The sequence below is a fragment of the Notechis scutatus genome, chromosome 4 (assembly GCF_049901735.1).
Source record: "Notechis scutatus isolate UNSWTSFEM ecotype Mainland chromosome 4, rNotScu1.2, whole genome shotgun sequence".
In the NCBI taxonomy this organism is placed as follows: domain Eukaryota; kingdom Metazoa; phylum Chordata; class Lepidosauria; order Squamata; family Elapidae; genus Notechis; species Notechis scutatus.
In genome coordinates, this window is record NC_142012.1 from 165,580,494 (window position 1) to 165,722,875 (window position 142,382).

Genomic DNA, 142,382 nt, shown 5'->3' on the forward strand with positions numbered 1-142,382 from the left:
AACCACTGCGCCACCAATCCCCTACAATTCTTTCAAGGCCACTTTTTTTGGCGGGTGATTACTTTCGAAGGATTCTCACGGAGAAAACAGAAGATTAAAAACATTTCGTTTTCAAGGTCAGGCTAAAGGGCACTAAAGATAACCTCCTTTTCCCAAAAGCTGACAATCCGACTCCTTCAAATGTTGTAAAATTTGGGTAGGCCAGCAGCTGCACTCACTTGTAGCATCTCCCACCTGCACAGATACACTTCCTCCAAATGTGGAGGTTCCACTCAAGTTATCCAGTTACATAGGTGCAACATTTGTCTGTCTGTCTGTTTGTTTATATCCCGTCTTTATTAATTTTGCAAACAACCCATACCCAAACCATTTTCCTCCTCCTATTTTCCCCACAACAACAACCCTGTGAGGTGGGTTGGGCTGAGAAAAAGAGACACTGTCTCAAAATCACCCAGCTGGCTTTGGTGGCTAAGGCAGGACTTTGAACTCAGAGTCTCCTGCTTTCTAGCTTGATTGCCTTAACCCAGGGATTGTTCTGACCCACGCCCTTTTCCAACAAATCAAACACAATCCAAAGGGAACAGAAATCTTGTAATGCTTTTGCAAAACAATTAGCTGTGATAAGCACAAGCCTTGCCAAACTGTGCGAGACTTGCCAAAAGATAACAGACAAGAAATAATTTGCAATACAAGAATCTTCAAATACAAACTCAGGATACTGGAATGTCCATGAGGCTGAGTTTCAAAACGTCTTTGCCTCCTGCAAAAAAAGTCCAATTCACAGCTGGCTTTTATCTTCTTGAAGGAGGGGCCATTACCTTGCAGCCTTACTCCCGAGTCGCCTGTGCTGTTGTAACTGCTCTTTCCTGCAAGCAATCCTGCTCACACGCGCACTTGTCACAGGCTCCTCGGGAACCTCCTCATCGCTGCTGCCAGCCCCCACAATCTCCGAAGGCAGCAGTCCACTCCCTAATGGTCCTGGCCCCTCATCTGAGTCCTCGCTCTCCTCAGCCGTCCGCACCTGCTGCCAGCTAACCACAACAGGGATCTCTAAACTTGGCCACTTTAAGATTTGTGGACTTCAATTCCCAGAATACCCCAGCCAGCATAGCTTACTTTCTTGTGATCCCTTCCTTTGCAATCCCTCCACTTTAGGAGTTTAAGAGAAAAAAGAAACAGGCACGGCTGGCTGGGGAATTCTGGGAGTTGAAGTCCACAAGTCTTAAAGTGGCCAAATTTGGAGACCTCTGCCTTAACCATTAGACTAAAGACTTTGTGGACTTCAACTCCCAGAATTCCCCAGCCAACCATTCTGGGAATTGAAGTCCTCAAGTCTTGCCATATTTGGAGACCCCCGCGCTAGATCCAGCATGCTAACCCTCTTCCGCACACCCCCAAATTTCCTGAATTGACCCGATTATGCAGAGAATGCCCTCACTTGCCAGAGGCTCTGTATGTGCCATCTTCAGGGTTTTTCTCAACAATCCTGGAGAAATTTGGGGTTCAGTTTCCTTCGCAACCCCCCAATTCACCAGTGGCTTGTCATTCTTTTTTTCTTGGCTCTGCTAGGGGGCAGTAGCGAGCCAACTTTTGCTAATCTGAAAAAGGGAAGAAGAAAAAAACGAATCAGAAATTCTAAAAATGGTCACTGCTGTAGGCCAAACTCCGATTACAAGAAAAATCTTAAAGTTTTGTAACCTGGAAAGGAAATTACATGGGAGTCACCAAGGGTGAAACATGACTTTAACCAGAGCATACAAAACATTTGCTAGACCAATACTCGAATACAGTTCATCAGTTTGGAACCCACATTACGTATCTGATATTAGCACAATTGAGAAAGTCCAGAAATATTTCACAAGAAGAGTTCTCCACTCCTCTACTCGTTATAGAATACCTTATGCCACCAGACTTGAAATTCTAGAACTAGAAAACCTTGAATTACGCCGTCTTCGGTCTGATTTAAGCATGGTATATAAAATCATACATTGCAATGTCCTACCTGTCAATGAATACTTCAGCTTCAACCATAACAATACAAGAGCACACAATAGATACAAACTCAATGTCAACCGCACCAAACTTGATTGCAGGAAATACGACTTCAGCAATAGAGTGGTCAATGTCTGGAATACTCTACCCGACTCTGTAGTCTCTTCCCCAAACCCCAAAAACTTTAACCTTAGACTGTCTACTATTGACCTCACCCCTTTCCTAAGAGGTCTGTAGGGGCGTGCATAAGCGCACCAACGTGCCTACCGTCCCTGTCCTATTGTTTCTCTTATTCTTCTTTTATTTTTCTTATATGTAACCATTTCATGTATTCACAACTATGTATACACTTATACTTATTATCTTGTAAACAATTGGCAAATCAAATAAATAAATAAAATAAATAAATAAAATCTGACGTTCTCTTTCTATCTGAGGCCAGATCCGTTGCTTTGTGTGACTCCACGGCTCAGCTCAATGACTTTAAGGTGGGTGGACTCCAACTCCCATAATTCCTCAGCCAGCCAGCTGGGGAATGCTGGGGGTTGACATGCACACATCTTAATAGGGCTGAGGTTGAGAAACACGACTCTAATAGAATAATCAGGAACAGTGTTGGGAAAGACTGTGGATTTCTTAAGAATAAGAAATAGCAATAGCACTTAGATTTATATGCCGCTTCGTGGTGCTTTACAGCCCTCTCTAAGCGGTTTTAGAGAGTCAGCCTCTTGCACCCAACCATCCGGGTCCTCATTTTACCAATCTCTGAAGGACAGAAGGCTGAGTCAACCCTGAGCTGGTCAGGATCAAACTCCTGGCTGTGGGCAGAGCCAACCTGCAATGCTGCCTTCTAACCACTGCACCACCATGGAAGGAAGGAAGGAAGGAAGGAAGGAAGGAAGGAAGGAAGGAAGGAAGGAAGGAAGGAAGGAAGGAAGGAAGGAAAGAGAGAGAGAGAGAGGGAGGGAGGGAGACAGGGCCGAGAGGGAAGGAAGGAAGGAAGGAAGGAAGGAAGGAAGGAAGGAAGGAAGGAAGGAAGGAAGAGCAATAGCACTTAGACTTATATACCGCTTCACAGTGCTTTCCAGCCCTCTCTAAGCAATTTACAGAGTCAGCATATTTCCCCCCAACAATCTGGGTCCTCATTTTAACCATCTCGGAAGAATGGAAGCTGAATCAACCTTAAGCCGACCAGGATCGAACTCCTGGCAGTGGGCAGAATTAGCCTACAATAGTGCATTCTAACCACTATGTGGCACCACTGCGGCTCTTATATATCAAAGGAATGCCAATATGTCATTCTTTGCAATGTCATTTTCAAATGAAATAAGAGATTTTGGGGAAGAGAGGATCTTTATAAGTGTAGTATCTTAAAATAAAATGAATGTCTTTTATTTTTTCTTTTATGTACATTGAGAGCATATGCACTAAATTCCTTGTGTGTCTTGGTCAATAAAGCTATTCTATTCTAATTCTAATTCTATTCAGTTCTATTCTTCATCCCAATATTCTATATTCTATTCTATATTCTATTCTATTCAATTCTATTCTATATTCTGTATTCTATTCTATTCTATATTCCAATATCCAATCTAATCCATTCTATTCTATTCTGTTCTGTTCTATTCTATATTCTATATTCTATTTTATTCTATTCTATTCTATATTCTATTCTATATTCTATTCTGTTCTGTTCTATATTCTATATTCTATTCTATTCTATTCTATAGACCTATCTCCAAATTTTTGTTTGTTGGCTTGTTGCATTGCCCGCTTGCTCTTTGTTTGGTTGAAAAATAGCCGTTGATTTAATCCCACCCCTACTTTTCAAAAAGATGTTTTTGTACAAATCCTTAACCTTTAATTTCATTTGTAATGTATTGATTAAATTTATCGGCTGCCCATCTTATCCCAGGCAGGGTAACTCTAGGAGACTTTACAATATTCAAAAGATAAAACTATATATATATATATATACACACACATATATATATACACATACACACACACACACACACACACACACACACATACACACACACCACCTGTAAGCAATGCAAGTAAAATAGTGTAAAAATAGAAATACTTTTAAAATGTACGTCAAGAACGTTCTTTATTTTTCTGATAGGCTGATAGCACCAGGCTGTTTGTTTTTTTTGTCCCTTCCTAATGCCCCCGCATAGGTTGGACATTAATTGCACAGTTATGCACACAGTGCCACACAAAGACACCTCGTTTCCTCCTTTTACCTTTGCAACCCTGCTCAGTTTAAAGGAATGGTGTTAACGGCCTTGGGGCAGTTGCTCTGTAAATACCTCTGACCGCAACTGGTTTTTCGGTAACTGCCCCCCCACCCATATGTGGGTAATTCTAGATAAGGGGCACCGGTGACAACATCAGGCACTCTGGAAGTGACACCCAGCCTCTGCAAAAAGGCAAGTCGGGGCGGGCAGGAAGAACCAAAAAAGGCCAAGCCAACTGCCCCCACTACTGGTTGCAAACTTTACTACTGGGGATAGGAAAGGTGAAAAATGGAGGTTTTTCTAAGACGGGGGTCTCGAAACGTGGCCATTTCAAGACTTGTGGACTTCGACTCCCAGAATTCTCTCCAGCCAGCCAGCCGTGTCTGTTCCGTTTTTTCTCTTAATCTCCTAAAGTGGAGAGATTGCAGAGGAAGGGATCAGAAGAGAGTAAGCTATGCTGGCTGCAGGTTGGGATTCTAGGAATAGAATAGAATTGAAAGCAGAGCAGGCAACAGAATAAATGCTTAGAAAATAAATAGAACAGAACAGAATAGAATAGAATATTGGAATGAAGAATAGAATAGAATAGAATAGAATAGAATAGAATAGAATAGAATAGAACAGAGCAGAGCAGAGCAGAATAGAATGCAGACTAGAAAATAGAATAGAATAGAACAGAACAGAATAGAATAGAATATTGGAATGAAGAATAGAATAGAATAGAATAGAATAGAATAGAATAGAATAGAATAGAATAGAATAGAATAGAATAGAATAGAATAGAATAGAATAGAATAGAATAGAATAGAAATAGAATCCTTTTATTGGCCAAGTGTGATTGGACACACAAGGAATTTGTCTTTGGTGCATAAGCTCTCAGTGTACATAAGAAAAATAAAATAAAAATGCATTCATCAAGAATCATAAGATACAACACTTAGTGATAGTCATAGGTTACTAATAAGCAATCAAATCATACTAGGGAACAAATATAACAAGATAAATTGTAACGTTACAAGCAACACGGTTATAGTTTTAAGTGGGAAGAGATAGGTATTTGGAAGGATGAGAAGAATCATAGTAATACAGTCTTACTAAGTAGTTTGACAGTGTTATGGGAATTGTTTAGCAGAGTGATGGCGTTCAGGAGAAAAACTCCCCTTGTGTCTAGTTGTTCTGGTATGCAGGGCTCTATAGAGTCGTTCTGAGGGGAGGAGTTGAAACAGTTTATGTCCAGGATGTGAGGGGTCCGTAGATATTTTCCCAGCCCTCTTTTTGACTCGTGCAGGATACAGGTCCTCCATGGAAGGCAGGTTGGTAGCAATCGAGAGCGGGAGTTTCATAACTTTGGAGCCTGTTTTCCCATTGATGGGAGAGATAATTGGGATCAGAACAAGAGATGGTAAATTTCCTCTTGAGTAGAGCTTCCAGCCTTGTGATTTCATGACAGATCCAATACAGCTCAGCAGCATTGGTGGATATGGCTGCGGTGGCCTTTTACCACCTGGGATCTCCTGGTGGTCTCCCAACCAAGGACTCCCACCGTCCAGTCGGGTTTTGCTTTGCTACGGCCACCTCTCCGAGCCCGCCGCTGCTTTGCAAAGGGAATTATTTTTATTTATTTACTTGTGTCCTGCCTTTATTAGTTTTACAAATAACTCAAGGCAGCGAACAGGTCCGACATACTGTCCTGCTCATATTTTTGCCACAACAAGCCTTTGAGGTATGCTGGGGTGAGTTGAGAGTGAGGGACTGGCCCAAGGTCACTCAGTTGGTTTTCGTGGCTAAGGCAGGACTAGAACCCACCATCTCCCGGTGATTGGCTTAAAGTCACCCAGCTGGCTCTCATGCCTAAGGCAGGACTAGAACTCACCATCTCCTAGTGATTGGCTTTCATGCCTAAGGCGGGACTAGAACTCACCATCTCCTAGTGATTGGCAAGTCACCTGTCAGTTTGGATGCCTAAGGTGGGACTAGAATTCACCGCCACCTGGTGATTGGCTCAAAATCACCCGGTCGGTTTTCATGCCTAAGGTGGGACTAGAACTCACCATCTCCTAGTGATTGGCAAGTCAACTGTCAGTTTTCATGCCTAAGGTGGGACTAGAACTCACCATCTCCTAGTGATTGGCAAGTCAACTGTCAGTTTTCGTGCCTAACGTGGGACTAGAATTCACCGCCACCTGGTGATTGGCTCAAAGTCACCCGGTCGGCTTTCGTGCCTAAAGTGGGACTAGAACTCACCATCTCCTAGTGATTGGCAAGTCACCTGTCAGTTTTCATGCCTAAGGTGGGACTAGAATTCACCGCCACCTGGTGATTGGCTCAAAATCACCCGGTCGGTTTTCATGCCTAAGGTGGGACTAGAACTCACCATCTCCTAGTGATTGGCAAGTCACCTGTCAGTTTTCATGCCTAAGGTGGGACTAGAATTCACCGCCACCTGGTGATTGGCTCAAAATCACCCGGTCGGTTTTCATGCCTAAGGTGGGACTAGAACTCACCATCTCCTAGTGATTGGCAAGTCACCTGTCAGTTTTCATGCCTAAGGTGGGACTAGAATTCACCGCCACCTGGTGATTGGCTCAAAGTCACCCGGTCGGCTTTCATGCCTAAGGCAGAACTAGAACTCACCGTCTCCTAGTTTCTAGCGTTATGCCTTCACCACTAGATCCAAGTGGCTCAAATTATACAGGGAGAGCAACAGATTGGGACGAGCTAAAAGCTATGGGGAAAAAAGTCTGCTTAATGACAGCATGTAGACACCCATGTGCTCACTAACCAGGATAGCGCAAGGCCCCCTCTAACCCCCTACTCCCTGGTGTAGCAAATCCACAGCTGCATTCAGAGACAGACCATACATTCCTATGTTGGGAACCATCCAGTGTCGTTTGGAAATGAGATAATAAATTGAATAATAACTGTCAAAAACAGTTCAGTATCAGATTTACATTAAATCCAGTAATATCAGTCAATTAGAAGAAATGGAAGAACGGCAATACTTTCCAACAGAAGGAAACAGAGATACTCACTCAGACACACTCTCTTCTGAGACTAAGACTGAAACAACCCAGGTTTCTGGCTCCATCTTATGGCCTTTGAGTAACCATACCCAATTGCAGTTTTTGCAATCTCTTAAAGACATAGTACTAAAATGTTTATCCTGGTTTATATATTTCTAACCCAAACACCTGTTAGGTGACTTATATTCCTAACATGCAGTGTTTGTGCAAACATGTGTGTGTGTGTGTTCTGCCATTGCGTGTGTGTGTGTGTGTGTGTGTGTGTGTGTGTGTGTGTGTGTGTGTGTTCTGCAACTGCTTCCCCCTCCCAATTTCCATGGCAGTCAGGACTCTCTGGGTCTGGGGGTTTTGCAGTGTGGGGTCTGCAATGTTTGTGCAAATGTGTGTATTTGCATGTGTGCGTGCATGCGCGTGTTCATACACAAAACCGCTGGAAACAACTTCAGGTCTTCTCCCCATCTGGCTGCTGGAGACAAAAATGGTTGGGGGGGCAGGAATGAGCAATCCTGTGATTCTCCGATTAAGATGTTCCTCCCCCCACCCCCTTCCTTTCCCATCCCTGGAGTTGGAGGAGGGGGCTGGGGGCTGGGGAATTCCCCACCAGCCTTTGGGGAGCGAAGAACCTCCCTAGGCTCCAATGGGAATTTAATCGGATTTTTAAATATCCCCCCCCCCTTCGCTGCTGCAATCACTTAGAATTTGAGACATTAGAATAAAAAGAAAGGAGGGACAGAGAGAGAGAGAGAGAGGGAGGGAGAGAGAGAGGAGAGAGAAAGAAAAAGAAAAAGAGAGAGAGAGAAAAGAAAAAGAAAGACAGAGAGAGAGAGGAAGGAAGGAGGGAAGGAAGAAGAGAAGAAGGAAGGAGGGAAGGAAGGAAAGAGGGAGGGAAGGAAGGAGGGAGGGAAAGAAGGAAGGGTGGAAGGAGGAAGGAAAGAGGGAGGGAGGGAAGGAAAAGGAAGGAAAGAGGGAGGGAGGGAAGGAAGGAGGGAGAAGAAGGAAGGGTGGAAGGAGGGAAGGAAAGAGAGAGGAAGGAAGGAAGGAAGGAGGGAGGGAGGGTGGAAGGAAGGAGGAGGGAGGGAAAGAAGGAAGGGTGGAAGGAGGGAAGGAAAGAGGGAGGGAGGGAAGGAAGGGAAGAGGGAGGGAGGGAAGGAAGGAGGGAGGGAAAGAAGGAAGGGTGGAAGGAGGGAAGGAAAGAGGGAGGGAGGGAAGGAAAAGGAAGGAAGAGGGAGGGAAGGAAGGAAGGAGGGAGGGAAAGAAGGAAGGGTGGAAGGAGGGAAGGAAAGGGAGAGGGAAGGAAGGAAGGAAGGAGGGAGGGAGGGAGGGGTGGAAGGAAGGAGGGAGGGAGGGAAAGAAGGAAGGGTGGAAGGAGGGAAGGAAAGAGGGAGGGAGGGAAGGAAGGAAAGAGGGAGGGAGGGAGGGAAGGAAGGAGGGAGGGAAAGAAGGAAGGGTGGAAGGAGGAAGGAAGGAAGGAAGGAAGAGGACTGCAGCAGAGCGGCTTTCTCTCCACTATACCCACGGGGGGTGTTCTTAACCCCAACTTTTCCCGAGCCTCCCTCAACTCCAGGCATTTGGAAGTCCGACGGACTCCCAAGCCCATGGTTCCCGGCCGCGCCCGAGGACCTGCGAGCGCCAGGTTGGAGGAAGAGCTTCTGCCCCCGAGCGCCCCTCGAGGCCCATCCCGCGCCCCCACCTCCAGGCGGGAAGGAGGGAGGGAGGGCGGAGGATCGATCGCGACAGCTCTCTCCCCCCCTCTCTCTCACACACACACACACACACACTCACAACCCTCTTCCTCCTCCTCCCTCCCCCCGCCGGCCGGGGCGGGGGATGCCGTCGGTGCGTCACCTGCAGGTTGCTTATATAAGGCCCTGCGAGCGGATCCGGCCAGAGAAGCGAGCGCGGCTCGACGAGAGACGCTCCTGCAACCACAGCGCCCAGCTCGGCTCTCTTCGGCTCAGCGGTCCGCGCCCTCGAGGATTCCTGCTCTCTCTCTCTCTCTCTCTCTCTGTCTCTCCCATCCACCTGCGCTTGCGCAGCCGGGGAAAATGCTCGGCCTCTCACGTCTGGCGGGCGGCGGGCTGCTGGTGGTGGTGGCCCTGCTGCCTCTCGCCCTCGACGGGAAACCGGCGCCGCTGCCTCAGGCGCTGCCCAAGGTGAGGAGGAGGAGGGCGGACTCTTGGGGCCCGGAGTGGGTTTCAGGGGCTTTTCCTCGACGGGGCTGCTTTGGCTCCGTCTCTGGCTGCAGCAACCGGGCTGTCAGATCGCGGCGCCGGGTTGGGGTTGAAATCCCGGGCGGGAAAGGCGACTACAGCTCCCATCGTTCCCCCCCCCCAATACGGACCTTGCAGGGCTGGCCCGGGCGGGGGAATCCCGAGCGGAGAAGCGGGGGACTACGGCTCCCATCGTCCCCGCCTTAAGACGGACGTTGAAAGCTGATTGGGCAGCCAGGAAATCCCGGGCGCGAGAAGGGACTACGGCTCCCATCGTCCACGCGTTGCAGGGCTGGCCTGGCCGGGGAAGCGCTCCACGGGGTGTGGGGAAACAGACGGCGGGGACGTTCCCTCTTCCCACCCGCCCCGTCGAAGCCGCTTTCCTGCCAACTCCCGCCCGCGATGGCTTCTCTCCACCCCCCCGAGACTCGCCATCCCGTCTTTCTTTGGGGGGGAGGAGGAGGAAGGGGCGCCCCGTCCGGGCGGCTCTTCCTGCATGAACGGCCCCGTTGCCTTTTTTTTGGGTTTGCAGGCTCCGGCGGGCGGCACGACGGCGTCGCGGCGGGACCTGACCGAGCAGCAGCCGCCGGAGCCGCCGGCGGAGGAGTCCTCGGGTCCCGCGGCTGGGCGCAGCGGCTCCAAGGCGGGCAATGCAGCCCCGACGCCGCCGAAAGGCAAAGGGGCGGCGGTGTCGGCGGCTGCCTCGCGGCTCATGCGAGATTTGCGCCGCGACATCAAGGAGTCGCGCCCCACCTCGGGCCGGTCGGCGTATCCCGAATACCCCGCAGGAGGAGGAGGAGGAGGAGGAGGCGGTGGACAGTCGCGGGACACCTGGGGCCGGTTGGCGTACCCCGAGTACCCCGCAGGAGGCGGCGGTGGAGGAGGCGGCGGCGGCGGCGGCGGCGCCTGGCGTCGTGTGAAGAGGCCGCCGAAGAAAGGGCGGACCTTCAAGAGCTGCTTCGGCCTCCCGCTCGACCGCATCGGCACCAAGAGCGGCCTGGGCTGCTGAGCCGCCGTCGAAGCCGGCCCGAAGGCGACACCTGGCGGCGGTGAGTGGCAGCGCGCCTGGCCTCAGTGGCTCCGGCGGTGCAATGGGTCGATCCATCGGTTTAGTTGGAGTGGGGCGGGGGGAGAAACAGACCACCCGAAATCAATACTTCAACATTAGGGCTGTTCAGTTGCAGATAGCAATTAACGAAAGGGACCTTGTAGGTCATCTAGTCCAACCCCCGTTCCAGTCCATTTGTCATCCGGATAGAGACATTTAGGGAGGTTGGGGTTTTTTGGGGGGGGAGGGGGCGCTGTTCTTTTTCTGGGGTTCGCACGCTATTTACGGGTCGTCCTCAACGACCACGGTGGAGCCCAAAATCTCCGGGGCTAAGCGAGACAGTTGCTAAGTGAGTCTTGCCCTGTTGTACGGCCTTTCTTGCTGCCGTTAAGTGAATCGCCCCACTTGTGGAACTAGTAACGCGGTACTTTGGTGAATCGGGCTCCCCCTGTCGTAAGTCAGAAGGTTGCAAAAGCAGGGATGCCACGACCGTCGTAAATACAAGTCATTTGCCAAGCATCCACTCCCCACCCCCACCCCCCGTAAATGAGAGTTGAAAATTGTTAAAAAACCCGCTGGGAATGCTGGGAGTTGAAGTCTTGAACGACGGGACGGGTTCAAGTCGTGGAAGGATGTATTTTTCTACCTTGGCCATTTTAAGATGGGTGGACTTCAACTCCCAGAATCCCCCAGCCAGCCGTGTCTGTTTCTTTTTTCTCTTACCCTCTAAAATGGAGAGATTGTAGAGGAAGGGATCGCTCTGCTGGCTGGGGGGATTCTGGGAGTTGAAGTCCACCCATCTTAGAATAGCCAAGGTAGAGAAACATGCCTCTATATGACTCTGCAGAGCCCACAGCATTAATTCCTGATTGGAGACACACCTCGGATCTAAGATCCCGAGGAGCCAGATGTGCATCTTTTAACGTTTCCCTTATTCTTCCTGATTTATTTCGTTTATTCATAAAAAATTACTTTCTGCCCATCTGGTATCCAAAGCCCCTGGGTGACTTACAGTATAAAAAAATACGAAAGCAACAACAATAAAAAAAAAATTGGCTCAACATAAAGAAAAGAACAATTAGAAGGAAGAGGAGAAGGAAGCCCTGCTGGCAGAGCCAAATAGGTTGTGAGAAGGTGTTTGCACAACTGCCGATCCTGATGGTGCAAAAACTCTGCCTAGAATTAGCTGGATAACAGATAATCAGAGCTGGAAGGGACCTTGTAGGGCATCTAGTCCAACCCCCCACCCCTGCCCAAGCAGGAGACGGGGTGGATGTGTTCACATGATAACAACGACCTGGGTTATATTGAAAACAGGACTAGCCATGTTGCCGGCATTTCTCCGGTTGTCTGAATGGCAGCTTCAGAGACTCACAACCGATTCTTCTTCGGTTCAGACCATAGTCCTCGACTTACAACAGTTTGTTTAGTGACCGTTCAAAGATACGTCCCTTGAAAAAGCCATTTAGGACCAGTTGTTAATTACCGTTAACAGCATTCCCATGACGACGTGATCAAAATTCAGTGGCTTGGCAGCTGACTTGTATTTATGACGGTTGCCGTGTCGCCGGAGGGGGGGAGGTTGTGTGATCCCCTTTTGAGACCTGACAATCGAAGTCAATGCAGAAAGTCAGATTCACTTAACAACGGTGTCACTAAGTGAACAACGGCAGTGATTCCCTAACAAATGCAGCAAGAACAGTCATAAAACGGGGAAATTTTCTCTTAATGCACGTCTCATTTAGCAACAGGCATGTTGGTCTCGTGGCTGTAAGTTGAGGACTACTTCTATTAAAAAGAGACTGGTCCTGTTTCCTGCATTTCTGCAGTTGGCTGACTGACAACTGATTTCTTGTCTCTTGGTTGTGTGTCAGAATTGTGAGCAAATGTGTGCTTGTTTACCTTCCAATTCTTCAGATGCTGAATCCGCTAGTATCTTCCTACCAATTTTTATGAATTTATTAAATTTATGTACTGCCTGTCGCTATCTGCTTGCAAACCCCATACGAACAAATATTAAAATGAATAGAGATTATTAAATGTTTTATTTTTAAAAAAACCAATTTTAAGATAGAACACAGATTTCTCTTAAAAGGTGTTCAAATATCTTAAAATTGGGATTTTTTAAAAAAAACCTTATTTAATTATTATTTATTCATTGCCGGGAATCCTGCAGCTGGCGCAGATAGTATGGAAGTTATCTTGCAAGCCCGTTCAAATTTGGCAGGCAACACCGCAGTCAGTTTTGCACCAAAATTTTGATTTCCCCAAAGATCCTTCTTAAAAGGGGCAGGAGTGGGGCTGATACAATTTCTCTAGGGCTGGAAGACTCGGTTAGAAGGGCTTCCCGCCCTAAGGAAGGGGCAGAATTTAGGGGTCCCAGACGCTTTCTGGGCAGCGTCTCAGCTCCCAAACTCTGCAAAAGGATAATAATGCAATTTTTTTTCCCCACCCCTTAAAAACAACCCTCGGTTTTAGCAGCCACCTGTTTCTGGCTAAATGAGGCCCTGGGTATAATTATAGCCAGCTTCATTAACTTTCTAACCAGCCGGCTGGAAAGAGTTTATTTGCCCATTTAAAATAAAATACGTATAAATATATATACAGGCGGCTTGGCGAGAGCTTCTTGCAACATCTGTCGCATAGCGGAGATGGTTCCAAGCCCCAACTGGGCGTGAGAAAACTAAACAAAGAGGACAGATATTCGGCATGAAAATGTCTTATTGGTTGCATTTATTTTATTAATTGTTTCATTTTAAGCATTTGCATGCCAGCCTTCCTCTCTAAGCGCTCCTGTCATCCTCAGATCATGCCGTTGTGCACGATGGGAATTGGGGTCTAGAACAGGGGCTGCCAACCTTTTGGATCTCAGGGACCACCAAAATCATAATTTTAAATCCCGCGGACCAGAGACCCTGGGAAAATCCCCCAAAAAAAGTCTGCAGGAAAATTCCCCACCCGTTTTCCTACCGATCGATCAATCTTTATTTGGGATGGCAGGATACCGTCTCCAGCTCCGTTCTCGGGGGAGAGACTTTGGCTTCATGCAAGGAAAGCAGCAGGAGTTGCAGAAGTCTTCTTTCTCTCCCCCAAACTCCGCCAGAAATGAGTCTTTGCCGATGCAGCCTCTTGGAACAGGAGGTCCCAAAGACTCATTTCTGACGGAGTTTGGGGGAGAGAAAGAAAGACTTTTGCTGCTTTCCTTGCGTGCAGCCAAAAGCAGAAGAAGAAAGAAGCGGCAAGAAGCAGCCCGGTGGCCAGGCCAGGCGCGTGGGGCAAATTCCCCCCCTCCGCCCTTTCCTCTCTCCCCTCCCTACCTCGTGTTGTTTGCAGTGCAAGCAACACAAGCCTTGGGTTCCTGCGGGCCATGTGAGCGGCTCAGCCTTGTGTTCCCGCCCCGCCTGGATTAATTGCTTTGGCGGGGGGACATTTCTCTGCGGACCACCAGAAGTTTCTCGCCCACTGGTTGGCGACCACCGATCTAGAATATCAAGCAGATTCGGAGCTCCTGCAGTAGGTTCACCTCCAGTAAAGTTCCCACTAGGCGGAGTTTTGAATGAAGCTAGTCCTCGCCTTATGACCACGACTGAGCCCAAAATTCCTGTTGCTAAGCCAGACATTGGTTAAGTGAGTTTTGTCCTGATTTATCACCTTTCCTGCCACGGTTGGTAAGGGAATCGCTTGCCCATTGTTCAGTTAGCGACACGGTTGTTAAGTGAATGCGGCTTCCCCATTGGCTTTGCTTGTCTGTCGGCAAAGGGGATCATGTGACCCCCGTCGTAAATACAAGTCCGTTGCCAAGCGCCTGAATTTTGATCATGTGACCATGAGGATGCTGCTACGGTCTTAAGTGTCTTAAAGTCCCTTTTTTTCTCAGCGGTATCATAACTTTGGTCACTAAATGAACTTGAGAACTGAGACATCCTTTAAGGAATCGTCTCAGCATCTTTTTTGCCATGACTCAACAACAAAGTTAATTTCTTTTTTAAGCTTCCAAATTGCCCTGGTTTTTTTTTTTTTTCTTTCTTTCTTTCTTTCTTTCTTTCTTTCTTTCTTTCTTTCTTTCTTTCTTTCTTTCTTTCTTTCTTTCTTTCTTTCTTTCTTTCTTTCTTTCTTTCTTTCTTTCTTTCTTTCTTTTCTCTCTCTCTCTCTCTCTCTCTCAATCTCTCTCTCTCTTTCTTTCTTTCTTTCTTTCTTTCTTTCTTTCTTTTTCTTTCTTTGCTGTTCCTTAGAGCCATGCCAAAGCCCTACAGAACTTCTGGACAGGTGCTTCTCTAATCTTCCCCACTGAGATCCTTCTGTTTGTTTTCTTTTGTAGGTCTTAATTAAGGCCTTTATTAAAAGGTTGCCGAATATTAATACTAGGTTGGCAGGCTTCCTTTCGCCGCCTTCTCCGAGCCACCAATCTCGTTTGGGGAAACAAAAGAAAATCCCTGGCACAAAGCAGGCGGCTTAAAAAGGAGGTGGGATGAGCGGGAATATTGAGCGAACAGCTGGAAGGAAAAAATCGGCATAAATCCATATTTCTCAACCGTGACAAGTTTAAGACTTGTGGACTTCAGCTCCCAGAATTCCCCAGCCAGCCAGCTGTGTCTGTTTCTTTTTGCTCTTAACCTCCTTAAAGTGGAGAGAGATTGCAGAGGAAGGGATTACAAGAGAGTAAGCTATGCTGGCTGGGGGATTCTGGGAGTTGAAGTCCACGAGTCTTAAAGTTGCCAAGATTGAAAAATGTCCTGGCGTAGAGTTAGCCTCCTACAGACAGTCCTCGTCTTATGACCATAATTGAGCCGACATTTCCGTTGTTAAGCGAGTCATTTCTCCAGTGAAATTTGACGACCTTTCTGGCCACCGTTGTTCAGCGAATCACTGCAGGCTGTTAAATTAGTAACAGGGAATCTGGCTTCCTCCATTGACTTTGCTTGTCTGAAGGTCGCAAAAGGGGATCACTTGCAACAGTCGTAAGTACGAGTCGGTTGCCGAGCTGCTGAACTTGGATCATGGGGCCTGTCACAAAGGTCCTAAGTGTGTGTGTGTGTGGGGGGAAACCGGTCATAAATCCCTTTTTTCCCCCCGGTGCCGTCATAACTTTGAGCCAGTCACCAAATGAACATGTAAGTCGAGGACTGTGTGTTTTCAAGTTGGCAGCAGAGAAGATTCAGATACTTTGGAGAGCAAATTTAGGGTTGTGAGCATCCTAAATTTAGGGCCTCCCACCAAACCAGACGGATGCAGGGGGTGAATTGTTTCGCCTAGCATCCGCTTGTGCACAAAAAGCTGCAGAAGGTGTGTGTGAATTGTACGTTGTTGGTGTCTGTCTGTGTGTGTGTGTGTCTGTGGAACTTCTGTAAAAGAATCAGCATGGTGTTTGTGATTCCTCTCTGAAGTGGATTTTTTTTTTTTTTTAAAAAGGAAGATCTTTGGAAATATTAGCCATGCTCATGCGCCGTGTGTCGTTGCTGCAAGTGGTGGTTGGGCGAAGCAAGGGGAAATTGTCCACCTGCGATTCTCAGAAGGATGGAATCCGCCTTCTCAAGGGTTATCCCATTAGCAATTCAGGTTTTTGTATCCTGCTGGCCTCTGCTTTCCATGAAAAATGAATTAATCCCAACTTCAGAAGTTGCAGGAGCTTCAACCCAATGGAGGTTTTTGCTAGATCTCCTTCTCCTTCCATGATTAGATTAACAAAGGTGGAAGGGACCTTGTAGGTCATCTAGTCCAACCCCCCCATCCCAAGCAGGAGACCCTACACCAAGCGTCTTCAAACTTGGCAAGTGGACTTCAACTTCCCAGAATACCTGAGCTAACACGACCGGAGGAGGAATTCTGGGACTTGAAGTCCACAAGTCTTAAAGATGTCAAGTTTGAAGATCCCTGCCCTACACCATTTCTGACAGATGTCAGTCCAGCCTCTTCTTGAAAAGCTTCCAGGGATGAAGCTCCCACAACTTCCGAAGGCAACTTCTGTTCCATGAGTTGAATGTTCTCACTTTCAGAGAAAATTCCTCCTTATTTCCAGATTGAATCTCTCCTTGCTCAGTTTCCATCCGTTATTCCTTGTCTGACCTTCCGGTGTGTAATTTAATATTAGGGGTGATGTGATAGCTGGGCTGCAATATCTGAGGGGCTTCCCCAAAGAAGAGCGGTGGTGGTCATCCTGTTCTCCAAAGCACCAGAAAGCAGGACAAGAAGCAACGGATGGAAACGAATCAAGGAGAGAACCATTTAGAAATAAGGAGATTTCCTGACTGAGAACAATCAACCAGTGGAACTGCTTGCCACCAGAAGTTGTAGGTGGCTCCATCATTGGAGGTTTTTAAGAAGAGATTGGAGAGCCAATTGCCTGGAATGGTATAAGGTCTCCTACTTGAACAGGGGGTTGGACTAGAAGACCTCCAAGGTCCCTTCTAACTGTTGTCATTCTGTTAAATTTCCTCTTCTATTCCTCTGTTATTCTCTTAATGATTTGTGTGCATGAGGATGAAATCAATTGAAGGTGCTTTTGGTGACTTGCAATCTGATGAGAATCAGGCATGGTGGATGCTGGAAATGCAAACGAAATCCAAGGTACCTTCTGCCATATGTGGTGGCCATGCCCGGAAGCCCAAAAATACTGGATCAAAATTTGAAGTTGGACTGAAGAAATAGCAGAAGAGCAAATAAAATTTAAAGCAGAGTTGTTTCTATTGGGAATAATTAAGGGAAAGCATAGGAAGAAGATTAAATATATTCTACTTCATATTTTGACAGCAACAAGGATAGTACCGTGTTTCTCCAACAATACGACCTCCCCCAATAGGAAGACCCAGCATGTTTTCTAGGCATAAAATGAAATTAAGCCCCTCCCCCCAAATTTAGGCCTATTTTAAAACATGCAAAATGGGGGGAAGGGCTTGCCGTTAGGAGTGCCCCGCAGGCAGCAATTCCTCGCCACCAGCTGCTCCTAATGGGCGATCACGGCAGAGCACGGAGAGCTCCCTACTCCTGCCAAGCACCTTTGCGGCAGACCCAAGACCTTCAGCGCCCGCCGATGTTGATTTCCCTTCTGCCCATGCCGCCGCCGCGTTTGGAGCTGCCACTTCCACGTTTGGAGCACCGCTGCCATTTGGAGCTGCTGCTTCTGCATTTGGAACCCCACCGCTGTTCGGAGCACGGCCGCTGTTTGGAGTTGCCATGTCTGCATTTGGAGCTGCCGCTTCCGCGTTTGGAGCACTGCCGCTGTTTGGAGCGCCACCGCCATTTGGAGTGCCACCGCCACTCCAAACACGGCGGCAGCTCCAAACGCAGAAGTGGCAGATCCAAACATGACGGCAGTGCTCCAAATGGCGGTGGCACTCCAAATGGCAGCGGCACTCTAAACACGGCAGCGGTGCTCCAAATGGCGGCGGCACTCCAAATGGCAGCGGCACTCCAAACACGGAAGCGGCAGCTCCAAACGTGGCAGCGGAATGGGCAGAAAGGAAAGCAACAGCGGCAGGTCCCAAAGGTCTTGGGTCTGCAGCAAAGGTGTTTGGTGGGAGTAGGGAGCTCTCTGCGCTTCGCCATGATCACCCGTTAGGTGCGGCTGGTGGCGAGGCTGCGCGGGCGCTCTAGATGAGGATGCAAGGGGGGGAATTAAGTCACTCCCGAAAAGACGGCCTAGCCGTTTTTTCGGGGCTCAAAAAAAATATAAGACCCGGCCTTATTTTATGAGAAACACGGTACTATATGCACAATGTTGGAAACAAAATAATGTACCTTCGGAGGAATTTAACAATTCGAAAAATTCTAGATTATGCTGCAATGGATAAATGGACCTTAAAACTAAAAGAGAAAGAAGAGTCAGAGTATTATGAAATTTGGGATAATCGGTGTAATTGGTTGAAGAAGAGAAATAAGGAAAGTAATAAAATAAAGGAAATAACGAGAATCAGGCATGATGGAGAAGGTTCAGCTATGGAGGGGGTTGGGCTAGAAGACCTCTGAGATCCCTTCCAGCTTCTATTCTGATTGATTAAACTCTCCCTCAGAGAATGCAAGAATGCAAGCAATTCTTTGGGTGTGCGTGTCCTGACCCCTGAAGTCTAAATACGAGGTTTAAATTAAGATGGACATTTCACAAATAGTCCTCGGCTTGCACATATTTGTTTAGTGACCATTCGAACTTAACAATGGCACTGAGAAAAAGTGACTGGTGACCCATGTTTCAATCTTATGGCCATTGCAGGTCCTGTGACCAAAATTCGGACGCTTGGCAACCGATTCATATTTATGATGGTTGCAGTGTCCCTGGATCACATGATTGCGACCTTCTGATAAGCAGAGTCAATGGGGAAGCCAGATTCACTTAACAACTGGGTTACTAACTTACCGACTGCAGTGATTCACGTAGCAACCATGGCAAGGAAAAGTCGTAAAATGGAGCAAGATTTCACGTCCAAGATGTTTTGCTTAGCAAGAGTTAAAATTTTGGGGTCCATTGGGGTCGTAACTCGGGGACTATCCCTAGTTGCTAGGACTCAAATGCTATATAACAGTGATGGCGAACCTTTTGGCACCCACAATGCAATGCGTCCCGCCCTCCCTGTGCATGCAACGTGCAACACCCCCACCATGCTCCCTTACCAGCACTGCACATGCGTGTGCCTCCCAGCTGATTTTCGGCCCGTTTGAGGCCATTTTTGCCCTCACGGAGGCTCGAGGGAAGCCTTGGGTGGCTGAAAACGGGGCTGTCTAGTCACTTCCGGTATTTCTGGAAGGCCTATTTTTTGGCCTCCTGAAGCTGCACCCACAATCACCCACCTGCTGCCCTGTTACCTGCACTGCGCCTCACAGCTGATTTTCGGCCTCCCAGAGGCTTGAAGAAGGTTTTTGCAGGCTTCTGCAAGCTTTGCAGGCCGAAAACTAGCCCCGTTTCATCACTTCCTGTTTTTTCTGAAAATACCGGAAGTGATGAAACAGGGCTAGATTTCGGCCTACATAGCTTGTAGAAGCCTGCAGAAGCCTCCCTCAAGCCTTTGGGAGGCTGAAAAAGGCCTCGAACCGGCCAAAAATCAGCTGTGAGGCGTGCACACAAGTTTGCCTACACCTCTCGTGCCAGCACAAATGGCTTTGCGTGCCACAGGTTCGCCATCACAGCTCTAGTGGCAAGCTGTTCCACTGGTTAATTTTTCTCACTGTTAAGAATTTCAGGTTGCTTGTCTCCTCTTGTCCGAAGCCCCTTATGACTCTCTTTTGATGCTTTTCTTCCAGGTCTTTCAATGGACACCCCCCACCCCATCCGCAGACATTTCTAGACATCCCCTGCAGTCACCAAGGGCCACCGACAGCTGTTGGTACGAGGACCTGAACCAGAGCCAAACATTTTGAGAGGGGGGCTGGGGAGGGTTGGATTGAGTTTTGCACCCCCAAATCTTCCTACCTTACCTAACATAGATGCCATATATATAGACACCCACCTACACCGAAACACAACCCACACCCCACCACCACTTCTTCCCTGCGACAAAGGACCGTTTTCTGAAGACTGAGGAAAAACCAGCTGCGTATTGCCATCCAAATTGCTGTTTGTACATTCATGTCACGCCTAAATGTATTTAAGTTGTAAAAGCTATTTATATATTGTTTATAAAGAGATATTTATAAAAAATATTAATAATAATTTTATTTATGTAAACGAAATGAAAAAGGGGCTGAGCATTGTGTAACTTTTTTTTTCCTCCTCCCTCTCATCCTGAATAGCTGGAAGAAGAAACGAAACCAAAACAAAACTCACGTACGATTGGTAAACCTTGTCTTTTGTTTTTTTTTAATCGGACGCAAATTTTATCTTTCTTTTCGGGATTAAAATTGTGGGTTTGGGAACAAGGATTTAGATACTGCGGATAGATAAATGTATTTGTAAAAAAAAGAAGAAGAAGAAGAAGATGCCCGCTATTTACCAAAGGTTTTAAAAAGGAACCGTTGCTCCGCTTGTCGTTTTTAACGGAAATTACAACCACTTTTCAAAATGTCCCCCAAATTAAACTCAACTAGACTGGAGATCTTTTTGTCTTTTTTTTTTCTCTTCTTCATAACGGAACTACTAAATTTGTGCCTGTCTTGTCTTTCTACCCAGTTTCCGCAAAAATACGACCTACCCCGAAATGAAGTCATAGCTTGATTTTTTACATGTGCGCCCAATAGAAGCCCTATCCCCCCAAAATAAGCCCTAATTAAGATCCTGCCCATTCCATGGTGCACGGGTAAAAATTAAGCTAGGGTGGGGATAGGAGGGTGGAGCTGCCCTACTACTTACCTTTGGACAGTTGTAGCCAGGCCTCGCATACCCTGACACCTGCCTTGCCAGCCCATTTCTCCTGCAGCCAACAAGGCTTTCCTGAAGGCCTCTAGCCAGTAACAAAGCTCTGGATCGATCCTGAGCTCTGTTATCGGCTGCAGAGGCCTTCAGGAAAGCCTTGCCGGCCACAGAAGAAGAAGTTCCTGAAGGCCTCTGACAGCGAAAAGGAGGCCGTGGGCGACGCACACAAGTTGGGTTAGTCAGTGGATGACATCCCCCCAAAATAAGACCTGGTGCCTTTTTTGGTGGAAAAATATATATATATAAGACAGGATCTTATTTTCGGGGAAACGGATAGCAAATTTCTCTGAGAGCCGATGAATGTTATCGTCTTGTGACAATCTTACCCTTCTTTAAAGCTTAATGGTTGCATCTAAATATAGGGACTCCTCCACTTAACGACCACCGTTGAGCCCAAAATTTCTCTTCCCATGTGAGACACTTGTTAAGTAAATTCTACCCCACTTTATGACTTTTCTCGCCACGGTTGTTAAGTGAACCATTGCAGTTCCTTTAAGTCAATAACCCGGTTGTTAAGTGAATCTGGCTTCCCCATTGACTCTGTTTGACTCTGCCTGAATTTTGATCGCATGACCAATGCTGCAATGGTTTGTAAGTGTTGAAAATGGTCATAAGTTGCCCTTTTCAGGGCCGTTGTAACATTCACGGTCACGAAATGAACTGTCATAAGCTGAGGATTACCTGTAGATAACAGTGGGATAATCCCAACGTGAAGAGGTATGGAGTTTGCTCCCTGTTTATATATAGTAGATTTCCCTGCCGGCTGATGATGGGAGTGTGGTTTTTCTCCTTTGTAGTTCTTGGATTAGAGTATTGTTTTCACCTGATTGTTTGTCTGGTGATAATCGCCGCTTATCTGCGTGTTGGTTGCTGGAGAGGATGTTTCTGTTCGTTTGTTCCTTTTCAATGGTGTATAAATGTAGTTTATCTCTATGTGTCTACCACACCCCAACCAACACTGGCAGGGCAAGCTACTTTAGAGTAACAGGGAGCAAACACCAGCATGGATGATGTTATCTGGTTGGGTGATGAAACATTTGCAAAACAACAACAACAAAGCTCAGAGGGCACCAAGGATCCCATAATCCTCCTCCTCCTCCCTACACATGCCACTCCCTTCTAGCACTGATGATATTACCTAGCTGGGTCATGAAAAATCTGCAAGAAAATAATCAAGCTCAGAGAGCACCAAGGACCCCACAGTTGTTCTCTTCCTCCTGCCCGCCCCACAAATCCCACTCCCTTCTAGCACTGGTGATGTTACCTAGTTGGGTCATGAAGCATCTGCAAAGAAACCCTCCAAGCTCAGAGAAGACCAAGCACCCCACAATCCAACCCTGAGCCACAGATTCTCTCATCTTTTCTAATCGGCCCATCACACACACACACACACCCGGGCACTGCAACCGTCATAAATATGAGGCAGTGGCCAAGCATTTGAATTCTGATGACACAACCACAGGGATGTTGACAACGGTTGTACGTTAAAGGTTGTGTGTGTCACTTTTTTCAGGGCCGTTGTAACTTCGGTCACTGTTGTTAAGTTGAGGACTACCTGCGCGGACACCAAGAGTGGAACGAACAGAGAATAAACCAGCAAAAAAACAAGAACAGCAGAGAAAAGCAGCAGCACAAGAGTCAGGATAGAAACAGAGGGGCATGTGAGTCCATCCAATCATGAGCTTTTGATGATTGGCAGGTTCAGGAAGTCCAAAAAACAAAACATAAAAACACCACACCAAGCTCACTGATACATGGGCACAGCGCCACCTTCTGGCACATGGGAATCAAAACCTTATTTATCGGGAAAAAGCGAAAGGCACACTGTCTTTTGCTGACCCCTTTCCCCACTGGGTAACTATCCTGCTCCTGCAAAATCAGGAAAAAGGGAAGCAAATTGCCAGTGAAGTTAGGTTTTATTATCAATAACTTCAGGATATGATGGTCAGGGAAGCTGTACACCCTAAATAAATAGACCCAGGAAGGTCAGGGCAACAGCTGGGCCAGGAGTGAACTGAATTGAATTCTTTATTGGCCAAGTGTGATCGGACACACAAGGAATTTGTCTTGGTGCAAATGCTCTCAGTGTACATAAGATACATATGTCCAGGGTCAAGAATAATCAGGTGCAACACTTAATAATAGTCAAAGGGTACAATAAGCAATCAAATCATACTAAGAAATGGTCAATATAAATCGTAAGGATAAAAGCGACAAAGTTACAGTCATACAGTCACAAATGGGAGGGGATGGGTGATAAGGAGTGATGAGAAGACTTCTGGTGGCACTTTTGTCGAGGATGGACAGAGACCGTGATTGTGCGTGGCTTCGATCCGTGCTTGCCCTGTTGGAGGGGTCCCTATGAGACTGAACCATCAGACCCACCTCGGAGGGGTGGGAGAAGAGGGAGAGACCACCAGCTGGGTTGAGGGGAGCCGCATTTCCCTTCCCTGGCTTGGTATACACCCCTGGAAGACGGGGTAGCGGCAGTTTAATAGCTGCCCTGAAGATGGGAAGCTGCTGGGACCTAAGTTTGTGCTGGAGAGTGGAATTGGTGAGCGGCGTGTAACTGGATAAAAGACTTTGAATATTTTTTTTGAAAACCCCGAAAAGCGGACAGAAAGAGTCCTCGCTTGAAAGAATGGTAGCGGCGAACGGAGAGTAAGAGGAAAATATAAGGTAAAGGAAAAACCCAAAATAAAAGAATTAGATGAAATCAGAGATTTAATTTGAACTAATATACAGAATGGACATTAATTAGGCTTTGGATAAAATGCTGGACTTATTTGGAATGGATAAAAATTAACATTAATACTACAGAAAAGAGAATTTAAAATACACTTCCAAAAGAAAGTGATATACAGCACCACCTAATGGTTAAAGATTTTCCTCTTTTATGTTTTTATGGAAAATTACTGGTCACATAAATATTTGAAAGAGAGAAGAAATGGAATAAAAGATTAATATAACAAAACCCCTGCAAGTTTTTTTTTTCTTTTTAAAGAGGCAACTATAGTAAAATATAAAGAAATACAATATTTTGGGACTGTTGGAGGTTGACTGTGACAAGAAAACAGAAGACAGAGAAAGTGAGAGAAACGAACACTTTTGGCAAGGACTATAATAGAAAAACTTGATCTTTAATAATGAAATGGAAGAAATAAGCAAAGAATTTAAGTCGGAGCTGCAAACTGTGAGAGGTATGTTAAAATAAAGAATCACATTCCTGGACACAATGATTAGTAAAGTAATGGCGTTGCAGCTTGCAGAAGAACAAAGAAAGCTCAGAGATGACAAGTCGGAAGAGGGAAACAACAGCCCAGATGAATATGGAGAACAAGGATCATTGCCAAAGGATATAAAAGAATTTAAAATAGAGACATTGACAACAGAGACAACAAATAAAAGAGACAGGGCTCCCAAGACTAACAAAAAGAGGAAGGAATTATATAAGAAGAAACCCCAAAAAAGAGAACTGGAAAGGGTGGGGAAAAATATGGCTGACAGGCAGAGGGGAATAAAAATAATATCAGAAGGAAAAAAGAAGAAAGACCGGGGAAACTTAGAAAAGGGAAAGCTGGCTAAAATTAAAAGAAATAATAAAGCCAAAAAATTTAGAGATAAGGGTTAGGGATTCCATAAGGAGATACCACATGGGAATGTATATTGCTATTTAGTCTAAAACTTGCTGGGAAATATTTTAGTATTTATATATATACATACATATGTATGTGTTATGTCTCACCTATATTCACAAGTGAGAATACCAAGTTCCACAGTTCCAAACATTCAAACAAAACAGAAGCAGACTACAAAAGGGTTAATAATGCTATATTCCAGTCCTTGGCAGACTTCCCGGAATCTGTCTGGTAATTCAGAATGTCCATAAATTACAAAGGCCGCCCCACACGTATCCTTTCGATACATCAAACACTTTGCTTCCAAGCAAAGTTTGAGAATCATCACGCCTCCTTAAATCACCTGGATTGGCGTGTCAATCTCCCTAATCAATGTCTGGCTTGACGCCTCCCCTCAGGTTGACGTTTCAGTCTCCTCCTAGTTCTGGCGTCAAGCCACGATCTGTCAGCTTCCCCACTCGAAGCCTCTGACTCATTTTGTGGATCAGTTGCTGGCATGAATGAGGTCGAAGGTTCTGGGGAGGACTGTCTCTGTGACAAACTCTCATCCCCCTGCCTCACCTCTGTGTCCTCTAATAATTCAGACTCCACATTCACAGCAGGCTCCAGCCTTCCATCTTCAGAGTCATCAGAGTCAAAACTCCCAGCAGGATCGATCCTTCCAGTCACAACATGTATGTATGTATGTATGTATGTATGTATGTATGTATGTATGTATGTATGTATGTATATATCTATATCTATATCTATATCTATATCTATATCTGGATGGATTTGTTTTCTGACGTTTCTGCGGGTATTTGTATGTGGATCTTTGGTTATTCGGGTTTTCTCCCACGTAAAATTGGAAGTATTTTGGCGACGTTTCAACGAAATCTCATTCGTCATCTTCAGGCTTGTGTCTTCGGCTTTGTGCTTCTTGGAGTAATGTGAGCTTGCACCTGTTTTTTCTTTTAACTGCCAGTGGGAGTGCGACTTGACTGGGTGGGTCAGACAACCAACAGTCAACAGTCAACACAGCCAAGCCCCCACCGAATCATATTTTTCCCCACCCTTTCCAGTTCTCTTTTTTGGGGTTTCTTCTTATATAATTCCTTCCTCTTTTTTTTAGTCTTGGGAGCCTTGTCTCTTTTATTTGTTGTCTCTGTTGTTACTGTCTCTATTTTAAATTCTTTTATATCCTTTGGCAATGATCCTTGTTCTCCATATTCATCTGTCATATAATCTATAAATGTGGGTATACGCATAATTTTGTATTTTTATTTATTACTTTATTTTAGTGGTACTACCTGATACAAGCCATGAAATAAGACTTTAGGGTATAGCGTTTTGCTTATCTTGAGTTTATCAATTAAGCGCGCCCGACCCTCCGTGTAAAAGCAAAAAATAGACCGTTCCGCCTCTTGCCGGAGCCCAGTCTACATGTATATATCTGGACCTACACTTCGTCGCGCACCCTCCTCCCCCAGCTGACAGCTCCGCCGCCACCGAGCCATGGCCCCGGCACCCCGGACAAGCGCAGGGCTGCTTTCGGGGGCTCCCGTGAGGGGTCTGGATCGGGATCTGAGCCCCTTCATTCCACCCCACTCCAGCTTTCGGCTCACACGCCTCTCTCTCACTCTCGCTCCCTTTCCCCTCTGCCCAGAGCTGCGCCTCGGATGCGCCCCGCAAGAACCCCCACCCCCACCTTCGTGCAAGGGCGCCGCTCGGGGAACGAGAGAGAACGAGCCAGCGAGGAGGAGGAGGAGAGGCAGGCGCGAAGCAGAGCGCGGGAGGTGCCGGAGGAGATGGGTGAGTGCTGCACGCGATCCTGAGCCCCCTGGTTGACTATTTTTTATGATTTGATTATTTAAAAACAGTTAAAAAAACAAAAAACAATATATCCTCATGTTATATTGCATAAAAAAAATTGGCCAGAAAATTTGGCTGTGAGAGAAAATAATTTGGCCGTATTTTGACTTGAGTTTGGCCGCAGAGCCAAGCTGCGATCTGGCAACCCTGCTCTTCCTGGGTCTTCACCGGGCAGGCCAAGATCTCCCCACATTATCAGGCAGGGTTCCTCAAACTGGCTAGCTTTCTGATAGGCAGTCCTCAATTTACGACTGGTCGCACAGCACGTTGGCCACACACAGCAACCGGACTACATTTACTGCTGTTTGCAACATCTTGCTGTAATATGTTAATTATTTTTTTCCCCCAAAACTGGCGTTTGCTTCTGTTTCCTGACAAAAACTGGCCCGCAACAAACGGATGGGCCTGCATAAGTAATTTGTGTTTGCTTCATGACCAGTGCAAAAAGAGGTCATAAAAGCCAGGTAGGTCACCCGATAGTCAGCGTTATGACCGTCATGATTTATGACTTTAATTTCTAGGCTCAGTTCTGGATTTCTGCAGTGTCCCCCAGGGGTCACGTGATCGCCTTTTGCGACTTCCCGACAAGCAAAATCAAATGAGGAAGGCAGGTTCACTTAACAACATGACTAACTTAATTCACTGCAATGATTCACTTAGCAGACATGGCAAGAAAAGTGGGGCAAAACTCACTTAACAAATGTTTTCTTGTAATATGTAAAAGTATTTTTATTTTTATTTAATTTTACACCTCTCTTCACGTGAGCAACATGATTTCGGATTATAACACTTGTACATAATCATACTTTCATTTCCATTCATCTTATATAATATCATCTCATATCATTATCCATTTCACTCATCTGTAGGTAAATTTGCATTTCCTATTTCAATTCATGAATTCGATATCAATATCATTTCATCCAGACATAGGTTTTCAATTCTTTATCCCCTTTTATTTCCATTTTCAGCTTACCCCCTATTTCATTTTACATGACACATCATTATTATCCTTAATTTTCTCTAAGCCGATGTATAGTAAACAATCTAAAGAGTAAAAGCAAAATAAAGTCAATTATTTAGGATCCGCCAGGTGTCGGCTTCGGGACGCTTCTGCAGCCCATGCCGCTCGTGCTGCCGATGCGGTCGAACGGGAGGCCGAAGCAGCCGTCCCCTATCTTGGCCACCTCGGAGCCGCTGCGCTCAGCCGCGGGACCCGAGGACTCCTCCATCGGCGGCTGCTGCTTCTGCTGCTCCGTCAGCATCGGCCGCGACGCCATCATGCCGCCCGCCGGAGCCTGCAAACCCAAAAAAGGCAACGGGGCCCTTCATGCAGGAAGAGCCGCCCGGACGGGGCGCCCCTTCCTCCTCCTCCCCCCCCCCCAAAGAAAGACGGGATGGCGAGTCTGGGAGGGTGGAGGGAAGCCATCGCGGGCGGGAGTTGGCAGGAAAGCGGCTTCGACGGGGTGGGTGGGAAGAGGGAACGTCCCCGCCGTCTGTTTCCCCACACCCCGTGGAGCGCTTCTTTCCCCGGCCAGGCCAGCCCTGCAACGCGTGGACGATGGGAGCTGTAGTCCCTTCTCGCGCCCGGGATTTCCTGGCTGCCCAATCAGCTTTCAACGTCCGTCTTAAGGCGGGGACGATGGGAGCCGTAGTCCCCCGCTTCTCCGCTCGGGATTCCCCCGCCCGGGCCAGCCCTGCAAGGTCCGTATTGGCGGGGGGGACGATGGGAGCTGTAGTCGCCTTTCCCGCCCGGGATTTCAACCCCAACCCGGCGCCGCGATCTCACAGCCCGGTGGCTGCAGCCAGAGACGGAGCCAAAGCAGCCCCGTCGAGGAAAAGCCCCTGCAACCCACCCCCGGCCCCAAGAGTCCGCCCTCCTCCTCCTCACCTTGGGCAGAGCCTGAGGTGGCGCCGCCGGCTTCCCGTCGAGGGCAAGAGGCAGTAGGGCCACCACCACCAATAGCAGCCCGCCGCCCGCCAGACGTGAGAGGCCGAGCATTTTCCCCGGGCTGTGCAAGCGCAGGTGGATGGGAGAGAGAGAGCGAGAGCGAGAGAGAGAGCGAGGAATCCTCGAGGGCGCGGACCGCTGAGCCAAAGAGAGCCGAGCCGGGCGCTGTCGCTCTAGGAGCGTCTCTCGTCGAGCCGCGCTCGCTTCTCTGGCCGGATCCGCTCGCAGGGCCTTATATAAGCAACCTGCAGGTGACGCCCCGGCCGGTGGGGGGAGGGAGGAGGATTTGTGTGTGTGTGTGTGTGTGTGAGAGAGAGAGAGAGAGAGAGAGAGAGAGCCGTCGCGATCGATCCTTCGCCCTCCCTCCCTCCTTCCTTTCTCCTTCCCTGGAGGTGGGGGCGCGGGATGGGCCTCGAGGGGGCACTCGGGAGCAGAAGCTCTTCCTCCAACCCGGCACTCGCAGGTCCTCGGGCGCGGCCGGGAACCATTGGCTTGGGAGTCGGACTTCCAAACGCCTGGAGTTGAGGGAGGCTCGGGAAAAGTTGGAGTTAAGAACACCCCCCCCCCCCGTGGGTATAGTGGGAGAGAAAGCTGCAGTCCTCTTCCTTCCTTCCTTCTTTCCTTCCCTCCCTCCGTCCTTCTTTCCTTCCTTCCCTCCCTCCTTCCTTCTTTCCTTCCCTCCCTCCCTCCCTCCTTCCTTCCTTCCTTCCATCCCTCCCTCCTTCCTTCTTTCCTTCCTTCCCTCCCTCCTTCCTTCTTTCCTTCCCTCCCTCCCTCCTTCCACCCTTCCTTCTTTCCCTCCCTCCTTCCTTCCTTCCTCGCTCCTTCCATCCTCCCTTCCTTCCCTCCTTCCTTCCTACTCTCCCTCCTTCCTTCTTTCTTCCTTCCTCTCCTCCCTCCCTCCTTTCATCCTCCCTTCCCTCCCTCCTTCCTACGCTCCCTCCCGCCCTCCTTCCTTTCTTCTTTCCCTCCTTCCTTTCTTCTTCTCTTTCTTTGCCTCTCTCCCCTTCTCTCTTTTTCTTTCTTTCTTTGGCTAGCATCTGAATGTACATAACCATGGGAATGCTGCAACGGTCTTAACTGTGAATAATGGCCCTTATTTCAGGAGCGGTGTGACCTTGAACAGTCACTTCGTGAACTGTCCTAACTCGAGGACTACCTGTGCGTTGGACAATCCGACAACGGAGGTGAGCTTGGTGGGTGTGGCAGGGAAGGAGACTAAAATCTCCAGTCAGAGGTGATATTTGCCGGTTCTCCAAACTACTCAAAATTTCCGCTACCGGTTCTCCAGAACTTCTCAGAACCTGCTGAATCCCACTTCTGCTTCTAGGTTATGAAACGCCTGCTCTCAGCTGCTCCCCACCTGCCTTCCATGGGGGACTTGTAACCTGCACCCTGAGTCAAAAAGAGGGCTGGGAAAATATCTACGGACCCCTCACATCCTGGACATAAACTGTTTCAACCCCTTCCTTCAAAACGACGCTATAGAGCCCTGCACACCAGAACAACTAGACACAAGGGGAGTTTTTCTCCTGAACGCCTTCACTCTGCTAAACAATTCCCATAACATTGTCAAACTACTTACTAAGACTGTATTACTATGATTCTTCTCATCCTTCCTAGTACCTATCTTTATAAAAGGAAAATCTTTAACCATTAGGTGGTGCTCTATATCACTTTCTTTTGAAAGTTTTTTTTTAAATTCTCTTTTCTGTAGTATTATTGTTAATTTTTATCCATTCCAAATAAGTCCAGCATTTTATCCAATGCCTAATTAATGTCCATTCTGTATATTAGTTCAAATTAAATCTCTGGTTTCACATAATTCTTTTATTTTGGGTTTTTACTTTATCTTATATTTTCCTCTTATTCTTCATTCGCCGCTACCATTCTTCCAAGCGAGGATACTTTCTGCTTTTTGGGGTTTTCAAAAAAATATATTCAAAGTCTTTTAAAGTGCCGTTTCCCCCTGTGTTCCAGCGGAGTATACCAAGCCAGGGAGGGAGATGCGGCTCCCCTCAACCCAGCTGGAGGTCTCCCCCTCTTCTCCACCCCTCTGAGGTCGGTCTGATGGTTCAGTCCCATAAGGACCCCTCCAACAGGGTAAGCACAGATCGAAGCGCCTGCACAATCGCGGTCTCCGTCTTCAATGGAAGTGCCACCGGAAGTCTTCTCATCACTCCTTATCACCCATCCCCTCCCACTTGTGACTGTGTGACTGTAACGTTATTGCTCGTATCCTTACGATTTATATTGACTGTTTCCTAGTATGATTTGATTGCTTATTAGTAACTATGACTATCACAAAGTGTTGCACCTGATGATTCTTGACCCTGGACGAATGTATCTTTTATGTACACTGAGAGCATTTGCCCCAAGACAAATTCCTTGTATGTCCAATCACACTTGGCCAATAAGAATTCAGTTCAGTTCATTCCTGCCCCAGCTGTTGCCCTGATCTTCCTGGGTCTATTTATTTAGGGTGTAGAGCTTCCCTGAGCATCAAATCCTGAAGTTATTGATAATAAACCAAAGCTTATTATCGAAGCACCCGCACAATCGCGGCCTAGCACAAACAGAGGATTTTATTATGATTAAAGTAGGGGAATGAAAAATACCATGTGCATCCTAAATATATATACTTTATTTTACTTTTACTCTTTTTAGATTGTTTATTATATATCGGCTTAGAGAAAATTAAGGATAATAATGATGTGTGATATAAAATAAAATAGGTGATAAGCTGGAAATGGAAATTATAGGGGATAAAGAATTGAAAACCTATGTGTGGATGAAAAGATATGGATATTGAATTCATGAATTGAAATATTAAATCCAAATGTATTTAAAGATGAGTGAAATGGATAATGATATGAGATAATATTATATAAGATTAATGGAAATGAAAATATGACTTTGTACAAGCGTTATAATCCGGAATCATGTTGCTCACATGAAGAGATGTATAAAATTTAAAAAAAAACCTTTTATATTAAAAAAAAAAGGAGTGATGAGAAGATTAATGGCGATGGTAGTGTAGACTTTGTAAAGAGCTGGACAGTGTTGAGGGGATGATTTGCTTAGCGGAGTGATGGAAATGAAAGGCAGCCTTAAGAAAGAGGGGACAGGATAATCTAGGGAAGCGGGTCGGCATGATTCCAGCCGATTGGGCCTTCTGTGGGCATGCAGAAGGCCACAGAAGCGATGAGCTGAATTTTCAAAGTACAAATAGTCCTCAATTTACGACCGCCATTGAACCCAAAATGACTATTGCTACGTGAAAGACTTCGGGAGTTCTGCCCTATTTAATGACCTTTCTTGCCACAGTTGTTAAGTGAACCACCGCAGTTGTTAAGCTAGTAACACAGTTGTTAAGTGAATCTGGCTTTCCCACTGACTCTGCTTGTCAGAAGGTTGCAACAGGGGGCTTCTGGTTTGTTCTTCGTCGGTGTCGATGCGTAATCCACGATCGTGTGTGGTTTTGCCTGAGTTCCCTTGCTGGACGGTCTTGATCAGGACCAGAGCCACACTGGTGGGGTAGTGAAGAAGGGGGAAATCGCCTAGAGGGTCGAGGGGATCCGCAACTCCCCTCCCTGACAGGAAAATCCCTCCCAAAGGCAAGCTGCAGCGGTGGTCTTAAAAGGGCCACCACAAAGACAAAGAACATTCCAGGAAACTAAGTTTTGTGCTGGAGAGAGAAGTAGCGAGCAGAGTTTGAACCAGGCAAAGGATATTGCTTTTGAGGTACCCTGGTATCAAATTAAAGGGCTATTTTGGAGGAAAGTGTGTGGAAGGGGCGACCGGAGAAAATGAGAAAGAAAATGGATTTTTAAATTTGGATTTGATTATTCTATTGGAGTAATCTGGAGGAGAAATTTAAAGGAAAACACATTAACACAACAAAGATTTAAAAATTAAACTGGACATAAATTGAACGGTGGGCACTTAAAAGGCATAACTAAATGCTGGAATTGAATGTTTTGAAAAGAATAGTGAGAGAAACGAACACTTTTGGCAAGGACTATAATAGAAAAACTTGATCTTTAATAACGAAATGGAAGAAATAAGCAAAGAATTTAAGTCGGAGCTGCAAACTGAGAGGTATGTTAAAATAAAGAATGACATTGCTGGACACGATGATTAGTAAAGTAATGGCGTTGCAGCTTGCAGAAGAACAAAGAAAGCTCAGAGATGACAAGTCGGAAGAGGGAAACAACAGCCCAGATGAATATGGAGAACAAGGATCATTGCCAAAGGATATAAAAGAATTTAAAATAGAGACAGTGACAACAGAGACAACAAATAAAAGAGACAAGGCTCCCAAGACTAACAAAAAGAGGAAGGAATTATATAAGAAAAAAACCCCAAAAAAAGAACTGGAAAGGGTGGGGGAAAATATGGCTGATAGGCAGAGGGGAATAAAAATAATATCAGAAGGAAAAAAGAAGAAAGACCGGGGAAACTTAGAAAAGGGAAAGCTGGCTAAAATTAAAAGAAATAATAAAGCCAAAAAATTTAGAGATAAGGGTTAGGGATTCTGTAAGGAGATACCACATGGGAATGTATATCGGTATTTAGTCTAAATCTTGCTGGGAAATATTTTAGGATTTTATCTGTCTGTCTATCTATCTATCTATCTATCTATCTATGAATCGTACATGAATTATGCTGTTATGAACTTTCTTTGGAGGATTAAAAATGGGAATGGAAATGAATTAAAATGTATAGATAAGCTTTGGTAAAGTAGAAAGGAAGAAATATATGATTATTAATGATAATAAGTAAACTGAAGATAAAATGAGACATATTAAGAAGTTAGTCTAGCGATTTATTGGGGGGATACTTTAAAATATATACATTTTAAAATATACAGTTGATTATTTAATGGATATTAGAAGTGTAAAATGAGAGGATTTTATTATGATTAAAGTAGGGAAATGAAAAATACCATGTGCATCCTAAATATATATACTTTATTTTACTTTTACTCTTTTTAGATTGTTTATTATATATTGGCTTAGAGAAAATTAAGGATAATGATGATGTGTGATATAAAATAAAATAGGTGATAAGCTGGAAATGGAAATAATAGGGGATAAAGAATTGAAAACCTATGTGTGAATGAAAAGATATGGATATTGAATTAATGAATTGAAATAGGAAATACAAATGTATTTAAAGATGAGTGAAATGGATAATGATATGAGATAATATTATATAAGATTAATGGAAATGAAAATATGACTATGTACAAGTGTTATAATCCGGAATCATGTTGCTCACATGAAGAGATGTGTAAAATTAAAAAAAAAACTTTTATATTAAAAAAAAGGAGTGATGAGAAGATTAATAGCGATAGTAGTGTAGACTTTGTAAATAGCTGGACAGTGTTGAGGGGATGATTTGTTTAGCGGAGTGATGGAAATGAAAGGCAGCCTTAAGAAAGAGGGGACAGGATAATCTAGGGAAGCGGGTCGGCATGATTCCAGCCGATTGGGCCTTCTGTGGGCATGCAGAAGGCCACAGAAGCGATGAGCTGAATTTTCAAAGTACAAATAGTCCTCAATTTACGACCGCCATTGAACCCAAAATGACTATTACTATGTGAGAGAGTTTGTGATTTTATATTATATTCAACAAAGTTAAAAAGAAAAAGACTCAAGAGCGCCCCCTGATGGTACAGGAAAACTTTACTATGTTTTAAAATGAGTGTCTGGTCTTTTTGAGACTTTGGATTTTGGAATTTGAAAGAAAATAAAAGGAATTTTACTAATGCCAGTAATTTGGGAAACAATTGAGAGGTCAATTAGAGGATTCGGAATAAAGACTCAAGAGTATGAATTGTTGAAAATAAACTCAAAAGATATTGGCTGAAATAATATACTAGACTCTGGGATTGAATATATCTATTAAAGAAGAGGATTTCAACTTTTAAGGAAGAGGAAAGAAAAAAAAAAGGAGAAGATATAATGGAGGAACTATTTGTTGATATAAGACTGGACTTACAAGATACAAGATTGGATTTGCAAGATATAAGGAACATGATAAAAATCAAACTTGAAATGTGCAATTATGTACTACAGAAATTAGAAATGGTGACTCAGCATACACAAGAACACAATAAACCAGAGGGGAAGGAGTTCTATAAAGAAGAAGCCAACATTGAAGGACAAAACGAACAACAATTATTTAAGCAGGGGGGGAAAGGAATTAGAATTAAAAATTTGTGGTCTGATGGGATGATAAAAGGGAGAATGGTTTGGAAAATGGATAAAGAGAGAAGGAAAAAGCAGAAAAAGGAAGTTCAAAAGAAAAAAATCAAAAGAGGGAGAGGGAAAAGTTTAATAACTGGAATGAGAAAAGGAGGGGAATAAGAATGGGGGAAAAGGGAATTAAGAGAAAGGACCAGAAAATAAAGAGGAACAGGAAACAAACAAGGATGAAAAGAAGGTACACTGTTCAAACAGTGAGAGATAATGGGTGAAAAAAAAGGGATAAGGAAGGGGATTCCGCAAGGCAATGTGTTGGGATGTATAAGAATATATTGAAAATAGCATTTTGTAATGTATAGATGATTTATAGAGAAAATATAATTCGGAATCTGAGAATATATATTTGTGTTTTTATACTAGATAGGGAGATTGATATTAAGGAAGAACGAAGGTGGTTAGCTCGAATTATTAACTAGAGGAGACAATTCTATTTACAGATAAGGATTGATAAAATGACAAATGTGACAGAAAAAAATAATATGAGAAATGACAATAGAAAGGAGATGAGAATTTTAGATAACATTGAAAAATAAATATTGAAGAAGTATGAATTAATATGAATCTATGCAATGAGAGATGTATGATATATTGATGCCACACTGTTAATGTATTGTTGTTATATGTAGATTGAAATGAAAAAAAATTGAAACAAAAAAGAAGAAGGTTGCAACAGGGGACCACGTGTGTTCTGATCCAAACCTGGTTCCCCGAGAGGAAACTCAAGACAAAGACAGCAGCACAACCTTTTACTGGTTCATTGACGAATCCTGTTTCTTCACAGAGAAAAGGCTGCTTCCAACTAATCGGCTCCGATAAGAAAGAGCCTGGCCAAGTGTTTGAAGGCTGCCGAGAACAAGAGTCTCTTAGCGACTATTCAAAGTTGCAGGTGGTCCTCAACTTACGGTCACAATGGAGGCCAAAATTTCTCATGCTAAATGATACAGCTGTCAAGTGAAGTTTGCCCCATTTTACACCCACAGGGGCTAAGGGAATCAGTGAAGTCAGTGACGCGGTCATAAAGTGAAACCAGCGTCTCTGTTGACTTTGCTCGCCTGAAGGTCACCAAAGGGGATCGTGTGACACCCCCCCCCCGGGCACTGCAACTGTCATAAATATGAGGCAGTGGCCAAGCATTTGAATTCTGATGACATGACCAAAGGGATGTTGCCAACGGTTGTACCTTAAAGGTTGTGTGTGTCACTTTTTTCAGGGCCGTTGTAACTTCGGACACTGTTGTTAAGTTGAGGACTACCTGCGCGGACACCAAGAGTGGAACGAACAGAGAATAAACCAGAAAAAACAAGAACAGCAGAGAAAAGCAGCAGACAAGAGTCAGGATAGAAACAGAGGGGCATGTGAGTCCATCCAATCGTGAGCTTTTGATGATTGGCAGGTTCAGGAAGTCCAAAAAACAAAAACATAAAAACACCACACCAAGCTCACTGATACATGGGCACAGCGCCACCTTCTGGCACATGGGAATCAAACCCTTATTTATCGGGAAAAAACGAAAGGCACACTGTCTTTTGCTGACCCCTTTCCCCACTGGGTAACTATCCTGCTCCTGCAAAATCAGGAAAAAGGGAAGCAAATTGCCAGTGAAGTTAGGTTTTATTATCAATAACTTCAGGATATGATGGTCGGGGAAGCTGTACACCCTAAATAAATAGACCCAGGAAGGTCGGGGCAACAGCTGGACCAGGAGTGAACCGAATTGAATTCTTTATTGGCCAAGTGTGATTGGACACACAAGGAATTTGTCTTGGTGCAAATGCTCTCAGTGTACATAAAAGATACATATGTCCAGGGTCAAGAATCATCAGGTGCAGCATTTAATAGTCAAAGGGTACAATAAGCAATCAAATCATACTAGAAAACGGTCAATATAAATCGTAAGGATAAAAGTGACAAAGTTACAGTCATACAGTCACAAATGGAAGGAGATGGGTGATAAGGAGTGATGAAAAGACTTCTGGTGGCACTTTTGTCGAGGATGGACGGAGACCGCGATTGTGCGCGGCTTCGATCCGTGCTTGCCCTGTTGGAGGGGTCCCTATGAGACTGAACCATCAGACCCACCTCGGAGGGGTGGGGGAAGAGGGGGAGACCACCAGCTGGGTTGAGGGGAGCCGCATCTCCCTTCCCTGGCTTGGTATACACCCCTGGAAGACAGGGGGAGCGGCAGTTTAATAGCTGCCCTGAAGACGGGAAGCTGCTGGGACCTAAGTTTGTGCTGGAGAGTGGAATTGGTGACCGGCGTGTAACTGGATAAAAGACTTTGAATATTTTTTTTGAAAACCCCGAAAAGCGGAAAGAAAGAGTCCTCGCTTGGAAGAATGGTAGCGGCGAACGGAGAGTAAGAGGAAAATATAAGGTAAAGGAAAAACCCAAAATAAAAGAATTAGATGAAATCAGAGATTTAATTTGAACTAATATACAGAATGGACATTAATTAGGCTTTGGATAAAATGCTGGACTTATTTGGAATGGATAAAAATTAACATTAATACTACGGAAAAGAGAATTAAAAAAAACTTTGAAAAGAAAGTTATATACAGCACCACCTAATGGTTAAAGATTTTCCTCTTTTATGTTTTTATGGAAAATTACTGGTCACATAAATATTTGAAAGAGAGAAGAAATGGAATAAAAGATTAATATAACAAAAACTCCGCAAGTTTTTTTTTTTTAAAGAGGCAACTATAGTAAAATATAAAGGAATACAATATTTTGGGACTGTTGGAGGTTGACTGTGACAACGAAACAGAAGACAGAGAAAGTGAGAGAAACGAACACTTTTGGCAAGGACTATAATAGAAAAACTTGATCTTTAATAACGAAATGGAAGAAATAAGCAAAGAATTTAAGTCGGAGCTGCAAACTGAGAGGTATGTTAAAATAAAGAATGACATTGCTGGACACAATGATTAGTAAAGTAATGGCGTTGCAGCTTGCAGAAGAACAAAGAAAGCTCAGAGATGACAAGTCGGAAGAGGGAAACAACAGCCCAGATGAATATGGAGAACAAGGATCATTGCCAAAGGATATAAAAGAATTTAAAATAGAGACATTGACAACAGAGACAACAAATAAAAGAGACAAGGCTCCCAAGACTAACAAAAAGAGGAAGGAATTATATAAGAAGAAACGCCAAAAAAGAGAACTGGAAAGGGTGGGGAAAAATATGGCTGACAGGCAGAGGGGAATAAAAATAATATCAGAAGGAAAAAAGAAGAAAGACCGGGGAAACTTAGAAAAGGGAAAACTGGCTAAAATTAAAAGAAATAATAAAGCCAAAAAAATTAGAGATAAGGGTTAAGGATTCCATAAGGAGATCCCACATGGGAATGTATATTGGTATTTAGTCTAAAACTTGCTGGGAAATATTTTAGGATTTATGTATCTATGTATGTATGTATGTTTGTATGTATGTATGTATGTATGTATGTATGTATTTGTTTTCTGAGGTTTTCGCGGGTATTTGTATGTGGATCTTTGGTTATTCGGGTTTTCTCCCATGTGAAATTGGAAGTATTTTGGCGACGTTTCGACGCAATCTATTTCGTCATCTTCAGGCTTGTGTCTTTAGCTTTGTGCTTCTTGGAGTAATGTGAGCTTGCAGCTGTTTTTTCTTTTAATTGCCAGTGGGAGTGCGACTTGACTGGGTGGGTCAGACAACCAATAGTCAACAGTCAACACAGCCAAGTCCCCACCCAGGCAAGTCGCACTCCCACTGGCAATTAAAAGAAAAAACAGCTGCAAGCTTACATTACTCCAAGAAGCACAAAGCCAAAGACACAGGCCTGAAGATGACGAATGAGATTTCGTCGAAACGTCGCCAAAACACTTCCAATTTTACGTGGGAGAAAACCCGAATAACCAAAGATCCATATATATGTATGTATGTATGTATGTATGTATGTATGCATGTATGTATTTATGGTATTCAGCTTTGTTCTGGTATTTTCCCACGTCATTGTAGTTGTGCTTTTAAAGTTGTAGCAATGTTTCAGCAGAATCTCATCTGCCATCATCAGGCTTCTGTATTGTGTTCGTCTGTATGAACAAACAAACATAATAGACGAACACAATACAGAAGCCTGATGATGGCAGATGAGATTCTGCTGAAACATTGCTACAACTTTAAAAACACAACTACAATGACGTGGGAAAATACCCGAACAAAGCTGAATACCATACATACACCACATACATAGATACATACATACACAGACATATATATATATATATATATACACACACACACACAAACACACACACACACACACACACACACACACATATATGAATCGTATATGAATTATGCTGTTATGAACTCTTTCTTTGGAGGATAAAAAATGGGAATGGAAATGAATTAAAATATATAGATAAGCTTTGGTTTATTATCAATAACTTCAGGATTTGATGCTCAGGGAAGCTCTACACCCTAAATAAATAGACCCAGGAAGATCAGGGCAACAGCTGGGGCAGGAATGAACTGAACTGAATTCTTATTGGCCAAGTGTGATTGGACATACAAGGAATTTGTCTTGGGGCAAATGCTCTCAGTGTACATAAAAGATACATTCGTCCAGGGTCAAGAATCATCAGGTGCAACACTTTGTGATAGTCATAGTTACTAATAAGCAATCAAATCATACTAGGAAACAGTCAATATAAATCGTAAGGATACGAGCAATAACGTTACAGTCACACAGTCACAAGTGGGAGGGGATGGGTGATAAGGAGTGATGAGAAGACTTCCGGTGGCACTTCCATTGAAGACGGAGACCGCGATTGTGCAGGCGCTTCGATCTGTGCTTACCCTGTTGGAGGGGTCCTTATGGGACTGAACCATCAGACCGACCTCAGAGGGGTGGAGAAGAGGGGGAGACCTCCAGCTGGGTTGAGGGGAGCCGCATCTCCCCTCCCTGGCTTGGTATACTCCGCTGGAACACAGGGGGAAACGGCACTTTAAAAGACTTTGAATATATTTTTTTGAAAACCCCAAAAAGCAGAAAGTATCCTCGCTTGGAAGAATGATAGCGGCGAATGAAGAATAAGAGGAAAATATAAGATAAAGTAAAAACCCAAAATAAAAGAATTATGTGAAACCAGAGATTTAATTTGAACTAATATACAGAATGGACATTAATTAGGCATTGGATAAAATGCTGGACTTATTTGGAATGGATAAAAATTAACAATAATACTACAGAAAAGAGAATTTAAAAAAAAACTTTCAAAAGAAAGTGATATAGAGCACCACCTAATGGTTAAAGATTTTCCTTTTATAAAGATAGGTACTAGGAAGGATGAGAAGAATCATAGTAATACAGTCTTAGTAAGTAGTTTGACAATGTTATGGGAATTGTTTAGCAGAGTGAAGGCGTTCAGGAGAAAAACTCCCCTTGTGTCTAGTTGTTCTGGTGTGCAGGGCTCTATAGCGTCGTTTTGAAGGAAGGGGTTGAAACAGTTTATGTCCAGGATGTGAGGGGTCCGTAGATATTTTCCCAGCCCTCTTTTTGACTCAGGGTGCAGGTTACAAGTCCCCCATGGAAGGCAGGTGGGGAGCAGCTGAGAGCAGGCGTTTCATAACCTAGAAGCAGAAGTGGGATTCAGCAGGTTCTGAGAAGTTCTGGAGAACCGGTAGCGGAAATTTTGAGTAGTTTGGAGAACCGGCAAATATCACCTCTGACTGGAGATTTTAGTCTCCTTCCCCTGCCACACCCACCAAGCTCACCTCCGTTGTCGGATTGTCCAACGCACAGGTAGTCCTCGAGTTAGGACAGTTCACGAAGTGACTGTTCAAGGTCACACCGGCTCCTGAAATAAGGGCCATTATTCACAGTTAAGACCGTTGCAGCATTCCCATGGTTATGTACATTCAGATGCTAGCCAAAGAAAGAAAGAAAAAAGAGAGAAGGGGAGAGAGGCAAAGAAAGAGAAGAAGAAAGGAAGGAGGGAAGGAAGGGAGGATGGAAGGAAGAAAGAAGAAAGGAAGGAGGGAGGGAGGAAAGGAAGGAAGGAAGGAAGGAAGGAGGGAGGGAGGGAGGGAGCGTAGGAAGGAGGAAGGGAAGGAAGGAGGGAAGGAAGGGAGGATGGATAGAGGGAGGGAGGAAAGGAAGGAAGAAGAAGGAAGGAAGGAGGGAGCGTAGGAAGGAGGGAAGGAAGGAAGGAGGGAGGGAAGGAAGGAAGGAAGGAAGGAAGGAAGGAAGGAAGGAAGGAGGGTAGGAAGGAAGGAGGGAAGGAAGGGAGGATGGAAGGAGCGAGTGAAGGAAGGAAGGAAGGAAGGAGGGAAGGAAGGGAGGATGGAAGGAGTGAGGGAAGGAAGGAAGGAAGGAGGGAGGGAGGGAAAGATGGAAGGGTGGAAGGAGGGAGGGAAAGAGGGAGGGAGGGAAGGAAGGAGGTAGGTAAAGAAGGAAGGGAGGAAGGGAAGGAAAGAGGGAGAGAGGGAAGAAGGGAGGGAGGGAAAGAAGGAAGGGTGGAAGGAGGGAAGGAGGGAAAGAAGGAAGGGTAGAAGGAGGGAGAGAGGGAAGGAGGGAGAGACGGAAAGAAGGAAGGGTGGAAGGAAGGAAGGAAGGAAGGAAAGAGGGAGGGAGGGAAGGAAAGAAGTGGACTGCAGCAGAGCAGCTTTCTCTCCCACTATACCCACGGGGGGTTCTTAACCCCAACTTTTAAGAAGAGAGAGAGAGAGAGAGAGAGGAATCCTCGAGGGCGTGGACCGCTGAGCCGAAGAGAGCCGAGCGGGATGCTGTCCCTGCAGGAGCGTCTCTCGTCGAGCCAACTCCAGGCGTTTGGAAGTCGGACGGACTCCCAAGCCAATGGATTCTAGCCGCGCCCGAGGACCTGCGAGTGCCGGGTTGGAGGAAGAGTTTCTGCCCCCGAGCGCCCCCTCGAGGCCCATCCCGCGCCCCCACCTCCAGGCAAGAAGAAGGGAGGAGGGAGGGAGGGCGAAGGATTGATCAAGACAGCTCTCCCTCTCTCTCTCTCTCTCACACACACACACACACAACCCTCCTCCTCCTCCTCCCTCCCCCGCCGGCCGGGGCGGAGGATGCCGTCGGTGCGTCAGCTGCAGGTTGCTGATATAAGGCCCTGCGAGCGGATCCGGCCAGAGAAGCGAGCGCGGCTCGACGAGAGACACTCCTGCAACCACAGCGCCCGGCTCGGCTCTCTTCGGCTCAGCGGTCCGCGCCCTCGAGGATTCCTCTCTCTCTCTCTCTCTCTGTCTCTCTCCCATCCACCTGCGCTTGCGCAGCCCGGGGAAAATGCTCGGCCTCTCACATCTGGCGGGCGGCGGGCTGCTGCTGCTGCTGGCCCTGCTGCCTCTCGCCCTCGACGGTAAACCGGCGCCGCTGCCTCAGGCTCTGCCCACGGTGAGGAGGAGGAGGGCGGACTCTTGGGGCCGGGGGTGGGTTGCAGGGGCTTTTCCTCGACGGGGCTGCTTTGGCTCCGTCTCTGGCTGCAGCCACCGGGCTGTGAGATCGCGGCGCCGGGTTGGGGTTGAAATCCCGGGCGGGAAAGGCGACTACAGCTCCCATCGTCCCCCCGCCAATACGGACCTTGCAGGGCTGGCCCGGGCGGGGAATCCCGAGCGGAGAAGCGGGGACTACGGCTCCCATCGTCCCCGCCTTAAGACGGACGTTGAAAGCTGATTGGGCAGCCGGGCAATCCCGGGCGCGAGAAGGGACTACAGCTCCCATCGTCCACGCGTTGCAGGGCTGGCCTGGCCGGGGAAACAGACTCCGGGGAAGCGCTCCACGGGGTGTGGGGAAACAGACGGCGGGGACGTTCCCTCTTCCCACCCGCCCCGTCGAAGCCGCTCTCCTGCCAACTCCCGACCGCGATGGCTTCCCTCCACCCTCCCAGACTCGCCATCCCGTCTTTCTTTGGGGGAGGAGGAGGAAGGGACGCCCCGTCCGGGCGGCTCTTCCTGCATGAAGGGCCCCGTTGCCTTTTTTGGGTTTGCAGGCTCCGGCGGGCGGCATGATGGCGTCGCGGCCGATGCTGACGGAGCAGCAGAAGCAGCAGCCGCCGATGGAGGAGTCCTCGGGTCCCGCGGCTGAGCGCAGCGGCTCCAAGACGGCCAAGATCGGGGACGGCTGCTTCGGCCTCCCGCTCGACCGCATCGGCAGCACGAGCGGCATGGGCTGCGGAAGCGTCCCGAAGCCGACACCTGGCGGATCCTAAATAATTGACTTTATTTTGCTTTTACTCTTTAGATTGTTTACTATATATCGGCTTAGAGAAAATTAAGGATAATAATGATGTGTCATGTAAAATGAAATAGGGGGTAAGCTGAAAATGGAAATAAAAGGGGATAAAGAAATTGAAAACCTATGTCTGGATGAAATGATATTGATATCGAATTCATGAATTGAAATAGGAAATGCAAATTTACTTACAGATGAGCGAAATGGATAATGAGATGAGATGATATTATATAAGATGAATGGAAATGAAAGTATGATTATGTACAAGTGTTATAATCCGGAATCATGTTGCTCACGTGAAGAGAGGTGTAAAATTAAAAAAAAATAAACTTTTACGTATTACAAAAAAACATTTATTAAGTGAGTTTTGCCCCACTTTTCTTGCCATGTCTGCTAAGTGAATCATTGCAGTGAATTAAGTTAGTCATGTTGTTAAGTGAACCTGCCTTCCTCATTTGATTTTGCTTGTCGGGAAGTCGCAAAAGGCGATCACGTGACCCCTGGGGGACACTGCAGAAATCCAGAACTGAGCCTAGAAATTAAAGTCATAAATCGTGACGGTCATAACGCTGAATATCGGGTGACCTACCTGGCTTTTATGACCTCTTTTTGGACTGGTCATGAAGCAAACACAAATTACTTATGCAGGCCCATCCGTTTGTTGCGGGCCAGTTTTTGTCAGGGAACAGAAGTAAACGCCAGTTTTGGGAAAAAACATTAATTAACATATTACAGCAAGATGTTGCAAACAGCAGTAAATGTAGTCTGGTTGCTGTGTGTGGCCAACGTGCTGTGCGACCAGTCGTAAATTGAGGACTGCCTATCAGAAAGCTAGCCAGTTTGAGGAACCCTGCCTGATAATGTGGGGAGATCTTGGCCTGCCCGGTGAAGACCCAGGAAGAGCAGGGTTGCCAGATCGCAGCTTGGCTCTGCGGCCAAACTCAAGTCAAAATACGGCCAAATTATTTTCTCTCACAGCCAAATTTTCTGGCCAAATTTTTTTATGCAATATAACATGAGGATATATTGTTTTTTGTTTTTTTAACTGTTTTTAAATAATCAAATCATAAAAAATAGTCAACCAGGGGGCTCAGGATCGCGTGCAGCACTCACCCATCTCCTCCGGCACCTCCCGCGCTCTGCTTCGCGCCTGCCTCTCCTCCTCCTCCTCGCTGGCTCGTTCTCTCTCATTCCCCAAGCGGCGCACCTTGCATGAAGTTTGGGGTGGAGGGTTCTCGTGGGGCGCATCCGAGGCGCAGCTCCGGGCAGAGGGGAAAGGGAGCGAGAGTGAGAGAGAGGCGTGTGAGCCGAAAGCTGGAGTGGGGTGGAATGAAGGGGCTCAGATCCCGATCCAGACCCCTCACGGGAGCCCCCGAAAGCAGCCCTGCGCTTGTCCGGGGTGCCGGAGGGGCGCCGGGGCCATGGCTCGGTGGCGGCGGAGCTGTCAGCCGGGGGAGGAGGGTGCGCGACGAAGTGTAGGTCCAGATATATACATGTAGACTGGGCTCCGGCAAGAGGCGGAGCGGTCTATTTTTTGCTTTTGCACGGAGGGTCGGGCGCGCTTAATTGATAAACTCAAGATAAGCAAAACGCTATACCCTAAAGCAGTGATGGCTAACCTATGACATGCGTGTCACTTGTGACACGCTGAGGCACTTTGACTGACAAGCCTGTTGGTGTGGGGAAAACCTGCACATTTAGAGGCTGCCTGTGCTCTGCTCCAATCCCTGCTCCCTGCTTGTTGCGTGGTGTCACCGCTGCCGCGAGATCTTTGCAGCAGAGAACCAGTTTTAACCGCCATAAACTGAGGTTTGTCAGTTTCATTACCTCAGGAACGCTACAGGAGGAAAGGAGATCCATGAGGTTCACAGCCCTGTAAGGTGGCCTTCCGATCCCCACATCCTGCACCTGCAGCCCTGAGACCAGGGAGACGAGTTTCAAAGCCCTGTGTGATCACCCCAGCCCAGTCCGTCATAAACCAAATTATTGATATTTCTTGAAGTGACACACGACCCGAGGAAGGCTACACTTTTTCCCGATTTTCGACACACCAAGCTGAAAAGGTTAGCCATCACTGCCCTAAAGTCTTATTTCATGACTTGTATCAGGTAGTACCACTAAAATAAAGTAATAAATAAAAATACAAAATTACGCGTATACCCACATTTATAGATTATATGACACAGGGAAACAACACAGTGTAGATCCGGATATATACATGCAGACTGGGCTCCGGGCTCCGGCGAGAGGCGGAGCCGTCTATTTTTTGCTTTTGCACGGAGGGTCGAGCACGTTTAATTGGGTAGGAATCTCCCTCTCGGACGCTGCTTCGGGCGTGGTCCTCGGCCAAGGGGCAAGCAAGACAAGGCACCAAAGCGCATGATTTATTTATTTTTATCATTATTATTTTTTTGAGGGGTATTTTAAGGATTCCCTTAGGATTCCTTCACAAAGCGCAAATATAACAGGCGGCGAGGCGCGCCGGAAAGAAGCACTTCGTGGCGGAGCTGCTGAGGCGAGCTTTCTCCCCACCCCGCGTTCCTTTCTCCCTCAGGCCGCTGACTGGTGCTGCTGAGGGCAGACTTCCCTCGCCCATAGGCTGCTGCGAGATTTCCCCCCACCCCCCGGGGACGAGATCAGACCCGCCATTTAGCCCCAAATTGGGGCTGGTGGGGGCAGAACTGAAAACCGGTATTCGGCCAAAATTTCCATTTCACGGCCAAGCAGATTTCTATATGGCCAGATTTCTCGAATTTGGCCGGAAAAACCGCCAGATGGCAACCCTGAGGAAGAGGAGAGAGCAATCTCAATATCAACCCTGAAATTGACCTATATGTAGCCATTTTAGTTAGGCTTAGTATATATTCTTTTTCTTACTTTCTCTGTGGCGGTCATCGGGGGAAGGGTTTTGGGCTTGCTACATTCCTAAGGGGGGAGGAGAGGAGAAAGAGTTTTTTAGGCTAAGTGGTTCTTCTTCCCGTGGGAACAAAAGCTGACCCTGCTGAGACCTGGAGGTGGAGATTGATGACACCAGAAACATTGATTTCCTTCTATTGGGGAATGTGACTTTTGGGGGTTGTTTCTAACTTCCAATATTATGGGGTGTAATTCCGGGTTGTGTCAGATCCGGAATCACAACAGACTTTGCCAATTTGATGCTTTCCTAAATAAAAGAAATTGTCTTGGAAGATGGACTTTGTTCTTTTCTTTTAAAATGGATTTCATCACTTGGAAACCTGACATTATTCTGGATCTGACCAAATTCCGGATTATTCCAGATCTTGATCCGGCGCTCCCACGATGCTGACCCCAACGCGCAACTTCCCATGTGACAAAATTGACCCACGAGCTCACCCTGTGAAGTCCAGGGGTAACCTTTTCTTTTCTTTTTTTAATAGAAAAAAAAAACAATCCTTCTGATCAAGTCACCTTGCGTGAGTCTATAACAGATTATCAAATTAAAAAAAAGAAAACAAAAAGTTGAAATGTCCAAACCGTCTTAAGAAACGTAGAAAAGGAGGGACAGAGACAACCAGAAAGAGAAATTCAAGGTCTGAACTTCCAAACGCAGGGGGGGTCTTTGCCCGAATTAAGGGTTCAGGATCAGCAAAGGATGGGGAGGGGAGGAGGCCTCTTGGTTGGATCCCGCCCTCCCCCGGTGCCCCCCACAGGCCATCGTCCAGGACCTACAGCAGGGAGTAAACTGGTAGTAGAGAACTCGGGGGGGGGGGACAGACTGGGAGGGGAGGAAGGGTGCACTATTCCTCGGGCAGCCCTGCCTTTTCGGGGGTCCAAGGTACAGAAAGGAAGTTGAAACAGCGGCTGCTTTGCGCCCCTCCCCACCTTGGCTTCAAGGAAGGGAACCCGACCTGTCGCAAGGTAGGAGCACCTGGCCTGACAAGGAGACCCTGATAAGATGGTGAGTAAACATGCCCGGTGACCGCCAGCATGAGGTAGAGCAGGGGTCCCCAACCCCAAGGGCTGTGGGCCACTAATGGGCAGTCGCCTGTTCGGAACCGGGCTGCAGAAATGGCGGGCAAGTTCCGTTTGGGCGAGCAGCGTGTTTGAGTTTAGCTGTGGCTTGCGTGAAGGGAGATGCACACAGCGCTCAGCCACATGGAACCGTCCCCTCTTCCTCCCGCCCCCGCAAAGCCAGAAAGGTTGGGGACCGCTGAGGTAGAGAGTTGACTTCGAAGATCAAGGCCCAAGAGACGAAGGAGGAGCAGGCACGTCGTGCTCCCTCGGGCCCCCTTTGGACGGGAAAATCCAACCTCCCACCTACCCAGCCTTTGCCCGCCTGGGGGAGTGTGCTGCCGCTGCCGAGGAATGCAAGCCCTGGTGGGAATGACCCTAAAGGTGGGTGGCCGCCTCCTTATTCAGCACCTGACACCCCCCCACCCCCCAAAAAAACAGGGACCCCCCCCCAAGTCCTTATGCAAAGCAGCTCTGGGGGAGAAGAACGTTGGCAGTGTCCACTGGCTCAGGAGATGAAGGAAGGAGGGGCTGTTGGGCAAAGGGGGCAGGGAGACCCCTTCCTCCAGAGTCACTTGGAGCCCCCCCAGCAGCCTCCCCTCCCTTGCAGCAGCTCTGGTCCACTAGTGGCGACTGGAGACCAGCCCTTTGACCTTGGAGATCTTCTTGGTGGGTTGCCTCTGCTCCGGGTGAGGACACTCCCGCTCCACCAGCTGCTGGTCCATCTCCTGGGCGGAAGAGGAGGAGGACGCGGTGGCTTTCAAAGTCTTCTTGATGTTCAGGACCTGGAAGGGAAAGAAAAGACGGGGAGCAATCCACGTTTCTCTGAAGGGTGGCACGGCGCCAGGGCCCCCCATCTTCTCCTGACGAGAGAGAGAGAGAGAGAGAGAGAGAGAGAGAGAGAGAAGGACGAAGGGAGAGAGAGAGAGGGAGGGGGAGAGAGAGTCCAAAAAACAAAACATAAAAACACCACACCAAGCTCACTGATACATGGGCACAGCGCCACCTTCTGGCACATGGGAATCAAACCCTTATTTATCGGGAAAAAGCGAAAGGCACACTGTCTTTTACTGACCCCTTTCCCCACTGGGTAACTATCCTGCTCCTGCAAAATCAGGAAAAAGGGAAGCAAATTGCCAGTGAAGTTAGGTTTTATTATCAATAACTTCAGGATATGATGGTCAGGGAAGCTGTACACCCTAAATAAATAGACCCAGGAAGGTCAGGGCAACAGCTGGGCCAGGAGTGAACTGAATTGATTGGACACACAAGGAATTTGTCTTGGTGCAAATGCTCTCAGTGTACATAAAAGATACATATGTCCAGGGTCAAGGATCATCAGGTGCAACACTTAACAATAGTCAAAGGGTACAATAAGCAATCAAATCATACTAGGAAACGGTCAATACAAATCTTAAGGATAAAAGCGACAAAGTTACAGTCATACAGTCACAAATGGAAGGAGATGGGTGATAAGGAGTGATGAGAAGACTTCTGGTGGCACTTTTGTCGAGGATGGAGGGAGACCGCGATTGTGCGTGGCTTCAATCCCTGCTTACCCTGTTGGAGGGGCCCCTATGAGACTGAACCATCAGACCCACCTCGGAGGGGTGGGGGAAGAGGAGGAGACCACCAGCTGGGTTGAGGGGATCCGCATCTCCCCTCCCTGGCTTGGTATACACCCCTGGAAGACGGGATAGCGGCAGTTTAATAGCTGCCCTGAAGACGGGAAGCTGCTGGGACCTAAGTTTGTGCTGGAGAGTGAAATTGGTGACCGGTGTGTAACTGGATAAAAGACTTTGAATATTTTTTTTTGAAAACCCCGAAAAGCGGAAAGAAAGAGTCCTCGCTTGGAAGAATGGTAGCGGCGAACGGAGAGTAAGAGGAAAATATAAGGTAAAGGAAAAACCCAAACTAAAAGAATTAGATGAAATCAAGAGATTTAATTTGAACTAATATACAGAATGGACATTAATTAGGCTTTGGATAAAATGCTGGACTTATTTGGAATGGATAAAAATTAACATTAATACTACGGAAAAGAGAATTAAAAAAAACTTTGAAAAGGAAGTTATATACAGCACCACCTAATGGTTAAAGATTTTCCTCTTTTATGTTTTTATGGAAAATTACTGGTCGCATAAATGTTTGAAAGAGAGAAGAAATGGAATAAAAGATTAATATAACAAAACCCCCGCAAGTTGTTTTTTTTAAAGAGGCGACTATAGTAAAATATAAAGAAATACAATATTTTGGGACTGTTGGAGGTTGACTGTGACAAAAAAAAACTTGATCTTTAATAACAAAATGGAAGAAATAAGCAAAGAATTTAAGTCGGAGCTGCAAACTGTGAGAGGTATGTTAAAATAAAGAATCACATTGCTGGACACGCTGATTAGTAAAGTAATGGCGTTGCAGCTTGCAGAAGAACAAAGAAAGCTCAGAGATGACAAGTCAGAAGAGGGAAACAACAGCCCAGATGAATATGGAGAACAAGGATCATTGCCAAAGGATATAAAAGAATTTAAAATAGAGACATTGACAACAGAGACAACAAATAAAAGAGACAAGGCTCCCAAGACTAACAAAAAGAGGAAGGAATTATATAAGAAGAAACCCCAAAAAAGAGAACTGGAAAGGGTGGGGAAAAATATGGCTGATAGGCAGAGGGGAATAAAAATAATATCAGAAGGAAAAAAGAAGAAAGACCGGGGAAACTTAGAAAAGGGAAAGCTGGCTAAAATTAAAAGAAATAATAAAGCCAAAAAATTTAGAGATAAGGGTTAGGGATTCTGTAAGGAGATACCACATGGGAATGTATATTGGTATTTAGTCTAAAACTTGCTGGGAAATATTTTAGGATTTTATCTGTCTATTTGTCTATCTATCTATCTATCTATCTATCTATCTATCTATCTACCTACCTATCTATGAATCGTACATGAATTATGCTGTTATGAACTTTGGAGGATTAAAAATGGGAATGGAAATGAATTAAAATATATAGATAAGCTTTGGTAGAAGTAGAAGTAGAAAGGAAGAAATATATGATTATTAATGATAATAAGTAAACTGAAGATAAAATGAGACATATTAAGAAGTTAGTCTAGCGATTTATTGGGGGGATACTTTAAAATATATACATTTTAAAATATACAGTTGATTATTTAATGGATATTAGAAGTGTAAAATGAGAGGATTTTATTATGATTAAAGTAGGGGAATGAAAAATACCATGTGCATCCTAAATATATATACTTTATTTTACTTTTACTCTTTTTTGATTGTTTATTATATATTGGCTTAGAGAAAATTAAGGATAATAATGATGTGTGATATAAAATAAAATAGGTGATAAGCTGGAAATGGAAATAATAGGGGATAACGAATTGAAAACCTATGTGTGGATGAAAAGATATGGATATTGAATTAATGAATTGAAATAGGAAATCCAAATGTATTTAAAGATGAGTGAAATGGATAATGATATGAGATAATATTATATAAGATTAATGGAGAACTTCCGGTTTGTCGGCTTCACGAGCGGCAGGGATTCGCGATACTGCGCGATCCCTGCTGCGCTAGCCGTTTTTGGTGCTCCGATCCGGATGGGTTTGGAGCTAAGGCTGCCCTGCAGGGGTGGCTGAAGATAGGGGGATCCGGAGAGAGGTTTGGGGTGTTGCAGACCCCCTCCCGGCCGGCAGAACCCCTTTTCCCAAGACGGTGCAGCGGCGGTCCGTGATGGCCGCCACAAAGAAGCCGGCAGCTGGGTAAGAATGCGCAGGAGGAAGAGGAGAAAGCCTTTGAAAGTGAAAGTTTTTCTTGGTTGACCCAGGACTCTAAGACATATTTAACATAATTCCTGGAAATTATGGCTTTTTGAGTGATACTTTCCAGAAGAGAAAACAAGCGGCAATTTTGAGGTGCTGAAAGGAAAGTTTACTCTCCTTCCCTACGGAATCAATAAGTGGATACTGAGAAACCTGTCTTTTTCAGGTAAAAACTGGCTTTATGTGATAAGTGGGAAGGGAGAGGACAAAATATATTTATATGTTAAGATTTTGTTGGAGGAGATGCCCTAAGGATCTGAAGACTGAAATGTATTGCAATAAGGCTTTAAGATACAGATTTGGACTTTCTTTCTTTGATTGATACTACCCCAGGAAGAGAAAGTGAGAACTTTGTCTTGGCTTAGATTGATTGATGACTTTGGGATTGTTCTATTTTTTGAAATATCTTGGTTGTTGCAAGAAGAAAGAGGGGGGAAAAAAAAGAAAAGAAAAGATTTATAATGGCTTTTTCTGTTGAGGAACTGAGAAAAGAATATGAGCAAACAAAAAAAGATGACAAAGATGGTGTAAAAGAAGCCTTCCTTTTTTTAGAAATGGCGCTTGCTACCTATCAACAAACACTACAACAGATGGAGGCAGAAGAAGAAGAAGAAGAAGAAGAAGAAGAAGAAGAAGAAGAAGAAGAAGAAGAAGAAGAAGAAGAAGAAGAAGAAGAAGAAGAAGAAGAAGAAGAAGAAGAAGAAGAAGAAGAAGAGAAGAAGAAGAAGAAGAAGAAGAAGAAGAAGAAGAAGAAGAAGAAGAAGAAGAAGAAGAAGAAGAAGCCATCTTTAATGAATTTCAAAATTTAACTAAGAAAGAAAGAAAGGAAGGAAAATGAAGGACTTAAGATTTAAAAAAACACTCAAGAAAGAGAAAACTAAGGTGCAAAATCAATATAATGATAGTAAACAAAAGAAAAAAGGAACACAACAGAGAAGGGAAGCCAGTAAGGCAGAGGCTAGGAGAAGAGGGGATAGAAAGGTTTGGTGGGAGAAGAAAGAAAGGGAAAAGGTGGAGAAAAGCCACAAAGTTTTGAAATTAGATGGGAAAAGAGGAATCTTTTTAGGGACAAAGGGTAAAGTATAATTTCTTTAAAAAGATTTTGCAAGGTACATAAGATGGTATTGTAGCATTTGTATTAGAAATAGAAAATTAGAATGGTTTAAGAGTTAATAAGAGATTAAAATGTTGAAATGTTTAGTAATGATTGATTTTAAAATTTAATAAAATATTAAAGGGAATGTTTAGAATATTGAGTTTCAATTAAAGAGTTTAATATGACTATGGTATTGATGTTATTATAAAATTATTATTGTAGCATTTATCTTTGGAAAAGGCAATGGGAATGTTATAAGATTCAATATTTAGATCTATTATTTAACTATGTACTTAATCATTTTGGATTTATTATTTTTCTCTTATTAAAAAAAAATAGTAGATAGAATGTACCAAGCAGAATCAGATTGGGTATTAGGTGTTATTTTAAATGTTAATCTAATTAATTTAGGGGTAAGATAGAAAGGCATCATACTCTGATTAGTGATTTCAGGAGAAATTCTTTTTTTTTATAAGGAATGAGACAAAGGGATAATAAAGAATGGACAAAAGATACAAATATAATGACTCAAATTAAGATGGATTAAATAAGATAGAATTAAGAGGAGTGAAATGTGTGGAGAAGCTAATATAGAAGACATAGAATGGTAAATAAAATAGGTAATGATATGTAAGATGAACATGAATATAATTGAAGTCCATGTAGAGAGAGGTACCTGGGGCCAAGTTACTTTCCTAAAAGATTTTTTATATGTTTGTGTGTTGTGTGTTTATGTTTTTGGGAGAATTAATAAAACCTTGCAGAAATATAGAATGAGAATAATGGTAACCAAGTCAGAAAGAAATAGATGAAATAATAATAGTGAAATTGAAGAGTAAAGAGAAGTAAAGAGAAACTGGATAAGAGGTATTTGTATGCTCATATGGAAATGGTTTAAAATAGAATTATATTGTATAAAATAAGGTTTTATTTGACTTGTAAAATTTATAATGGAAAAAGGTTCAAGTATGTAATGGTTAATGATGATTTGTTTGTCTTTAAAATCAATAAAATTTGTTTTTTTTAAAAAAAAGATTAATGGAAATGAAAATATGACTATGTACAAGTGTTATAATCCGGAATCATGTTGCTCACATGAAGAGATGTGTAAAATTAAAAAAAAACTTTTATATTAAAAAAAAGGAGTGATGAGAAGATTAATAGCGATAGTAGTGTAGACTTTGTAAATAGCTGGACAGTGTTGAGGGGATGATTTGATTAGCGGAGTGATGGAAATGAAAGGCAGCCTTAAGAAAGAGGGGACAGGATAATCTAGGGAAGCGGGTCGGCATGATTCCAGCCGATTGGGCCTTCTGTGGGCATGCAGAAGGCCACAGAAGCGATGAGCTGAATTTTCAAAGTACAAATAGTCCTCAATTTACGACCGCAATTGAACCCAAAATGACTATTACTACGTGAGAGAGTTTTGAGTTTATATTATATTCAACAAAGAAAGTTAAAAAGAAAAAGACTCAAGACCGCCCCCTGATGGTACAGGAAAACTTTACTATGTTTTAAAATGAATGTCTGGTCTTTTTGAGACTTTGGATTTTGGAATTTGAAAGAAAATAAAAGGAATTTTACTAATGCCAGTAATTTGGGAAACAGTTGAGAGGTCAATTAGAGGATTCGGAATAAAGACTCAAGAGTATGAATTGTTGAAAATAAACTCAAAAGATATTGGCTGAAATAATATACTGGACTCTGAGATTGAATATATCTACTAAAGAAAAGGATTTCAGCTATTAAGGAAGAGGAAGAAAAAAGAAAAAAGGAGAAGATATAATGGAGGAGCTACTTGTTGATATAAGACTAGACTCACAAGATACAAGATCGGATATGCAAGATACAAGGGACATGATAAAAATCAAACTTGAAATGTGTACTTATGTACTACAGAAATTAGAAATGGTGACTCAGCATACACAAGAACACAATAAACCAGAGGGGGAGGAGTTCTATAAAGAAGAAGCCAACATTGAAGGACAAAACGAATAATTATTTAAGCAGGGGGGAAAAGGAATTAGAATTAAAAATTTGTGGTCTGATGGGATGATAAAAGGGAGAATGGTTTGGAAAATGGTTAAAGAGAGAAGGAAAAAGCAGAAAAAGGAAGTTCAAAAGAAAAAAATCAAAAGAGGGAGAGAGAAAAGTTTAATAACTGGAATGAGAAAAGGAGGGGAATAAGAATGGGGAAAAAGGGAATTAAGAGAAACGACCAGAAAATAAAGAGGAACAGGAAACAAACAAGGATGAAAAGAAGGTACACTGTTCAAACAGTGAGAGATAATGGGTGAAAAAAAAAGGATGAGGAAGAGGATTCCGCAAGGCAATGTGTTGGGATGTATAAGAATATATCGAAAATAGCATTTTGTAATGTATAGATGATTTATAGAGAAAATATAATTCAGAATCTGAGAATATATATTTGTGTTTTTATACTAGATAGGGAGATTGATATTAAGGAAGAATGAAGGTGGTTAGCTTGAATTATTAACTAGACAATTCTATTTACAGATAAGGATTGATAAAATAACATGTGACAGAAAAAATATGAGAAATGACAATAGAAAGGAGATGAGAATTTTAGATAACATTGAAAAATAAATATTGAAGAAGTATGAATTAATATGAATCTATGCAATGAAAGATGTATGATATATTGATGCCAGACTGTTAATGTATTGTTGTTATATGTAGATTGAAATAAAAAAAATTGGAAAAAAAAAGAAGAAGGTTGCAACAGGGGACCACGTGTGTTCTGATCCAAACCTGGTTCCCCGAGAGGAAACACAAGACAAAGACAGCAGCACAACCTTTTACTGGTTCATTGACGAATCCTGTTTCTTCACAGAGAAAAGGCTGCTTCCAACTAATCAGCTCCGATAAGAAAGAGCCTGGCCAAGTGTTTGAAGGCTGCCAAGAACAAGAGTCTCTTAGCGACTATTCGAAGTTGCAGGTGGTCCTCAACTTATGGTCACAATGGAGGCCAAAATTTCTCGTGCTAAATGAGACAGCTGTCAAGTGAAGTTTGCCCCATTTTACGCCCTTCCTCGCCACAGGGGCTAAGGGAATCAGTGAAGTCAGTGACGCGGTCGTAAAGTGAAACCGGCTTCTCTGTTGACTTTGCTCGCCTGAAGGTCACCAAAGGGGATCATGTGACACACCTCGCCCCCCCCGCCCCAGGCACTGCAACTGTCATAAATATGAGGCAGTGGCCAAGCATTTGAATTCTGATGACATGACCAAAGGGATGTTGCCAACGGTTGTACCTTAAAGGTTGTGTGTGTCACTTTTTTCAGGGCCGTTGTAACTTCGGTCACTGTTGTTAAGTTGAGGACTACCTGCGCGGACACCAAGAGTGGAACGAACAGAGAATAAACCAGAAAAAACAAGAACAGCAGAGAAAAGCAGCAGCACAAGAGTCAGGATAGAAACAGAGGGGCATGTGAGTCCATCCAATCATGAGCTTTTGATGATTGGCAGGTTCAGAAAGTCCAAAAAACAAAACACAAAAACACCACACCAAGCTCACTGATACATGGGCACAGCGCCACCTTCTGGCACATGGGAATCAAACCCTTATTTATCGGGAAAAAGCGAAAGGCACACTGTCTTTTGCTGACCCCTTTCCCCACTGGGTAACTATCCTGCTCCTGCAAAATCAGGAAAAAGGGAAGCAAATTGCCAGTGAAGTTAGGTTTCATTATCAATAACTTCAGGATATGATGGTCAGGGAAGCTGTACACCCTAAATAAATAGACCCAGGAAGGTCAGGGCAACAGCTGGGCCAGGAGTGGACTGAATTGAATTCTTTATTGGCCAAGTGTGATTGGACACACAAGGAATTTGTCTTGGTGCAAATGCTCTCAGAGTACATAAAAGATACATATCAGTATCGCGATAACACATACAGTGTACATAAAGATACATAGGGGTGTCCAGGGTCAAGAATCATCAGGTGCAGCATTTAATAGTCAAAGGGTACAATAAGCAATCAAATCATACTAGGAAATGGTCAATATAAATCGTAAAGATAAAAGCGACAAAGTTACAGTTATACAGTCACAAATGGGAGGGGATGGGCGATAAGGAGTGATGAGAAGACTTCTGGTAGCACTTTTGTTGAGGATGGACGGAGACCGCGATTGTGCGTGGCTTCGATCCGTCCTTACCCTGTTGGAGGGGTCCCTATGAGACTGAACCATCAGACCCACCTCGGAGGGGTGGGGGAAGAGGGGGAGACCACCAGCTGCGTTGAGGGGAGCCGCATCTCCCCTCCCTGGCTTGGTATACACCCCTGGAAGACAGGGGGATGCGGCAGTTTAATAGCTGCCCTGAAGACGGGAAGCTCTGGGACCTAAGTTTGTGCTGGAGAGCGGAATTGGTGAGCGGCGTGTAACTGGATAAAAGACTTTGAATATTTTTTTTGAAAACCCCGAAAAGCAGAAAGAAAGAGTCCTCGCTTGGAAGAATGGTAGCGGCGAACGGAGAGTAAGAGGAAAATATAAGGTAAAGGAAAAACCCAAAATAAAAGAATTAGATGAAATCAGAGATTTAATTTGAACTAATATACAGAACGGACATTAATTAGGCTTTGGATAAAATGCTGGACTTATTTGGAATGGATAAAAATTAACATTAATACTACGGAAAAGAGAATTAAAAAAAACTTTGAAAAGAAAGTTATATACAGCACCACCTAATGGTTAAAGATTTTCCTATTTTATGTTTTTATGGAAAATTACTGGTCACATAAATATTTGAAAGAGAGAAGAAATGGAATAAAAGATTAATATAACAAAACCCCTGCAAGTTTTTTTTCTTTTTAAAGAGGCAACTATAGTAAAATATAAAGTAAATATATAGTAAAATATAAAGTAAATATATAGTAAAATATTTTGGGACTGTTGGAGGTTGACTGTGACAAGGAAACAGAAGACAGAGAAAGTGAGAGAAACGAACACTTTTGGCAAGGACTATAATAGAAAAACTTGATCTTTAATAACAAAATGGAAGAAATAAGCAAAGAATTTAAGTCAGAGATGCAAACTGTGAGAGGTATGTTAAAATAAAGAATCACATTGCTGGTCACGATGATTAGTAAAGTAATGGCGTTGCAGCTTGCAGAAGAACAATGAAAGCTCAGAGATGACAAGTCGGAGAGGGAAACAACAGCCCAGATGAATATGGAGAACAAGGATCATTGCCAAAGGATATAAAAGGATTTAAAATAGAGACATTGACAACAGAGACAACAAATAAAAGAGACAAGGCTCCCAAGAGTAACAAAAAGAGGAAAGAATTATATAAGAAACCCCAAAAAAGAGAACTGGAAAGGGTGGGGAAAAATATGGCTGACAGGCAGAGGGGAATAAAAATAATATCAGAAGGAAAAAAGAAGAAAGACCGGGGAAACTTAGAAAAGGGAAAACTGGCTAAAATTAAAAGAAATAATAAAGCCAAAAAATTTAGAGATAAGGGTTAGGGATTCCATAAGGAGATATCACATGGGAATGTATATTGGTATTTAGTCTAAAACTTGCTGGGAAATATTTTAGGATTTATGTATGTATGTATGTATGTATGTATGTATGTATGTATGTATGTGTTTTCTGAGGTTTTCACGGGTATTTGTGGATCTTTGTTTATTTGGGTTTTCTCCCGTGTAAAATTGGAAGTATTTTGGCGATGTTTCGACCGAAATCTCATTCGTCATCTTCAGGCTTGTGTCTTGGCTTTGTGCTTCTTGGAGTAATGTGAGCTTGCAGCTGTTTTTCTTTTAACTGCCAGTGGGAGTGCGACTTGACTGGGTGGGTCAGACAACCAATAGTCAACAGGCAACACAGCGAAGCCCCCACCCAGTCATGTCGCACTCCCACTGGCAGTTAAAAGAAAAAACAGCTGCAAGGTCACATTAGTCCAAGAAGCACAAAGCCCAAGACACAAGCCTGAAGATGATGAAAGAGATTTCGTCGAAACGTCACCAAAATACTTCCAATTTTACGTGGGAGAAAACCCGAATAACCAAAGATCCATGTATGCATGTATGTATGTATGGCATTCAGCTTTGTTCGGGTATTTTCCCACGTCATTGTAGTGGTGCTTTTAAAGTTGTAGCAACGTTTCGGCAGAATCTCATCTGCCATCATCAGGCTTCTGTATTGTGTTCGTCTGTTGTGTTCGACTGTTCGTCCAGACGAACACAATACAGAAGCCTGATGATGATATACATATACATATACATGTGTGTGTGTGTTTGTGTATGTATATATATATATATATGAATCGTATATGAATTATGCTGTTATGAACTCTTTCTTTGGAGGATTAAAAATGGGAATGGAAATGAATTAAAATATATAGATAAGCTTTGGTAAAGTAGAAAGGAAGAAAAATATGATTATTCATAATAAGTAAACTGAAGATAAAATGAGACATATTAAGCTAGTCTAGCGATTTATTGGGATACTTTAAAATATATACATTTTAAAATATACAGTTGATTATTTAATGGATATTAGCAGTGTACAATGAGAGGATTTTATTATGATTAAAGTAGGGGAATGAAAAATACCATGTGCATCCTAAATATATATACTTTATTTTACTTTTACTCTTTTTAGATTGTTTATTATATATCAGATAATTAAGGATAATAATGATGTGTGATATAAAATAAATAGGTGATAAGTTAGAAATGGAAATAATAGGGGATAAAGAATTGAAAACCTATGTGTGAATTTAAAGATATGGATATTGAATTAATGAATTGAAATATGAAATCCAAATGTATTTAAAGATGAGCGAAATGGATAATGATATGAGATAATATTATATAAGATTAATGGAAATGAAAACATGACCAGAAAAACCAGAAAAAACAAGAACAGCAGAGAAAAGCAGCAGACAAGAGTCAGGATAGAAACAGAGGGGCATGTGAGTCCATCCAATCATGAGCTTTTGATGATTGGCAGGTTCAGGAAGTCCAAAAAACAAAAACATAAAAACACCACACCAAGCTCACTGATACATGGGCACAGCGCCACCTTCTGGCACATGGGAATCAAACCCTTATTTATTGGGAAAAAGTGAAAGGCACACTGTCTTTTGCTGACCCCTTTCCCCACTGGGTAACTATCCTGCTCCTGCAAAATCAGGAAAAAGGGAAGCAAATTGCCAGTGAAGTTAGGTTTTGTTATCAATAACTTCAGGATATGATGGTCAGGGAAGCTGTACACCCTAAATAAATAGACCCAGGAAGGTCAGGGCAACAGCTGGGCCAGGAGTGAACTGAATTGAATTCTTTATTGGCCAAGTGTGATTGGACACACAAGGAATTTGTCTTTGGTGCAAATGCTCTCAGTGTACATAAAAGATACATATGTCCAGGGTCAAGGATCATCAGGTGCAGCATTTAATAATAGTCAAATGAGAGGCAGCCTTTAAGGAAGAAGGGACAAGAAGTGATGAGCTGAATTTTCAAAGTAGAAATGGTCCTCAATTTACGACCGCAATTGAACCCAAAATGACTATTGCTACGTGAGAGAGTTCGTGAGTGAGTTCTGCCCTATTTAATGACCTTTCTTTTCACAGTTAACCACAGTGAACCACTGCAGTTGTTAAGCTGTTAACACAGTTGTTAAGTGAATCTGACTTCCCCACCGACTCTGCTTGTCAGAAGGTTGCAACAGGGGACCACCTGTGTTCTGACCCAAACCTGATTCCAAGAGAGCAAACACGAGACAAAAGTAACAGCACCATTTTGTAATGTTTCATTTACGAATCCCATTCCTTCATGGATAAAAGTCTGCTTCCAACCAATGAGCTCCGATAAGAAAGAGCCTTGCCAAGTTTTTTTCAAGTCTGCCAAGAACAACAGATAAAGCTCCTAAACAATAAATCAAAGAGTCTCCAAACACCAAGTCAGATATCCTAATGTCCACCAGGCTCGAGTATCAAACTTCTTTGCTTTCTGCAAAGAACTGCAGTTTCTCAGCTGGCTTTTATCTCCTCAGGGAGTGGCCATCACCTTGCAGCCTTACTCCCGAGTCGCCTGTGCTGCTGCAGCTGCTCTTTCCTTCCAACAGCCCTGCACGCATGCACACTGGGCACAGGCTCCTCGGGGACCTCTTCATCATTGCTGCCAGCCTCCACAAGCTCCGAAGGCAGCACTCCACTCCCTGATGGTCCTGGCCCCAGCCCTGCATCACACGCAGGCCCCTCATCCAAGTCCTCGCTCTCCGAAACCTCAGCCGTCCGCACCTGCTGCCGGCGAACCACAGCAACCTGACTGTCGTAAGTATGGGTCAGTTGCCAAGCCTCTAAATTTTGATCATGTGACCAAGGGGATGCTGCAATGGTTGTGTGACAAAAGTTCCCCCAGGGCCATTTTAAATTTTGAACAGCCACTGAATGAACTACTGTAAATCGAAGACTATCTGTTTGTAAAGAATTGTCTCTCTTGGGTGTGACACACCATCAATATGAAGTTAGGCATTTTCCACATTTCTGACATGCCGAACCTGAAATGCTGGCTTATTCTTGGGCTTCCAAGATAGGAATGTGAAGGAAGTGAGGTGAGCGGGTGAGGGGAAGTTGGAAAGAAACGTGACAAGAATAAAAAATGGGGGTTCTTGTTTGCTTTCCTGATAAGGACCATCCACCTAGCAATAGCACTTAGACTTATATACCGTTTTATAGTACTTCACAGCCCTCTCTAAGTAGTTTACAGAGTCAGCCTCTTTCCCCCCCAACAATCTGGGACTCCATTTTACCCACCTCGGAAGAATGGAAGGCTGAGTCAACCTTGAACCTGGTGAGATTTGAACTGCCAAATTGCAGGTAACTGACAGTCAGCAGAAGTAGCCTGCAGTCCTGCACTCTAACCATTGCGCCACCAAGGAAGGAAGGAAGGAAGGAAGGAAGGAAGGAAGGAAGGAAGGAAGGAAGGAAGGAAGGAAGGAAGGAAGGAAGGAAGGAAGGAAGGGCAATAGCACTTATATACTGCTTCACAGTTCTCTCTAAGCGGTTTATAGAGTCAGCCTCTTGCCCCCAACAATCTGGTTCCTCATTTTACTTGTGAGGCTGAGTCAACCTTGAGCTATTCAGGATGGAACTCCTGACTGTGGGCAGTGAATTAGCCTGCAACTCTGCACTCTAACCCACTGTGCCACATGGCTTGAAGGAAGGAATGAAGGGAGGGGGGAGGAAAGGAAGGAAAGGGAGGGAGGGAGGGAAGGAGAGCAATAGCACTTAGACTTATATGCCGCTTTATAGTGCTTTCCAGCCCTCTCTAAGTGCTTTAGAGTCACCCTCTTTAGAGTCACCCTCCAACAATCTGGGTCCTCATTTTACTGACCTCAGAAGGATGGAAGGCTGAGTCAACCTTGAGCCGGTCAGGATCGAACTGCTGGCCGTGGGCAGAGTCAGCCTGCAATACCATAAACTAATTACATTGCGCCACTACGGCCCTTATAAGACACTTACCTCCGTCTCTACCTGTTGTTGAGTTCGGTTGTGGTTCTCCTTGTACTGGTTGGCCCTAAGTACCTGCTGCTCGATGCCCAACAGGACAGCTTCACACCCATCGCACCTGCCAACACAAAACTCACACCGTCACCGACGGAGCAGGAAAGCGGCAACGCTGCCTGAATTGGGGGAGAGGGGAGACGCCCCCACAAACAGAACCTGTTGGGCCGGAGGGAGGCAGGGAGAGAAAGGCACAGCTCACCACTCGTTGAGGGTTTTGATGACGCTGCTGATGTCTTTCCTTTGAATGTCCCGGCCGATGCAGAAATCCACTTCCAGCACTTGGTTCCGTTGGTCCAGTTTGCCTTGGATGATGTCGGTGTAAACGGCTTCGATGATCAGGTCTTCCAGCTCCCGGAGGTTCCGCATGTCCAGGTCTTTCAGCAGCACTGAATAAGGGATGCACTGGGGAGGGGGAGGAACAGCCGGAAGTGAAGCCAAAAGCCCTCGTCCTCGATATACGACAGTCCATTTAGTGACCGTTCAAAAGTACAACACCATTGGGGAAAAAAGTGGCTTTATAAACAGGGGTGGGATTCCAAAATCCCAGCAACCGGTTTGCTGCCCAGTTGCTAGGTGGGTGTGGCCTACTGGAACTTCCGGGAGGGCCATTTTCTGCCTTCCCCGGAATCCAGAGGCTTCCCTCGGGCCTCTGGGAGGGCGAAAATGGCCTCCCCCTGGCTCCGGAAACCGGAAACAGCCCGTTCCTGGACTCCCAGAACCTATGGAAGGGCTGTTTTTCACCCTTCCCAAGACCCCATGGGGGCCCTGCACTTACCTGCATCCAAAACGGGCCACGTGGAGACTCCTAGGAGGGGAGGGGAGGGGTAGATAGGGCCAGCCAGTCGGTTCAACTACCGGTTCAGTGAACCAGATATAAATTTAACATCCGGTTCGCCCAAACTGGGCCAAAGTGGCTGAATCCCACCGCTGCTTATAAATCTCGCGCTCACCTATTATAATTTTAAGCCGTAACACTTTTGCTGTAATCTACACACACACACACACACACACACACACACACCACCTTCCCCCAATGGCTGGCTGGGTTTTCTGCCCGAGACATCTTGTCCAGAAATTGCATTTAAATGCAGAAAACAATGTATACAATTAATGCTTGTATTTTAAAGGAAATTTGAGTACAGTTCTCAAAATGTTGAAAAATTAATTCAAATATTAGATAGTGAGATTTATTAAAGCTAAGAAGCATTTTCAGAGTGGCCCAACCATGTATTCTTTCGCTGCCTGCATTCTGTGGAACGCAGAGTTAAATTTCGGTCAGTAGCTAGTGAAAATAAAGTTGGAATTTCTTCCCCACCCAAGTTCCTGAGTTCCCTGAAATCAATCCACAACAAAACACCGGTTTACAGGAATCTAAAGCTGCCTCAAGTCTTCCACTGTCCTGGAACTACAACTCCATGCTTGGGTGGGGTAAACATTTTGATCTCAATACATCCGGAGGGGATCAAGTGGATAGAGTGACTTCTCTCACTGAGAAGCGGAGAAGCTGGCCATGCAGATCTTGACCTCGACTAGGAAGGAAAGATGCTTCAGGCTGGTTAGCACCCTGAAGCCCTCCTCTGACCTTTTAATTTAATTTTATTCTATTCTTGTGTTTAACTGTTTTTATTGTAATATTTAAATATGGCTTTTGTGTCTTTATGGTTTTATGTGTAATACCCAATCGCCCTATGAAGGAGAAAGAAAGAGAGAGAGAGAGAGAAAGAGCAAGGGAGAGAAAGAGACCAAGAAAGAGACAGAGAGAGGAAGGAAGGGAGAGAGAAAAAGAGAAAGAGAAAAAGAAAAAGAGGGGGAGAAAGAAGGGAAAGAGAGATAGAGAAAGAGAGACAGATGGAGAAAGGAAGGAAGAGAAAGAAAAAGAGAGAGAAAAGGAGTGAGGGAGGAATAAAGAGAAAGAAAAAGAGATAAAAAGAAAGAAAAAAGAGAGAAAGAAGAAAAAGAAAAAAGAGAAAGGAAGGAAGGGAGGGAGGGAGGAAGTCTAATGGGTCCATGCCCAAATGCTAGAGAGAAGGGCATCCATAAGTTCCAATTTGGCCCAATTTGTCTATTTATCTACTGAAGTCCCAAACGGGCGACTATTCTAAAACTTCTAGTTTTCAGTGGAACAGAGCAGAGCCCCCATGGTGACCTCTGCATGCATGTCTGCCACTGGCTCTGCCTGCAGAAAATAACTTTTTTTTTTCAACATTGAGTGCATTTCTACTTTACCTTCATTCTGGAAGCTAAGCTGACAATGGTCAAATGCTTCAACTTGTTCTTCTGGGGCCCCGTCAAAGCTGGCAGGTTGTTCTGGTTCGCACAGCGAGAAATCAAATTTCAACAACACCTTCAGATTATGGATGAAACTGAATGTGTCTGGGGTCAAAAAGTCCTTGCATTTCCCCTTAACACCCCGGCAAATGTCAGAGATTGTCAACCTGAAGCCATTCTGGAAGAGAGGGGGCACAGATTGTCACATGGGGGTCGTACATGTCTCCCATCAGAATCAGAATAGAGCTGGAAGGGACCTTGGAGGTCTTCTAGTCCAGCCCCCTGCTCAAGCAGGACACCCTATACCTGTGATGGCGAACCTATGGACGCATGCCACAGGTGGGACACAGAGCCATTTGTGCTGGCACGCGAGCTGCAGGCAAACCTACCTCACTGCGCATGTGCGCGTCCCTCACAGCTGATTTTCGGCTGGTTTGAGGCCTTTTGCCTCCCAGAGGCTTGAGGAAGGCTTCTGCAGGCTTGAGGAAAACTAGGCCTGTTTCATCACTTCCTGTTAATACCGGAAGTGACAAAATGGGCCTAGTTTTTGGCCTGCAAAGCCTGCAGAAGCCTTCCTCAAGCCTCTGGGAGGCCGAAAAAGGCCTCAAACCAGCCGAAAATCAACTGTGAGGCACAGTGCAGATAAGGGGTGGCGGGGGATTGCGGCGCGCATGCGTAGGGGCACACATTGCCTTCTGGGTGCTGGCACACGAGCGCAAGCATGCAAGCGCGCACACCATTTTTGGCACAGGAGCCCAAAAAAGGTTAGCCACCACTGCCCTATTCCACTTCAGACAAGTGATTTTCCAGTCTCTTCTTAAAAACCTCCAGTGATGGAAGCGCCCACAACTTCTGGTGGCACGCAGTTCCACTGATTAATTGTCATCACTTTTAGAAAGTTTCTCCTTGATTCCAGGTTGCTTCTCTCCTGGGTTAGTTTCCATCCATTGTTTCTTGTTTTGTCAACTTATTTTCCAAAACACCAGAAGGCAAAGCAGCCCCTCAAATACTGGGATACTGCTATCATGTCGTCCCCCCCCAGTACTTTTTTTTCTCTTGACTAGCCAAACCCAATTCCTGCAATTGTTCTTCATATTTTTTTAGTCTCCAGGCCTTTAATCATTTTAGTTGCTCTTTGTTGTGATTAGCTGGCAGCAGGTGCAGACGGCTGAGGAGAGCAAGGACTCAGATGAGGGGCCAGGACCATCAGGGAGTGGACTGCTGCCTTCAGAGATTGTGGGGAATGGCAGCAGCGATGAGGTTCCCGAGGAGCCTGTGCGTGCATGTGCGTGCAGGGCTCCTCGCAGGAAAGAGCAGCTACAGCAGTACGGGCGACTCGGGAGTAAGACTGCAAGGTAATGGCCCCTCCTTCAAGAAGATAAAAGCCAGCTGCGAAGAGAACGTTCTTTGTAGGAAGCAAAGACATTTTGAAACTCAGCCTCGTGGACATTACAGTATCTTAAGTTGGTATTTGAAGACTCTTGTGTTGTGAAATATTTCTTATCTGTTATTCTTGGCAGACTAGCACAGTTTTGGTGAGGCTTGTGCTTATCAAAGTTAATTAGTTTGCAGCAGCCTTTTAACTGGGGATTCGTAAGAATCATTAAAAGGTTTCTGTTCCCGTTGGTTCGTGTTTGTTTTATTGGAAAAGGGTCTGGGTCAAACCACTTTTCTTTGTACCTTTTCCCAAAGTCTCAACATCTTTTTTGTAAAGTGGTAACCAATCCTGGATGCAGCATTCTAGGTGTGGTCTTAACTTTATAAAACGGTACTAACACTTCACGTGATTTTGATTCTGCGACCACCTGTTGATTTTGCTTGTAGGAAGCTGGCACAGAATGGTGATTCTGCAGTGTCATAACTGCGAGCCGAATGCCAAACTTTTGAGTCCTAAGTACCACTTGTTCAGCTCCATTTATAAGTTTGAATAGTTGCCGGAGAAGCGGTCATTTGTGTTACACTCCGGCTCATCACACCTACCAGGGTAAAACTGACAAGACGTATTGTGTGATCTTCCTTTAAATCAACCATAACTGGATATTTTGAGAAAGAAATTTAAGATCTTTGTAAGAAGCTTACAAAGGCAGCATTCATCGTTGTGTGTCACCCACAGTTGGCTTTAATGAGAAGAACAGCTATACAGGTAGTCCTCAACTTATGAACCACAACTGAGCCCAAAATGTATGTTGTTAAAGTGAGAATTTGATAAGTGAGCTTTGCCTCGTTTTACGACATATCTTGTCAACAAGCTGTTAAGCAAATCACCACAGTTGATAAGTTACTCACTTGGTTGTTAAGGGAATCTGGCTTCCCCCGTGTACTGTGCTGGTCAGAAGGTCGCAAAAGGGGATCATGTGACCCCCAGAACGCTGCAGCGGTCGTAAGTATGAACCAGTTGCTAAGCGTCTGAATTTTGATCACACGACCATGGGGATGCTGCAGAGGTGGTCACTGTGAAAAAACGGTCCTAAGTCACTGCTTTCAGTGCCATCATAACTTTTTGAACAGTCACTAAACGAAATTTTGTAAATCAAGGACTACCTGTATAAATTTGATCACTAGAGAGACAGACAGGTATTGCAACTACTTGCATCAGGTCAAAGTTTTCTAGCGTTCCAGTGGACTCTTACCAACATAATCCGGATAGGTTCCATAGGCAAATAGATTCAGCAGCTGAAAATAAGCAGCATTGGGTCCTTCAGCAATCTGGAGAGATAAGAAAAGCAAAAAGAGTTATTCATGTATCTATGGCGATTCTTATTCATCCAAGTTCTTCCAAAAGTGCTTTTTTCTTTTCTTCAAAAGGCACTTTTTGTTTTTTCTTTGAAGACGTTTCGCTTCTCATCCAAGGATGAGAAGAAGTTGAGCTGAAGAAGTTTCTTGGATGAATAGAATAGAATAGAATAGAATAGAATAGAATAGAATAGAATAGGAATAACAGAGTTGAAAGGAACCTTGGAGTTCTTCTAGTCCAACCCTCTGCCTAGGCAGAAAAACCTACACCACTTCAGACAAATGGTTATCCAACGTCTTTTTTAAAACTTCCAGTCTTGGATCATTCACAACTTCTGGAGGCAAGCAGTTCCACTGGTTAATTGTTCTGTCACGAAATCTCTCCTTAATTCTAAGTTGCTTCTTTCCTTGATTACTTTCCACCCGTTGCTTCTTGTCCTGCCCTCAGGGGCTTTGGAGAATAGCTTGACCCCCTCTTCTTTGTGACAGCCCCTGAGATATTGGAACACTGCTATCATGTCTCCCCTAGTCCTTCTTTTCATTAAACTAAGCATACCCAGTTCCAGCAACCGTTCTTCATATGTTTTAGCCTCCAGTCCCCTAAGAGGAGAAGCGAAAAAAATCTTCGAAGAAATAAACAGAAAGTCCAGTTGCTTCTTGAAAAAGCACCTTTGGGCTATTCATGTGCTATTAACACATGGCCAACAGAAGAGACTTAAGCCAGAGCTTGGTGAGGACAAGATGGCACACACAGCTGAATCAAGACAGGTCACAAAGGCTACTACAGCTAGTACTTGACTTACAACCACTCATTTAGTGACCAAAATTACAACAACCCTGGAAAAAAAGTGAATTGTGACCCCTTTTCACACTTACAACTGTTGCGGCATCCCTGTGGTCACTTGATCAAAATTCGGATGCTTGTGGCAACTGACTCATATTTATGACAGTTGCAGGGCCCCCGGGGGGTCAGGGGATCCCCTTTTGCAACCTTCTGACAAGCAGAGTCCACGGGGAAGCCAGATTCACTTAACAACCGTGTTACTAACTTTAACAACTGCAGTGATCCGCTTAACAACGGTGGCAAGAAAAGTCGTCAAATGGGGCAAAATTCACTTAAGAAAAACAGAAATTTGGTCTCAATGGTGGTCGTAAGTCAAAAGCTACCTATATTTCAGTACCAGAGGTCACCATCTTCAATGCTAGATTTCAAGATACAGGAAGCAGCACCAATGGTTTGGATGCCGCTCCTTGGCACAGGGAGTGTATCAGTTTACAAACTGTGAGGAACCAAGAGGGGAGTTTTATTCGATGCAGTCCCTCATCCCCACTGACAAGGGTAGTATCAACTGCCCCATTGGCATATGCAGCAAAAGAAACTCCAGGGACATTATTTTACCAAGATTTTGCTGATAAATTCATTCAGGATACAGAAGAAGTAAAGCCAATTCTGAGGTTTTCCTGCAAAAATTGCATAGTAAAAATTCCTCCTTTTTCTCCCCTGGGCCACCCACATGTCCACTGTCCATCAATCCAGCGCAATCTCTTTGTTTTGGGAAACAGAAGGCTCTCACCGTTAGACCTTGAGGCGTTGAGCTTCTCCCAGGCCTCAGATGATACGCATGAATTCTTCAATTCCCTCCCTGGATGTTGGTTGCTAGAGTGGTAAAAGCTATCAAGGAGAAAACCACACCTCTACTAACACTGGCAGGGCAAGCTACTGTATAAAAACAGAAAGGAAACCCTACCCCTTGCTAGCACTGATGATGCTACCTAGTTGGGCAACGAAATGTCTGCAAGAAAACCACCAAAATCCTAAAGCATCAAGGACGCTGCAGTTCAACCCTGAGCTACAGATTTCTCTTCTACTGGAATCTTACTGTAACTTCTTGCCCCGGCATGGAAACAAATGAAGAAAAGAACATGTCCAGCACTCACCTCTCGCACATTAGTTAATTCCAGTAGTTCTCCAAATACATAAATCCCAGGAGCCTCCAGCACTTGGTTGATGAGGGCAATCAGAGCTGAACCACTGGTGCCTCTGGCTAATAAAATGAACTGCTCCAGGAGATTACAGGCTGGTTTTTGCTCCCCTGCCATTCTCAATTTTTAAACCCTGCAAAAACAGAGTGTCACAGTTACTGTTCAATGCTTGGTTCAAAAGTGATATTGTGACAGAAGCCGGTACGATGAATGAAAACACTTCAGCTTTATTTCATGTCTAAAAAAAGTATAGTCCTAAAGAAACAATTAATGTCAAGAGATGCTCAACCCTAAAGAGGGTGAAAACCCAAAGTTTACATTTACGAAGGCTGAGAAAAGAAAGCGTGACAATATTTACAAATTTCTGCTTTTCCCGTTTAAAAGTTTTCAAAACTACTTGAACAAATGTAAGAAGAATAAAGATAATAAGTCAGTACTACATCAGGAACAAAAGCAACACAGGTAGTTCTTGACTTACGATCAAAATTGAACCCCAAAGTTCCACTGCTAAGTGAGATAATTTAGTGAGTTTTGCTCCATTTTATGACATTTTTCCCCAGGCAAAAAAAATCACTGCAGTTAAGTAAGTCATGTGGTTATTAAATGACTTCCCTGTTTGACCTTGCTTGTCAGAGGCCCACTGGGAAGCTTACAATGATCACAGGACCCTGGAAAAGTGCAACGGTCAGAAATAAAGCCAGCTGCCAGGCATCTGAATTTGGATGTGACCCTAGGGATGCTACAACCATCATAAGCGCGAAAACTGGTCATAGGTCATTTTTTCAATGCCTTTATAATTCTGAACCGTCAGTAAATGAGTGGTTGTATGTCAAGGACTACCTCTACCAAAACTTATCAAGAAAATTAAACAATTCCAGAATCAGGCCCACTTTTTAAAGAAATGCCTTTCCTTGCTGGTGGAACAGATTGATAATCTAATCCTAACAATCTATCAGTTTTTACTTGAACCTGCAAATGAAGATTTCCACATTAACATTAATCTGAATATTTGAACAGGGAGGTGGAGCCAAAGTAAGGAAGGCAGCAGATTTTGCAACATGGATTCAAAGGCAGTGGCCACAAATGACAGTAGAGGCTGAGCCTTGAAGGTTTACAATACTGGCAGCGTGTATCATCAGAAGAATAAAAACATTTGGCCATATTATGATAAGATGCTGAGGGGCCACCTTGCTGCCAACCCAGAGCAGGATGGAACCCATGAAATGGCTCGTGTGATCAGCTGTCATTGGGGCAGCAGGGGTGGGGAATTGGGGGGCAATTTTTTTCAGATTTTGTTCTATTGTACTTTATTAATTTATTTGATTCCTTTTGTTAGTTTTTATTATTTTATTTTGTTTTTTTGTAGATAAGTCAATGGTCAAAGATAGGGCACACCAACTTGACCAGAGACTGACCTTTCTATGACCTATTACTGACCTTTTCTCTGTTCTATTACTGATCTCTTTCTGTTACATTGAAAGTCTAAGGTTTTTTCCCCTCGGATTCTGAGCTGTGCTATTTTAGAATAAAGATCTTTCCTCAGGAAACATACTGTCAACGATATGCTTAAATTCATCCACCTGCACGTTTCTTAGCTTATTGTATTAGCCAATTACTCCACTTTTACTATGCTGCAAAACCTGGGGTAAACCAATCATTGGGCTTGTATATCTAAGCACATTGCTTCATTTTAGAGTATAATAAAGCAGTGATCCCCAACCTTTTTGACGCCGCCGCCCAGTACCGGCATCAGCTGGGCGCCGCGGCCCGGCACCCCGGCATCGGGTCTGGGCGGGCGCCATTCTTGATTTGTGAAAAAGTGCTTCCGTGACCTCACCGAAGCAATTTTCGTGCAAAAAAGATTACAGCGTATAGCGCCTCGGTGAGCTTTTTCGGGTAAATGGCTTTCTACCCGGAAAAGCTCATCTGGCATAGCGCTATCACTCACCATCTTTTTTTTGATGAAAAGTGCTTCCGGTGAGCTTTCTACCCGAAAAGCTCACCGGAAGCACTTTACCAAAAGATGGCGGCGCCCAGCAACCAGGTAAGACTTCTTCCGCTGGACCGGACCGGGTCCGCTGATCCGGCGGTTAAGGGACCCCTGTAATAAAGCACAGTGAACTGAGGAAAGGAGGAACTTCTGAACTCAGAGAGAACTTCTGAACTCGAGACACTGGTCTCAAAAATCATGTGTATGTGTCCTTCATTGCAACATCTGTTTGCAACAGTTTTAAATTCTGTAAGCCGACTTGAGTTGCCATGGGCGAATAATAGGCAGCAATATAAATTAAACAAATAAATAAATAAACATACCAGTCAGGGGCTTACGAAGGAAAGGAGGAGGTCTCCACTGGATATTGCAGATACAGAGTCTCTATCAGAGTATCCCAGAGGCAGTGAATGGAAATAAGTGGTGTTACTTCAGACTCCAGTGTGCTCAGAAATGAGAAAGAAATGGACAGAGCACACAACTGGTTACCACACAACCTTTGTGTTTAAGGACAGAGCATGCCACTGTTACCACACAACCTGTTTAAGGGACTCGACGGCTGCACATGTTCCCTGCAAGAGAGAGGAGATATTAAAGAGAAAAGATCCATATCTGGCCTGCAAAACCCCACGAGGCCACCAGGGGGCAGCCAACAGCTGGATAGGATCTCTTACCTGGCGCCCTCTAGTGGATCCGGAGGAGTGGAAGAAGACGTGGGTACGCCGGCTAAAAGGGTTCCCGCTACCACGCCCATCATCCCCAGCCAACCCTTTCTCCTTAAGGCTATTCCCCTGGTCCGGATTCCAGCTCGTCTTAGGGCCGCCACCCCCTCCCCCAACCGCTTGGACTCCAAATCCCATCATTCCCATCCAACTGGCACCATGGAGGGAGCCAGGGAGGCTCCGAAAGAGAGGAGTCTCATTCAGCGGAGTGGCAGCAGCGAAGGAAAATGCCTTCCCGGCCGCTTGCCGGCTCACCCGCCTCCTCTGGAGGGGCGAACGAGGCCCTCTCCGGCCCCCGAAGTCGCGCCCTTCTCTTTCCCGGGCTCAGGGTCGCAGTCCTTACCGGGCAAGGTACCGTTGTCCCCCCCGGCTGTTTCTCCGCTTGGCCGCACCGCTCCTCAGGCCGCCATGACAGCCGCCGTGCCCAAACGGGCGCCGCTCGCAGGTGCGTCCGACGGTCCGTTCGTCCCCCGTCCCGACCGCAAACTGCTCCTCCGACAAAAACGTTCCGCCCAAACAGAAGGAGTCTGAGGGGAGCAAACCGCCTTTTGAGAGGGGCTGGCCTCCCATGATGCACTTCGCTTGGACCCTCACTTTAATCCTTTTAATAATAACAATAATAATAACAGCAATAACAACAACAATGATAATAATCGTACCTCTTAAGAAAATACTTGGTTGACATCTAGGATGCTGACAGCAACCCATATTTTATTTTATTTATTTTATTTATTTGATTTGCCAATTGTTTACAAGATAATAAGTATAAGTGTATACATAGTTGTGAATATATGAAATGGGTACATATAAGAAAAATAAAAGAATAAGAGAAACAATAGGACAGGGACGGTAGGCACGATGGTGCGCTTATGCACGCCCCCTACAGACCTCTTAGGAAAGGGGTGAGGTCAATAGTAGACATTATCAACCATTAGCATCAGTCAATTATATTAGTGACACATTTTTAAATGTTCAGTTGACTGAGTTTCATGTTTAATGAAGAGATAACAACAACAACAACAATAATAATGTCCAATCACACTTGCCCAATAAAGAATTCTACTCTATAATAATAATACTTCAGTGTTTCTCAGCTTTGGCAAGCTGAAGATGGGCAGACTCCAACTCCCAGAATTCCCCAGCCAGCATGCTGAATTATTGTTCTTCCTTATTTATTAGTTGCCAAGGCTGAGAAACACTGCTCTATGGATCTGTCTGTGAAGTCGTTGGAAGCCAAGTTTGACTCAAAGGAGACTTTATTTTGACAAGAATAAGGAAGCATAATTCAGCATGTTGGCTGGGGAATTCTGGGAGTTGAAGTCCACCCATCTTCAATTTGCCAAGGTTGAGAAACACTGAAATAGCTTGTTTAGCTGCCAGTCTCACCACAGAGATTCTGGTTCCTGTACAAAGATGTACCCAGCTATTATTTGTTTGTTTGTTTGTCAAACATGTACAAGATAACAAGTATAAGTATGAACATAAACAAGAACAAAGGAAGTAAATACAGATAAACGGGGACAGTAAGACAGGGACGGTAGGCACGCTGGTGGGCTTATGCACGTCCCCTTTAAGGACCTCTTAGGAATGAGGTTGAGGCTGTAACAAGAGTTGGGTAGGGTGTTCCAGGTGTTGACCACTCTGTTGCTGAAGTCGTATTTTCTGCAATCGAGTTTGGAGCGGTTTACCTTGATTTGGTATTGGTTGTTTGCCCATGTATTATTGTGATTGAGGCTGAAGAAGTCATTGACAGGCAAAATGTAAAAGCAGACAATTTTGTGATCGATTGTCCAGGCCCCAAATTTTGACCCTGGAGGCATAAAGAATTCTATTGTGAGTGGAGGAATGGATAACTTTTCTCGTGAAAAAGTTTTTTAACCCAACTACAATTGCAGGAACTGGGTATGTCTTGTTTAATGAAAAGAAGGACTAGCGGGTGACATGATACCAGTTTTCCAATACTTTAAGGGATTGCCACAAAGAAGGGGGTGGGGTTCATTCTATTCTCCAAATCACCTGAAGGCAGGGCAAGAAGCAATGGATGGAGACTAACCAAGGAGAGAAGCAACCTGGAATTAAGGAAAAATTTCATGACAATTAAACAATTAGTCAATTGGAACAAGTTGCTTCCCGAGGTTGTGGATGCTCCATCACTGGAGGTTTTTAAGAAGAAATTGGAAAACCGTTTGTCTGAAATGGTGTATAGGATTTCCTGCCTTCCAACCTTCAAGTTTCCTTCCAACTCTGTGATTCTGTTTTATAACGGTCAGATAACATAAACCTGAGTTTGGGGGCAAAACTGTTCCCAAGGAAAGTTTTGCAGACAAACTCCTTCCTAGTTCTCCCAAAGATACAGGTAGTCCTCTTTTAACAACCGGTTGTTAAGCAACCATTCAAAGTTGTGACAGATCTTGCCAGATGTACTTATGAACTGGTTCCAAAGTTCCAACAGCCACACCCCTCCCCTCGACAGTCATATTGGTTGGACTAGAAGACCTCCAAGGTCCCTTCCAGGTCTATTCTGATTGATTGATTGATTGATTGATATGATTACATTTTGGGCACATGGCCACCAGCTCATATTTATTTGCAGAATTCCACGGTCACGATTTTTGGTTCTTACTTCCAGTTCCTGGCAAAAATTCCCATTGAAGAAAAGGGATTCACTTAATGACACAGCATTCACTTAATGACTGTGGCATTGACTTAAGCAACACTTCAAAAATGGTCCTAAAATCAGGCATGCCGTGATCTGATTAATGACCATCACAACTTGGAACCTTAATTCCAGACTCAGTTACATCAGCATTGAGGATTACCTATATAGAAAGTGAGGGGCAAATGTATTGAAATTTACAGATTCTATTACTTTATAATAAAAATAACATTGGCAGCATGATTTGATCTCTTAGTGTAATCTACCTTAAAGGGTTGACTTGACCATGGACTATTTGCTATTTGGGTTTGCTATCTAATTTACAATTCTTCCTGTCCTCCCTGCATTTCTTTGCAATATTTTATCAATGTATAATTGGTGTCACCTGCAAACTTGCTATTTTTCTGTTTATTCCTTAGACCAAATTGTTCATAAGGAATTTAACAAAACTACTTATTTCATCCAGCATCTCACTGTTGGCAATTAGGCAGCCTTATACATTTTAATTTTAAAAATAAATAAACAAACCTCTGCATTCCAGAACATTAGCTGTTTTTAACTTTTAATTAACTTCTGTAGCAGCTAAGAATATTATGACATTTAGGGCTTCTCAGGTAAACAGGCTAGATTCTTTTGGCTCTTGCAAAACAGCAGCAGTAGGTAAAAATTCATCACCATTGATCCGTCTCTTGGAGCTGACATTAGAAATATTTGATTTTTGATGGCTCCCCAAAATATCTGCTTTTTGATGGCTCCCTGAAGTTCTTGACAATTATTTGTTCATGTAGAGATGGATAAAACCAGCAGGAGGCTGCTAAAGCTATTTTCCTAAATTCTGTTGTGCCTTGTTGTGACATTAAGTTTTCATTTGTTTGTTTCTCTCTCTCTTTTTTGGTCAAATGTTGCCCTTTTAATAATAAGGAACAGGAGCAACTACTTGGAAGCTGGTGGAAATTACTACCAGGAAATTAATTAAGTGAACAAACCATGGATAAGTTAATTACGGGTAAAACATATTAAAGAAATGCAGCCCCAGCTAACAATTTTATTGTTGGGTAATCAACAGATCACTGTTTTTATACGGCAATTTTTTAAATGTTAACCACAATAATTTATTTATTTATTAAATTTATATGCTGCTCATTTCACCAAAGGTGACTCTGACTGCTGTACAGACATTGAATAAAATCCAGGATAAACAATAAATGAGGATCTTAAATTTTTAAAAATTAAATTAAATAGGACAGAAAGAGTTCACAGGGAAAAGTGATGGGCTGCTCTCTAGTCCATTAGCCACACACCCCAGTTACCTGTTGATAAAGGTGATACAATATTGTTTACCTATTAAGCTCTAAGACCACTTAGCAGCTTTATTTTGCTAATATTTGGGTGGGTGGGTAGATGGGTACCTGGAATTTTTTGATTTTTTTCCCTTTTTCTGTTTTCATATGGACCCAGGGTATCAAAACTAGAATATTGAATTATAATTGTTAGGTAAATGAATAAACCCAGCCACCCCTTTAGAGGGGGGGGGGGGAGTTTTTGTTTTTTTAAGAAGTGGAAAAGTGAAAAGAATGGGGGGAAATTTCAAGGGGGCACACATGGAGTTTTCCAACTGGAGTTACCCCAACAACAATGGGGTCCAAACTTGGCAACTTTTATTTTATTTATTTATTTATTTGTTTGATTTGCCAATTGTTTACAAGATAATAAGTATAAGTGTATACATAGTTGTGAATACATGAAATGGGTACATATAAGAAAAATAAAAGAAGAATAAGAGAAACAATAGGACAGGGACGGTAGGCATGTTGGTGCGCTTATGCACGCCCCCTACAGACCTCTTAGGAAAGGGGTGAGGTCAATAGTAGACAGTCTAAGGTTAAAGTTTTTGGGGTTTGGGGAAGAAACTACAGAGTCGGGTAGAGTATTCCAGACATTGACCACTCTATTGCTGAAGTCATATTTCCTGCAATCAAGTTTGGTGCGGTTAACATTGAGTTTGTATCTATTGTGTGCTCTTGTGTTGTTATGGTTGAAGCTGAAGTATTCATTGACAGGTAGGACATTGCAATGTATGATTTTATATACCATGCTTAAATCAGACCGAAGACGGCGTAGTTCAAGGTTTTCTAGTTCTAGAATTTCAAGTCTGGTGGCATAAGGTATTCTACAACTAGTAGAGGAGTGGAGGTGTGGACTTCAATTCCCAGAATTCCCCGGCCGGCATTGGCTGGGGAATTCTGGGAGTCGACGTCCACAGGTCTTAAAGTTGGAAACCCCAGCACTAAAGCCTTCATTAATAACCACGAAGTAACGTTATGCCTGGCCCACGTGAGAACAGAAAACCCCGCTGCTCTTGCCTCCCCCTACTCTTGAACGCCAGGGGGCGCTCCGCCGCAGCACTTCCCACAGCCACGGCGTCTCCCACTGCGGGCAAGAGTCTACGCTTGACTTCGGCTTTTGGAGAAGATTGTCCCGCGGCGACACCCGTCTCCACAGCTGCCCGCGGTTGCTGCGAAAGCGGGAGGGAGGGGGCGCGCGTCCCTTCCATAGCGACCGGAGGGGCGTCGCCGCCGCCAAGCCTCTCCTCGCCCTCTGATTGGCCCCCGCTGCTGCCCGTCGTCACTCGCGGGCGGCGATTGGCCGGCGCGGGCGTATCCTTCCCCGGGTGGTTGGTTCAGCTGGACAGTGGCGGGCGCAGGGGAGTCCGAGCCGGCGAGCTCTGCCTTTTCGCCTCTCTCCCCTCGGCCAGGCCTGCCAGGACCTGCCGGGACCATGTCGAGCCAGGAAGAAGAGGAGGAAGAGCAGCAGCGGGCCAAGGAGATCCTGAGGGGATTCAAACTGTATCCGGCCTGTCTGGGATGCGCGCGAGGGAGCGGGGCGGTGGCGGCAACGGGGAAATACGGTAATGCGGCGGGGGCGGATTTTTGGGGAGGGAGCGTGAGAAGAAGAAATACGGTAACGTTCTATCTATTCCAGGGGGCTGCCTTGGGTGGCTTGCGCGCTTATTTGGTTACTTACGGTACTTCGGAGGGACAGAGAGCGCATTTCAGAGGCGCTCGACGGTAAATACGGTACCAGAGTGATGAGCAATGGGAGGGTCATTTGGGGGCGGCTCCCTTGGGAGAGGGGGCCCCAATACTGGTAAGTCCTTGGCTTAACAACGGTTCATTTAGTGACCGTCTATGGGGAAAAAAGTGACTTATGGCTTACTTTTCACATCGGGGCGAGCGTTGCAGCATCCTGGATTCAAAATTCAAACGTTTGGTCACTGCTTCATACTTATGACCGTGGCAGCGTCCCGCCCAAGGGTGGCGGGATCCCCTTTTTGCGACCAGCAAAGTCAAGGGGGGAAGCAGGATTCACTTAATAACTGTTGTGACCGACTCGACAACCGTGGGGATTCAATTAACGACGGTGTCAAGAAAGGTGGGGAAACGGGGGCCAGGCTCGCATAGCAAATTCTCACTTAACGGAAAGTTTGGGCTCAGGTGTGGTCATAAGTCGAGGACGGCCTGTATTGGCTGGGATTCTTCCCCGCTCCCTTTCCAACTCTCCTGGGTGAATGAATAATTTTTTGGCTCCGGTTCACACACCGCATAGAGCTAATCCTCGACTTAACGACCCCAATTGAGCCCCTGAATTTCTGCTGCTAAAGTGAGACGGTTGTCGGGTGACTTTTGCGCCATTTGTACGACCTTTCTTGGCCGCCGCTCTTAAGTGAATCGCTGCACTGGTGAAGCTAGTGAGTTGGTTAAGTGAATCTGGCTTCCGCATGGACTTTGTTTGTCGGGAGGTCACAAAAGCGGATCACGTGACCCCACCCCCCCCGGGGACACTGCAACCGTCATAAAAGTGAGTCCGTGTTCTGACCCAACCAGGTTCCCAAAGAGCAAACACAGACAAAGGCAGCAGCCCCCACCTTTTAAGGTTTAATAACAAGTGGAAAGCAGATTAAAGGCTGCTTTCCACTAATTAGCTCCTACAAGAAGGAGCCTTGCCAAGTTGTTTGTCAATGCTGCCAAAAACTCAAGAGATAAGAACTAATTTACCAGATATTCCAAACACGAACTAAAATGTCCAGAAGTTGAGCTACAGAGCTTCTTTGTTGTCTGCAAAGAACCCTTTTCCAAACCTGGCTTTTATCCTCTTGAAGGAGGGGCCGTTACCTTGCAGCCTTACTCCCGAGTCGCCTGTGCTGCTGTAATTTCTTTTGCAGCTGCTCTTTCCTCCAAGTAATCCTTCGTGCATGTGCACTTGGCACAGGCTCCTCGGGAAACTCCTCATCGCTGCTGCCAGCCCCCACAATCTCTGAAGGCATCAGTCCACTCCCTGATGGTCCTGTCCCCCCATCAGAGTCCTTGCTCTCCTCAGCCATCTGCACCTGCTGCCGGCTAAGCACAACAGTTGGTTGCCGAGCATCTGAACTTTGATCACGTGATTGTGGGGATGCCGCGACGGTTGTAAGTGTGAAAAGACGGTCATAAGTGTGAAAAGCGGTCATAAGTCGCTTTTCAGTGCTATTGTAACTTCGAGCAGTCGTTAAATGAAATGTTGCAAGTTGAGGATTCCAATGTTTCATGGTATCGGGTGAAGACTGCGCCTATCTTGCCTTAAACTTAATCTTAATGTTAGTTTGGATTTTAATAGAAGAGATGAAGGCGTTATTTTTCTGTTTGTTTTGTGGGTTAATATATTGTCTGAGCCCAGCAGGCGTGGTGGCGTCATGCTTCCATACATAAATACTCCTCGAATTATGACCACAGTTGAGTGTATGATTTGTGTTGCTAATTTGTGGTTAAGTGAGCTTTGCTTCATTTTACACAATCTTTCTTGCCGCAGTTGCAAATGAATAATCAATTAAGTTAGTAACTCAGTTGTTCAGTGAATCTGGCTTCCTGCTTGTCAGAAGGTCGCAAAAGTGGATCACATTTATGACTGCAACCGTCATAAATAAATTGTCAGGGCTCTGGCATTCACCCCCATTCAAATCATGAGTCCCCAGCTGCCTCTTTCAGAGTTTAAAAGAAGATTTATTAGGAATGAACATGACAGGGCTACCTGGGTGTAGCTGACTCTGAGACACATCATTCATTTCCCCCTTGGCCCTGGTCTTCCCCCACCCCCTGGGTGTATATTCTCCCATGGGACACATCCATAGCCAAGAGTCATCAATCATACTCTCCAGTAATAAACTTGTGCGCCAGAAGCTTCAGGGCGCCTAGAAATTATCTATGATAATTAAGGAATGCACTACTTCCCCCACTCCCTTTCTGCTGGCAACTCTAAAAGACTAGAGAAATATTTTGTGTTGACATAAGTGGCAGTTGCCAAGCATCCGGATTTTGGTCACACGACTGTGGGGGACATTCGTCGTAAGTGCAAAACAGTCATAAATCGCTTTTTTCCGTGCCGTTGTAACTTACAAAACAAATCCCATGCGACTCCTGAGGCTCGACTCGCGTAAGATCCTCCTGCCAGTAGCAAATGCTCTTCCACCTTCTCCAGACAAGGTCAAAACCGTATTTTTTTAATCTCGCAAATGCGCCTCCCGCTTTGCACGTTGCAAGCAAACAAAATGCAGGCTTGCAAGAGAATAGGATGGCGGTGGTGTTGACATACAGAGCATGCTAGTTTAAGGAAGGCTGCCATCCGATGTTGAGGTCTCATTTGGGAGAAAAAGTTAATCTCCCAAGAGCGGTCCTGTATTTCCATGACGGATAGGAACAGCGGCCCCTGTTGCCAGGAATACCGAAGTCGGAGTTGAACTTTTGCGCTTTGTTTTGCTGCATTGATCCACCAAGGCAGCCTCGGTGTTCAAAGGAGTAACTCAGAGTTGGGCAGCAGTATAGATTTTCTTAAAATAAAATAAAATAAAATGATTCAAACTCGAACAGGAGATCCAATATTTTTGGTATAAATCCTGTAATGGCTGTTTGAAGAACTCTCAAAGATCAGTTGCATAAATCGCTTGGTTTTTACAAAAAGCTTGTTTTCTCTTGCCCGGTGATATGCCCAGAATGCTCTTTTGATATCCAGGTTTGGAAAATAAGAGTAATTCTTAGAGTAATTCTTCTGTAAAAGTAAAGATGGCTTGAGGAAAGTTAAATGGAGGCATTCTGGATTTAAGCCCACCCTCCTTTCTCAAATCTTAGTCCGGGGAATTATCTTTTTACACAGTCCAGACCTCAGGCCCCTTGCTCTGTTTTATTTAAGCGGTGATTCTTCTGCATTCCAGCCACAGTTTGTGCTCCGGTGGCTCCTCTGAAGAGCTGGCAGTTTTATTTTTCAATATGTGGGATTGTTTCCTTGCTTGTTTGTTTGAACGTTGGCTGGGTATGAAGACAGATGCATCCCTAAATAGCCTTTCTCTTTATAGCCTGACTTATCTTGCTGTTCTTTTAGGCTCACAAAGGGATCTTCAGTTGTTTCTAAAGTGGCGTCGATATGCAAGTAATCCTCAACTTGCGACCAGAAATGAGCCCCACATTTATACACTGCTGGGGTGAGGAATTTGTTCAGTGAGTTTTGCCCCCGTGTTACAACCTTCCTTGCCACCGTTGTGAAGTGAATCGTTGGGCCCACGCTCGTGAAGTTAGTAACAGGAGTGTTAAGTGAAGCTGGCTTCCCTGTTGGCTTTGCTTGTCAGAAAGTCGTAAAAGGGGATCGCGGGACCCAGGGATCTTGCAGCCGTCATAAATATGAACCAGCTGCCAGGCGTCTGACTTTTGATCACCTGACCATGGGGGTGCTGCAACGGTTGTAAGTCTGGAAAATGTCACTTTTTTCAGTGCCGTTGTAACTTTGAACAGTTACTAAATGAACTGTTGTAAGTTGAGGTCAATCTACCTACCTATCTATATCTACCTATCTACCATATCTATCTGCCTGCTTGTCTGTCTACTGTATCTACTTACCTACCTATCTACCTACCTATATATCTATCTACCCTGTCTGTCTGTCTGTCTGTCTGTCTGTTTGTCTGTCTGTCTGTCTGTCTATCTATCTATCTATCTATCTATCTATCTATCTATCTATCTATCTATCTATCTATCTATCTATCTATCTATCTATCTACCATATCTATTTACCTACCTACCTATTTATCTATCTATGCTATCTGTCTACCCTATCTGTCTCTCTCTCTCTCTATCTATCTATCTATCTATCTATCTATCTATCTATCTATCTATCTATCTACTTACTGTATCTCCCTGCCTACTTACCATAACTATCATCTTCCTAACCCTAAGCCGAGTTAGCTGCCCAATATGCTATATAGTATGGAAGGATCTAATGCTCTCTCTTTATATAGCAATATACATACATATACCGGTATACATACATACATACATATAAACACACATACACACACCGCCCAGAGTTATCTTGTAGGGGAGATGGACAGCATAGAAATTTAATAATAAATGAATATATAAGGCTGGTTTAAAAATGGTTGTAATCGAACGCTTCCAAATGTTATCTGCAAGACCCGTGTAGCTGTTTAAAAAGTTCTTCTTCCTTGTCCAGTGGGGAACCTTGGAAGGCAGTTTCCGAAGGAAATGGACGCAGCCCTCCAGTTTCGGCTCTCAGATTCTGCACCAGAGGCTAAAGTGCGGTTGCAGAACCTTTTGTGGATGGCAGCCCATCCACAAAAGGATGAAGAAGGATCAAGGAGGCATAAAGAAGATTATAACCTTGAGATCAGGAGCTAGGAAGAGGGGGGAGGCGCAGGCTAAAATAGTTCACCGCAACTGTACCACATAATAAGCTTGGCTAGGGTTCAACATCAGCATTTGGAACATCATGCCAACAAGGTGTGCACAGCACAGAACTTGGTTATCTTCTCTTGTTTCTAGGAGGTAGACATGTTGGCTTGTGAAGAAAAGAAAAAACCAGCATTGGGCAGTGCTGTGGGTTTGAATCTTTTGGAGGGGAAATTGAGAATACCCTTGGTGGTTTGACAGATAGTCCTCGACTTACGACCACAACTGAGCCCAAAAGTTCTGTTGTTCAGCATGACATTTGTTAAGCCCGCCTCCCCCCCCCATTTGACGACATTTTGTGCCCCCGCTGTTAAGCGAATCACACTGCAGTTGATAAGTTCGTACCTTGGTCGTTAAGCGAATCTGGTGCTGCCCCCATTGACTTCACTTGTGAGAAGGTTGCAGAAGGGGATGACATGACCCCCCCCCACCCCCAGGGACACCGCCACCATCATAAGTACAAGCCGGTTGGCAAGCGTCTGAATTTTGATCCCGCGATTGCAGGGAAGCTGCAAAGGTCGTAACTCTGAAAAATGGTCAAAAGTCACTGTTTTCCAGTGCCGTTGCAACGGTCACTGAACGAACTGTTGTAAGTCGAGGACTCCCTATATTTCTCTCCACCTTCCTAGCCAAAAAACAACAACAAAGGAGTTGCTAAGATTACAGACGTTTACCCTGTCTTGATGTAGCTGCCTCTGTGCGATTTCTGTATTTTTAAATACCTCTAAAAATACTGTACTTTGAAATACCGTATTTTTCGCAGTATAAGACGCACTTTTTCCACCCCCAAAAGTAGGTGGAAGTGTCTGTGCGTCTTATACGTCGAATGTTGCCGAAGCCCCACCCATCTGTCAGCCCCCACCTCTGCCTCCCAGCCATTTGCCTGCTTGCAGCCAACAGCCTGTTTCAGCTTCAGCACAGCCTGATTAGCACAAGCAGCCGATTGTGGGTTGGATCGGCCTCCTGACGATCAGCTGTTTCAAGCTTCAGGGATCGCTATCGCCTATATACCGCCTCCACGTGCCCCATTTTCAGCCTCTGCACACTTCATTTTCAGATAACAGATAATCAGAGTTGGAAGGGACCTTGTAGGTCATTTAGTCCAACCCCCCGCCCAAGCGGGAGACCCTACACCATTTCTGACAAATGGCAGCCCAATCTCTTCTTGAAAGTCTCAAGTGATGGTGCTCCCACAATTTCCAAGGGCAACTTCTGTTCTATGGGTTGATAGTTCTCCCTGTCAGAAAGTTTCTCCTTATTTCCAGGCTGAATCTCTCCTTGTTCAGTTTCCATCCATTATTCCTTGTCTGGCCTTCAGGGGCTTTGGAAAATAGCTTAATCCCTTCCTCCTCTCTGTGGCAGCCACTCAAATATTGGAAGATGCTCTCCTGTCTCCCCTGGTCCTTCTCTTCCCTAGACTAAGGCCCAGTTCCTGCAACTGTTCATAGGTTTTAGCCTCCAGTCCCCTCATCCTCCTGGTTGCTCTTCTCTGCACTTTTTCTAGAGTCTCAACATCTTTTTTATAATGTGGTGAACAAAACTGGATGCAGTACTCTCGGTGTGGCCTTACTAAGGCTTTATAGAGTGGTATTAGTACCTCCCTTGATCTTGATCGTATCTCTCTGTTAATGCAACTTAGGTTTGCATTGGCTTTTTTGGCTGCTGCTGCACGCGGCTGGCTCCTATTTAGCTGGTTGTCCGCTAAGACTCCAAGATCCCTCTCACAGTTCCTGCTATTGAGCCTGGTTTCCCCCAGTCTATATGTGTCCTTTTGGTTTTTCTTGCCTAAGTGTAGGACTTTGCTTTTCTCTACACCGAATTTCACTTTCGGCCTCCGCATGTCATATTTGGCCTCTGTGCACCCTGTTTTCCACCCATTCCGATCCCCGTCACCCGGAACAGGCCAAAAATGGGGCGCACAGAGGCAGCAATAGGCGAAGGGGATCCCCTGCAGCCTGGAACAGCTGATCGTTGGGAGGCCGATCCAACCAATCCGCTGCTTGTGCTAATCAGGCTGTGCTGAAGCTGAAACAGGCTGTTTGCTGCAAGGGGTCAAATGGCTGGGAGGCAGAGGCAGATTTTTTTTTTCAATGTTTGCCTCCCCAAAAGCGATGTGCATCTTATACCTCGGAGCCGACTTATATTCTGAAAAATACGGTGCTTCCGAAATCGACTCACCTCAGTCAATTTCAAGTTGAGGGAACTGTCCAGCAAGGCTGTTCGTGAAAAGTATCCTCAGGAACTGATGCTGAAAAGTGGCTGGGATTTTGGACAAGCTGGCTGCGGTTTTGTTCTTCCTTTTTTTTGAAAGAAGAACATCATCCTCTGATCATCCTCTTTCTTTGCCCTGTAACGTTTCGTGCTATCCGGACAAGACGGCATAGATTGTCAGAAAAAGATCTACAGGCAACCGAGTCACGACCACAACTGAGCCCCAAATTTCTGTTCTTAAATGAGACATTTGTTAAGTGAGTTTTTTTGCCCCATTTTAACAACCTTTCTTTCCAACGGTTGTTAAGTGAATCTGGCTTCCCCCATTGACTTCGCTTGTCAGATGGTCGCAAAAGGGGATCAGGTGAGGCCCAGGACGCTGCGACCGTCGTAAATAGGAGTCCGTTGCCAAGCGTCTGAATTCTTTTTCCAATTTTTTTTATTTCAATCTGCATATGCAGAACAATACTTTAATAGCGCGGCTTCAATATATCATACATTTTAGTGTAGGCGAAATTAATATCAATCGTATCTCTCAATGCATATATTTCACATTAATTCATAATCCTTCAATGCTTATTTGCAACCTTTCAAAACTCTCTCCAAATGCCTACCATCATATCAGTTAAACATACCTAGTAATTCCATTATTCAATTTTCTCCCTGCTTTTATTTTATTTTTTTTAAATAAAAAATTCTCATTTAGCAAGCAGTGTGGTTCCAGGTTTCAAATCTCAATACAAACATGACCATAGTTACCTATTCATTATTCTGTTTAGTTTCATATTGCATCATCCTTATTATTGTTAAATATTAAACTTATCCAGTTCCAATTCATGTTATACTAATACATTCTCATATCTTATTTTACAATATTATCTAAAATTCTCATCTCATTTCTATTATTCCTCATATTACTTTTTTCTGTCACATTTGTCATTTTATCAATCCTTATCTGTAAATATAATTATCCCCTCTGGTTAATAATTCGAGCTAACCACCTTCATCCTACCTTAATATCAATCTCCCCATCTGGTATATAACACAAATATATATATTTTTCTCAGATTCTGCATTATATTTTTTCAAACACCTTATGAATCATCTATACATTACAAAACTATTTTCAATATATTCTTATACATCACAACATATTACCTTGCGGAATCTCCTTCCTTATCCTTTTTTTTTCACCCATTATCTCTCACTCTTTGGACAATATACTTTCTTTTCATCCTTGTTTGTTTCCTATTCCTCTTTGTTTTCTGGTCCTTTCTCTTAATTCCCTTTTTTCGCATTCTTATTCCCTTCCATTTCTCGTTCCAGTTATTAAACTTTTCTCTCTCTTCTTTTGATTTTTCTTTTGCCCTTCCTTTTTCTACTTTTTCCCTCTCCCTTTGTCCATTTTCCGAACCATTCTCCCTTTTATCATCCCATCAGACCACAAATTATGAATTCTAATTCCTTTCCCCCCCTGCTTAAATAATTGTTCATTTTATCCTTCAATGTTGGCTTCTTATTTTCTTTTTTCTTTTTTAAATTTTTATTAGTTTTTAAAAACAAACATAAACAAACAAAACATAAAAACATCAAGCTATCTTCCATATGTGTACATACAGTGTGCCCGTTGGTTTACAAATTGTTTTGTGCTTCCATTTCGTAGTCTTCAATTACAATTGCATTGCATATAATCTCATATTTTCAATCAAAAATTAAGTACCTTGGTATCATTATTAATCATTTGACTATACTTTAATTCATTCATGTTTTACAAGATAATCATAATTTACTTAGTTTATTTTATAACAGTTCATATTATCATCCCAAATCTATCCTAAAATCATTTTGCAGATATAATAAGAAAGAAGTACATCTTTATATATTTATTATTTTCTAAATTCTATATATTTCATTACTGTATTTTATTATCTAACCATTGATAGAAAAGATCCCAAATTTTATAAAATTGTTTATCCTCTTGTTCTCTAATTTCAAATGTCAATCTACTCATTTCAGCACATTCCAATATTTTCTTGATGATTTCCTCCTGTGATGGTATTTTCTCATTTTTCCAGTTTTTATCAAATACAATCCTAGCCGCTGTCAACACGTTTACAATCAGGTATTTCAAGTTTTTACTATATATTTCAGGTAAAATTCCCAATAAAAATATCTCTAGTTTCAAGTCTATGTTTTTTTGTCATTTTTTCCAACCACATGTGGATTTTAGTCCAGTATTTTTTAGCATCTGCACAAGTCCACCACATATGGTAATATGAGCCGGGTGTCTGATGACATTTCCAACATTTTTCGGATTTATTCTTGAACATTCTTGCTATTCTTGTCGGGGGGAAATGCCACCTGATAAAACATCTTATACAAATTTTCTTTATATGCTGTTGACATTGTCATTTTATAATTTTGAGACCACAATTTTTGCCATTTCTCTAGATCGATCCCATATCCAAAATACTTCCCCCAAGCAATCATAGTTTCTTTAACTTGTTCTTGTTCTAATTTAATTTCTAATAAATATCCATACAGTTTTTTAATCACCAAGAAGAGATTGGACAATATTTTGTCTGAAATGGTATTATTGCCTGAGAAGGGGGTTGGACTGTAAGACCTCCATGTTCCCTTCCAACTCTGATTCTATTCTATTCTGTTCTATTCTATTTTACTCTATTCATTTTCTCTATTCTATTAATTCTGTTCTATTCATGTTCTATTCATTTTCTCATATTCTAATCTAATCTGATTTTATAACTTGTTATCCTCATGGCTGGCTGAGGAATTCTGGGAGTCCACAAGTCTTAAAGTTGCCAAATTTGGGATTCATTTAACAACTTATTAGTGCTACTAACTTAATATCTGCAGTGATTCACCTAACAAATGTGGTAAAGCTCACTTAACAATTGTCTCGCTTAGCAACAGAAATTTTGGGCTCAATTGTGGTCTTAAGTTGAGGACTAGCTGTATGGATGTCAATAGGCCTGCCAAGAATTTCTCACGTAGTAGTGTAAGAGAGAGTAATGGAGCTGTAGGATGGCACTTTTTTTTTTTTTAAAGTGAAATGCTTGGGAATCTCTGCAGGGTTTTCCTTCTTTTAAACAGACACCGTTTTTCTTTGAAATGAAAAAGATGCAGCTAAATCTGAATTCAAAGCCAGGGTGAGAAAAGAGAAGAACTCTGCAGGAAATCTGCATTTTTAATCTGTCAGAAGTCTGCCTTGAAAATGCCCTGCCAAGTGCTTCAGAGTCGGTTCTTTCTGCTTGATAATAAATCAGATAAAGGCATTTCCCAAAATATCAGCCCAAACTGGATTAAGCTGCCAACTTCTCATCTCAAGGGCAAACCTGCAGTTTCTCACTCGGGCTGTTTTGCAAAAATAAAAAAATAAAATTTTTAAGGCTACCCAGGAGATGCCAAGTCTTGTGAAGGTGAAAAATGGGGGCGATATCTCAGGGTTGAAGGATTTTATACAGTGGGGGGAGGGGGAGTTTAGAACTTTTGGCTTCCTGGTGGACAGGATGGAATATTAAGATAGATTTTTATTTATGCGTTCAATTCACGCTATGATGCCGTGCAGCCAGCCCACAACTGAATATCTCTTTTATTGAAATCCTTAGCTGTTTTGGTAGATATTCTCAGTCATCCAGGTCATGGTTGTCCCAAAGGTGCTTTTTCAGGACGCAACTGGGTTTCCTTGTTGTTGTTGTTTTTTGTCTCATCCAACAAGCTTCTTCAACTCTGACAGGACAATGGGGAATGGAAGGATTTATATTCCTCACAGAGCTGGTCATTTGCATCCTTCTAGAGAGACGTTGAGGCCACTTGGAGGTTTAGCTGTCTCGTCAGGGTCACCTGATTAGTGCAAACGGTGGCTGTAGTCTGCAGTTTTTCTCCCTGGAAATCCATTCCTACTCCCACACCATTTAAAGGGTGTTCATCCCAAATGGTATAGCTAAAAGTCTGTAGAGATTCTCAGTCATCCAGGTCATGGTTGTCCCAAAGGTGCTTTTTCAGGAGGCAACAAACCTCCAGGTGACCTCAATGACTCTCTAAAAAGGATGCAAATGACCAGCTGTCTGCAAGGAATATAAATCCTTCCATTCCTCGCTATTTGAGTCTAAGTCTACATGGAGGGAAGTAAGTAGTGGGGTGCCACAAGGTTCTGTCTTAGACCCAGTACTCTTCAATATCTTCATTAATGACTAAGATGAGGGAATAGAAGGGGAACTTACCAAATTTGCAGATGATACTAAGCTGGCAGGAATAGCTAACACCCAAGAAGATAGGCTCAAGATCTAGATCAAGATCTCAAGATCTTGACAGACTAGAACACTGGGCCATATCTAACAAAATGAAATTCAACATAGAGAAAAGTAAAGTCCTACACTTAGGGAAGAAAACCCCAAAGGACACATATAGACTGGGGGAAACCAGGCTCAATAGCAGGAACTAGAAGAGGGATCTTGGAGTCTTAGTGGACAACCAGCTAAATATGAGCCAGCAGTGTGCAGCAGCAGCCAAAAAAGCCAATGCAAACCTAAATTGTATTAACAGAGGGATACGATCAAGATCAAGGGAGGTACTAATACCACTCTATAAAGCCTTAGTAAGGGCACACCTAGAGTACTGCATCCAGTTTTGTTCACCGTATTATAAAAAAGATGTTGAGACTCTAGAAAAAGTGCAGAGAAGAGCAACCAGGATGATGAGGGGACGGGAGACTAAAACATACGAAGAACGGTTGCAGGAACTGGGCCTGGCTAGTCTAGGGAAGAGAAGGACCAGGGGAGACATGATAGAGGTCTTCCAATATTTGAGGGGATGCCACAGTGAGGAGGAGGGGGTCAAGCTATTTTCCAAGGCACCCGAAGGCCAGACAAGGAATCATGGATGGAAACTGAACAAGGAGAGATTCAACCTGGAAATAAGGAGAACATTTCCTGACAGGGAGAACAATCAACCCATGGAACAGAAGTTGCCTTCAGAAGTTGTGGAAGCGTCATCACTTGAGACCTTCAAGAAGAGATTGGACTCCCATCTGTCAGAAATGGTGTAGGGTCTCCCGCTTGGCCGGAGGGGTTGGACTAGATGACCTACAAGATCCCTTCCAACTCCGAATATCTGTTGTCTGTTATTCTGTCAGAGCTGAAGAAGCTTCTTGGATGACAGGCGAAACGTCTTCCAAAGAAAAAAAAACAAGGCAGTCCAGTTGCCTCTGGAAAAAAGCATCTTGGGGATCTTAGCTGGTTTGTTTTGTCACCTGACCCGACCAGGTTATCTCTTTTTTTACTAACTACGAAGATCTTTTGGCTTGTTCTCTTTTTTTTTGCTCCCATTCCATGGTATTGCTTATTTCTCTCATTGCTGAGGAGTAAAATTGGCTCGGTCCTCGACCCTTAGGACAACCAAAGTTGGAGCCCCAAATTTCCACTGCTAAGCGAGACCATTGTTAAGTGAGTTCTTTACGATCTTTCTTGCACACGGTTGTTAACTGAATCGTTGCAGTCAGTAAGCGGGGAGCAGTTTGTTCAGTCAATCCGGCTTCCATTGACCAGAAGGTCGCAAAAGGGAATCAAGTGTCCCTGCCGTTATAAATACGAGTCAGTGGCCAAGCCTCTGAATTTGGATCGCATGATTGTGGGGATGCTGCATCAGCCGTAAGTGTGAAAAACGATCATTTGTTGGTGCTGTTGTAACTGTTTGAACGGTCGCTAAATGAATCGTTGTAAGTCAAGGACTGCTTGTACTTCTTTTACTGATTTTTTTTTTTGCTCTTTTGTCTCTTCATCAGGCTCCCATCCAGCTCCCTTTTCCCTAGATAGGAAGATCTTCCAGCTTGCTCTTTTTTCCCCCTTCCACTCCAGGGTTATAATGCTTATTTCTCTCATTGCTGAAGAGTAAAATTTTGCTCGGTCCTTGATTAGTGGCAAAGTCAGAGATCCATTTTGCAGCGTTGAAGTCTGCAGTATGCTGCCCCATTGCACAGTTTTTCCTAACTCGTTGCTGTTAAACTGAGATGAGATGACGAGATGTAGGGTAAGTTTTAAAAGCCAGCTGGTTCTGGTGTCGAAAAGTCGCTGTTACGTTTCTCGAGGGCATGTGAGAAGAGATTTGGCCTGTTTTTGGACTTCTACGTCTGTTTTGAGTCAGGGCGAAGCATATGGAAGTAACGGTAACGAGCAACATCTGTAAACTTGACTTTCCTCCCTGGAACAATGGTTAGCCAGATGGTGCGCGTGTCAGCACTAGCACGTAGACTTATATACCGCTTTATCGTGCTTTGCAACCCCCTCTAAGCGGTTTCCAGAGCCAGCCTCTTGCCCCCAACAATCTGGGTCCTCATTTTACCCACCTCGGAAGGACGGAAGGCGGAGTCAATCTTGAGCCGGTCAGAATCGAACTTTCTAGCTGTGGGCAGAGTCAGGTCAGCTTGCAATGCTGCACTCTAACCACTGCGTCACCACGGGAGGGAGAGAAAGAGAAGAAGGGAGGAAGGAAGGAAGAGCAGTAGCACTTAGACTTATATACCGCTTTTTAGTGCTTTACAGCCCTCTCTAAGCAGTTTTATAGAGTCAGCCTCTTGCCCTCAACAATCTGACGTCGGAAGGATAGAAGGTCATTTTACTGACCTGGGAAGGATAGAAGGCTGAGTCAACCCTGAGCCGGTCAGAATCAAACTGCTGGTAGTGGGCAGAGTTAGCCTGCAATGCTGCATTCTAATCACTGTGCCACCACAGAAGGGAGGGAGGAAAGGAAAGGGAGGGAGGGAGGGAAAGAAGGAAGAAAGGAAGGGGAGATCAGAAGGAAAGGAAGGAAGGAAGGAAGGAAGGAAGGAAGGAAGGAAGGAAGGAAGGAAGGAAGGAGGGAAGAGCAATAGCACTTAGAGTTATATACCACTTCACAGTGCTTCACAGCCCTCTCTAAGCAGTTTACAGAGCCAGCCTCTTGCCCCCAACAATCTGGGTCCTCATTTTACTGACCTCAGAAAGATGAAAGCCTGAGTCAACCTTGAGCTGGTGAGGATCAAACTGCTGGCAGTGGGCAGAATTTGTCTGTAACACTGCAATTCTAACCACTGCGCCACCACTGCTCGGTGATGCACTTCAGTGGGTTTTATAGTCATTCTCTTTGCAATATTCCTGCTTTTTCAAGTAGTATTTTTTCACAGATGAGTAAAAGCAAAACTTTGACCTCCTTAGATTGTAATATCTCTGCCTGTCCGTCTACAGCTGGCCGATACAGGCTATGTCATACATTAGAAACAAGGATTTACTTCCGTGTTTTCAAACCTTGGGCACTTTGAAGATGTGTGGATTTCAACTCCCCCAATTCTCCACTTCCATCAAACTGCTTGCTTGCCACCGCCGGAGCCAAGAGCTGCCTCCTGTTCGCTTCCCATCTCAAAGTTGGAAGGAAACCCCCTGAAATTGTCATAATTACGGCTGTCCCAGCAGACGGTCTCGCTGATGTGTCATCTCACTCCAGCCAGATCAGGCGGGTTTCCGCCAAGCGGCAACCCAGCTGGAATGGCCAGAGACGTATTTTCAGACCAGCTGGATCCCCGTGCTTCTCTACGAAACTATGTGGTCAGGCTTAGTTTTTGGGGAGGAGAATAAGGGGGGAAATTCTGCCTCTGCCTACCAGCATCCATCAGTATTCATCTGGCTAGCATCCTCTCAGTGGATGTGAGAGAGTTGAGGGCTTTTTGGAAACTGAAACAGTATTTGCTGTGTGAGCGAGGAGGAGACAGCAAGGCGCCTGGACGTGGCTTAGCTAAACTGCAGTTGGAACAGATTTCTTTTCAGGTGAGGAGTGAAAGAGTTGAGGGCTGTTTGGAAACTGAAACAGTATTTGCTGTATGAGCAAGAAAGGAGACAGCAAGGAGCCTGGGCGTGGCTTAGCTCAACTGTTCTGTACTAAAGCTGCTTGATGCTCGAAAACGGAAACTCCTCTCCTCTGCTTGTATTTTGCATTTGGAACAGATTTCTTTTCAGGTGGGGAGCTGGAAGTAGAACTCCTTAGCATCAGAGCGTGATGATGATGATAATAATAATAATAATAATAATAATAATAATAATAATAATAATAATAATAATAATAATAATAATATAGGAAATACTAATGATCCAATGGTCATTTCAAAAAATCCTTTCTTAGTGAGCACCTAGAAGCCAAGAGGAACATACGTGCCAAGTTTCAAGTTTGTAGGCTTTACGGTTCTGGAGATTTCGTGATGATGCGTGAGTGGCATTTCGCTTTTATATATATATATAGATAACGGAAGATCTGGAGCAAAGCTCAGAGTCGGGACAGAGAGGATGAAATCCAGCAAGGGAGGAATGAAGGGGAGAAAAAAAAGGTTATGCAGGGAAATGCAGAAGAGAGATTTCTTGCTACGTCAAGAAGGGGAATATTTTTTTTTTCACGACCTGCTTTTCTGAGAAATCATCAAGAAATCGGAATGCTGGAAATCCACGGCTCACAGCCATTCGTGTGAAGTGACAGCGGCACTGTAAAAAAATGTGGCTCACGACCGTTTGGATCCCTGATCCAAATCCAGGGGATTGGCAACTGACATCTTATTTATGACGGTCGGAGTGTCCCGGGATCAATGATCCCCTTTTGCGACCTTCTGACAAGCCAAGTTCACGGGGAAGCCAGGTTCCTTTAACAACCAGGCCACTCACTTATCAATGGCCGTGATTCAGTTAACAATCGTGGCAAGAAAGGGTTGTAAAACGGGTCGTAAAACTCCCTTCACAAAGGTCTCCCCGAAACAACAGAGATTTGGGGCTCCCTTACGGTTGTAAGTCGAGGATTACCTGTCATGACAAAACCAACAGATGAATAACGCTGGGATGAGAATGCAGCGTGTCATCGGTGACTTTCCTGCCACTAAGGCGGATTGTGTAGAACCGCTGTGCGGGCTGCGGGGTTGTGCGGAAGGGATGGAGAACGTCGAGCAAGCATTCAATCCCCCGTGGTACTTTGTCAGCAAATTTTAGCTCGTTCCTTGGGTTGGCTTTCATGCCCTGTCCCAGCCTCGCTCCTCCCTGATCTGAATTCTAATTTGGCTCCTTCGATGCGCCAATTTGGCTGTGACAGCTCTCAAAATTAACTCTGAAACGCAAAAAAAAAGCTCCCAACTGTACTCTTCTGCTTTATTCAAATCCAGAATTCTGCAGAGATTTGATTGAAGATCCAAATTTTTAAGGTAAAACAGGAGTCCGCCGTTGTATATAAGGTACCCTGTTTTCCCGAAAATATAACCCACCCTGAAAGTAAGTCCTAGTTTGATTTTTACACATGCGCCCAATAGAATAGAATATACTCCAATTCTGTATAACAGACTAACAGAGTTGGAAGGACCTTGGAGGTCTTCTAGTCCAACCCACAGCCTAGATAGGAAACCTTGTACCACTTCAGACAAATTCAACACTTTTTTAAAAACTTCCAGTATTGGAGCATTCACAACTTCTGGAGGCAAATTGTTCCACCGATTAATTGTTCTCACTGTCAGGAAATTTCTCCTTAGTTCTAAGTTGCTTCTCTCCTTGATTAGTTTCCACCCATTGCTTCTTGTCCTGCAATATAAGCCCTACCCCCCAAAATAAGCCCTAATTAAGATCCCGCCCACTCCAGAGCACACAGGTAAAAATTAAGCTAGGGTGGGGATGTGGGGGTGGTGGAGCTGCCCTACTACTTACCTTTGGACAGGTGTAGCCAGGCCTCGCACACCCCAATACCTGCCTTGCTGGCCCGTTTCTTCTGCAGCCTGCAAGGCTGGCAAGGCTTTCCTGAAGGTCTCAAGCTGAGAAAAAAGCTCTGGATCTATCCAAAGCTCTGTTTTCGGCTGCAGAGGCCTTTCGGGAAGCCTTGCCGGCCACAGAAGAAGTACCTGAAGGGCCTCTTGACAGCGAAAAGGAGGCCGGGGGCAGCGCACGCAAGTGAGGTTAGTCAGTGGATGACCTCCCCCGAAAATAAGACCTGGTGCCTTTTTTTTGGTGACAAAAAAAATATAAGATAGAGTCTTATTTTCGGAGAAACACGTCCTCGGCTTACAACCACAACGGAGCCCCAAATTTCTCCTGCTAAGCGAGACACAAAAAGATCTTCAGTCGTTTGTTTGTTTTTAAAGTGACATCGTCATAGAGGTAATCCTCGAGTTACGGCCACAGTGGAACCCGACGTTTACATTGTTGAGTGAGGATTTTGTTAGGTGAGTTCCGCCCCGCCGTACGACCTTTCCTTGCCGCACGTATTTGGTGAATGCCTGCTGTCGTTAAGTGACTCACAGGGTTGTTAAGTTAATCCAGATTCTCCCACTAACTTTGCCCATCGGAAGTTCACAAAAGGGGATCAGGGTGACACTGCAACTGTCATAAATACGAGTCAGTCACTGAGTGTCTGAATTTCGTTCACAGGAATGGTCATAAGTGTGAAAAATGGTCCTAAGTCTCTTTTTTCCCCCGTGCCGTTGTAACTTTGAACAGCCACTAAATGAACGGTTATACATCATAAACTATACATATGAAGGACTCCCTGTATAGTTTTGTAATATTCTGGTTTAGCAGGGGAAGCGGCCCTGCTCGATAGCTAAGAAAGAGAATAATTCACAACTGAAGGAAGCAAATCTGGTTTCCCACGGCACCAATTTGGTGTTTTTCCCTACTGGGAAAACACAGATCCTTAGAGGCCAGGATACACGCATGTCATACCGTTGCCATGATATTAGTATGCTCCTAGCAGGCTGTTATGGCTCCTGGCGCAGAGGAAGCGTTTCTACCGTGTTTCTACGAAAATAAGACCAGGTTTAATATTAATTTTTGCTCCAAAAGAAGCATTAGGGCTTATTTTCTGGTTAGGTCTTCTTTTCTGAGAAATAAATGCACCTGTCTGGCAGACAATCTTAACTGGGGCTTTTTTTGGGGGGTGGCACTTATATTACAAGCATTCAATGCAACTATATACAAAGTCTGGACTACTGTTACTATTAACCTTCTCATCACTCTTTATCACCCACCCCCTCCCACTTGTGACTATATGACTGTAACCTTGTCACTTGTTCCTTATGATTTATATGGACTGTTTCCTAGCATGATTTGATTGCTTATTGTAGCCTTTGACTATTATTAAGTGTCGCACCTTATGATTCTTGACCCTGGACATATGTATCTTTTATGTACACTGAGAGCATTTGCACCAAGACAAATTCCTTGTGTGTCCAATCACACTTGGCCAATAAAAGAATTCTATTCTATTCTATTCTATTCTATTCTATTCTATTCTATTCTATTCTATTCTTCTATTCTTCATACCAATATTTATTCTATTCTATTCTATTCTATTCTATTCTATTCTATTCTATTCTATTCTATTCTATTCTATTCTATTCTATTCTATAATTTCTCCTCTACATTCTATTCTATTTCTATTCCATTCCATTCCATTCTATTCTATTCTATATCCATCCTATCCTATCCTATCCTGAAAAATCTTGGTAGGGCTTATTTTCCAATTGGGCCTTATTTATAGGGTAAATATCCAGCTGTTTCAGGAGATTTTGTACAGGGGGTCCTCGCCGTACAACCACAACAGAGCCCAACATTTCTGTTGCTCAGCGAGACAGTTTGTCTAAGTTGAGTTTTGGCCCATTTTACGACCTTTCTTGCCACCACTGTGATGGGAATCGCCGAAGCTGTTAAGTTGGTACCACGGTTGTTAAGCGAATCTGACTTCCCCATTTCCTCAGAAGTTTACAAACACCGATCACACGATCACTAATGGGGCAAAACTCACTTAACAACTATCTCACTTAGCAACAGAAATTTTGGGTGCAGTAATGGCCGTAAGTCGAGGACACACTGTAGTTACACTACTGGAGTCCAACAAGATCACCACGAAAGTCACTAAGCTACCCTTGAAGATACTATCGCTCCGCGATGTCGTGTGCTGGTCGTCCTCAACTTACAACCACAAGGGAGCCCCAAATTTCTGTTGTTAAGCGAGACCATTGTTAAGTAAGTTTTGCTCTGTTTTACGACGTTAAGCAAATCAGTGCCATTGATAAGTTAGTCAGGCGGCCATTAAGTGAATCTGGCTTCCCCATTGACTTTGCTTGTCGGAAGGTCGCAATAGGGGATCACATGACCCCCGGGGACGCTGAGACAGTCATAAAGGCGAGTCAGTTGCCAAGCGTCTGAATTTTGCTCATGTGGCCAAGGGGATGCCGTGATAGTCCTAAGTCACGTTTTTTCCACTGCCGTTTTAACTTCAAACGGTCCCTAAACGAACTGCCGTAAACCAAGGACTTCCTGTACAGAAAGAAATCTGAAAATAAATATGTCAGTTCAACAGGGCTTACACACACAACGATAGATTTCTCATTTAACAACAGAAATGTTGGACTCCCTTGTGGTCGCAAGTCGAGGACAACCTACGAAGTGGTAGTGTGTTCAAGGGTAGCCCAGCGACATTTTGCGGTGTATCTCATTGGGATCCAGTAGTGACACTACAGGTCGCCCTCGACTTACGACCACAAAGGAGCCCAACATTTCTGTTGCTAAGTGAGAAATTTGTTAAGTCAGTTTGGCCCCGTTTTATGACTTTTCTTGCCTCCGTTGGTAAGTGAATCACTGCAGTTCTTAAATTAGGAACAAGGTTGGGAATCTGGCTTCACTTGTCGGAAGGTCCCAGGACGCTGCAACCATCATAAGTTTGAGTCAGTCGTCAAGCATTCTCATCTTGATCATGGGGGATGCTGCCATGGTCATAACTGTGAAAAGCGGCCACGTCACTTTTTCCAGTGCCATCGTAACTTTGAACAGCCGCTAAAATAAACCGTTGTAATTCAAGGACGACCTGTAACTCATACGGAGCCATGGAATGGGGACTTTTAGGCTCCTACCGTTGGCCGCACCTGCTTCTCCTCCAGGGTTTCACCTCCATGTTATCCACCAGCTTTTCTCCTCGGATGGCCCTCCCCCCACACATCCTTTTGCACTGGCAAATGGGCCACAGCCTCTCCGTCCCCGGCCCGTTCGTCAAAAGTACAGTTTGCCTCGGGCGTTTGGGTGCTCAGGACAGTTCGCCACCAACCTGTCGGCAACCGGAAGCCACAGCGGGATCTTGTTAGGAGATGGAAGGGAAGTGGGGTGGAAGAGCGGGGGCGGCCGAGGCGTAAATCACCCGACTTCGTCCAAAGGAGTTTTTGTTTCAGGTAGGTATCGCAGCCTTAGAAGGAGAGAGGGAAGAGGGGGAGAGAGAGAGAGAGAGGGAAAGAAAGAAAGAAAGAAAGAAAGAAAGAAAGAAAGAAAGAAAGAAAGAAGAAAGAAGGAAGGAAGGAAGGAAGGAAGGAAGGAAGGAAGGAAGGAAGGAGGAAGGAAGGAAGGAAGGAAGGAAGGAAGGAAGAAAAAGGAAGAAGGAAGGAGGAAGGAAGAAAGAAAGAAAGAAAGAAAGAAAGAAAGAAAGAAAGAAAGAAAGAGAAAGAAAGAAAGAAAGAAAGAAAGAAAGAAGGAAGGAAGGAAGGAAGGAAGGAAGGAAGGAAGAAAAAGGAAGAAGGAAGGAAGGAAGGAAGAAAAGAAAGAAAGAAAGAAAGAAAGAAAGAAAGAAAGAAAGAAAGAAAGAAAGAAAGAAGAAAGAAAGAGAAAGGAAGAAGGAAAAAGGAAGAAGGAAAAAGGAAAAAGGAAAAAGGAAGAAGAAAGAAAGAAAGAAAGAAAGAAAGAAAGAAAGAAAGAAAGAAAGAAAGAAAGAAAGAAGAGAAGGAGGGAGAAGGGAAACAAGAAAAGAAAGAAAAGGGAGTTCTTTCTAATAAAATCGCGTCGTGGGCGAACTGTCCCGGGTGCCCAAACGCCCGAGGCGAACTGTACTTCGACGAATGGGCAGGGATGGAGGGGCCGTGTCAGGGCAAAAGGATGGGGTGGGGGAGGGCCATCCGAGGAGAAAAGCTGGTGGATAATAACGTGGAGGCGAAACCCTGGAGGAGAAGCAGGTGCGGCCAACGGTAGGAGCGTAAAAGACCCGGACCCTATGGAAGAAACCCCAATCCAGGGTCATTTTGAGTTGAATACTGGCTGTCCTCAACTAACAACAGTTTGTTTAATGACTGTTCAAAGTTATAACAGCACTGGAGGGAAAAAAGGGGGGCTTATGACCATTTTTCACATTGACAACCGTTTGCAGCATCCCTAGGGTCACGCGATCCAAATTCAGACGTTCGGCAACCGACTCACATTTACGACAGTTGCAGTGTCCTGAAGTCATATAGGATTCCCCTTTTGGGACCTTCTGACGAGCAGAGTCGATGGGGAGGCCCGGATTCATTTAACGACCACGTGGCGAACTGAACAACGGCAGTGATTCCCTTCACGTCTGTGTCAAAAAAAGGACGTGAAATGAGGCAGGACTCACTTCGCCATCTCACTTAACCACGGGAATTTGGGGTTCAATTGTGGTCGTAACTCGAGGACTAGCTGTCGTTCAAACCTAGGTCTGTCTGAATTTGCAACGTCGTCAACCTGGACTCTGCCTGGGCTTTCGGGATGCTTTGATTTCTCTGCCCGTTGAGTGGACCCTAAGTGTGTCCTTAAACAGCCTTTTGTGTCCTCTTTGGGTTGTGCTGCTGCTAAAAGCTGGCTTCGGTTGTTGCCGCCTCCTGAAGATAATTTTGTTGGTTTTCCCTTTCTCATTTCCGTGCCAGGAGTTGCAAAATGTTTTGGCTGCAGCCTTGGAAAAAGGCCGGCATTGAAGAGGGGAAATGTTGAGGCGCTCAGAACAATTAGATAAGGGCCTGAGTGGGTGGCTGTTTATACCACTTAACTGGGAAGCTGGAGGGCCCTTACTGGGAAAGAAGGGCTGGTAGAGGCACAATAGCAATAGCCCTTAGACTTATCTACCGCTTCGTAGTGATTTCCAGCCCTCTCTAAGCGCTTTACGGAGTCAGCCTCTTGCCCACTACAGTCTGGGTCCTTGTTTTATCCACTGCGGAAGGACGGAAGGCTGAGTCAACCTTGAGCCTGGTGGGATTTGAACTGTCCAATTGCAGGCAGTCAGCAGAAGTAGCCCGCAGTACTGCACTCTAACCACTGTGCCACCACGGGTCATAGTAGCTGCAATGGAAGCAATGAGCCAAGGGAGGAATCGTCATGGAGGCTGTTGACTTGATAGAGAGCCGGTTTGGTCTGGGTGGTGAAAACACAAATCTGAAAGCCAGGAGTCTGTAAATGCTAGTCTTTCTTTAGGCATGAAAGCCAAGTGGGTGACTTTGGGCCAAATCACCAGGAGATAGGCAGTGGTGGGCTGCCACCAGTTTAACAACCAGTTCTGTGACCGCGCACTTGCACACAGCGTTCGAAATACAGCCATTTGAAGCTCAGCCGCTCACCTTCTAAGGCAGCCCTGGTAAGTAGAACGGCTGAGGTGCGGAAATTGGCTGTGCCCCGCGACTCAGCTGAGCCAGAAAGAAGGAAATATAGGACAGGATAGGGTGGGGGCGGTTGGGTGGGGTCAGCTGATGGCCAGAACTACTGGGTCACTAGAACCGGTCGGAACCAGCAGCAGCCCACCACTGGAGGTGGGGAGTTCTAGTTCCTCCTTAGGCACGAAAGCCAAGTGGGTGGCTCTGGGCCAACCACCAGGAGATGGACGGTTCTAGTTCCACCTTAGGCAGGAAAGCCAAGTGGGTGACTTTGGGCCAACCACCAGGAGATGGGGAGTTCTAGTTCCGCCTTAGGCAGGAAAGCCATGTGGGTGACTTTGGGCCAACCACCAGGAGATGGGGAGTTCTAGTTCCGCCTTAGGCAGGAAAGCCAAGTGGGTGACTTTGGGCCAACCACCAGGAGATGGGGAGTTCTAGTTCCGCCTTAGGCAGGAAAGCCAAGTGGGGGACTTTGGGCCAACCACCAGGAGATGGAGAGTTCTAGTTCCGCCTTAGGCATGAAAGCCAAGTGGGTGGCTTTGGGCCAACCACCAGGAGATGGGGAGTTCTAGTTCTGCCTTAGGCACGAAAGCCAAGTGGGTGACTTTGGGCCAACCACCAGGAGATGGAGAGTTCTAGTTCCGCCTTAGGCATGAAAGCCAAGTGGGTGGCTTTGGGCCAACCACCAGGAGATGGAGAGTTCTAGTTCCGCCTTAGGCATGAAAGCCAAGTGGGTGGCTTTGGGCCAACCACCAGGAGATGGGGAGTTCTAGTTCTGCCTTAGGCACGAAAGCCAAGTGGGTGACTTTGGGCCAACCACCAGGAGATGGAGAGTTCTAGTTCCGCCTTAGGCACGAAAGCCAAGTGGGTGGCTTTGGGCCAACCACCAGGAGATGGAGAGTTCTAGTTCCGCCTTAGGCAGGAAAGCCAAGTGGGGACTTTGGGCCAACCACCAGGAGATGGACGGTTCTAGTTCCGCCTTAGGCACGAAAGCCAAGTGGGTGACTTTGGGCCAACCACCAGGAGATGGGGAGTTCTAGTTCCGCCTTAGGCACGAAAGCCAAGTGGGTGACTTTGGGCCAACCACCAGGAGATGGAGAGTTCTAGTTCCGCCTTAGGCAGGAAAGCCAAGTGGGTGACTTTGGGCCAACCACCAGGAGATGGAGAGTTCTAGTTCCGCCTTAGGCACGAAAGCCAAGTGGGTGACTTTGGGCCAACCACCAGGAGATGGGGAGTTCTAGTTCCGCCTTAGGCACGAAAGCCAAGTGGGTGGCTTTGGGCCAACCACCAGGAGATGGAGAGTTCTAGTTCCGCCTTAGGCAGGAAAGCCAAGTGGGGACTTTGGGCCAACCACCAGGAGATGGACGGTTCTAGTTCCGCCTTAGGCACGAAAGCCAAGTGGGTGACTTTGGGCCAACCACCAGGAGATGGGGAGTTCTAGTTCTGCCTTAGGCACGAAAGCCAAGTGGGTGACTTTGGGCCAACCACCAGGAGATGGAGAGTTCTAGTTCTGCCTTAGGCACGAAAGCCAAGTGGGTGACTTTGGGCCAACCACCAGGAGATGGGGAGTTCTAGTTCTGCCTTAGGCGTAGGCACGAAAGCCAAGTGGGTGACTTTGGGCCAACCACCAGGAGATGGGGAGTTCTAGTTCTTCCTTAGGCATGAAAGCCAAGTGGGTGACTTTGGGCCAACCACCAGGAGATGGGGAGTTCTAGTTCTGCCTTAGGCACGAAAGCCAAGTGGGTGACTTTGGGCTAACCACCAGGAGATGGGGAGTTCTAGTTCCGCCTTAGGCACGAAAGCCAAGTGGGTGGCTTTGGGCCAACCACCAGGAGATGGAGAGTTCTAGTTCCGCCTTAGGCAGGAAAGCCAAGTGGGGGACTTTGGGCCAACCACCAGGAGATGGAGAGTTCTAGTTCCAATTAGGCACGAAAGCCACGTGGGTGACTTTGGGCCAACCACCAGGAGATGGGGAGTTCTAGTTCTGCCTTAGGCACGAAAGCCAAGTGGGTGACTTTGGGCTAACCACCAGGAGATGGGGAGTTCTAGTTCCTCCTTAGGCAGGAAAGCCATGTGGGTGACTTTGGGCCAACCACCAGGAGATGGGGAGTTCTAGTTCTGCCTTAGGCATGAAAGCCAAGTGGGTGACTTTGGGCCAACCACCAGGAGATGGGGAGTTCTAGTTCTGCCTTAGGCACGAAAGCCAAGTGGGTGACTTTGGGCCAACCACCAGGAGATGGGGAGTTCTAGTTCTTCCTTAGGCATGAAAGCCAAGTGGGTGACTTTGGGCCAACCACCAGGAGATGGGGAGTTCTAGTTCTGCCTTAGGCACGAAAGCCAAGTGGGTGACTTTGGGCCAACCACCAGGAGATGGGGAGTTCTAGTTCCTCCTTAGGCACAAAAGCCAAGTGGGTGGCTTTGGGCCAACCACTCTCAGCACAACCTACCTCACAGGGTGGGCGTTGTGGTGAAAACAAGAGGAGGAAGGAAGATTCTATGTTCATCACCTTCAGTGATTTAAAAATAAATAAATAAAGGCAGGGTAAATAAACAAAACAAAAAATAAACATTCTACTCTGAAAAGTTGAAATGTCATTAGACCATAATGGCTCTCGGAGAATTGAGGCAAGGTTCTGAGGAGAGGAAGGCTCATCCCCGCCCAACCCAAAGCGTAATTTTACATCAGCTTTTCCTATCGAACCCAGAAGGCTAGAGAAATCCAGATCTCTGGGCTCTTGCAAATATTCCCCCCCTCTATTTTTGCAGCTCTGCCAGTAAGTTTGTAGTATTTTTCTGCGTCGGTCTGGCTGAGGAGGAAGCAACTGCCTCTTGATGTCCCCGGACGGAGAGGCTGCCTGGAGAAAACAGGCGTGTGTCTTAAGGGAGGGATGCAGGGAACAGTGAGCTCCAAGGTGCCCTGCGGGTGGTTGTTTATTTTGTCTTTCGAAAATAATCCTCTCTCCTTCCCTTCTTCCAGGGAAAGCAGCCTTTTGAAAGGGGCAGGAATGATTCAAGAGGGGTTCTTCCAACCTTCTTTTTTTTTAATAGGGGGGGGGGAATATCCAGGGGTTCCTAACGTGTAACCAAAAGGAGAAGGAAAAAACAACAACTCCTAAACAAAATAAAATAGAAAAAAAAATTTTTTTTAAAAAAAAGAATCAGACTTGTTCAACTTCTTTCTTGTAAAGGGGTCGGGGTTTAGACCCCACCACCCTTAACATTTAATGTGTAGATAGTCATTCTTTAGTGACCATTTGAAGTTACAGCGGCCCTGGAAGAAAAGTGGCTCCAGCCCAGTTTTCACAATAATGACGGTTGCAGCATCCCCCCATGGTCCCATGATGAAAATTCAGACACTTGGCAACTGGCTCGTATTTATGACAGTTGCAGTGTCCCGGGGTCATGAGATCACTTTTTGCAACTTTCTGACAAGCAAAGTTAAGGGGTGTCATGCTCCTGTTGGAATCTGATTCCAAGGGGGAGGTCAAACAGCTGACAGGGAGTGGGAGTGTGGCTCCGGTGGCTGTGGAGGAAATGGGGGAAGGGCACAGTCTGGCTGGGTATTCAGAGAAAGGCCCAGGGCCACCCCCTCTTCATCCTAGGGCACGCAGGGAGGAAAGGAGAAGGGAGCAACATGGCTTATGGGGGAGAAAAGAGCCCTGATCCCCTTCATTAGCTGCAGCTGGGAAAACAGGATAAAGAGAGTGTTTGCACACAGCTCCTTGCTAGAAGCAAATTATCTATGTGAATTATCTTGGTTTGTCAAGTCTTATCTGGGTTCTGGCATCCTCCCAACTGTGTGTGTTTCATTATCTTTTGAAGTCTGCAATTCCTTATCCTGCCTTGTCTTCTTAATTGCTGCAGTGTGGTTTGTGTTGGTTTTTATTTATAATCGATATGTACTTTGGGTTCGGACTGAATTTCTTCCCTTTAAAAACTGTTCTCGGGAGAGTTTTTTCTCCAGCCAATGATAACTGGACATTGGGGGCCAAGTTGGAGGTATTAAAGGGACTTTACCTACTTTTGTGACTTTGTTGCTTTTGTGCCATGCCCCGAGTCATCACAAGGGGGGAAGCCAGATTCACTTAACAGCCGTGTGAACAACATAACAATCACAGTGACTCACTTAATAAATGCCTCAAGAAGAGTCATGAAATTGGGCTAAGCTCACTAAGCTCAACGGTCTCGGTTAGCAATGCAGATTTTGGGCTCCACTGTGGTCCTAAGTCGAAGACTACCTGCGTTTCTCGACCTTTTTAAAACTCCTTGCTGGCTGGGGAATTCTGGGAGTTGAAGTCCACCCTTTTTAAAGTGGCAAAAGTGGAGAAATGTTGCTATAGCCCCAGTATAGCCTTTAATTTTGGAAGAACAGGTCTAAACTTTTGGGAAACACTGGATCACTTCATAAAGATCCCTGCATCTGATGTTCGTGTAGCTCACCGCTCTCTCCATTCGGGCAAGCTAAGAAGGAAAGTGGATGATGCAGACTGACTCACCTGCCTTGAGTTCCTTATGGCAATAATAAAAGGCGAGGCGCAAATACATAAAATAGAAATAAAAGGTGTGTTCTGCACCCCAGGCTCCATAAGGAATGAAGAGTCCTTGCTGCTCTCTGAGCTTGCTTGGTTTCTTGCAGATGTTTCATTACCCTAAGGAGGTAACCTCATCAGTGCTGGTAAGGAGTGGTGTTTGCTGTCAGTTTAGAAGAACAGCACTCCCTTCTAGTACTGATGAGGTTACCTAGTTGGGTCATGAAACGTTTGCAAGAAAACAATCAAGCTCAGAGAGTACCAAAGACCCAACAACCCTCCTCCTCCTCCTCCTCCTCCTCCTCCTCCTCCTCCTCCTCCTCCTCCTCCTCCTCCTCCTCCTCCTCCTCCTCCTCCTCCTCCTCCCTGCAAACCCCACTCTCTTCCAGCACTGATGATGTTACCTAGTTGGGTAATGAAACGTCTCCAAGAAAACAACCATATCTCAGAGTACCAAGGACCCCACAGTCCTCCTCCTCCTCTTCCTCCCTGCAAACCCCATTCTCTTCCAGCACTGATGATGTTACCTAGTTGGGTTATGAAATGTCTGCAAGAAAACAACCAAGCTCAAAGAGTACCAAGTCCTTCTACTCCTCCCCGTCCTCTCCACACACCCCACTTCCTCCAGCACTGATGATGTTGCCTAGTTTGGGTCATGAAACATCTGCAAGAAAACAAGCGAGCTCAGAGAGCAGCCAGGACCCCCCTCATTTCAATCCTGAGCTACAAATATTCTCCTTTATAAAGAATGTTCTGACCACTGCACACGTCTCTCTCTCTCTCTCTCCTCTTTCCATATGAGAATCTAAGAGCTTTGGAAGTTTTTACGTAAGGATCTCATGTTCCCTCTTTTGTTCCCAGCAGAGGATGGAAGGAAATGTGCAATTAAAGCAGAATTAATGCATTTGGAAGCCTTCCTGAAATCTAATGCTTGAAGCAATCGTTGCCTCTTGACCACTCAAATTCCTTTTATCTTCTAATGCTTCACTGCCACCTTCTACCCATCCAACTGGATATCTTCCAAACACGTTCGACTTCCATATGTTTCGGGGGAGCTTCCTTCTAGCACAGGGGTCTCCAACCTTGGCAACTTTAAGACTTGTGGGCTTCAACTCCCAGAGTTCCTCAGCTAGCTTCGCTGTGGACTTCAATTTCCCAGAGTTTCTCAGCCAACTTTAAGGCTCGTGGACTTCAATTCCCAGAGTTCCTCAGCCAACTTTAAGGCTCGTGGACTTCAATTTCCCAGAATTCCTCAGCCAACTTTAAGGCTCGTGGACTTCAATTTCCCAGAGTTCCTCAGCCAACTTTAAGGCTCGTGGACTTCAATTTCCCAGAGTTCCTCAGCCAACTTTAAGGCTCGTGGACTTCAATTCCCAGAGTTCCTCAGCCAACTTTAAGGCTCGTGGACTTCAATTTCCCAGAGTTCCTCATTTAATTCTGAATTGGGATGGGTGGATGGTCATTGTTTATTATTTAATAGACCCACATGGTGCAAAAACCTTCATGTGAAAATAGTTTGCTTATTTGATTCTGCCATTGGTGAAATGTTATTATAGGAATTAATTTTATGAGGTAGAATACCACAGCCTGGTTTTGCTTTTTAATCCTTGCTGATTGCCATGTGACTTGCAGGTATATAGATAAGAGAATAAAATTAGAATAGAGTGGAGTGGAATGGAATAGAATAGAAAATATGGAGTGGGATAGAATGGAATGGAGAATAGAATAGAGAATAGAATAGAAAATAGAATAGAATTCAGAATAGAACAGAATTCAGAAATGTTATAGAAGAGAAGAGAAAATAGAATAGAATAGAATTCAGAAATATTATAGAATAGAATACTTTGTCACTTTGAATGTACACTAGTTGTCATACGTTAAAATGAAATTGTGTTGAATACAGGTGCTGAGAGCATTCAGTTTTGGGGGGGGAAAGAGGATTGAATGCAGAATTTTGCCCGTTTTCAGATCTATTCTTTGGACCTTCGAGAAGCTGTTTCCGCTCACGCTGGAGAGCTGGGCTGGTTTTGCTTAATAGCGCAGACGGGTTTTTATAGGTTCACACCAGTTTCGCAGCGTCTCCAGCCCATCGCCGATCGAAGCTATCTTGCCTCCTGCCACTCATCCTTTTTTCCGTGTGCCGGGAGAATTTGACACTACGGCTACAGCTCAGGGAGGGGGGGCGTTTCCTTTTTACGTTTCCCTCCTTAATTCTTGCGCCAACAGAAACTGGATGAATCTCCGAGATGCAGAAACTGGGAAAATCCTCTGGCAAGGAACGGAAGATCTCTCCGTCCCCGGAGTAGAGCATGAAGGTAACATGGGCGGGGGGCCGCGTGGTGTTTCTGGGTCAGGGTTTTCTCCACCTCAAGGAAGTACGGACTTCAACTCCCAGAGTTCCCTTTAAGAGCTGTAAGACTTCAGCTTCCAGAATTCTCCAAGCAGCATGGCCAGCTCAGGAATTCTGGGAGTTGAAGTCCACGGGTCATAGATGCTTGCCCTTGTTTCTAAGCCCCTTCAGAGATTCGCCCAACTGGGGCAGGATCTGCATTAACCCATCTAGGGAGCGAAATAACCCAACTTATTAGCTTCCAGTTTAGTAACCTCACATGGCCATGAACCAGGACATACAGACCACAACGGAGCCCCAAAATTTATCTTGCTGAGCGAAACGTTACGTGAGCTTTGCCCCATTTTACAACTTTTCTTGCCACGTTTGTTAAGCGAATCACTGCAGTTATTAAAGTGGTAACCCGGTTGTTAAGGGAAACTGGTTTCCCCATTGGCTTTGCTTGTCAGAAGGTCGCAAAAGGGGCTCACATGACACACACACACACACACCCCGGATATTGCCACCGTCATAAATATGAGTCAGTCGCCAAGCGTCTGAATTTTGATCACACGACCCTGGGGGATGCTTCCCTATGTCAGGGTTCCCATGATAGCCCTAATTAAATAATGAGTCTCGAGTCAAGCTTCAAAAAAACCCCCTCAAAATATTTATTAGGAGCAACATGCCGCCATTAACCTAGACCTGTGATGGCGAGCCTATGACATGCATGCCACAGGTGGCACGCAGAGCCATTTGTGCTGGCATGCGAGCTGTAGGCAAATTTACCTCACTGCGCATAAGATGCACCTCAGCTGATTTTTGGCCGGTTTGAGGCCTTTTTCGGCCTCCCAAAGGCTTGAGGAAGGCTTCTGCAGGCTTTGCAGGCCGAAAACTAGGTCCATTTTGTCACTTCCTGTTTTTTCCGAAAATACCGGAAGTGACGAAACGGGGCTAGTTTTCGGCCTGCAAAGCCTGCAGAAGCCTTCCTCGAGCCTTTGGGAGGCCGAAAAAGGCCTCAAACCAGCCAAAAATCAGCTGTGAGGCCCAGTGCAGGTAAGGGGCCAGCAGGTGGGTGGGTGGGTGGGGTGGGATTGCGCATGCATGCGTAGGGGATGTGGGGGAGGGGGCGCATTGCCTTCTGGATCCTGGCATGTGAGCGTGTATGCACGCACACAATTTTTTGGCACAGGAGCCCAAAAAGGTTAGCCACCAGTGACCTAGATGAAGCTAACTCCGGCATATGTAATTCATAGTCACCTGTGACCCTGTTTCCCTGTCCCCGTCCCCCCTGGTGTATCATAAATCAGATTCTTCAACGAAGCACGTTCATGGGCCGGGTGTCATCAATCACATTCCCTAATAAAGGATTTTCGGGGCCAGAAGATCCAGCCGCCTAAGCTACAATCTTTTAAAGATAATAGTGGAATGTACTTCTGGTTTTAAACCGCTGTACTGTTCCTTCCGGTTTCCCCCTTCCCCCCTTTGCTTATGGCAACTTGAAAACAGGCATAGGAATGCTTTATGAGTTGACACCCTGGTCATAAGTGTGAAAAAACAGTCATAAGTCACCTTTTTCAATGACGTTTATAACTTTGAAACGGTCACCAAATGAGCTGTTGTAAGTCAAGGACGACCTGGGCGTGGAATTTCTCGGCTACTAAGATTGCTGGCCGAGCGGGTACAAAAACAGCCGGGAAAATGAGTGGAGCCAGGGAAATGGACTCCTTGTCAGTCAACAGGAGTGTTGATTGACCATCAGCTTATCAGGCGGCGAGGAAACAACAGCCAATAGCTGGCCATCAACAACGCCAATCAATCAACAGGAAGCCACGCCCAACCAGGCACCACAAAAATACTACGCACAAGAGCATCCCAAAGCACGCATTCTGGTAAGAGAGGCGTTCCGTGAGGATGGGCTCCATCACAAATCCCAAAGCTCAGAAGGCAAAACCTTTGGTCTCGGGGACCGACCCAGACCGGATACTGAAGCAAAATAATCATTTGAAGTGACGAAGAACAACCCTTCACTTACTAAGCAGTAAGAAGGGCGTCTGTAGAGAGTCTCAATCATCCAAGACATTGTCCCAAAGGTGCTTTTCCCCCCCAGTCTTTCGTGTGTGTGTGTGTGTGTGTTTTAAGACGTTTTGCTTCTCGTCCAAGAAGCCTCTTCAACTCTAACTGAATGGTGGGGAATGGAAGGATTTATATTCCTTGCAGACAGCTGGTCATTTGCCTCCTTTTTAGAAGGTTGTTGAGGCCACTTGGAGGTTTTACCTGTGTCTTCGGGGTCACCTGAGTGGTGCAAATGCTTCCTGGAAATCCATTCCTATTCCCAGCCCTTTCAAAGGGGTGTTCATCTCAAATTTGTATTAGCTAAAACTTTGAAGAGATTCCCAGTCATTCAGGTCATGCTTGTCCCAAAGGTGCTTTTTTAAAAAAGGCAACTAGACTTTCTTTTTTTTTTCCTTTTGAAGACATTGCGCTTCTCATCCAAGAAGCTTCTTCAGCTCTGACCGGATGGTGGGGAATGGAAGGATTTATATTCCAAACCAGAAAAAAAAAAACCAAGGAAATCCAGTTTCCTCCTGAAAAAGCACCTTTGGGACAGTAAGAAGGGAGCTGTTTCTCTCTCTCTAAATTAGCATTGGTGTTTTGTCAATAGTCTAAATTGAATTGCTCAGCTTATCGATAGCTTAAAAGGCTTGTGATTTATCAACCCCCGATGCTTTCATTAGCCGGTTGCCTGAAATTGCTCTGCGAAATCTTCGCGTGGGCTTTGCAAAGACATAGTTAACCCAAGCCAGGTAGTCTTCAACTTCAAAACCGCAACGAGTCCAACATTTTCATTACTATAAACAAGACTTTGGTAGAAACTTGGTTTGTTTCTGGCCACCATTGAGGCTTGCTGCCCAGGACAGTTTGGCAAATGGGCGGACTTCCATTGGATCCTAAATAGGAAACTCTTGACACAGGTTATGCTTTCCTTGTAGTTGAATCTCCTTGTAGGGAGATTCGACCCCTGTTCTTGTGAATTTAGCAAGCCTTGATAGGCTGGGGTTCGTGTTACTTAAGAAAGGAGACACGGGGGACAACCATCGTTGTCAAACGAAGGAAGAAGTCGCAGTCCTCTATAGAGATCCTTTGCCCCCTTATTTAAGGCCGGTGGCCTTGCGTCTTTTGCGCCCTACTGAGAATTTCTGGAAATGCAAAGTTAAGCCAGACACAGTTGTCTGACACCAGACATCACTGGAAGACAGAATCACGAAATTGCCTCTCGCTCACTTTGGCCACGTCACGCAGGGGAATTCAGCGGAGAAAGCAATTATGAGCTTGCTTTGAGTTCTTGCAGGCGTTTCATTGCCCAAACTAGGTAACATCATCAGTGCTGGTAGAATATAAAATGAGCGCAAAGCCCCTTCCCTCCCTAGCGCTGATGACGTTACCTAGTTTGGGTCATGAAACGTCTGCAAGAACTCAAAGCAAGCTCAAAGAGCATCCAGGAACAGAGGTGGATATTCAGCGGGTTCTGACCAGGTCTGGAGAACCGGGAGCGGAAATGTTGAGTAGTTTGGAGAACCGGCAAATCCCGCCTCTGACTGGCCCCGCCAACCCCATCTCTTCTCTGCCTCCCATGGAGTCCCAGCTGATCGGCTGGGTCTCCTTTGGTTGCCCTGCGCAGGAGAACGGAGCTGGAAAGCAGGTTAGTGGGGTGGGGGAGGGAATGGAGATTTTACAGTATCCTTCCCCTGCCACAGGCACCAAGCCCACCAAGCCACACCCATAGAACCGGTAGTAAAATTTTTTGAATCTGACCACTGACCAGGAACCCCCTCATGTCAACCCTGAGCTACAAATTGTTCTGACCCAGACTTCCCAAGATCATGAAGCCGACTCCTCGTCCCGATAAAACCCCTTTTATTTAGGTTAAAGTGAATTCCTCTCCATCAAAGGTCCTGGCAAACAGTCTTTCATGAGATTTCGCAACTACAGGCCTTTATCAGGCTGGGAGAGTTGCCAGGCCGATATCTTCCAAACACCAGGCTGTAGCAACAATTACTTGGCAAGGAGTCAGGAACAGATCTTCACCCTAATGGATTGAACTAATTGTCTCCTGCAAAAATCCCACTCCCCTTTTGCTCCTCTTTATTCCCAGTGGGCAGGGCCATTCACCGTCCACCTGAGCCTTTACTCCCAAGTCGAGCTTTGTTCATTAACTGTTCCCTTCTCCTGGCAGCTCTGTGCATGTGCACACTGGGAACAGGCTCCAGCTGTTCTTCTTCCCCACTGATCCCCGACTCTGAAGGCAGCTGATAACTGTCGCATGGCTCTGGCCCCATCTCTGAGCCCTCGTCAGAGCCTTGTGGCCCCTGGCAGGCCACAACGCAAACATTCTCCTTTTATTAGAAAGCAATGACACTGGGATGAGTTAGCAGCATAAGGAGACCAGGGCGCCAAAGAACAACGGTGGCTGGACACCATCAAAGCTGACACCGGCCAGAGCATAGAAAAACTGAAAAGAAGTATCAAGATTGGAAGATGGGGCAGAGATCTGACCCAGAGAACTGCCAAGAGTTGATGTGATTCAATGGATAAACATCATCATCATCAGTTGTTTTGTCAAGCCATTCATCTGGCTAATGGCTCTTTTTTCTTCTTCAAGATCTGTTGTTAGGTTCCAGGTCCCAAAGTTTTTATGATACAGATTTTGCTACCATGCTGTATAATTTACAAGGCACAGAACCACAGGCCTGGTTAAAAGGCTGAAAGCGTGAAAGCCGAGGCAGCGTATTTATTCCTGAAAACAATTCAACAAGAATTATTTCATGTGTCCTTTAGACACATGAAAGGAAGGATGCACCGAAACAGATTTACTTCCTTTTTAGTTGGAAACGCTTACGACCTTTTGAGTGAAAACTGGATTTTCCTACCGTTGCTCTTTTTCTTTTCCCGCAAGAGTGAGACTTCCATGGAGGGCAGAGGTCTTCCAAACTCGGCAACTTTAAGACTTGTGGACTTCAACTCCCAGAATTCCCCAGCCAGGGAGTTGAAGTCCACAAGTCTTAAAGTTGCCGAGTTTGGGGACCCCTGATTTAGGGTGTCACTCTTGAACACCCTGCTTATAAGGCCTGGCTACATGCACCTAATTAACATACCCACTGGATCAAGGTAAAAGTGAAAGTGTCCCTGTTCAGTCGTATCCGACTCTAGGCGGTGGTCTCGTCTCCATTTCCTAGCCAAGAGAGCCAGCATGGTCCACTTATTTCCGTGGTTGCGCGTGGCCAGTATGATTATAAGCCGAGATGCACAGAACGCCGTTACCTTCCTACCGAAGTGGTACCTATTTATCTACTCGCGTTGACATGCTTTTGAACTGCGAGGTGGGCAGGAGCTGGAGCAAGGCACAGGAGCTTACCCGTTGCTTTGTGCTTGGGTCTCAAACCTCGACTGTCATCTTTACAGCTGGCAAAATAAAGGGCCTTTAACCACTGAGCCTTCTCACCTCCTTGACTTTCAAACTGTGAGGTGGTGGGCAGGAGCTGGAGCAAGATATGGGAGCTCAACCCGTTGCTTTCTGCTTGGGTCTCAAACCTTGACTGTCATCTTGACAGCTAGCAAAATAAAGGGTCTTTTAACCACTGATCCATCTCACCTCCTTGACTTTCGAACTGCCAAGGTGGCGGGAGCTGGAGCATGGAATGGGACCTCACCCCATCCGACAGCATTTGGGTCTCAAACCCAGGCTGTCAGCTTTCCAGCTGAAAAGCTCGGCCTGACCGCGGGGCTTCATACATTTTGCCACCCCAACAAAATATTTTAAGCCTCATCCTCCAGCCGGCGGTTAGGTGTGCATCGTTGATGCTCATTAAAGGCATCAAGGGTGCAGTTGCAACTGCCACCATGACTATTTTGGGGTGTGGGGGGGACCCACTAGGCAAGCGCCCCTGCATTGTGCCAGCCCAGTTGGGGAGGGGTCCGTTTCCACAGCTGACAAGCCCCTTGTTGGAAATAACTTGGCGTTTGGCACGTCTCTTCGAAGTCGGGACGCAGAACGAAAAGACTTCATGGAAAGTCTCCAAGCCGTGCCAATTCTTCTCCACACGCAAACGTGGGCTTTTGAGAAGGCTCAGGGAAGGGTTGCCGTAATTATATTAGTATTTTTAATCTGGGTCCACGGGGGGTTCATCTTAACACGCTGTTGGCTTTCAAGAAAGTTCAAACTGCCCAAGGAGCTGCTGATCCAGTTCTACAGAGGAATGATGGAGTCTGTCATCTGCACCTCTATAACTCTCTGGCTGGCTCTGCAACCCAACAGGACAGACACAGACTTCAGAGGAGAATTAGGACTGCAGAAAAAACAATTACTACCCACCTGTCTTCCATGGAGGACCTGTATCCTGCACCCTGAGTCAAAAAGAGGGCTGTGAAAATATCTACAGACCCCTCACATCCCGGACATAAACTGGTTCAACTCCTTCCCTCAAAATGATGTTATAGAGCCCTGCACACCAGAACAACTAGACACAAGGACAGGTTTTTCCTGAATGCCATCACTCTGCCAAACAAATAATTCCCTCAACACTCTTCAACTATTTACAAAGTCTGCACTACTATCACTATTAATCTTCTCATCCCTCCTTATCACCCATCCCCTCCCACTTGTGACTGTATGATGGTAACTTTGTCGCTTGCATCCTTACGATTTATATGGACTGTTTCCTAGTATGATTTGATTGCTTATTGTACCCTAGGACTATCATTAAGTGTTGCACCTTGTGATTCTTGACTCTTGACGAACATCTCTTTTTTATGTACACTGAGAGTTTATGCACCAAAGACAAATTACTTGTGTGTCCAGTCACACTTGGCCAATAAAAAATTCGACTCTATTCTATTCTGTTCTATTCTATTCTATCCTATCCTATCCTATCCTATCCTATCCTACCCTACCCTATCCTTATTGTATCCTATGACTATTATTAAATGTTGTACCTGATGATTCTTGACTCTTGACGAATATATCTTTTCTTTTATGTGCACTGAGAGCATTTTCACCAAAGAAATTCCTTGTGTGTCCAATCACACTTGGCCAATAAAGCTATTCTATTCTATTCTATTCTATTCTATTCTATTCTATTCTATTCTATTCTATTCTATTCTATTCTATTCTATTCTATTCTATTCTACTCTATTCTATTCTATTCTATCCTATCCTATCGTATCCTATTCTATTCTTGTTGTATCCTATGACTATTATTAAATGTACCTGATGATTCTTGACCCTTGACGAATGTCTCTTTTCTTTTATGTGCATGAGAGCATTTGCACCAAAAACAAATTCCTTGTGTATCCAATCACACTTGGCCAATAAAAGGATTCCATTCGTACTTGCATAGGAGAGTGGGTGAGCAGTGGCATCCTATAGCATGCCTGCCCAGCGTGACTGCCTGCATTTTTTTTTCCTACAATTTTTCGGAAGCGCCTCCTGGCTTTTGCTGACATCTGAGCCCTTTTGGCCACACCAAGCCATGTCTTATTGTTTGGAATAATAATTTCTACCAACAACCCCCCTCTTCTTTCTCTCTTTTCTCAGCTCGAGTTCCTAAGAAGATTCTGAAGTGCAAGGCTGTGTCTCGGGAGCTAAATTTTTCCTCCACGCAGCAGATGGAAAAATTCCGCCTGGAACAGAAAGTTTATTTCAAGGGACAATGTCTAGAAGGTGCCAGTTTTATTCTCCTTTGGAAATCTGGGCTGGGTTTTCACCAGGGAGGAGGAAAGAGAGAGAGAGAGAAAGAGAGAAAGAGTCAGGCAGGCATGTTCTAACCTCGGCTTCCCCAACAGCATGAAGCGGAGTCCTCATCCCAATAAACCCCTTTTATATAATTTACAATGAATTTCCTCTCCAACAAAGTCCTGGCCAACAGTCCTTCAAGATAGTTCCCAATTACAGACCTTTATCAGGCTCGGAGAGTGACCAAGGCCGATATCTTTCAGTCCCCGCAATACTTGGCAAGCATGCCGGAATGAACAAATGGTCCCCTGCAAACCACACTCCCCTTTCGCTCCTCTTTTATTCCCTATGGAAGGGGCCATTCACCATCCACCTGTGTCCCTTACTCCCAAGTCAACAATTGTTCCTTAGCTGTTCCCTTCTTCTGGCAGCTCTGAGCATGCACACACTGGGAACAGGCTCCAGCTGTTCTTCTTCCCCACTGATCTCTGACTCCGAAGGCAGCTGATAACTGTTAGACGGCCCTGGCTCCATCTCTGCCTCCGACGCAGAGCCCTCGTCCGAGCCTTCCCCAGACTCCAGGACTGGCCATGTTCCTCCCCAACCTAGTCACTGTCCAAGTCTGCTGCCAGCTCTGCTGTCAGCTGTCGGGCCACAACAGGCAAGCATCAAAAAGAATTAACGTTTTTCTGCCCTATCAGAAGTCAGCACCAATAATAAATAAGGATTAGTTATTATTTAGCGTATGGCATCTATAGATAACATTGATACTCACATTTAGTTTAAATAAAGTGTCAGCAAATATATATAGATTGTATGTATTTGTGATGACCCAGGGTGGGATGAAAAAGCAACAGAGTCACAAAAACAGGTGAAGTCCCTTTAATTCCTTCAACTTGGCTTCAAAGCTCCAATTATCAGTGACTGGAGAAAAAACTCCCCCACAAACAGTTGCAAAAAGGAAGAAATGCTGTTCAAACTCAAAATACATATAAATTACAAATAGAAAAAACAACAACACAAACCACACTGAAGCAATTAGTGAGACAAGGCAGGATAAGGGCTTGAAGACTTCCACAGATATCGAAATACACACACTGGGAAGGACGCCAGAACTCAGATAAGAACTGACAGACTAGAATTATTTCACGCTTTGCTTCCAGCACTGGGCCATGCGCAGTTTGTCCTTTTAAACAGTCCTCAACAGCTGCAAGCCATGAAGGGGATCAGGGCCCTTTCCTCCCCCGTAGACCATGCCATTCACGTTTCTCCCTTATTCGTTCCTCCCTGCGTGCCCTAGGATGAGGAAGGGATGGGCCTGGGTCTTCCTCTGACTGCCCAGCTGGCCTGTGCCCTTCCCCAGTTTCCTCCACAACCTCCAGAGCCACACTCCCACTCCCTGTCGGCTGTTCCTCCTCTCCCTCAAGAGTCAGATTCTAACGGGCATGACATGTATGTATGTGTATTTGCTGACACTTTATTTAAACTAAATTTATTCTAGGGAGATTTGGGTATGGGCTTGGGTATATGTGTGTGCGTGTGTGTCTGTGTGTGTGTCCATACCCACACACATCTATATTGTATTCTATAAGGCGACATGAGAAAGGAGTGGTGCAGGGGTGGAGTTCTCACCTCACAATCAGGAGGCTGTGAGTTCGATCCTTGGTAGAGGCAGATATTTCCCTCTCTGGCACAATGAGAATATATCTGCTGGAAAAAAAACTCCACATTGGCAACAGGAACGGCATCCAGCCAGTAAATGCTCAGCTCCATTCAGTGGCCCACTGGATAATGCTGGCTGTGGAATTCTGGGAGCTGAAGTCCACACATCCAGCAGTTTCCCAATATTTGATGGGCTGCCCCAAAGAAAAGAGGACAGGAAGCAACGGATGGCAACAAATCAAGGAGAGATCCAACCTTAGAAATCAGGAGAAATTTCCTGACAGCCAGAAGAATTAACTGGAGGATTTAAAGAAGAGTTTGGGCAGCCATGTGTCTGAAACGGTGTAGGCTTTCCTGCCTGAGCCAGGGGTTGGACTAGAAGACCTCCAAGGTCCCTTCCAACTCTGTGGTTCTGTTACCTGAAGCTCGCAGAGGTTGAGAAACACTGATTTAGATCATTTCAAATCCTGCCCGAGGTGGAGAACATGTCTGAATTGTTCCTTGCAGCTGAAGGATAGAATACTTCTATAAACTTTGTTTAGGCAGCAAACAAAGTACCTCTATAGTGGTGTTTCCCAACCATAGCCACTGTCATGCCCCTGTCGGAATCTGATTCGGAGGGGGAGGCCGAGCAGCTGACAGGGAGTGAGAGTGTGGCTTCGTTGGCTGTGGAAGAAACTGGGGAAGGGCAAAGTCCGGCTGGGCAGAGCAGGGGAGAGGTAGAACAAGGGAGAGGGAATTCAGAGGAAGACCCAGGCCCACCCCCCTCTTCGTCCTAGGGCACGCAGGGAGGAACGGAGAAGAGAGCAACGTGAGTTGTGTGGCTTACCGGGGAGGAAAGGGCCCTGATTCCCTTCATTAGCTGCAACTGGGAACACAGTGTTTCAAAAGGGAGACTGCGCACAGCAAAGTTGTTGGAAGCACATCGTGAGTTATCTTTTATGGTCGAGGCTTATCTGGGTTCCTGGCATCTTCCCAACTGTGTGTATTTTGTTGGCCTTTGAAGTCTGCAATTCCTTATTCTGCCCTGCCCAGTTAATTGCTGCAGTATGGTTTGTTTGGATTTTTATCTACAGTTTATAAGTACTTTATCTTCGGACTGAATTTCCTCCACTTAAAGACTGTTCTTGGGAGAGTTTTTTTCTCCAGCCGAAGGTAACCTGGACATTGGGGGCAAAGTTGGAGGAATTAAAGGGACTTTACTTGCTTATGTGTCTGTGTTGCCTTTGTGCCACACCCCTTTGGGTCATCACAGCCACTTCTGGGAGTTGAAGTCAACACATCTTAAAATTTATCAGGGTTGAGAAACACTTGTACGGCCCATTTTAAATCCTACCCATATATGAGAGACTTCAAGCGCAGGGGATGGCTGGCTTCCAGGCCGTTACTTACCTGGGCGACAGGTGTAAAGGGAGAACCTGGCTGTTTATGGCACTCACCCTCATCCTCTTTTTACAGAGTGGTTCTTTGAGTTTGGCTTTGTCATCCCAAACTCCACCAACACCTGGCAGTCTTTGATAGAAGCAGCTCCAGAGTCGCAAATGATGCCCGCTAATGTTCTCACGTGAGTGTTTGCCCTTTTTCTCATTCACACAACCCCAGGTCAAGATGAGTGACTTCCCAGAAACACAAGAGAAGGCAGAGACAACGCCAGTTCCGATGCTGAGGTGTCTTTAGCTGAAGTCAGGATCCCTTCTGGCTCTAATCAGTGGTGAAGTTTGCAGACCAGCCCTTAATTTTCAGATTATTGTTTTTATTATTATTATAATTATTATTATTTTGGTAGGGGGAGGGATTTACTGGGCATCCCAGCTTGAATTCATGGGTGACCTTCACCTGATTTCTTTTTTGTTTTCTTTTATTATTATTTTTTTATGGAGGTTATCATATATAAAATTACAAATGAAAATAAAGATAACAGGACAATGGAAAGCGAGGAAGGAAGAGTGAGGGGCAAGAGGGAAGAAAAATCATTGACTTCCAACTTTTCGCAGGGCAGTGAAATACAAAATAAAGCTTTTCACTTTGCACATCTGAGGTTGGCTCCCTCAGCCTTGAAAGGGTGAATTCTTCATCCTTTGGAGCCTGACTGGCCCGTTTCCACAACCCTGACTCCAGCAAGTCATTTGGGCTGTTCGTTCATTCATTCACTTTCTATAGCCACCCATCTCAATCCAATGACTCTGTGCTAAAGCTATAAAAACAATTAATTCAATTTAAAAAAACCATTTAAAACAATAAATGCATCCACAATAAATATAGACAGCAACTGAAATAATTAACTACTTAGCAGTTCAGTGTAGTGGTTAAGGTGCTGGGCCTAAAAGCCAGGTGTCTGTGAGTTCTAGTCTTGCCTTAAGCATGAGAGCCAACTAGGTGACTTTGGACTAATCACCAGGTGGCTGTGAGTTCTAGCCCTGCTTTAGGCATGAAAGCCAGGTGGGTCACTTTGGGCCAATCTCCAGGTGGCTGTGAGTTCTAGTCCTGCCTTAGGCACGAAAGCCAACTGGGTCACTTTGGACTAATCACCAGGTGGCTGTGAGTTCTAGTCCTGCTTTAGGCATGAAAGCCAGCTGGGTCACTTTGGACCAATCACCAGGTGGCTGTGAGTTCTAGTCCTGCTTTAGGCATGAAAGCCAACTGAGTGACTTTGGGCCAATCACCAGGTGGCTGTGAGTTCTAGTCCTGCTTTAGGCATGAAAGCCAACTGAGTGACTTTGGACCAATCACCAGGTGGCTGTGAGTTCTAGTCCTGCCTTAGGCATGAAAGCCAGCTGGGTCACTTTGGTCCAATCACCAGGTAGCTGTGAGTTCTAGTCCTGCCTCAGTCATGAAAAGCCAGCTGGGTGACTTTGGTCCAGCCATTCTCTCTCGCTCCAACCTACCTGTTGTGAGGAAAATAAGAGGAAAGAAGAAGTATTTGCCACCTTGAGTTACCTATTAAGTCATAAAAGCAAGATTAAAAATCAAACGAGCAACAGTAAAGCCCTTAGCCCATTCAGAGCCGCAGGCCTGGGCAAACCGCCCAGTTTTGAAAGCTTTAAATCGGGGGTGTCCAACCTTGGCAACTTTAAGACTTGTGGACTTCAACTCCCAGAATTCCTCAGCCAGCTTTGCTGGCTGAGGAATTCTGGGAGTTGAAGTCCACAAGTCTTAAAGTTGCCAAGGTTGGACACCCCTGCCTTAACCATTAGACTAAAGACTTTGTGACTTCAGCTCGGTTCCTCCCCAGCCAGCGTAGCTTCCTCTCTTGTAATCCTTCCTCTGCAATCTCTCCACTTTAGGAGGTTAAAGAGAAAAGAAACAGATACGGCTGGCTGGCTGGCTGGCTGGGGAATTCTGGGAACTGAAGTCCACCCGCCTTAACGTTGCCACGGTTGCATAACCCTTTGAATTGGGTGCCTTGCTTGGAAAAAGTATTTCGCAGCTCCTCGGTTGTGCTGATCGACTTTGGGGTCAACAAAGAGACGGAAGAAATGCGCGCAACAGGGGTTGTTGCCTGCATCGTTGCAAAAGAGGCTCGCAGCGGCGCTTTTGCCCATCGGAGCCATGTTCATGGGCCCAAAAGGGAACATCGGAAAACCAGCCACTGACGGGGAGCAGTGGGGTACCTCAGGATGCTTTGCTGGCTTCGGTGCAGGAACCATAGACAGGTCCAAACTTGGCAATTTTAGCATTAGGACCACTCCAGAATTTCCAGCCAGCTGGCTGGAGAATTCTGGGAATTGAACCACAAGTCTTAAAGTTGCCAAGTTTGGAGACCTCTGCCATAGGAGACATTCTTCAGGTGCAGCTCAGCCCAGGCCCCAAAAAGTGCTGTACAAAATCCGTCCTTACCACCACCACGGTGTGATAAACCGCCTGCTGCACGTGCCTTTGTTTCTTGGTTCAAGGCTGTGCATTCAAAAAAACCTTCGCCTGTTCAGCCAACACGATTTGGGTTGTCGCTTGCACCCAAAGAAAAGAGAGAGAAGAAAAAGACAACCTCCAAATAAACATTCCCCCTTTTTTTTTGCAATTCAGGTTTGAAACTATTGAGATTTGTGTTTTGCTCTATTTATGTGCAATTTTTTTCTTCTTAATAGTTGATTGAAAAAGTGTGTTAAAACTGTTGGTAGAAGCAACAACCGATGACGGTCTTTATAATGAAAGATTTAACAGTTGTGTGAGGGGGGGTCCCTCCTGGCTCAGCAACACCCCCCCTTCCCCAGCATTTTCTGTTACATTAGTTCAATGCTAGGATTTTTGGTATCAAGGAACTGCAAATTTTTGCAACTGACATTAGCAGCCTGTCTTTTCATTGGCCGAGAGCTTCCCTGCTAATTTCTCCTGTGTTTGAATTCACTTTCTTACCACCTGACCTTTACCTGGCCACATTATTCCCCCCATGACCAGGGATTGAGTTGGCTAGAACAACCACATCCTGACTGAGTTGACCAGAAAACAAAGGAATCCGCCTGGCATCTCGTGTTGTGTGAATGCCCGTTGTGTGTGTCGACCACAATCACTGCTCATCCAGGCCATCCTCATTCCCATCTCCTGGGTCAAACGTCAAGTAGCTGTGTGGAAAAGCAGAACCACATTTTTTTATTTATTTTTATTTTTTCCGGATCAGATTCAGGATAGTTGCTTAAACCATCTCTGCCTCTCCTCAGAGAAGCTGGCAAGCCTTGCAGAGAAAAGAAATGGCTTTATTCTTCATTTGATCGGAGAGAAAATTACTGCTGCTACTAACCCCAGCTCATCGAGCAAGCACAGTCTCCCAAGAGCAGGATATTAGCACCGGAGCAATCCCGGGTTCCCTACAATAATAATAAAGGTTCAGATGGTAAAAATGAACCTCCAGTTGCGTGACGTTCGCGGCAGTTCGATTCCTAAGAAAGCTGGAGAATCTTCCACGTTCCTTCCTTCATAACGGGTGTTACATCTTGGAGGAAATTAAGAGCTTCTTGTTAAAAAAAATGGATGTTCAGTAGAACTTCGTTGGAAAAATTGGGGTTTTTTCCCCAGTGCCCTACAACTAGCCTTTTCTAGGCCAGAAGATCGGGCCTGGTGACTTGGCTTTTCCCCCAGCTTAGTGCTGGGTCAGATGAGTTGGACTACAAACACCTTAATCCCGCCATGTTGGCCCAGAATTAAGGGAATTGGTGATCTGTCCCATCTGGAGGGAGCAAACGCTGGGGAAAAGCCTGTGTAAGTAGTAGCGGTAGCCAAAAAAATTTTTTTTAATATTTCCTTATATTTGTATGTCTGTAAATACATTTGATGGAGGACTATCAAATATAAAATGTCATAATATCATATTTTATTTTCAATTGCCTGTATATGTTACCAGTCCATTTCTAGCACACTTGATATAATAAACCCAAACCTGGGTGATTTGAAATAATAAATAAATAAAAAATAGCTTAAAACCTGCCTCCCAAAAACAGAAGTAAGTTGTTCAAGCAGGTTTATCCGGTCTCTCGTATTTTGGGGCTTCTATCACGACTTTGAATGAGTTTTTGTTGTCACTAAAAGGGCTTTGTACGATAATTTTACAATAAAGTTGAAATTCTTCTCATCCAGCGCTCATCTTCTCAAGGGGATTTCTTCCAATAAATCTAGTTTTATAGCAAAGAGACAGCCATGTAACTCACTGGCTGTCTCCACAACATCCAGGGTTGCTGTCGGAAATCAGGCGTTAATATCCTACGGACGAAGGAAGTGATGGGGCTTAATTTTTCATTTATAGGCCAAAGAGCCAGGGTTATTTGCTAGAGGTGCTGAATAGTTAGTTCCTACACTGAGGAAGCTTCCAAAAATTCCTTCCAATTCTCATTCTATAAACACTAGGACTGCAGCTTCTGCTCTTTAATGGGAAGAGAATTAAATACAGGTAGTCTGACTTGGCATAACAGTCCCTTTTAGTGACTGCTCAAAGTTACAAGAAACTGGAAAAAGTGACTTGCGATGATTTTTCACAATCACTGCAGCATCTCTATGGTCACCGATCCAAATTCAGACTCTCTGGGCGATCACATGGTACTTATGACAGTTGCAGTGTCCCAGGTCACATGATTACGACCTTCTGACAATTTAGTTTACTTTGATTGTCAATGTACTCGCCAAATTCAATGCCGTCTTCAGTGACAAGCAACGTCAATGGGGAATCCAGATTCATTTAAGGACCATGTTTCTAACTCCAATGCACTGCAGGATTCACTAAAGAAACTGTGGCAAGAAATGTCGAAACTTAAGCGAAACTTATTAGCCTCCCTTCCTCGCTGAGCAACAGAAATCTCGGCTTCATTGTATTGGGTAAGTAGAGGACTAGCTGTAATGGGTTCTTGAGGGATGCTTTCCCATCGACGTTTCCAAAATTGTGAAAATCGCTTAGCATCAAGCTTTGCATGTATGTGTTTCCCTTGCAATTTTCATTGAACTCTGTGAGACAAAAATCACCCCACAATAATTGCACTCCTTTAGAATAACCAGTTTAAGGTCTGGGGTAATTTTCTTGGACTTACTAGTTCCCCTTTTCCTTTAATTAATATATATATGAAATATATTTCTAATTATATTATTATATACATACACACACGCACACACGGTATTCAGGTTTTGGGTATTTCACGTCCCTATAGTTGTGCTTAAAGTTGTCGCACGTTTCAGTAGAATCTCATCTGCCATCATCAGGCTCGGTGTGTTGGGTTTGTCTTCGCCATCAAAGACAAACCCAACACACGAGCCTGATGATGGCAGATGAGATTCTGCTGAAACGTCATGACAACTTTAAAAGCACAAATCTATAATGGACGGGAAAATACCCACGAAACCTGAATACCATACATATAAATACCCGTGAAAACATAAGAATATATATATTTGTTTTCTTAAAGCCATGTGGTACTTACATGTATGGCATTCAGCTTTGTTCTGGTATTTTCCCACGTCATTGTAGTTGTGCTTAAAGTTGTAGCAACGCTTTCAGCAGAATCTCATCTGCCATCACCAGGCCTCTGCACAGTGTTCATCCGTGAGCCAGACTTCCACAGTGGTCTCAGATCCAAATTTGGGGCAGCCTATGAACCCAGAAGATATATATATATATCCCGAACACACCTAGACCTATATACTGTACCTGAAAATCTACGAAATATATACACATATATGTGTATACACACACACACACACACACAATGTGTATATATATATATGTATGTACGTATGTATGTTTTCACGGTATTTATATGTATGGTGTATATATATATATATATATATATATATATATATATATATATATATATATATATATATATATATATATATATATATATATATATATATATACATATACACATATATACATATACATATACATATACACATATACATATACACATATACATATACACATATACACATATATACATACATATATACATATATACATATATATAAAACAAATATGTATATAAAATAAATATGTGTGTGTGTGTGTGTGTGTATATATAGCAGAGCAGCTGGATCTTTGTTATCGCTCTCGTGGTCTAGGCACGTTGGCGTCTCAGCCTGCTGAGGCGCCTAGTGCCTGCTTGCACTGGCACTAAGCCGAAAGCACCAGCCTGAAGATGGCGAGTGGGACCTCGCCGAAACGTTGCTCAGATACTCTTTGAATCTTACGCGGGAGAAAAACCCAATAACCAAAGATCCAGCATACAAATACCCGCGAGAACCTCAGAAAATATATATATATATATATATATATATATATATATATATATATATATATATATATATATATATATATATATATATATATATATATATATATATATATATATACACACACACATATACATACATATATATATATATATATATATATATACACACACACACACATATATATATATATATATATACACATATACATATACATATACATATACATATACATATATATATGAGAAAAGACACGGCTTTCGATACCCCAGATCAGTTGTCCCCAAATGAGAGGCAAGTGCTCTCGAAGAGAAAATATGTCTAATTATTCTACTATTCCAAAATCCTCTGGGCAAATGCAAGGTGCACCTACAGTGGACATGAGGAAAGCAGCACAGACTCCTCCACACACTTCTCCTCTTTGGCCCGGCTTTCCCTTTCTTCCCCTTTCCTTGGTGTGACCGGCTCTTCCTCCAGCATTTTCTTTGAGGTTTCTGGGGGTATGACCGAGGAATCTACGAATTCATCATGCCTCACCAGGACTGCAGCTGAAAGAAAGACGGCCATGGGAGAAATCGAGTCCACCTCCTCCCCATGCAACGCAGACTCCAGCTCTGGCACATGCGGACTCCTTCAACCGACACGGTGCAAAAGCCCAGCTCTCTGCACGGGTTGGTGTCCGGCATTGGGTTAGCCAACGGCCTGTTGCAGGCAGGGAGCCCCAAGCTGGGGCTCACATCAGGTTATTTGAAGGTCCATCTTCACTACATCTACCCAACCCAGGGGGTGGGATACCGGTTCGCCCGGTTTCATAGAGCCAGTAGCTCTGAAGAACAGCAGACACGGAACCGCCGGCCGGAAGCTCTTTGGCTGCCCTTTATTTCCCGCCATTCGCTGTTGCTTTGCGTGGTGCAGCTGACGGTGAAAGCAGGGGGAAAAAGAGGCTTTTCAACGCCATATTACGCGCAGGCACTTTTCAGCTGTCCGGCACAGTTCTAAGGTTGTTTCACACGCTGTATAAACGCAACCACCGAACCGTAGTGACGCTTGATTGAACTTCCACCCCGGACCCAGCCTCCTAGAGAAGAGAGGCAGGGGATGTTAGCGCCCTTCTCTTAAGGTGCTCCACCTGGGGGATTCGGTGAAGAAGGGCCTTCTCCGTAGTAGCTCCTCCCTGTTATTTGAAGGTCCAATTCCTCCACTTACATCTCCCCCAGCCCACTAGAGAAGGTGTTCTGAGCGGTTTCCCCAAATCACGAGGCGGACTTTGTCTTTGATTAGGCGAATGTGAACTCCTCTATTCACCTCCAGCAAAGTCCTGCAAACAGTCTCTCAAGGGTGAATTTACAACCACAGACCTTATCAGCTGAGAGCTAGCCGATAGCTTCCCAAAACGCCACGCCAGCAGCAGCAAACTCTTGGCAAGAAGTCTCTTTGAGAGTGCACGAACAAAATCTTCACACTAATTAAACGAACCAATTGTCTCCTGCAAACCCCACTCCCTTTTCGCTCCTCTTTGATTCCTCCAGTGGGCGGGGCCATTCACCATCCACCTGAGCTTTACTCCCGAGCTCTAATCTCTAGTTCCTTAATTGTTCCCTTCTCCTGGCAGCTCTGTGCATGTGCACACTGGGAACAGGCTCCAGCTGTTCTTCTTCCCACTGATCTCTGACTCTGAAGGCAGTTGATAATCAGTCAGACAGCCCTGGCTCCCATCTTTGCCTCCGACTTGACGCCCTCGTCAGGTTTCCCCACAGACTCCAGGACTGGCCCATGCCCTCCCTAACCTCCTCACTGTCCGAGTCTGCCGCCAGCTCCACTGGCCATTGGCTTGATAATAGATCATACAAGGAAAAGGAACATCAGGAAAAGGCAAGCCATTAAAGTTTTAGAAGATGAGCATAAAAGTTAATTTGAAAAAGAACTACAGAAATGCCAGAAAAAGACATTAAAACCAAATTGGATATACTAAATACAAAATCGGTCAAATAGAGAAAGAAGAATTAAAGGCAAAATGAAGTGTTAAATAGAATCCATTTTTAAAGATGCAACAAACCAGGTAGTTGGTTATATACAAATTGAGAAAGGAGAAAGAATCAAGGAAAATATTGTAAAGCATTAGGATGATCAAGGTCAAGTTTGCTATGGCAACAAAGAGAAAAAGGAAATTATTCATGACTTCTAAGTGGGATATTAGGGTTCTTAAGGAGGTCCATTCAGTCATGTAAGGACCCTTTCTTGGTGGTGGCTCCTCCCTTATTTCACGGTCCATCTGTTCCACTTAACATCTACCCAACCCACCAGAGAAGGGAGGGAGAGTACGGGCCAGGTCCTCTCTCTCTTAAGGTCCATTCAGGACCAAGAAGAAGGGGCCTTTCTCAGTGGTGGCTCCCACCCTGTGGAACATCATCCCTGCAGAGATAAATTGGCCCTACTTTGACAGTCTTTTTTGAAAGGCCCTGGGCTTGGGGACCCCAGGGTGGTGGTGGGAAGCCCAATAAGGGGCTGGTTTGGTAGTTGCTGCCAGGGTCCACAAGCGTTCCCACCTGGCATGCTCCTTGTTGGAGTCTGATTCTGGAGGGGGAGATTGATATTGACAGGAAGTGAGTGATCTAAAAGGGCGTGGAGAACAAGCATCAATGTCTCAGAGGAAGATCTGCCCACCTTCTCATCGAGGCCAGGAGAATGAGGTGGAAACATTTAGGTGTGACTCTGTCTTTCAGGTTTTAGCTCAGGCTGGAATAGGATGAAAAGTTCAGTACCGCGTTTTAGACAAGCAAAGTGTTTTTACTTAACAAACAGTTTTTATCTGAGTTAATCCCAACTGTAAAAAGCGTTATCACCGATGTCTGAATCAATAATACTTGTATTTATATTTTTATTTATTTAATGATCAATTTTACTCACTGCTTCTGTTTCGTGACTGTTTAGAGAGTTTGCATCTGGATTGAGGTATTTGATTAGTTGTTGAATGCCAGAATATCACTTTGTGACTTGTTATTTCAAATCATATCCGGTCCTATTGCAGCCCCAAGACCAAAGCGCCTCTTACCTTCAAGATGCTCTTTCATCTCTAGGGCATCTGCCCGACCTTTTTCCTCGCATTCTCTTCTCCTTCCGGTCCTCGATGATCGCTGCTCGCACGCCCGGCACTGCGGAAAGCAAGTGAGACATGGGCTTTGGAGTCTCTTTGGGAAACGGAAGCCTTATCTGAATTCACTCTCTTCCTCACTTCCAAAGGTGGGGATGTATTCGGGAAGGATGTACCTTTCTCTCCTCAGTTTGAAACATGGTTGGAGTTTTTTTCATTGGGGCGTGACAGATTGACCCAAAGATACCTACCTACAGAAGCAATTTCACGCCTAAGGTGGAACTAGAACCTGTAGTCTCCTGGTGATTGGTCCAAAGTGCCCCAGTTGGCTTTCATGCCTACAAGGGACTGGTTAGAACTCACTGTCTCCCTGGTGATTGGTCCAGTGCCCCAGTTGGCTTTCATGCCTAAGGCGGACTAGAACTCACTGTTCCTGGTGATTGGTCCAAAGTCACTTGGCCAGTCATGCATAAGGTGAATCACAGAACTCACTGTCTCCTGGTGATTGGTCCGAATCACCCAGTTGGGTTCCATGCCTAAGGCGGACTAGAACTCATTGTCCCGGTGATTACCCTGAATCACCCAGCGGTTCCATGCTCAAGGCGGGATCTGGGAACTCGCTGTCTCCTGGTGATTGGCCCTGAATCACCCAGTTGGGTTCCATGCCTAAGGCGGGACTAGAACTCACTGTCTCTACATTGGCCCTGAATCACCCAGCTGGGTTCCATGCCCAAGGCGTGGACTAGAACTCAATGTCTCCTGGTGATTGGCCCTGGAATCACCCAGTTGGGTTCCATGCCTAAGGCGGACTAGAACTGTATTGTCTCCTGGTGATTGGCCCTGAATCACCCAGTTAGTTCCCATGCCTAAGGCAGAACTCACTGGCTTCTGGTGATTGGGTCACAGAATCACCCAGTTGATCTCCATGTCATACATCGAACTCAGCCGGTTCCGGTGATTGGCCCAGAATCACCCAGTTGGGTTCCATGCCTAAGGTAGAACTAGAACTCATTGTCTCCTGGGTGATTGGCCTCCAGAATCACCCAGTTAGTTCCATGCCCAAGGCAGAAACTCACTGTCCCTGGTGATTGGCCCAGAATCACCCAGTTGGGTTCCATGCCTAAGGCAGAACTCACTGTCTCCCTGGTGATTGGCCCAGAATCACCCAGTTGGGTTCCATGCCTAAGGCGACTAGAACTCATTGTCTCCTGGGTGATTGGCCCCAATCACCCAGTTGGGCTCCATGCCTAAGGGACTAGAACTCATTGTCTCCTGGTGATTGGCCCTGGAATCACCCAGTTAAGTTCCATGCCTGGAAGGCAGAACTCACTGTCTCCTGGTGATTGGCCCAGAATCACCTAGAAGGTTGGACTCTCATGCCCAGCAGAACTAGAACTCATTGTCTCCCTGGTGATTGGCCCAGAATCACCCAGTTGGTCCATGCCCAAGGCGGACTCACTGTCTCCTGGTGATTGGCCCAGAATCACCTAGTTGGTTCTGCGCCTAAGGCAGAACTAGAACTTCATTGTCTCCTGGTGATTGGCCCAGAATCACCCAGTTAAATTCCATGCCTAAGGCAGGAACTCACTTGTCTCCCTGGTGATTGGCCCAGAATCACCCTGCTGCCCCATGCCCAAGGCGGACTAGAACTCATTGTCTCCCTGGTGATTGGCCCGTGAATCACCCAGTTGTCTCCATGCCTAAGGATTAGAACTCAGCCATCTCCTGGTGATTGCCCCGAATCACCCAGTTGGGTTCCATGCCTAAGGCAGAACTCACTCGTCTCCCTGGGTGATTGGCCCAGAATCACCCAGTTGGGTTCCATGCCTAAGGCGGACTAGAACTCATTGTCTCCTGGTGATTGGCCCAGAATCACCCAGTTGGGTTCCACACATGGATTAGAACTCATTGTCTCCCGGTGATTGGCCCTGAATCACCCAGTTGGGTTCCATGCCTAAGGCGGGATTAGAACTCATTGTCTCCTGGTGATTGGCCCTGAATCACCCAGTTGGGTTCCATGCTCAAGGGATTAGAACTCATTGTCTCCTGGTGATTGGCCCTGAATCACCCAGTTGGGTTCCATGTCTAAGGCGGGACTAGAACTCATTGTCTCCTGGTGATTGGCCCTGAATCACCCAGTTGGGTTCCATGCTCAAGGCAGAACTCATTGTCTCCTGGTGATTAATCTAGAATCTTCCAGTTGGGCTCCATGCCTAAGGCGGGATTAGAACTCATTGTCTCCTGGTGATTGGTCCAGAATCACCCAGTTGGGTCTCCATGCCTAAGGCGACTAGAACTCATTGTCTCCTGTGATTGGCCCAGAATCACCCAGTTGGCCCCATGCCTATGGGCGGACTAGAACTCATTGTCTCCCTGGTGATTGGCCCTGAATCACCCAGTTGGGTTCCGCTTCCAAGTCGGGACTAGAACTCACTGTCTCCGGGTGATTGGCCTCAGAATCACCGCAGTTGGGTTCCATGCCTAAGGCAGAACTAGAACCTATTATCTCCTGTTGATTGGCCCTGAATCACCCAGTTGGGTTCCATGCTCAAGGCGGGACTAGAACTCATTGTCTCCTGGTGATTGGCCCTGAATCACCCAGTTGGGTTCCATGTGCCTAAGGCGGGACTAGAACTCATTGTCTCCTGGTGATTGGCCCTGAATCACCCAGTTGGGTCTCCATGCCTAAGGCGGGACTAGAACTCACTGTCTCCTGGTGATTGGCCCAGAATCACCCAGTAGTTGGGTTCCATGCCTAAGGCGGAACTAGAACTCATTATCTCTCAAGCTGATTGGCCCTGAATCACCCAGTTGGGTTCCATGCCTATATGGGACTAGAACTCATTGTCTCCTGGTGATTGGCCCTGAATCACCCAGCGGTTCCATGCCTGCGGGACTAGAACTCATTGTCTCCTGGTGATTGCCCTGAATCACCCCAGTTGGGTCTCCATGCCTAAGGCGGGACTAGAACTCATTGTCTCTGGTGATTGGCCCTGAATCACCCAGTTGGGTTCCAAAGTCATAAGGCGGGACTAGAACTCACTGGCTCTGGTGATTGGTCAAGATTACCCAGCCAGCTTCCATGCCTACGCGGAACTAGAACTCATTATCTCCTGTTGATTGGCCCTGAATCACCCAAAGTTGGGTTCCATGCCTACAAGGGACTAGAACTCATTGTCTCCCTGGTGATTGGCCCTGAATCACCCAGTTGGGTTCCATGCCTAAGGGACTAGAACTCATTGTCTCCCAAGATTGGCCCTGAATCGTATGCCCAGCGTTGGTTCCATGCCCAAAGTGACTAGAACTCATTGTCTCTCTGGTGATTGGCCCTGAATCACCCAGTTGGGTTCCATGCCTAAGGCAGAACTCACTGTCTCCTGGTGACGGCCCAGAATCACCCAGTTGGATTCCATGCCTGGGCGTGGACTAGAACCATTGTCTCCTGGTGATTGGCCCCGAATCACCCAGTTGTCTCCATGCCTACATGGACTAGAACTCATTGTCCCTGGTGATTGGCCCTGAATCACCCAGTTGGGTTCCATGCCTAAGGCGGGATCAAACTCATTGTCTCTGTGATTGGCCCTGAATCATTCCCAAAGGTCTCCATGCCTAAGGCGGACTAGAACTCACTGTCTCTGGTGATTACTCAAGATTACCTGTGCCAGCTTCATGCCTAAGGTAAAACTAGAACTTACTCTCTCCTGGTGATTGGCCCAAGATTACCCAGACAGCTTCCATGCCTAAGGTGGAACTTAGAACTTGCTGTCTCCTGGGTGATTGGTCCAAAGTCACCCAGCCAACTTCATGGTGTCTTAAGGTGGCATTAGAACTCACATTCTCTTGGTTTTGCCAGCAACCCAACTCACTACACCAAACACAGATGTGCCACGCATATTGGGCAGAACCTGATCTGGGCTAATATGGCCACCATCTTTCATCCCTGCACCCGTAGATGTCCCCCAGCCTCCCTAATACCCCGCAATTCCTCACACCCTGCCCTTCATGGAGACCTTGAGCTGCTCCTCGCGCCCAGCAGGTGCCCTTGTCACTCAAACCTTCCTACCTGCTTGCCAGTTCCATCAGAGGAGGCTCGTCTGCTGCTCTGGAGGACTTCGTTTTGTTGAGGCCTGCTGCTTGGCTCGGCTCCTTTTCATACTTCTCCATCCATATTCCCAGTTTCTCTTCTAGATGCTCTGTTTCATAGAGGCATGAGGCCGCTTAGCACGTTTTTAGCAGCAGTATGGATTTCGATTCCCAGAATTCTGGGGTCGCATATGGCTGGCTGGAGAATTCTGGGGAATGGAAGTCCAATTATTATTATTATTATTTTTGCAAACCCAAACTTGAACCAGTATGTCCTCGAGTGTCCCTATCAACTTCTTCACAAAAGCTGCTTTTTGGAGTTGCACACACACACACACACACACTTCTTCCATCTCCCACACTCCAAATCATTGCTAACATCTCAACCCCATGTTCTCTACTACAGCAGACTTGTCATTTGAAGACGGTGGTGGACTTCAACTCCCAGACCCCAGCCAGCTGGTGCTTAAATCTCTTGGGATCCCTTCCTCTGCAATCTCTCCATTTTACACCTGAGTTCTTCCCAATTCTGGGAGTTGGAAGTCTTAAAGTGGCCACGTCTGGGGGACCCTGGGATTACAGGTAGTCCTCGACTTAACAACAGCTCCTTTAGCTACCGTTCAAAGTTAAACATGTCGGGGGAAAAAAAGAATGACTTGGGACCGTCTTTTCACACTTAATCACTGCGTAGCATTCCCACGGTCCCACATCAAAATTCAGGCGCTGGCAATCAACTCATAGCAGTTATGACGCTGACATGTCGCGCCCCAAGGTCACGGCAATCCCTTTTTGCAACCTGACAAGTCAGCGCTGGGGTGTGGTGCCTAACCTTTTGGGCTCCTGTGCTAAAATTGTGCATGCACACATGCGCGACAGCACCCAGAAGGCAATGTGCATGCCCCGCACACCCCTGCAAATCCATGTGTGCCATCCCTCTCTACCGCCTCATATTTCCGTAATTGCATTATCGCTGGCTGATTTTCTTGCCTGTTTGAGGCCTTTTTTTTTGGCTTCCCAGAGGCTTGAAAAAGCCTCTGCAGGTCATACAGGCCAAAAATAGGCCTCGCCACATTTCCGTATTTCCTCGCAAAGGCTGCAGAAGCCTTCCAAGCCTCTGGGAGGTTAAAAAAAAGGCCTCAAACAGGCCCAAAATCAGTTGTGATGCACGCACGGTGAGGAGTTTGCCTGTGGCTCGCTTGCCGGCCCTGTGGCACACGTCGTAGGTTCACCATCGGTGCTAGGGAAAGTAGGTTCACTTCACAACTGTGTCGAGCAATTTCTTGTGAACCGCGCGGCTCACTTAACAACCACGTGGCAAGGAAAGCCGCCAAACGGGGGCCAAAAAACTCGCTTCACAAATCTCTCACTTGGATTGACAGACATTTTGGGCTCCGCTGGTGCCGTAGGTTGAGGACTACCTGTAGAAGGGTAAGGGAGAAGACACCTGAGGTGCTCCCCCTGGCCGCTCCTGAGGAACCAGGATGGGGGTTTGAGGGGGTGCGGGCAGAACACCCTGGCAACAACTTTTGAGTGGATGAGGTTAGAGGTCACACCGACCGCTTTGCTGCTGCTTCAGGAAAGCCACGATTTCTGTGATCTCGGGTCTCTCGACCCATTTCTGCTTCGCAGCTTCTGAGTCAGGGGAGAAAAAGAGAAGAGAAGTGGCGTCAAACCGTCCCGCGTTTCTCCGTGGGCCACCCTTTGGGGGAGTGCTACCCGAAGCTGCAGCCGGGCAGAGGGCAGGCGCAGCGTCGACACGCCTTTGGCGGGGCCCCCGAGGACAGCAGTCACACTCAGTCTTATATGCTGCTTGCAGCTACTTCCAGCCCTCTCTAAGCGGTTTGGTAGAGTCACTCTTGCCCCCAACAATCTGTCCTCATTTTACCGACCTCGAGGACGGAAGGTTGAGCTGGTCTTGAGCCACCAGATGGAACTGTTGGCTGTGAGATGCAGAATGATACTGCATTCTAATCCCTGGCCACGTGGCTCAAGGAAGGAAGGAAGAAGGGAAGGAAGGAGGGAGGGGAAATGCCAGGAAGCAGAGAGGGAGGGAAGGGAGGAGGAATAGCAATAGCACTTAGACCCATACCACTTCACGGTGTTTTCCATCCCCACTCTAAGCGGTTTACAGAATCAGCCTCTGCCCCAAACAATCTGGGTCCCCATTTCACCCACCTCGACAGGGAAGGCTTACTGTCCCTGAGCCAATCAGGATCAAACTGTTGGCTGTGAGCAGAGCCAGCCTGCAATATTGCATTCTAACCACTGTGCCGTACCACAGAAGGAAGTGAAGGAAGGAAGGAAGGAAGGAAGGAAGGAAGAAGGAAGGAAGGAAGGAAGGAAGGAAGGGAAGGAAGGGAAGGAAGGGAAGGAAGGAAGGAAGGGAAGGGGAAGGGAAGGGAAGGAAGGAAGGAAGGAAAACAGCAATTGCAAATTAGACTTCTATGTCACTGCCAGTGCTTCACAGCCCTCTCTATGGTTTACAGAGTCAGCCTCTTGTCTCCAACAATCTGGGTCCCTTACTTGACCTGAAAGGACAGAAGACATAGAATGTGAGCTGTGAGATGGAGAGACAAGAATTTCAAAGAGTCTGAGCAAAAAAAGCTGGAAGCGTTGAAAATTAACTGGTGGATAAATCCTGAATGACCCACGGCTAAGAAACTCTCAACTACAGGTTGTCCCACTTACAAACATTCGATTAGTGAACAAAGTTACAATGGCACTGGAAAAAGTGACTTATGACTGTCACGGCATCCATCCCAGGGCCAATGAACAAAATTTGGGGCAATTTAGGGTGTCTCTCTCGCTCTTCCTCTCCCTCTTTCTCCCTCCCCCTTCTCTCTTCCTTCTCTCTCTCTCTCCCTTGTTCTCTCCTCTTCTTTGTGTCTCTCCTTGTCTCTCTTTCTCTACCTGCCTTTCCTCTTCCTTGTCTTTCTCTTTCTCATCTTTCTTTCTCTCCTTCCTTTCTCCTCTTTTTCTCCCATCTTTTTCTTTCTTCCTCTTGTCTCTTCCTTGTCTCTTTTCTTTCTTTTCCTTTTCTACCTCTTCCTTGTCTCTCTTTCCTTCTCTCTTCTCTCTCCTCCCCTTGTTCTTCCCTCTTTTCTGTCTCTCCTTGCTCCCTTTCACCTGCTCTCTCCCTCTTTCCTTGTCTTTCTCTTTATCTTCTTTCCTCTCCCTTTCTCCTCTTTTCTTCTCCATCTTTTTCTTCTTCCTCTTGGTCTCTTTCCTTGTCTCTTTCTTTCTTTCTCCCTTTCTACCTCTTTCCTTGTCTCTTTCCTTCTCTCTCTCTCTCTCCCTCCCCTTGTTCTTTCCTCTTTTCTGTCTCTCCTTGTCTCTTCTCACCTGCCTTTCTCCCTCTTCCTTGCCCTTCTTTCCCTTATCTTTCTTTCTCTCCCTTTCTCCTCTTCTCTCATCTTTTCTTTTCTTCCTCTTGGTCTCTTCCTTGTCTCTCTCTCTCTCTCTTTCTCCCTTTCTCCCTCCCCCCTTTCTCTCTTTCCTTCTCTCTCTCTCCCCTTGTTCTTCCTCTTTCTGTCTCTCCTTGCCCTCTTCTACCTCCCTTTCTCCCTCTTTCCTCTGTCTCTTTCTCTTCCTTATCTTTTCTTCTTCCTTTCTCCCTCTTTTCTTTCTCTCATTTTTTCTTCCTTCCTCTTGGTCTCTTTCCTTGTCTCTCTCTCTCTCTCTTTCTTTCTCCTTTCTCCTCTTCCTTGCTCTCTTTCTTTTCTCTTTCTCCCTCTTTCTTTGTCTCTTCCTCTCTCTCTCCCTTTCCGTCCCACCCCCCCACTCCAAAGAAAGTTTCTCCACCACCAAGGAAAACGCACTTCAATTTCATATTCTGCAGATCGCTCGGTCGCAAAGCACTTCTTCTGCGCTTGAGCCACTTGCAGACGGGGTGTCCTTCTTGGACGTAGCGATTCTCCATGTCCGTTTTGGCCTTCATCTCCCAGTTGGTCTTTGAGGTAGGCACCATCTTGCCCGAAGTTCTACCAAAGAACCAGGATGATGTGTGTGTTGAAGAAAAAGGAAGTAAGGTTAGAGCTGCTAGACAGGCCCAGCCATCCAGACTAGCGGTCGCCAACCAGTGGTCTGCAGCCTACTGTGGTCCGTGAGAAAATTTTGGTGGTCCGCAGAGAAATGTCACCCCAAAGCAATTAATCCAGGCTGCGTGGGAACACAGGCTGCGCTGCCCATTACGGCCTCGCGGGAACCCCTCCCGCCCACCCTTACCTGGCAAACTTTCTGCTAAGTTGCTATTCCCCCCACACACCTGACCATCATCTGTTCTGCTGTGCCGGGAGATTTAGATTAGCTAGGAAAGAGGAAATGGTTGGATTAGTTTCTAGCCAGTCTTTAGATCTTTTATGTTTAACCTCCTTAGGACTGAAGCAGTGCAGACTCAGGTAGCCGATGGCAGAAACACAGATCTCTGCGAATCTGCAGATTCTGGGAGCAACTCAATCTGCCTGCCTGATTTAGGTAAAAGTTGCTCTTTTTAATAAAAATTCAATATTTATATAAATATTTATAATATTGCCATACAAGCCATGCCCAGCCAGACACAGGACCACCAAGCCACACCCACAAATTAGCCACGCTCACAGAACAGGTGGTTAAGAAATTTGAATCCCACCCCGTCTGTGTGTGTGTGTGAGAGGGAGGGGAGAGAGAGAGGTTAGATTAGATCAGATCTCTCTCTCTCTCTTTCTCTCTCTCTCTTCTCTTTCTCTCTCTCTTCTCTCTCTCTCTCTTTCTCTCTTCTCTCTCTTCTTCTCTCTCTCTTCTCTCTCTCTCCCTCTCTTTCTCTCTCTCTTCTCTCTCTTTCTCTCTCTCTCTCTTTCTCTCCCTCTCTCTCTCTCTCTCTCTCTCTCTCTCTTCTCTCCACCACCACGCCAGCAAGCCACCTTCAGTCAAAATTCATATTTGTGGTCCCTAGGATTTCAAATTATGAGTTTGGTGCTCCCTGAGGTCCGGTGCGGTTGGCACCCCCTGGATTAGACCATTCCTACACCGCAAAGGGCTGGAGCCTGCTTACATAACCGAACAGAAAAGATCCTGTTTTCCGGGCTGACCTGCAGCTCGTAACTCTTTTCCTTCTTGATCTCATTTATTGCTTCTGGAGGTTTTGATCCTTCCTCCCCATCTCCTCCCTGTAAATGGGGTGGGGTGGGTGGGAGAAGGGGGCACAGGGGTTGAGAACGAAGGCCGTTTTCGAAACCTTGGCCAGTAAGATGGTAAAGCCAACTTACGAGCTGCCTCTTTTAGTGAGACCGTTCAAAGTTACGACAGCACTAAAAATAATAATAATAACCAGCCGGGAATTCTTGAGTTGAAGTCCATAAGTGTTTAAAAGTTGCCAGGGTTGAATACTTTTGCTTTATTACTTACAAAAACACAGAATATGATAAAAGCAGCCTGTGGTTTTGGCCAAGCAAGAAAAATATATATCTCCCTCCTCCTCTCTTTCTTTCTTTTTTCTCCCTGTTCCCTTGTCTCTCTTTCTTTTTGTTTCCTCCTTCTCTCTTTTTCTCCTGTTCCCTTGTTCCCTCTTTCTTTCTCTTCCTTCTCTTCTCCTTCTCTCCCTCTTCCCTGTCTCTTCTCTCTCTCTTTCTCTTTTGTTTCCTTCCTTCTTTTTCTCCCTGTTCCTTGTCTCTCTCTTTTCTTTTCTTCCTTCTCTTTCTCCTTCTCCCTGTTCCCTTGTCTCTCTTTCTTTTCTTCCTTCTCTTTCTCCTTCTCTCTCCCTCTTCCCCTTGTCTCTCTTTCTCTCTCTCTCTTCTTTTGTTTCCTTCCTTCTCTTTTCTCTCCTTGCCCCTTTGTCTCTCTCTTTCTTTCTTCCTTCTCTTCTCCTTCTCCCTCTTCCCTTCTCTCTCTTCTCTCTCTCTCTCTTTCTTTTGCTTCCTTCCTTCTCTCTTTTTCTCCCCGTTCCCTTGTCTCTCTTTCCTTTCTTCCTTCTCTTCTCCCTCTTCCCTTGTCTCTATCTTTCTTTTCTTCTCTCTCTCTCTCTCTCTCTCTCTCTCTCTCTCTCACACACACACACACACACACACACACAGAGAGAGAGAGGCTCACAAGCCCCCTCCCTGTTTTGATCTGCCCTCTCCAAGTCAAATGGTGAGAGAGACCCCCCTGGCAGAAGTAAAGCAACCGAGTCCAGAAGAAGGACGTGGAGCGAGACCCGAGGACCAGGGGTTCTGCCAGCTGGTCTTCTTGTCCTCTCCAGAGCCACGCCAGCTGCAGGGGGTGCGGAAGGTCCTCAGCATCAACATCTCACTCCATGGTGCCTTCAAGCATCACACAATGGTATTGCTCTGCCAGGAGGAAACAGGAACGTGGGGTCAGCTCAGTGGCCAAGCCAGCAGCGGGGTCCCTGGTGCCATTGGAGATCAGGGGGTTTCTTGCAGACTGTGATTCCACCCAGTAACACCATCAGTGCTAGAAGGGATGGGAGTGGGGTCATGGGGAGGACGAGAGGGGACGACCATGGGGTCTCTGGTGCTGTTTCTGTGCAGACGCTTTCATGACCCAACTAGGCGACATCATCAGTGCTAGATGTCAACCGAAACACTTTGCATGCACGCTTTTTTAGAGTTGCCAAGAGAAAGAAGTGGGGAGTCAAAGAGCAGGCAACTGTAAAATCAGTAGCCCGCTCATATTTTCTTCAAAGACCGATTTGATGACTTCAGCCACGAAAAATCTAATTGGAGAGCATGATTGATGACTCTTGGCTATGGATGTGCTTCGTTGGGATGATACACCCAGAGGGGTGGGGGTGAAAAGCAGGGGATCAAGGGGTGACAGTGAATTACGGATTCTGAGTCGGCTACGCCCAGGCAAATGCCGGCGTGTTAACTTCTAATAACCCTGCAGTTTTGGGAGTGAGGTGGGCTCAAGGCTCATGATTTAATTGAGTAACTGCCGGAACCCTGACACCAGAAAGGAGTGGGGTTTGCTCTTTGTATGGCCAGTGGCTTCCCGGGTCCACATTGGTGGGAGTGTTGTTGCTTTTTCCTGATAGTTCATTAATTTGGGTATTCCTTTCTTCCCCAACCTGGAAATTAAGGAGAAATTTTATAACAGTGAGGACAATTAATCAGTGGAACGGCTTGCCACCAGAAGCTGTGGCTGCTCCATCACTGGAGGTTTAAGAAGAGACTGGACAGCCACTTGTCTGAATGGTATGAGCTCTGTTTGGGCAGGGGTTGGACTAGAAGACCTCCAAAGTCCCTCCCAGCCCTAGGATTCTAGGTTCTCCATTGGCTCAGCTGGAGTGGGAGGGGTCAACCTCTTCTCCAAAACCCCTGAAGGCAGGACAAGAAGCAACAGGTGGGAATCAATCAAGGAGAGAAGCAATCTAGAACTTGCCACTAGGGGCTGGACTAGAAGACCTCCAAGGTCCCTTCCAGCTTTATTCCGATTGAAAGTAAAGGGTTCCCTTTTGGCCTTTTTGATCACCCCTGCGGAGGCTCCCAGTTGTAAGAGGAAGCAAACAATGACAAACTGTGATAGGGAGGGTATCTTTTTCTGCTTGTACACTGTTTAGAGTCGTAAATTGTGTGGTTGGTGGCTATCTAAATGTGATTTTTTAAAAAAATAATACCATAAAATACCACAAGATAACCTAAAATGGTAAAATAAAAACAATCATTTCTTCAAGAAAGAAATAATCCTAAAGTGAAAAAAAAAGATGAGTTTTGATGAGAAAAAATGAAAACTTGACAACCTGGTTTGCGGTGGGAGGGGGGAACTTTCTATAATAGCGTCAGTTCTTCCATGTTGGCTACACTTCGCTAAGCTTGCTGGCATCGGGAGTGGGGCAGAGGGATTGGGGGAAGTAGTTCAGGAGGAAACTAGAAGGATGTAAAGGGGGAGGAATGGGCATTGACAAGAACCAGAGGTGTGAAACAGGACTAATCTATCTGCCCCAAGGACGCCTGGCCTGGGATAGAATCAGAGGTGGTATTCAGCAGGTTCTGACCAGTTCTCGAGAACCGGTAGCAGAAATTTTGAGTAGTTCAGAGAACCAGTAGTGGAAATTTTGAGTAGTTCAGAGAACCGGTAGTGAAAATTTTGAGTAGTCCAGAGAATTGGTAGTGGACATTTTGAATAGTTCAGAGAACCGGAAGTGGAAATTTTGAGTAGTTCAGAGAACCGGTAGTGGAAATTTTGAGTAGTCCAGAGAACCGGTAGTGGAAATTTTAAGTGGTTCATGTTGTATATAGACATTTGCATACTCGTAATACTACGTTCCGATTGGACAATCACTACCGCCTAGCGATTGGTGGTTAACAACAGATTATGATTGGCCGCATAAACGGTGGGAGGTTTAAAATAATGCCATTGGTTGCGAGCCGCGAGCAGCCGCTATAAAAGAGGCTGCCGTGGCTCAGGTTTAGTTGAAGTTACAGTTGAATAAAGAGCTGAACTCAACTCCGGTCTCGAGTCTACTTTGTTCTGGTGATAGAACACTGGCGACGAAGATGGGATCAATGGAACAAAGACCGTAAGCACGTGGCAACGAAAGCCGAAAAATCAACGAGATGGCCGGCAACAACTCACCACCGTTCAACCCACCCGAAGAAGACTGGGAATCATATATTGACAGGTTCCTGATGTTTCTGGAAAGCAACGAACTACAAGAAATCACTGACCAGAGGAAGAGAGACGTATTCCTGACGCATTGCGGACCGACCATTTTTAAAATAGCGAAAGCATTGGCGAGACCGCACGATGTCAAACAGATGGCATGGCCAGACCTGAAACGGATGCTGTGAGCCCATTACGCGCCTGTTGTGTCCAACCTCATTCGAAGACATGAATTTTATAAATGGGATCAATGAGAAGGCGAGAGTATTGGGGATTTCGTAGAAGCACTAAGGGACATTGGAGAAGCATGCGAATTCCTCAACATGGACGAAGCCATGAGAGATCACGTGGTCCTCGGATTGAGAGACACTACCCTGCAGAGCAAACTACTAAAACGACCCAACATCACTGTAAATGAAGCCATCGCTGAGGCAACCGCAGCTGAAGCAGCGAAAAAATCTGCGGCTAAAATGAAACAAATGAATACGGCCAACAGCCCAAGCCAGAGCAGAGAAAAGAAAACGGAAGGTACCCAGAAACCTACTACCGCAACCACCCACCATGAAGACATCGAGTCATCAACCGACTCTGAGGACGAAGACGAAGAGGTACATAGGCTCCAGTCAGAACGGAACCGGCGAGAAAAAAAGAGGAAGGAAACCTGATTTTCAGTGTGCCGGATGCGGAGGAAATCACCCGCGTTCTGAGTGCCGTTTTTTGGACGCCATCTGCAGACACTGCGAAAAACGGTGGCACATTGCAAGGGTCTGCCGAAACAAAAAGAGCTATAGTCCAAAAAGACGAGGCAGTACCATCCCCCCCCCCGAACTAAGGAGAAGCAAACCGGAAGTCGATGGAGCTGGGAAAATAGAAGTCAACGGCTCAACGAGAAGGAAGAAACACACCAGACAATTATCATTGGGAATGCCAGAGCAACTGATGCTAAGAAGGTTCGAATAAACGTCAAAATAGAGGGAGAGCCATGTGAAATGGAAGTGGACTCCGGCTCGTATCTGTCAATGGTATCATGGAACACAATAAAAAGCTTGATACCAGACATACGACGAAAAGAACTTGAAGAGCAAAGCCTGACATTAAAAGACTACCAAGGAAACAAGATTCCGGTAGTTGGACTGGGACATTTCAATGTAAAATTCAAGAAACACACTGAAGTTCTCCCATTGACCATCGTCGACCGAGATCGCCCCAGCCTGCTTGGTTTAGAATGGTTCGCGCCTTTGGTGATCGAAGTGACAGGAATCAACAGCGTCACCGAGACAGACTGGGAAGAAAGCCTGATGAAGGAGTTCCAGGATGTATTCGACGGGACGCTAGGCAAGTACCATGGGACCCCTATCTCATTTAGCCTAAACCTGAACATAGCCCCCATCCGGCTAAAGGCCAGACGTGTCCCCTTTGCGTTAAAGCCAAAAATCAATGAGCAGCTGAACAAACTCATCGCACAAGGGGTGCTAGAGCCAATCGACCATGCAAGATGGGAAACCCCACTTGTGACTCCCGTGAAACCAGATGGGTCCATGCACATCTGTGGTGACTATAAGGCCACCCTGAACCACACATTACAGCAGAGTCCATACCCCGTTCCAGTAGTCCAGCACCTCTTGCACTTCTTGGGGGGAGGAAAGGTTTTTGCAAAGCTTGATCTCACGCAGGCATATCAACAATTGCCGGTTGATTCTGAGATGGCTGAGGCACAGACTATTGTAACACATAAGGGGGCCTTTAAATGGAACAGATTGCAATTTGGTGTCAGCGTGGCCCCCGGCGTCTTCCAAAGCCTGATGGAATGCCTCCTCCAAGGACTAAAAGGGGTGGTTCCCTATTTTGATGATGTATTGATATCGGCCGGAAATAAAAAAAACAACTAAAGGACCGGCTAAGGGCAGTCTTGCAAAAGTTTAGAGAAGCAGGACTCAAGGTCAAAAAAGAAAAATGCCAACTTGCCACAAATCAGGTCGAGTTCCTAGGATATCCTATTGATGAAGCAGGAATCCACCCCACCGAAAAAAAAATATGAGCGATAAAAGAAGCACCCAGACCCAAAAACAAAACAGAATTGCAGGCATTCTTGGGACTCATTAATTTTTATAATGTATTTTCGCCACAGAAGGCAACAATAGCGGAACCACTGCATAGACTACTCAATAAAAAAGCCACCTGGCAATGGGGCTGACAAGAAGAAGCCGCATTCCAAAGAATTAAGGACTTGATAACATCCAAATCCGTATTAATCCAATACAGCGACACGCTACCACTGACTGTCACCTGCGACGCTTCACCATTCGGCGTAGGCGCAATACTGAGCCACACACTACCTGATGGCAGAGAGGCACTGATCGCCTTTTATTCCAAAACGCTGTCAAAAGCCGAAAGAAACTACGGCCAACTGGACAGAGAAGCCTTGGCCGCTATCTCGGGGGTAAAACATTTTCACGAATACCTTTATGTTAGGACATTTTCCTTAATTACCGACCACAAGCCACTGTTAGGAATCCTGGCAGGAGACAGAGCCACCCCAAACATCCTGTCTCCGAGGATGACAAGATGGTCGGAATTTCTTGCAGCCTACAACTACAAGCTCATCTATCGACCAGGCAAAGCCATACCCCACACCGATGCACTGAGCTGCTCACCTCTACCAGACCACGACGACGACCCAGCTCCCACCACACGCACCCTGCAAATTGAAACAATATCGAACCTGCCCATCACTGCATCGGACATCACAAGGGAAACCGCAAAAGACGCACTAATGGCCCGACTCCTGAACTGGGTGGGGAGGGGCTGGCCGGCAAACGACAAAAATGAGACATGTAAACCATTCAGAACCCAGCAAACTGAGCTGTCAATTGAAAAAGGATGTGTATTGTGGGGGGATAAGGTTGTTGTTCCAAGGAAATTACAGGAAGACGTACTTAACATGTTACATGAGGGACACCCAGGCATGGTAAAAATGAAATCCCTGGCCAGAAGCTACGTCTGGTGGCCAGGAATAGACAAAGACATTGAAACACGGGTAAAAGCATGTCATAAATGCCAGACGTCCAGACCTACCCCCCCTTTAGCACCGGTCCTTGACTGGGAGACACCCAGAGGCCCCTGGTCAAGGATCCACATAGACTTGGCTGGACCCATAAAGGGATATACATTTTTAATCATCGTCGATGCCTACTCGAACTGGTTGGAGGTCAGCATCATGAGTTCAACAACGACTGAAGCCGTCACTAAACAACTAAAGAAACTCTTCGCCACGCATGGATTACCAGACGTGTTAGTCTCGGACAATGGCCCACAGTTCACAGCTTTAGCTTTTGAACAATTCCTCACAGAACAGGGCATACGACATGCCCTGACAGCGCCAGCTCACCTGGCGGCAAACAGACGGGCAGAACGCATGGTTCGATACACGAAAGAAGCATTAGAAAAACTTGAAGGGGGTGACATGTAAGACAAAATAAATACCATGCTCACAATTCAACATATAACGCCATGCACGTCAACAAGCAAGAGTCCAGCTGAACTTTTAATGGGCAGAAAATTGCGAACATATTTGGACAGACTACACCCCACCTACAACCCCGAGAAGCCACCAGACTCCTCCAGTAAGTACTGCACATTTATACCAGGTGACCTGGTATACGCGAAAAATCTTACTGGAGACCCATTGTGGTTACCGGCCA

General features: G+C 45.3%; 5 protein-coding genes across 7 annotated transcripts; 3 read left to right on the top strand and 2 right to left on the bottom strand.

Moving 5' to 3' along the window:
* The first annotated feature begins 9,145 nt into the window (after positions 1–9,145).
* Positions 9,146–20,533, top strand: NPPC (natriuretic peptide C). The gene is made up of 4 exons (XM_087965563.1): positions 9,146–9,249; positions 9,281–9,411; positions 10,001–10,517; positions 19,745–20,533. The coding sequence occupies exons 2-3, from the start codon at positions 9,304–9,306 to the stop codon at positions 10,475–10,477; spliced, it is 585 nt and encodes a 194-aa protein (XP_087821689.1). The 5' UTR covers positions 9,146–9,249; positions 9,281–9,303; the 3' UTR covers positions 10,478–10,517; positions 19,745–20,533.
* Positions 20,534–27,044: 6,511 nt separating this feature from the next.
* Positions 27,045–41,343, bottom strand: LOC148131019 (natriuretic peptide TNP-b-like). Of its 2 annotated transcripts, XM_087965566.1 has the most exons (3): positions 41,250–41,343; positions 28,233–28,355; positions 27,045–27,639 (listed from the first exon to the last, which is right to left on the bottom strand). In XM_087965566.1, exons 2-3 carry the CDS (start codon positions 28,341–28,343, stop codon positions 27,421–27,423), a joined length of 330 nt encoding a protein of 109 aa, XP_087821692.1. In that variant the 5' UTR covers positions 28,344–28,355; positions 41,250–41,343; the 3' UTR covers positions 27,045–27,420. The 2 variants fall into 2 exon arrangements, with proteins under 2 accessions (XP_087821692.1, XP_087821690.1); XM_087965564.1 differs by lacking the exon at positions 41,250–41,343 and having other exon boundaries at positions 28,233–28,349.
* Positions 41,344–41,681: 338 nt separating this feature from the next.
* LOC148131020 (natriuretic peptide TNP-b-like) lies at positions 41,682–42,903 on the top strand. The gene is made up of 2 exons (XM_087965567.1): positions 41,682–41,943; positions 42,539–42,903. Exons 1-2 carry the CDS (start codon positions 41,836–41,838, stop codon positions 42,755–42,757), a joined length of 327 nt encoding a protein of 108 aa, XP_087821693.1. The 5' UTR covers positions 41,682–41,835; the 3' UTR covers positions 42,758–42,903.
* A 3,253-nt stretch (positions 42,904–46,156) lies between these two features.
* Positions 46,157–71,369, bottom strand: COPS7B (COP9 signalosome subunit 7B). 2 transcript variants are annotated; one of them, XM_087965569.1, is made up of 8 exons: positions 71,252–71,369; positions 70,510–70,758; positions 68,152–68,329; positions 66,100–66,186; positions 63,439–63,516; positions 61,412–61,614; positions 61,168–61,273; positions 46,157–47,537 (listed from the first exon to the last, which is right to left on the bottom strand). In XM_087965569.1, exons 3-8 carry the CDS (start codon positions 68,311–68,313, stop codon positions 47,376–47,378), a joined length of 798 nt encoding a protein of 265 aa, XP_087821695.1. In that variant the 5' UTR covers positions 68,314–68,329; positions 70,510–70,758; positions 71,252–71,369; the 3' UTR covers positions 46,157–47,375. The 2 variants fall into 2 exon arrangements, with proteins under 2 accessions (XP_087821695.1, XP_087821694.1); XM_087965568.1 differs by having other exon boundaries at positions 63,439–63,527; positions 66,111–66,186; positions 71,252–71,368.
* A 4,680-nt stretch (positions 71,370–76,049) lies between these two features.
* PDE6D (phosphodiesterase 6D) lies at positions 76,050–116,823 on the top strand. The gene is made up of 4 exons (XM_087965570.1): positions 76,050–76,410; positions 105,727–105,815; positions 113,424–113,549; positions 116,682–116,823. Exons 1-4 carry the CDS (start codon positions 76,343–76,345, stop codon positions 116,789–116,791), a joined length of 393 nt encoding a protein of 130 aa, XP_087821696.1. The 5' UTR covers positions 76,050–76,342; the 3' UTR covers positions 116,792–116,823.
* The last annotated feature ends 25,559 nt before the right edge of the window (positions 116,824–142,382 follow it).

What these genes read in the sequence shown, in the direction of transcription:
- NPPC (XM_087965563.1), top strand. Translation starts at nt 9,304, where the DNA reads ATGCTCGGCCTCTCACGTCTGGCGGGCGGCGGGCTGCTGGTGGTGGTG. An exon ending in TGCCTCAGGCGCTGCCCAAG is followed by an intron (nt 9,412 to 10,000) that starts GTGAGGAGGAGG and finishes TTGGGTTTGCAG; the next exon opens with GCTCCGGCGGGCGGCACGAC.
- LOC148131019 (XM_087965566.1), bottom strand. Translation starts at nt 28,343, where the DNA reads ATGCTCGGCCTCTCACGTCTGGCGGGCGGCGGGCTGCTATTGGTGGTG. An exon ending in CACCTCAGGCTCTGCCCAAG is followed by an intron (nt 27,640 to 28,232) that starts GTGAGGAGGAGG and finishes TTGGGTTTGCAG; the next exon opens with GCTCCGGCGGGCGGCATGAT.
- LOC148131020 (XM_087965567.1), top strand. Translation starts at nt 41,836, where the DNA reads ATGCTCGGCCTCTCACATCTGGCGGGCGGCGGGCTGCTGCTGCTGCTG. An exon ending in TGCCTCAGGCTCTGCCCACG is followed by an intron (nt 41,944 to 42,538) that starts GTGAGGAGGAGG and finishes TTGGGTTTGCAG; the next exon opens with GCTCCGGCGGGCGGCATGAT.
- COPS7B (XM_087965569.1), bottom strand. Translation starts at nt 68,313, where the DNA reads ATGGCAGGGGAGCAAAAACCAGCCTGTAATCTCCTGGAGCAGTTCATT. An exon ending in GCTTAGCTTCCAGAATGAAG is followed by an intron (nt 61,615 to 63,438) that starts GTAAAGTAGAAA and finishes CCCCCTCCCCAG; the next exon opens with TGCATCCCTTATTCAGTGCT. An exon ending in ATCAAAACCCTCAACGAGTG is followed by an intron (nt 61,274 to 61,411) that starts GTGAGCTGTGCC and finishes TTGTGTTGGCAG; the next exon opens with GTGCGATGGGTGTGAAGCTG.
- PDE6D (XM_087965570.1), top strand. Translation starts at nt 76,343, where the DNA reads ATGTCGAGCCAGGAAGAAGAGGAGGAAGAGCAGCAGCGGGCCAAGGAG. An exon ending in ATCCTGAGGGGATTCAAACT is followed by an intron (nt 76,411 to 105,726) that starts GTATCCGGCCTG and finishes TTGCGCCAACAG; the next exon opens with AAACTGGATGAATCTCCGAG. An exon ending in CAAGGGACAATGTCTAGAAG is followed by an intron (nt 113,550 to 116,681) that starts GTGCCAGTTTTA and finishes CTCTTTTTACAG; the next exon opens with AGTGGTTCTTTGAGTTTGGC.